Genomic DNA, 134,195 nt, shown 5'->3' on the forward strand with positions numbered 1-134,195 from the left:
CTGAGATGCTGAGTACTCATTAGCTTCAGTGATTTCAAAGGCATTTGGACTTGAAAACTTTGATTTTAAACTCAGAATTAGGAAGAAAACTTCCCAAATGCATGCCTTCCAATTATCTTCTGTGTTCAGCACAGAACACAAAATACAGCAAAAATTCCAGTGCTCACACATGCTTTTTGAATCCAGCTTTTAACTGCCCTAGCTTTGCAAAGTAACTTGAACTCCAAAAATTTATTCCAACAGTACCTTCAGCAGCTATGGCTTCCATTATTACAATCCATTTTCAAAATACACAAACTAATTTTTTGTGTTAGGACAAAGCAAAGCAGGGTACAAAAAAGAAGCAGGCTGTGTCAAAGGGAAGGGTGGCCATAAATCCAGTCCTGTGTTCATCCCAAATAAAAGAGCCACAACAGAGGTCATCCTAGTGCAACACCCCTTTTACAGCACGCTGCACCCAAAATTGGGGAGAACATGCTGCCATCACAAACATTCTTCACCACAAATTGTCTCATTGCAAGTGAGCGCTGCATGGTTAGCTCAGGTAAAAAAAGTGAAGGCAACGAGTATTGAAAGCCCAGTGCTAACCCAGTGAAGTTGGCAGCTCACCTTTGCTGACTGAGCCAGGGCATTTGAGAGGAACAGACAAATGAGGAAGCTATTGCTTCTGTGTTGTTCAAATATAACTTTTACTAACTAAGCAGGAAGTTGCTGATTAAATAATTGCTACCCCTGTATTAGATACACACGAAACGTGCACATTCTATGATGCAGAAACTCTTTGGCAACTTCTAGAAGCAAATAAAGCTCCAAGCACCAGACGATAAACTGTACTCAGACACTTTAACTATTATATTTCTATGGCACAAAGGAACAGAATCTTCATCCTGGGATACCTTTTAATTATGCAGTAAAATCTCCTGTGAAGATACATAATAACTTACACTACTGAAAAGCAAGCCAGGCATGAATAAATGCTTTTTCTCTCTTCCTTCAGCATCTTTCAGTCAATAGCACCTACAAGAATGTATAAAATTATTGCATATTAAAGTACTGTGTATTTATAACCTTGCTATATAACAAAGTACATTTTTCTGCAATTCTGAATAGGTTTCTCTAGAGTGTTTATGTATTTTTTTCCTTAATAATTTTCTCCATATTCTTTTCTGGTATACTTTGATGTTGCTTACACCCTTTTCCTGAAAACTCAGTCTTTCTGCATCTGAGATCTAACGCCACCACAATACCCAAACAACAGCAATTAACCAGTAGAGGCCAGGCTGTTGCCACTCTGGTTCCCACAGCAGTGAGGCTGAGGTCATTTTCTCAAAAAAAGGTGGAGGTGCACCGTACCCACACAGGGCCAGTCACACAGATACACAGACCAGAACACAGCCCTCATGCAATCACCAAGAGTGCTGGCACCTACATCCTGTTTCCCCATCTGGTTGATTAGGATGAAAGCCTGTGAGCAAGGAATGCATACATGGATATAGTACAGATCCCTCCAGCAGCTGCTCTTAGACACTCCATCTGTCTAGTTACTGGCTGCCTGATCTTCTGGTGTCTCCAGTTGCTGGCATCTGGACATAAAAGCCCCTGAGGCCCATAGCCACACAGGCTGCTGGCTCCCAGACCCACGGGAGCATGTGCACGCTTGCACACACTGACACACACCCTGCAGCTTTCTCTGGGCTTGTTAATCTGTGCCCAGGTTCCCAATCCCCTGGCCTCATGTACAAACAGGTTCTCTCACAGCCTCATCCCCTAATTCCATGGGTCCTTCCAACAGCTGGCTTGGACCTCCATCTTAATGTTCATTAGTAATTAATTACACACATTGATGTTCACACCCACACAATATGCACACACTCCAGTCTTTCCAGTTGCTGTTACTTCAGCATACAGACACCTATGACATACTTATGGCTACCTGTCCAATTGCTGGCACTCAGACCTCCACACATTTGTCTTTCCAAAGGCCCCTGAAACTCCTGGTGTCCTCTCCAGCCACTGGCATTTACTTATCCATCCACACAGAACAGACATAACCTCATCCACAAAGTTACCAATGGAGTTCAGTAGCAAGGCTGGAAAAGCAGCAGACCATGTCAAACTACTTACCAGCAGCCTTGCAACTGGCCCTTATTGTAATCTCTTCCCTATCTTGTCTTAGTCCCTTCTCAAATCACCTTGGTCCTCCTTCTACCCACGTTGGTCCTTCTCCTAAACATTTAATATAAAGCCTTGCATAATCCCAGGAATCTGTCCCTGCATCCCATAATGGCTTCAACAACCCTCTCATGGTGATGGGATGTCTCTAATGATCCAGCCAGTTTCTTCCTTTAAGTTGTCTGGTGAATTTCACACTTGGTCCCAAGGCTGATCCTTCTCCTCTGACAGTCCTGTATGCAGATCAGGGCATTTCTCTCATGCTGCTTACCCAGTGACTTGGTCACTGGAGTTTCCCCTCAAGTCACTGCTCCTCTGTGCTCATGGCAATGAGCCTCTGATAACCCCTGATACACTTTATGCAAAGACACTTTTCTGTGTTATATCATTACATTATCAAGCACAGCCTAACAGTTTACAAATTATTTTCAATACTGATATTCTACATGCATCATAAGCATTGAAGAACACAAAATACAATCAAAATTACTGAATACAAAAATTGAAGCAGATCCACACTGCAAAGTTTTTGGTTTGTAAGTATCTGTGATCATATGTTAAAATCCCCAGGGAGTTTTTTCACAGACTTCAATAACTGACAGATCAGGCTAAAGGCAAAAGATCCTCTGCATGGGGAAATAGCCTAACTTTAATATTTTATTTCTATTCTTTACTATTTTCATCATTTCAGGGCTTATTCTTCAGAAATTATTTGCAAGCAAGTCATGTCTATAGCCATGATTTGTAGGAAAATGTATGATACAAGTCAGAGACTGCCCCGGCATTTAGCGCTTCCCCAGACATCTGTGCAGCTAAGCACAGCACAAAAGGATCCAATGCTCTTGCTGTGAAGCTTTCAGATAATTATTTCTTCAGCTAAAACCTCTCTGTTTCAGAGAGGTCTTCAGAAAAGAATTTGTTGACATGAGAATGAGCCACTAAAGAAAGACAGGAGCACAGAAGAGGACTGTGGAGATTCTTACATAAGGAATTCTGTACTGCCATATTCATATATGTATTTTTATTTAAGAAATTACTGTTATCTATTTATGTTATTAAAAAAAAAATCCAAAAGAAACCAGAACTCCCCTCCAAAGCTCAGCTTATAGGTTGCAGAAAATCTGTAGCCATTTGGGAGACATGACCAGCAATACCAATTTTGTTTTTCCCAGACAGAGTTCTAAGGACTTTGAAAACCACCATAGAACGCACATGCAAACAAACAAAGGACATTGCTACATTAAAATGTACCTTTAGGACTTAGAATACAATAACATCAAATATGCAATTGCCAACTTGTTGTTCAACATAGTACTGAAAAGAGGAACCTATTGGAACAATTCCTGATTCAGGGATTTCTTTACAATTGTGAAGTGTTGTTAATAGAATAGAAGGATTACTGGAGATTTTAAAGAAAGAGATGGGAGTTTTGTGTGAGGTTTCAGCTACCCAGAAATTTTATGGTAAGAACTTTGCCATTTAAACTAAAACCATTTTTTTTTAAGTTTCAAAGTTTTCATTTATTTTATAAAACATTTAATATCTCTAATCACATAGCTGCTCTCCATAAAAAGTTAAAAGGCAAGGAAATAAAAAACTTTCCAAATCTCAAAAAACTTTTAGGGGTAGAAGCTTAGAAGGACCACTTTAGGGTGGTTCCCAGCATCATGCTGAGGCCCACTTCCCTCTAATCACCTCCATTAAGTGCATAATGTTGAGCTCACACAGACAGATGTGATAAAGCCTTGCTAAGAGACTGAAACTGCACCAGCAGTCAGCTCCTTAATAGTTCCTAACTGGTAAGTCTTGAGGCATTTGCACTGGCACACACTCAGCACAGCAATCAAGACATTTTTGGGCAACACCAATCACATCGGTTAAACATTCGGTATTATTGCACAAGCTTTTCTTCTTCCATCCTCTTCCTCCTCATCCACTTTCCATGCTGAAAAGGCTGACACCTCCTGAAAACAAACAAACCCACCCCCAAAAATCCCAATGAAGATGACAATTTCAATTCCAAATGTATCCTTACTGTAACAGGGGCCTGGAGCTACAGGCTACACTAAGATGTAGTTCCATGATGGACTAAGACAGCAATCAAGCTGCTGCCTGATTTGCTCTCCCCCACTCTCAAATGAATGCTTCCCATTTGTGCATGGGCTGAGAGATTTTTATACATGCATTAAGCCATCCACAAGGGTCACCAAGACCTTTGTTTTATGTAATCACTGTAACTGCTCCAGAGCCCATGGCTGGATATGTATTCAGACTAAAACACTAAATAACAGAATGGGAAAAAAATGTTAAAGAAATTTGATCATAAGATAAACATACTGAGATCAGTTCAGATAAAATAAATGTGACCTCAAGTTTTACTTGAGTAATAAGTGTTACTTATTTGTAAGCAAATTAAGCGTTTTAGGTGAATTGTTTTTACCGTAATGGATTCTTTTTTTGCCTAGTTGATGGGCATTAACTACTCAAAGTAAATAAAAAATATAAAGACCACTGAATACCAGTTCTAAGCTCCAATACTTACGTTTGTAAACGACCTTGAAAAGCTGTGAGGGGAAACTCCAGATTTGACACAATGAAACAGAGACAGTTCATGCATTAAAGAAGCTAGAAAAAGAGGCTGCATCATGTAGCAGCTGTAATTTCAAAAGATTAAAAAAGAAAACAATCCACAACAAAATGCCAAACAGCATCTTAGGCATAAATGTTGTGTAACTGAAATAACAGAAAGGCATCTGGTAAATAGTATTCATGCAAAATGAATTAGCATTAAACAAAAAAAATCTACACACACCAACCCTACCCACTCCTGCATTTATAGCCTCCCTCCCTTCCTTTGGGGAAAAAAAATTAAGAGTAGGGTTGAATGACACATTTTTTTTTTTCAAAAGCAAGTGAACAAATCCATAACCTTCTGATGTGTTGCTCTCTATTTCTGAAGTTGTTCACAACGCATATTTCCCTTCTGTCCTTCAGTCAGCTGAACTGATGAACAAAGAGATTTAATTCAGTCAGCGAGTGGGAGGTATTAGACATAAAGAAGAGACATCTGTCACCTCCTGACTGGTGAGCAAGGTGGCACTGTCAGGAGTGCAGGCAGCAGGAGAAAAATGGCTGAGAATGGTCTGGATGTTAGGTCCCTGTCATAACATTCAGAAGTCATCAGTAAAACCAGATACTAGGGCAGGATTCAGTGCTGCCTTCACATTCTAGTAAGCTGAAAAACACTGGCAACTTATCACACAAGAGAGGCCAAATTCAGAGGCAGTGGGCATGGATCGCACAATGGCATCCACTTTTCCAGCAATATTAATCATGTGATGATAGAGAGAAAAACTCTGGAAATGTCAGAGAAAGAAACAGGAAGTGTAAGAGAGCCTGTGCCTGGGACTTAGGGTGGTGAAGGCTGGCTCATGACCAGTTAAGTGGTGCAGCAAAGCAACATTTCAAAAATACAGTATGTTTCTTCAGAAGCAACATGTTTTTAGCAAGTTTCAAGCCTTTCTCCATGGTGATCTCAGTCCTTTCTTACTGTCTCTTTGTCCACTCGCGCACAGAAGGATTGTTCTACCAAATCATTAATTATAATGACACGTTTGACCGCACAGCGCTCACCGCAAAGGCGCTGTGGATGCCGTGGAAAGCCGACATCCCTCGCCATTTACCCGCACCCTGTGCCCACAACCGGCCAGCCCAATTCCGGCCCTGGCTTGCCCACACACGCACTCTTTTTAAGACCAGGAGTCCTTGCACAAAACCCTTTCCAAGCCCCCAAGGAATGCTACCACACCCAGCGCCATCATCCAAACCAACGCTGCCAGCCCTGAATGACTCGTGTTTTCTGGGAGGAAAACACCTCTCTGACTCTCATCCTTTCAACTCTTCGGGGATTATTCACACCTCTCCAAACCCTAAATCCGAACGTCAGCGATTTCTGAAGCAAAGAGCCTCTCGGGATCCAGCCCTCCTCCGGGCCCACCTCCTCCTCGCTGCTGGCTCTGCCCCGGGCCCTGGCGGCGGACAGGAGCGGGAGGACGCCCCTTGCAGGCTCTGGCCTCCGTCGAGGCCGCGGCCGCTCGGGCCCCACGTGAGGCGGCCCCGCCCCGCTGGAGCCGCCGGAGCGGCGCGCGGCGGCCGCCGTACCCGGAAAAGGAAGGGAGAAGGGAAGCGAAGGGGCGCGGCGCGGCCGGCGCGGGCGGGCAGCGGCGGTGGTGCGGCTGAGCCCGGCCCGGCGGCGGGAGAGGTAACCTCGGGCTGCTTTTCTTCCCCCTCCTCACCCCTCTTCCTGCGGCGGCCTCTCGTGGGGCGGTGTGTGCTGTGCCCGGGCCCCGCCGCAGCCGCCGCGCTCAGGGCAGAGCGGGCGGCCGGGGCCGGCTCCGCCGGTGCGGGGTCGCCGCGGGGGCCGTGGGCGCTGAGCGGCTCCTGCGGGTCACAGAGTCGCGGTGTGGGACAGGTTGGGAGGGACCGCGGTGGAACGTCTGGTCCAGCCGCGCTGTTCCTGGAGGGCCATCCCAGAGCACGTGGCCAGGATTGCGCCCAGACGGTTCTTGAATATCTCCAGTGAGGGAGACTCCGCACCCTCTCGGGACAGTCTGTTCCAGTGCTCGGTCACCCGCACAGTAAAGTGCTTCCTCATATTCCGGGGCCGCTCCCTGTGTAACAGTTTTTGCGCGTTGTCTCTTGTCCCCTTGCTGGGCACCACCGGGAAGAGCCGGGATCCATCCTTGTGGCACTCCTCCTTCAGTTACTTATGGACGATGACGAGGTCCCCTCGTCTCTTTCCAGCGGCGGTATGGGGTTTTCCAGGCTGACTAATATTTCTGAGAACGGAGGTTCTCCTCATCGCCCTGGAAAAGGGCTGAGGCAGCATAGCCCTGCACGCAGTCTCCATAGCAGTTAATTCGCAGCCCTGCTGGAGTATTTGTGGAATGAAACACACGAACGCTCACGCTTGTGAGCATCTGGTCCTCACCAATGGCCCGCCTGCCTAGTGAAAGGAGCCGTGCCACACTAATGTTAAAACACAGGCGGAACGTGACAGCATTAATAGCTAAATTTTTGTGGACTGCTGGAAACACTCGCCCAGCCGGTTTGCCAAAACCTCTGGGAAATCCAGTGATGAAGGGTTGGGAATTTCAATTTTTAAGCAGGAATATATAATTTATATGACTTATTCATTGTTCAGACAGAAATTGCAGGGCTTCTTTTAAGCACGGGAAAACCCTAACCTGGAACTTAGTTGGTGCACCCTTGAGGGCTCTCCTGTTAGCAGTGACTCAGGCAGAGCTAAACAAAGGCAAGCCGGCACCTGGGGAGGTGTTCATGGCCAGTGACCTCACTGTGGTATTCAGCTTCTTCTGTTGCCCGAGGCAGCACATCTGGGAGAAGTGCTGAATGTGTAAGAAATTTAAATGTCTCTTGCTGCATTGGTACTTTGAGCAGGGTTTGGGTTTTTTTGTTGTGGTGTTTTTTTGTTTAAGCAAATTATGATTGTGTGTTAGAGAGGATAACGTGATTGGTTTTGTGCAAGCTATTTAAATTTTCCTCTTTTTCCAGATTTTTTTCACTGCTGAAAAGGAACTGCAATGGAGAGTACGGTGTCAGTTATTTTCCTTGTATCGTTTTCCATACTGCTGTGTGAAAGTTATCACCATGGAGTGGAGACAGCTACTGTTGTGCATACATCAGAGAGAGCTTTTCCAGAAAAGACAGTGGGTGTTAATACTGACTTGGCAGGACTGATACAGAAGTTGCACCTTCAAGAACTTTTTAATCGTTATGGAGAAAACAACTCTCTGTCACTTGATGGGTTTAGAAAACTGCTACAGAACATAGGTATAGATAAAATGAAAAGGATTAAAATAAGCCACGATCACGACCATGATCATGACCACAATCATGATCATGACCACAATCATGACCATCACGACCATGACCACGACCACCACTCTCATCATAATCATGTTTCATCGAGTAAAGGCTCTGAGAAGACTGCTTGTCCAAACCATGAGTCTGATGCTAGCAAAGACCACAGGAACAGCCACGCAAAGGAGCCCCACAAGGCCGAGGGTGTGGAGCGGCAGCAGAACTTTGTGCGCAGCAAGAACGCGCTCCACGAGATCACGGCGTCCGGCATCGCCGCTGCCGCGGGCGGCCATGCCGAGCTCCACAGCGTGCAGCCCGGGGAAGCCAAGGCAGTTGTTCGTGTGCCTGCGGCTGGCCCTGGTGCCCTTAATGGCACAGGGGGCCGCAATGGCACCTGGCTGGGTGCCACAAAGGCAAATGAATCTCGTGCTTCTCCCAAGGAGTTGGAGAGAGGGAGCTACCTCTATTCTAAGCTGAAAAAACAAAACACTCAAGAGGTGAGGCCGGTTCTGTTGTGTTCTCAGGAATCCAGATCCACCAGGAGTGTTGTCATGGCTTATTTTTCAGGTGCTTATTGTTTACCTGGGTGCAAGTTTTGTGGTGTAACAATACCCATAGCCAAACACATGCAAACAAATTTCCTTGGAACTTAACATTTTGAGGGACTATGGTGTTATGTTCACAAGCTCAGAGGAAAATTAAGTATAGACGTACACTTGGTTTAATGCATTTATGATTTATATATTTAACTGTTACTAGATATTAAATAAACTGTTACTAAACCTGAAAAACATCTACAGTTTTAAACTTGCAGTTCTGCCTTAGATCAGGAATCAGTCTTGTTTTCCTATTAATGGAGTGAAAGTAAAAAAAAACAGTTAAGGTACTGTAATTCTTATCAAAGCTGTCTTAAGTTGTGATAGTGTAGAACTATCATCCTCTAACACCTTCCCTCCCCCTCTAACAACTGTATGTAAACAGCTCTGAAAAAGATTGTGGCAAAATGTCATGTGTTGCTTTAAAATAGTATAAACTTAGCACTGATAAAGAGTATAGTTGTATTGTAGACATTTTGCTTAAACAGTCAGATCCTTTTCCATTGGAGGCTTTGAAAAGCCAGCAGGATCTTAATGTTTGCAGCCATGCCAGGTAACTCTGAGTGGGTGTTGTGTGGCATGTGATGGTGGGTACTGAATTCACAAGTGGTTGCTGTGTTCTGCATGGTCAAAGCAGAAGTTCTGCTGTTCTTTAAACCCACTGAGACTGTGTGTAGGTTGTACAGTGCGGAGCTATTTACTCGAGGGAGTGTATGTACAACATGCTCTGTACAAGACGTTCCACGGCAGTCTGATACAAAAAGGCATTTGACCTTGTTAATGCTTCCTTATGTGGCCTTTAAAACTGACTGAAAAGTGTTAGGCTTTTTCTGTTTGTACATAAATGCATCCGATCCATTTGTGCTGAGAATGAATAATAATTGCGTGTCATCTACCCAGACTCCCAAACCAGCTTTCTGGGGCAGGGCTGGGGTGAAAGTACATTTTTTACTCAATGGGTTTGTTACTAGTTTTTGAGTTGTGTTTATATAGCTGTTTTCATGTGGTGCCACTGCATTTCAGTTAAGGTGGGATGTGCAGTGCTTTTAAGATGTATCATGGTATTTTGCTTCTGGTTGATCTTTAACTTGTCTCTTTCCACAGTGCTCCAATGCATCTAAACTGATGCAGTCGCATGGAATAGGCACTCAAGTATTGTTGACTGCTACAGAATTTAGTTATCTCTGTCCAGCTCTTATTAACCAGATCGATGGCAAGTACTGCATAGTCCACGCTACTAGTGAAAAAGCTGAAACTCCTCCAAAAAGTTTTTCTCTGCAAATAGGTAGGCTGGGTTTTTTGGGGTGTTTTTTTGGTTTTTTGTTTGTTTGTTTTTTTTTGTAACATCAAAGCTTAATGGAAAAATGTTTATGTTGGTTATAAATCCAGGAAACCTATTTCATAATTGTAAGAAGTGTCATTTTCTTTTGGCACTTCACCAAGATTAGAGAGAAATCATTGTGGCATACCTTTTGTTACCATCTGATTAATTGAATGATCAGGTGTGTTTGATAACAGAAATGTTAAGTAAACAAAGTCATGTAATCAGCTGTTACTTATTGTCGTTGCTTTTTTTTTGTTGTTGTTTGTTTGTTTTTTGCCAGCTTGGATTGGTGGCTTTATATCCATCTCTGTCATCAGCTTTCTTTCCTTGCTGGGTGTTATACTGGTACCACTGATGAATCGAGTATTTTTCAAATTTCTTCTGAGTTTCCTTGTGGCATTGGCTGTGGGGACCTTGAGTGGCGATGCCTTCTTACACCTCCTTCCACATGTAAGTATTAGTTACTGTTTCATTAAGTATCTCAAAGCAGAGAACTTGACAGCTGTATGTATTAGTGCCCTATTAGTTTGTACCCATTTGATGAGTCATTTCTCAACCCTGTTATGCAGGTTGTTTTGATAGAAAGGTTTTCCATTTGGAACATCTGTATTATTCATTTCACAGTCTTTAAAAGTTCAAGAGCTTCATTGCATTATCCCACTCTTATTTCCTGTTCTTAGTCATATGTGCTGCCACGTCCCTTTATTGTTCCTTGAATATGAGAATTTTGCATAAATTTTTTTAGTGGTTTATTGCAGTGCTGCCCCCTTTTTTTTTCCCAGTTTAATAGACTTCAGAAGTAGTGGTAATTGCTTACTGAACACTTTAAATGTGAAATGAATAATCAACTGGTTTTTGTTACAAGCCACTTATGTTGATGGCTTACCCATTGTAATTTTTCTTTTTTTTTACCAGAATCCATAATTTCTGAAGTCCTGGGGAAAATATTACTTGATAGATTTTGGAATTGCTGTTATGTAATAGGGACAATGAAATGGGAATATGATTACTAAATTTCTACCTTTCTTTAGATTCTTAAACAGACATTCTCCCCCTGCAAAAGTAGCTTGTTTCAGCTTTCAAATAAAATGGATAAAAGTGACTGCAGATTATATGGTTTCCCAGTCCTGCTTGTAATCTACCCAGTGGTTCTTTTCCCTTTCAGTTAATTTTGCATTTGCTGTGTAAGGTTATGTGAATCAAAACATGTGTGAATGAGATGTGCAAAAAGGTTTTTTATTTCTGGTCATACCTGTATCCAGTAAGGACAGGGAAAGTGTCAGACTTTAAAAAAAGAAATTACAGCCAGCTTCCTTGTAGAAAAAATTGTTTTACTTCTATGAGTTCTCTTAGATGGGAGCATAACTGGTGTGCTGGCTGTGACTGCTGCTTAAAATGTGGATTCCTTGATGGTGTCAGGAGTTTGTGTGGGGGCAGCTGTACACCTTGGATTAAGCAGTGCCCATGCAGTGTGTGGGCCAGTGCCAGGCCTGTGCTCAGTCCTTGCAATGTTTCTTCCTATCAACAAATTTCCAATCAACGGATTCCTTTGTAATTGTTTGAGTCTGTAAGCAGAGCATTTGCCCTGTGAAAATTGTCAAGTCTGGACTCCAGACATGAGGAAAATTATGTGAAGAATACTTTTTATGTTTCTTACTTTACAGTTCTTTTGAATAGAATGACTTTCCCCTTTTTGTTCTCCCCTTAGTCTCATGGAAACCATCACCATCACCACGAAAAGCCTCTGCTAGACCAAAAAGGCTCTATGTACAAACATCTTGTTTTTCAAAGTACAGAGGAGAATGCTTACCTGGATTCTACATGGAAAGGACTTACAGCACTTGGAGGCTTGTACTTCATGTTTCTAGTGGAGCATTTGATCACTTTAATAAAACAATTTAAAGACAAGAAGAAAAAGGTAGGGAGACTATTACTCTGAAGCTCTCTTGTATTACATTCTCATTTCTGAAAACACTTATTAAAAAACCTCCCATGAATATCATATATCTTTCAATTTAATAGCAATGGCTGACTGGATTAGTGTTGGAATGTCATTTTTATTAGGGACGCATACACTTCTAAACCTTTTATTCAGGCTCTTTGCTATTTCCATAACCAGACAATATAGTACCGGGTTTGACATTGCAGTGAATTGTTTAATAAGAAAATGTCCAGTTGCATCTTCAGTTTTAACAGTGTGATTTAAGAATTCACTTCATTACTGACTTCCTTCTGACATCTTGAGATGTTTATAACTATCTGAACTGGTATTATTATTATTTTAATTCCAATCCTAGATGCAATAAGTTTGCATTGTATAGTTATTGTACTGCTGTTGAGGAGGGCACTTGCACAGACAGATAAGGGTTGGCAGTAAGTGCTTACATAAATAAGAATCCACGTATGCTTTAGAAAGTGACTATGGAATAGCATTCCAGGAGGAAACACAGTCTGTCAAGCCCCTTGGTGCTTTCCCTTCTGTCCCTCAAAAATGCAGTTCTCAGATTGTTATGCTGGTTTTTGTGTGTAAGGTAAATAACTGAATTTTGGCAGGCCATTAGTGTTGGTAACTTGCCAATTACTTGTAACAGTTCTTTAAAGATCTGTGTAGCCAGGAATAAAGAATGATATCAAACTTTTTCAATAAGAAAAATTAAGCAGAAGCTGGTGATACAGTAGAATCGTGGAGTGGTTTGAGTTGGAAGGTATCTTAAAGGTCATCTGGTTCCAACCAATCCTAAGCCTTGCTTGAAGAAAGTCAGTAAATACTAATTACTTAGTTTAAAAATAGCTAATTGCTAGGCTACCTCAAAGACTGATAATCTCTGTTTAGTTTTCTCATTAAATTGGTCATTAAGGCAGTAGTTGCAGGGAAGATGCCATGTAAGCTCTTTGATCACGGGAGGTTGTGTTGGTGTGGTTTATACAGAAGCTAAACTAACTGTGAGATTTCCCTATCTCAAGTTAAATTTGTTTGACAGGAAAGAGCATGAAGAGTTTCAAGCAAAGCAAGAATTTTGTCTCCTCCCAGCCACAAGGAATGGATTTCCTGTTGGACTAATTATGCCTTCCTAGATATTGAGTCACTGATCGTAAATTGTTGCGATACACTGATCATAAATTGTTGCACTTTGGTGGTGCAAGGAGGAGAGATCTTAATCTTACTTGGTTTTCCTTCTGTATATTATTAAAAAACATTATATTGACATGATGGTAGAAAAGAATTAGTGGAATAAATTAGTCACCATTTGATGCATTTTGCCTCTCAGATGAAAACCTTCTGCTTATTTCTTGGGAAAAATGTAGGGCATTTTGTGTGTGTGAGTTGGTTTGTTTGTTTATGTTCTTCTTTGTTTTGTTTTTTGTCCCCTCCTATGGAGCCTGAGGAACCTTTGTCATCTTACTTTAATAGGTTTCTAATATTCCTCTTCTACACACTTTATATGGTGTCCATGTTGTCCTCTTTCTGTGCAGGCTGCATAAATATTGTGAATATAATGTTGCTCATGTATATCCTGAAAAATAAGTAAAATATTCATAACTGCAGTATTTTCTTTTGGAATAAGAAAAAAAATGAAGATGATGGAGAAAGTAAGAAGTTTTCAACAAATGAAGAAAAGTTGGATACGGATGATCGTAAGTCTCATTAATATCACACAGTTGTTGCTTTGTGGCAGCACTGTTTAAAAAACACCTGATTGATGGCAGCTCATAGATCTGCTTCTTACTGTAGGTTGCATCACTGCCTATTTGAATTATTTTCAAAGCAAAACCTGTCTGTCTGCTGATATGTGGAGCACTAGGTCTATTTGCTGCTTTCCTTTGAAAAGGATCAGTGGGTTAGACGTAGTAAATTTGCAGTTTTGGAACTTCAAGCCTTTTAATTCTGGATTTAGCAGCAGAAGTTGAAGTCTTTCTGTGAAAGCTGCAATACAGCTACACTTCTTTCTACACTTCTCTTTAGACTGTTAGATGTTATATGCATGACTCATTATTTAGATTTCTGGGTTTTGTTAGTTTGATTATTTATTTATAAGGGTAATATTACAAAATTGTAGACAATACTTGAAGTTCAACATTCAGAGTGCAGATGGCCATGTTATCCACAAGATCATACTTTAAGCCAAAATACACCAGACTAGTTACTTGTTAGCTGTTGTTGATAAAAGATGTTCTGTTTTTCAGACTAATTTTATAGCTAATGAAATACTTGGCTGTAATGTAGAAAAGAAATATATTTATTCATTTAATTGCCGAGGAAGAATTTTCAAGTTTCAGCAGTTAGTTAAAAGAACCAACTGTGGTGTGTCAGCAATGTTTATATGAGGGTATTTCATGGTCTATATTGATAACTTTGTTTTTTAGTGTTTGTTTTCCAGGTGTTAAACTCAAGTGCCTGTATTTGTTTTGAAATTTAGGAGTTTCCAGAATTATCTATAACGTAGTCTTCTTCTGCATCCTTTTTCTTCAGCTCTGAGATTACTAAATGGCACATGCTTCTCAGATACTTGGTTTTTCTGAAGCAATTGAACTAACAGTGTTCATGCTGTGAGACTGGGACTTGGAGCCTTTTACTGTTGTTTAAATTGCAGTGAGTCTTAGATGAAAAGATATTTTCCCTTTAGGAAGCATTTGTGTCATAATGTAAGGGCTGCTTCAGCAGTGGGGGACGGAAACTAGAAGTTTTCCTTATTTCGAGCTATTGGGAATTATCTCTGAAATCTGAATAAGTTGTAGAAACGTTTCCGAAAAATCTTGTGGTTCAAGAAATTGGATTATCAGTCTCAACTTCTAAACTTCTTTACTGCTTCACATAGCAAACTGTTTATTTTATCTTTTGCTTCTTAGGTGATTTTAAAAATGTGTAACATTGTACTCTGGGTTTTTGTAACAGGGCCTGAGGGCTATCTAGGGACAGACTCTCAAGATCCATCAACCTTCATTTCTCAGCAGCCAACTGTACAAGAGGAAGAAGAAGTGATGATAGCGCATTCTCATCAAGAGGAGGTTGACAACGAATACGTGTCCAGGGGCTGTAGAAACAAATGCCATTCTCACTTGCACGATACTCTAGGACAGACAGATCATCTAAGTCACCACCACCACGACTACCATCACATTCTGCACCACCATCATCACCAGAACCATCATCCCCACAGTCACAGTCAGCGCTACTCACGCGAAGAGCTGAAGGACGCGGGGATAGCAACTCTGGCCTGGATGGTGATCATGGGAGATGGACTGCACAATTTTAGTGATGGACTGGCAATTGGTAAGTGCTAACTTGGATGCTGTGAAGACAGTGAAGTCTTCTAGCTGTCTCTTACCTCTTTTAGGGATGTAGCTAATTAGCAGAGGATCTTTAAATTTTCTGAGAGCGTCATCTTGCTAAGTAAAAAAAATCTCCAGCTTAACAACCTTGGAGGTGAGTGATATATGAAACAGAAATTATGTGTTTGCAGTTGTGTTTCTTTAGAAATCTATAAACAGGACTTCATTTCCTGCTTTTGGAGAGTTAAAGCTAACATGTTTCAAAACTAAAGCTAGGCTTATAAAAAATACTTAAGATTGAGTTTGTGCCTGCAAGTGCTCAGCATTTTTTTAAAATTTTAGTTATTTTTAGACAAGCTTGTATTTTTCAACAAAGTAACAGTGGTTTTTTTTCACTTCTATCAGGCCACTGGTACCATTGCCTAATTTACTTCTTTTTCCCTTTCATCTTCTCTTGTGTTGCAGCAGGGTCAGGTTCTATACTTGGCATGTCTGCCTGCCTGCCTGTACTGGGCCCTGGTTACACGTCAGTGTTCCTCCAGAGCACTGATGGATAGGGAGATGAGGCCCCGGTTTCAATCTGTTTTAGCCTGAAAATTTTGTTTTCTGAAACAGTGGTCATACTATACTCAAAACCTTGTTCCTAAAGTTGAGCATAATAGTCCATTTTTTAAAAAATTGAACAGGTATAAACAGTTATTTTACTTGTAAACAAAATGTTTATCTTTTTGTTTCCACTTAGTTCATGCCCCTATTTTTCCCTTAATGTAGGTAGTTGCTCAATCTGTCTTGATAATGCTTCAGTGAAAATACTTCTTTATCACAGAAAAAGTGATACACACAGTTGAGTATTTTGTTTTGGACTTCTGTCTGGGAGGTCAGGTTTGGGAACTCTCATGTTTTTCCTAGAAGGAGAACTAGATTACAGGTATATTGAATTTAAAAGGTTAGAGTAAGTCACAGAAAGTGAAGTCAAATCAATAATCTTCAGTACTTATGCTAATCTTTCCTGATCTTGACTATTGTATTTAAGACTAATCTTTACAGGTATTGGATTCATTTCCAGGCTGTTTAGCATACTGGAGGCAGTTCAGCAGTATCAGTCTTTCTGTAAATTTTATTGTAGGAAAAAATTCATTCTTGTTTGAAGACGAAACCCAATAATAACTATTTTCTCACAGCAATATTTGCAGTTGTTCAGACTCAGTCAATTCAAAGTGTAATGTGAAAAGAGACTTTCTGATTTAATCTCATTTTTGATGAAAGTTGAAGCATGAAATGTAAATTTTTGAGCGGATCAGTAGTGAAAAATGTGGTAGAAGGAAGATTTGCATACAAATGACACAGAATCAATTACCTCTTGGCATTAGGGAGATTTGGGAAGGAGCTATGACTTTATAGTTATGAAGGGAAAAGTATGAGAAAGGTTAATAAAGGCTTATTGAACAAGTGAGAGCAATAGCTTTCAGAAGTCCTGCTGTGTAGCTTGTTCAGGCTAATGGAAATATGGGTTTCTTTCAGTTCTGTATGTGCTTAAAAGTATTATGGGAAAGCATCAATTTGATGGTGTTGTGAAAATGCCAATGCTACTTGTGTAGTAGTTAATCTGTATTTTAAAGAAGATGTAAACGCTTCTGTAAAGATAACTTTAGCCAGCATAACCCTTCATTTAAGTTCATTTACTTCATGTGATTTGTTATTCATAAGTTCCATTAGTTACTTTTTTCCTCAAATCTGTTGTGCTAATTATGTAGGAACAAGATTTAAAAGTGCTTATTTTTTTATTAAGGCATGGAACTGTTGCATCTGACTCATTTGTGCAAAAGGATCATCTGTGATTTGAACTTTTATGTGTAATTACAACTAAATAAGTAAAATGCAGAACACTATTTTTATACTAGTCTTGCATAGATATTTTTTCCTTCAGCTTTTGAGAGAAGTCATGTCTTAAAAGTATATTTTAAGATAAATCAGCATCTTGAGTGGGGATAATGCCAGATATATTAATTTCATCTTCAATTTGTTAACATTTCAGGACTTCTTTTTAGCAGTGAATAAATAAAAAGAGATATTCTTGATATTTAAGCTTGTACTTTACTTACTTCTTACTTTTGCTCGTTGAACTTCATAAGAATTAAGTTTGCTATGGTCTTGTCCAAAGCTCTAGTGCTTGTGTGTCACCTCAGCCCTTACTTTCTCCCTGCTTTCCCCTAAATTTGCTGTTGGTGCCACCTGTTTTATCCAGATCGTTAGTGAAGATACTGAAGAAAATGGGTTGCAGTTTTTGTCCTGCTGGGCTTTATTTCTTACCAGCCACCAGGCCCTGTTAGCCCAGCAGTCCAGTCAGTGTGCAAGCCCATATTTCCTCTTTGCACAGATAAGACTGCTCTAGGAGATTAGTGTCAGAAATCCTACAAAAGTTCTGTTGTATTCACCATCTGTATGATCAATTACTTCCTCAAGCTGGATGCAGCTTTTGGAGAGGGATTTCAAGAGGATATTCCATATGATCTTTTCAGGAACTGAGATGACACTGACCACTCCTGAGTTCTTTCTTAAAGACGGGAATAATGTTGTCCTTTTGCGAGAGTTCCAGTGGGGCCTTCTGTAGCCATGGTTTTCCACACATGATCAACAGCAGCTTTTTAGTCACACTAGTAACTCTGTCAGTGCCCTTAGGTGAGTCTCATCTTGGGATGCACCTGAGCATTTCCAAGTTTTTCTGCATTTCTCTAACTGTTGCTTCTCTGGTTTGCTGTCTCTCTTTCTGGAATGGAGCTGGGGTCTGGCTTTTTTGACAAAGACTGAGATGAAGGCTGTGCTGGTGCTTTGCCTCTTGTTATGTCTACTGCTTATTTCCCTTCCTCATCTGTCAACAGATGTGAATTTTTCATAAACTCTGCTTCTCAGCTAGCATTCTTGTAGAACTGTTTCTTGTTGTCCTTGGAGTCTTGTTAAGTTTTAGATCAAGCTGGGCTTTGGTTTTCCTCCCTTTTGTTCCACTGCTTTTAGCTTCTTTGCTAAGTTGCCAGTCTTTGTTCATTTCTTGTGTGCTTCCTTTTTGAATCTTAATTTACTAGGACACACTGCCTAGCTGGGTACATCTTCTGCAAGTGTTCCCACACAAACAGGCTTGTTTGTTTGTGTATCTCTGTGCTCTGCAAGCTGACCACCCCTTCTGGGCACATTATCTCTTTTGACTCATTCCCTACACTGCAATTCCTTAAATAAGTCAAAGTCTGCTTCATTAAAGCCTAGAGTCTTAATTTTGCTTCTTCCCCTTTCAGTCTCCTCCCGTGTCCTGAATTCAGTTACCTCATGCTCACAAGATGTCATTTTTTTCTGTATTTGCCATCAGTTTGTCCTTGTTTTTGAGCAGCAGGTCAATTAACTATGCTAATCTTGGCTGACTTTTGTGTCATCTGTAGTAGGAAATCATTACTAATATAATTAAGGAACATCCAGGTTTGTGTGTCCAGTACTGTGATTTCCACAGCTGAAGATTCTTTGTGTGAATGGTGATGTCCTATGTTCATAGGTAGGCTTATCCACCACCTTTCTTTGGTCAGATGATGTGTAGCCTTGTTCCTAGTGTTACTCTGATTGACCAAGAGCCTGAACAGACACATGGAATCACAATTCACTCATACTTTTATACTGGAGCTCTCTGTGGTTAAGGAACCCCTTCATGGAGGTAGCCAAGAAAGCCCCAAAGTGAATTGTATTCTGTCCCTGTAAGCAGTTGCTATCTATCCATGACAGGCTAGACAAGCTTTGGTGGTGTCTCCGCAGCATCATTCAGGCAGGCTCTGGGCAGCCCATGGACTTCCCTTGGCAACAGGTCAGCAGGTCTGTCTTTGTCCTGCATGGGAGGGGATCTCCTATCACTAAAAAAAAAATCTTTCATTTTGTACTTCTAATCTGATGTACTAAGCTGCTGGGCAAGGCAGGACTCACTTTTCCTCTCAGTGCTGCCAGGGTCATGACCATGTTCTTCAGATCAGTAAGCTGCAGTGGGGACAGAAGATTCTTCCTTTTGCCAGACTTCACTGTTTTCAGATGTTACTCATCTCAGAGTTCATGTTTCCTGTTCCAGTGCTACTTTGGTCTTGCCTCCCTCTGTAGTCTGATGGGCTTGGCCTTTTGCCTCTGTAGAACCTCTTCTGAAGACTCTCTCGATCCCGTTTGTTACCACCAAGGTGCCTGCTCACTACCTCCTGCATCTTCTTGCCTGGATGCCACAGCACACATCCCAGACATAATGGTGCTGCTGCTGTCATCACTTCAGGGAGGAGCATCAGTCATTTCTTGCACTTGAAGACCTGGATAGCTGTGTCTCCCTCAAGAGTTAGGTCAGCATGTAGCTTCCCCAGTGAAAAGAAGGGATTGTCTCCAGTGGAGTCATTGCCAATGTAGTGCTTCCTCTGGGAGCAGTACTCCTGGGTCCCTTGTGTGCCACCCACTGTGCCATGGCTTTGTGCCTCTTTGACTGCTTGTTGGCAGCATCTTGTTTGCTGGCAGGCTCCTGGTAGCAGCTGAAGAGGAAGCTGGATGTGGCTCTGCACCCTTGGAGAGGCTCTCCATGCAGCTGGGGACCTGACATGCCATGTGTGAGCTGTGCTGCAGCTCTGCAGTGTGCTGTTCCTCCTGAGCTGCTGCCAAATGAGAAAAATAGCAAGCAACAGGAGGAGCAGAGAAGACAAGAAAGATGGAGACTGTTGGACTAGTTTAAGGGGTTTTTGTGGTTTTGGAGCTTTTTTTTCTCCACTTAAAAGAAACCTGCTGTGGTATTTACCTTAAAGCAAGCTGCTTAAAATCTGTCGATCTGTCACTGTAATTTTGTAGCCTCTCTTTCCTAAGGTGTCTGACTCTCAGGTGCAGTTGAGCTGCTTTGTTCCCTTTGTATCTTAAAAAGAAGTATTTTTGGATGGTATTTCCATTTATTGCATTTTTTGGGGAGGACTGTGGTGTTGGAATGTATTTGGCTTAGTTCAGAAATAAGGTAGTGAAATGTGGTTTACTTTAACAGCAAGATTCTGAAGAAGAATTTTGCAACTTAAGGATCATAAACAACTGTTCAGTTACAGTTTAAATGTTTCCACAAAGAAAAATTTGAGTGAAATATATGTCCTAATATGACACAAACATGTGCAACAGTGGTTCTGTACTTGACGTCTGAATATGTAGTAATGTTTTGTTTGCTTTTTTTCCCCCTGTCTCTTCATAGGAGCAGCCTTTACTGAAGGGTTATCTAGTGGTTTAAGCACTTCTGTGGCTGTATTTTGCCATGAATTACCTCATGAGCTAGGTAAGACCCCAGAATTTCCATATGCTGCTTGTGTATGTACTTACAGGTGCATGTGGGAGAACAAAAATTTGATCAGACAACTTTATCTGTGTCAGGTTCTCTATTCAAGGATACTCTGATTTATTTAAAGACTGTTATCCATTTCTAAATTGAATTAGTAGTTTAAAAATCTAAATATTTCAGCTACTCTGGTTAAAACTGTCTCTTGCAGTTACAGCTTTTTCTGTCTACTTTAGTTGTAGTTTTTATTCTCCTTGTATATAATATAAGTTGTGAATTGCAGGAGAATGCATGACAGAATTTGCTTTTCACAGATCTCTCCTTAATTTTGTTCTTATGCTTGTGCTGCTAAAAGGAAGGTCACAATTAGTCAAAGTACTTTCCGCATAACATTTGCTGCTTTTTCATTAAGTCTTGCAAAGAACTGCTGTAGCTCTAAATTCAACTTGAAACTACTTGGAAATCTTTCTGGAAACAGTTTGTCTTTCAAGCTCAAGTGATTTAAATTCAGTGCAGTCCCATGAGAGATTATTGTCGTGTTTTACAATATGAGTTGAGTATTTGCCCTTTTGAAAGGCAGCTGGTGAGAACAGGATGGATGTGCTTAGTTGAACTTGAGACAAAGCTGATCTTTCCAGTTGTCAAATCATTTTGGATGTGCAACTGGTGTTTATTTCTCAGCTGTCATGGTCACAGTCTACACACTTGGTGTATAGAATGAAGAGAGAAGAGTTTGCTTTCACTTTTTTGAAGGTTTTATTCCCCAGAGGGGTGAACATTCAGTTTCATTTAATGGAGCTTGTAAACCAGTATGTGTAAACATTGAACTCTCTAGATATAAACAATTTGATATATTTGTACAGTAATATTAAACAGAAATACATTATGGAGAAAACATACCTGATTCTATGGGTTGGGAGGAATTGAGTCTTGTTCATACTAATCATGGAACTTGTATTAATTACACGTACTAAATGTTGTTAGTTCAGATATAGGAAGTAAGTTCATCTTATGAACCTGATAATTTAGATTCTGTTGGTTTTAGAAATAACAAAAATCTTTTAAAATTTAAATCATACTTCTTTAATCAGAACAGAAAACTTGATGGAAAATACCTTCTTTACCAGAGGACATGAAGTGGCATAGGAAAATTGAAACAAATGGGACTAGTTGAGGTTAGCTGGGAATAAAATTTTATCATTGTTGTTAATGCTAAGGAATGTTATAATATACCAGTTCATCTTAATTGCAAAGGCTTGTAGGAAAAGCTGTTTTACTCAATTACAATTACTCAAATTAATTTACAAATTACTCAAATCAGCTTTGAAAATCACCTTTTTTTACTTCAATTTGAGATAACTTATAAAGAATCCATTTTATTTTCAAATAATAAGCTTATATTACTCTGGTTTAGAAAAAATATTTTCTGAATTACAGAAAATCTATTTCTGGCTGGTGGTCTATCATTCTGTCAGGTAAAAATAAGACATTAAGCATCATTTACAGAAATTAATAAAGAAATTAAATTTATAAAACAGATTAAAAGTACAAAGAGCAGTTACAGGATAATAAATTGAATATGCAATTGAGTGGGAATATTTTACTGTAGGAACACTCAGGCATATCAGGTACTACAGCATTTTACAGTGGTGGTTTAAATTCAAACTGCTTGAGGATATGAAGCTATTAGAGACCATCCAAAGGAGGGGTACAAAGATGGGGGAGGGCCTTGAGGGGAACCCATTTGAAGAGTAGCTGAGGTCACTTGGTCTGTTCAGCCTGGAGGAGGCTGAGGGGAGACCTCTTTGCACTCCACAGCTTTCTCATGAGGGCAGGTACTGATCTCTTCTGTTCTGTGACAGGATCCAAGGGAATGGCCTGAAGTTGTGTCTGGAAAGATATAGGTTGGATATTGGGAACAGGCTTTTCACCTAGAGGGTGAAAACCCTCATCCCAGAGGATGTTTAAGCACTGGAACAGGCTCCCCAGGGAAGTGGGCTCAGCACCAAGGCTGAGCATTCAAAGAGTGTTTGGACAATGCTCTTTGGCACATGGTGTGATCTTGGGGCTGTCCTGTGCAGGGCCAGGAGTTAGACTTGATGGTCCTTGTGCATCATCATCATTTCCAAGTCAGGATGTTCTGTGATTCAGCAAAAAGCTGCTTCTTTCAAAAATGCAAAGACTTAAAAGGTAGTAACTTAAAGTATTTGCTGCTGTGTTGTTGTTCATGTGCACTCTCTAAATTTCTGTCTCTCAGTGATTTCTGATTTTATGAAGGAAAAAAAATAAGGCAAACAACAGCATAAAAGTAGCTTTGTTAATAAGACAACACTGCAGTAGTTGGCCAAGAATGAAAACTTTGTCTTGGCTTTTTTTTTCCCTGTTATAGGAGATTTTGCTGTCCTTCTAAAAGCTGGTATGACTGTCAAGCAAGCTGTGCTTTATAATGCTCTGTCAGCTATGCTGGCCTATCTTGGAATGGCGACTGGGATCCTTATTGGTCATTATGCAGACAACGTTTCAATGTGGATATTTGCACTTACTGCTGGCTTGTTCATGTATGTGGCTCTTGTGGATATGGTAAGTGCCTAGACCTATTTGAATTTTGTATAACACAGCTTAAGAATTAATGATTTGAAGCAACTGTTTCTTTTGAAGGCATTTAACACCTCCTTGTTTGTTTAGGTACCTGAAATGCTCCACAATGATGCCAGTGACCATGGATGTAGCCGGTGGGGATACTTCCTGTTACAGAATGCTGGGATTCTCCTGGGTTTTGGGATAATGCTGCTTATCTCAGTATTTGAACATAAGATTGTATTCAGCATAAACTTGTAATCCTGGTTGCCAGGAAGACACCTTGGTGTTAAATTATAAGTGGTAGGGGTTTTTTCCTACTAATTTCCTTATTGGAAAGGTACATTTGATATAGACTAGATATTTTTGTTGGTGTGCTTTGTTGTTGTGTACTTCCCTCCCTTCTTGCCTGATAGACAGGAGCACTGTAAAGTTTGGGGTTTGAGTTTTGTTTGCTTGTTTTTTTTAATTGTGTGTTTTTTTACTTGGGATTTAGCATTGCTTATGGTACTTGGAAAGTGGTACTTAGTAAAACATGGCCAAATCTATATTATTTGTATTGTCTACATTGTTTGGGGGGGTAGGTTGTTTTTTTACTGAATTTATTTACTGTATGTAATTATATGTGATGTTTTTTACTTCAGTGGTTTTGCTGGTTTAAAGAAGTAAATCAACAGTGGTTTTTATTTTAGCACAATTAAAATCAGTGGATACAAAGCACAGTGAGCAAAGTAAAACAAGAACAAGACATGTAATGGTTAGCATACGTCTATTGGTAAAAGCTTATCTCTTCTGCATCGGCCTGGTTTATACAGAAAGGCAAATACGTCCATTCCATCCTTTGTGGTGGTGCTGGTTCTCTCAGTAGCTTGTGGATTCCTGTGTCTCATTCCAGTTGGTTTCTACTCCAAACAAATTGATTTAAAACCATGTTCTAAGTGTTTACATCAAATGTTTAACTTGTTCCATCCATTCTCATATTAGTTGCTCTTCGCTAGTTTCTCAAATCAGCAACAAAAGTCCAGCTCCTAAATTGCCAAAGCTTTAAGAATTCCATCAGAAAGACTTTAAAAGCAGTGCTGTATCCCACTTACACTGACTGAAGTGACAAAGGTGTATTAAGGCCTGTTTGTTATCAAGGGGGAGGAGTGCTACAGGCTAAGATAAACAGTCATTTCCTACAAAAGCTTCCTGAAGTAAAGTGTTGATTTACTTTGGGAAAATGAGTTGAGTGGGAGAGCTGCCTACTTCTAGTTCAGTGTGATTACACACAAACCTGTGTTATGTTTTTTGCAAGAACTAAACCTGAGAAATCCAAAATAAGAAAATTTCTGTGGTAGCATATCTAGAGAAGCAAGGTGTTAAAGATAATAAGTGTATGCTTAAGTATGTCGTTTAAGCCTGCAGTCTTAATATGTTTAACCACACTGAATGTCACTGAAGGAAGAAGGTTGAAAAAACCAATAGCAAAATACATTCTGCATTAGCAGGGAAGGTGAACATGTCAAAGTTCTTTAATGATGAATAAATAACAGAATTATGCTATCTTCCTAGCAAGCTTTAAAAATCCCAGAAATAAAAGAATTAGAATCTATTTCTGATCCACTGCTTCAAATCATCAGCTGAATAAAAAGCTTGAACAACAAGATAAATGTTTGATAATAAATACCATGTGTGACACATTAAAACAGTTTGTTGGTCTGTCATACAATGGAAGCCAGGAACCATTCTGCCACCTCAGAAATAGATGTATTCAATTAATTGAGAGATTTGAGGGATTTTTAGGAGTTGAGAAATGGGTACCACATGAGTTTTTGCACCCAGTGGACTATTAGCTTCTCTTCCTTCAGTCTTTCCTCAGGTTAGCAAGATTGATATTTACTTTTCTGCTCACAGTGATGAAGTCTTGTTCTGTGCCTCCTCTGAAGCCAGGGTTGAGAAAGGTGTACTTCCTTCAGCTCTCCTACTGCATCCCTGTGTCCTAGAGGGTTTTTAGGGCTTGGGCATGGTGTTTACCTGTGGTGTGGGAAAACTCCATAAATACAGTGTACTTTAGCCCGTGGGGCTTCCACCTTCTGCACTGCAATCCTGGCTGCTACAGAAATCAGGCATCTCTGTAGTCCTGGGGGATTTCAGACTTGGATGAGCTCAGTTTGCTTTGAATTTTTCACTGCTGGTTTCTGTTAGCCTACAGCTGTAACAGTTGCCAGTTCAGCTGGATTTCTCTTGTCTGGATATGACACAGGAAGTGTGCAGGTAGCCTTCTGTTGTTCAGGAGATTTTAAGATTAATAGCTAAATGATGGAGATAAATCTACAAATTTCAGTGTTTCCAGTGGGTTCTTGGCTGGTTTTTGATGTACTTGACTGACATTAAAATATCCACATATCAAAACCCATTGCTAATTTAGGAATAAAAAATGAATTGTCTTTAAAGCAGGAATGTCTCTGTCCTGTACACAAACATTCCACCCATTCAGTGCTCTTTAATGATTGATGGAGAAACATGCATGACAGGCAGCTGTGCAAACCGATGACTGAGAAGGCTGCAGACTAAAACTTGCTGTAGTTTTGTATCAGCAGGATGACAAAATGTTGGTTGTTCTTTTTGTTTGTTTTGAGCTGGTTTGTTTTGTTGTTTATCTTTGTCGGCCTTACAAAGTAGAATCTGCATCTGTTGCAATGTACTTGTGTTGGAAATACTCAAGGTTTGGCAAACTGGTGGGGCAGTGCCTCTAAGCAGCCCTTTATTTTTAGGTGTATATTTTTCTGGAGCAGTTTTTAATGTGCCTAGCTACCCTGGATAATAAATAAAAGTGTCTGCTTTGTATATCTCTCTGTAGCTTAATAATGGTACAGACCTTAATTTTTATGCTGTTATAGCTGCCTTTAGTGCCTGTGCTAGATGTGGGTAAACAGAACAGGCAAACAGTGCCGGAATCAATTTTGTTTTGGGTTTTTTCTGTAACATATAATGGTTTTGGCCTGTATTTGTACTGAAGAGGTGTCTCATTGCTTTGGGCAGCAGGAGTCAGAGCAAAGTTATGGAGGTTCTCCAAGTTCTCCCCTGCCTGGCCTGTGGGGATCAGGTGCTGGTACGGTTTCTCTGCATCCTTTATACCTAAATGTGATGCCATGTGTGCTGTGGGAATGCAACTCCTTTGTGTTTATACAAAACACAGCCCAGGCTGTGAATTCAAAGGCTGAAATAGAATTCACAGAGGTTCTCCTGCTGCCTGAACCGTGACACCAGTGCAATTAAAATCTCTTGTGGAAAAACTGGGTCGTTCTGTTTTCCACAAGCAGAAAACAAAAAGATGTTTTAATGGAATGTGTGTTGTTTTTCTTTATTTGGTTGGGTTTATTTTATTTAAAGTACGTTTTTGGTGTGTGTATATATGGTCACTGTAGCTGTTACTGTATTGCTGTGTGCTAGAGAAAATAAACCACTGAACCAAACTGCAGGCGTCTGAGCGTTTTCCTTAGTGATGCCGATACGGCGAAAAGATGTTAGAGCCTGGAGAAAAAAAAAACAGGTACTACTGTGTTTCCTTCGGGTTTCCCGTGCCGGGGCGGGGAGAGGGCCGGGGCCGCCTCCTGCCGTCATCGCGGCGCGCCGGCGGGGCGGGCCGGGCCGGGCCGGGCATGGCTGAGGGGGCGGCGGGGCCGGGCGGCGCCGAGCGCTACTTCACACGCTGGTACAAGCCAGGTACCGCCGGGGGCCGGGCCGCGCCGCGCCGGGGTGGCGGCGGGGCCCTGACTCCTCTTTGTGCCCTTCTTGCAGACGTGAAGGGGCGGCCGTGCGAGGACTTCTGCGTGCTGCAGCACTCCAACAGGCGAGTGGCCGGCGGGAGTCGGGTCCGGCTGTGCCCGCCGGGCGCCGGCGCTCGGCAGGCCTCGGGCTGCGTTCGGCCACGGGCCTCGCCCTGCGCCCGGAGGGAGCGGCGGTGGCTGCAGCAGCCGGGACGGGCAGGCTTGGCCTGGGACACGGCACCGGGCGCCTGTGCTGTCCGGGAAGGTGGGAGGGTGGGAGAGTGGCAAATCGGCCTCCCCCATCCTTCAATTACTGCTCCCATGAGAAACAGGGAGGCTTGGCCTCTTCCCCCTTGACGGCTCCCCGCAGCCCCTCGTACTGGTGAGCAGTGCCCGTGGTGCTGCCCTCGCTCCCTTGCACCTTCTCCTGCTGAAAGGGCCCCATACTCCGTGCCTAGGGATGTTCGTGGAAAGACTGGACGCGGCGCTCAGTGCCATGCTCTAGTTTACACGGTGGTGTTCGGCCATAGGCTGGGCTCGATCTCCAAGGGCCTTTCTAACCTAATTGATTCTGTGATCATCAGTAGCAGAAGAGAAACGTTCCAAAAGGCCTTTGCGTAATGACATTTTGAAGGAGTCTGTTTAAGTTGATTTAGAAATCCTTCCATTTGAACAAACATTCAGCTTTTTCTAGATAAAAACTTAATTGCTTTTCCTTGTACATTTGTGCACTAATGGATGGTGAAGGCAAGATAGGAAAGTGTCTTGCTTCTGCTTGGATGTAGCTGGATATCCAGTTATTTGGAGTAAATCAACCTGTACCTGATATGGAGTCTCCTTCCATACCTTACCTCTCCCTGCTGCAGCCTGCAGCATCAGGAGCATTTCTGGGGTGTTCAGTCCCAGAGGGAAAAACAGAACCTAACTACTGTCCACACAAAAACTGCCAGGGCCAGTGGCTCATGGGTTGAGGGAAGATGAGGCAGCATTTGTGCTCCCAGTGAGTTGCCTGCTCTAGGAATTCAGAGTAAAAGGAATGGCACAGGGCAGAACTATCACCTCACTGCAGCCTTTCGAGTTGGGGCTTCGCTGTGGTTGTTTCCTGCAGTTCTTCCTCCATTCTTTCAAAAGAGAAACCAGAGTACCTTCAAATTACAGGTGTGACAGTAACAGCGAGGAAGGACACCCTTCCATCTGTACTGAATACTGAATATAAGGTTACTGATCTCAGGTGCCTGATATAAACAATAGTTTAAATCCCACTGATTTGTTCAATTGTCCATGAAGACTGTCCTGCTGCTTTGAATTCTGAAATATCAGGACCCTTGGATTCCACAGCAGCTTAGCCAGATGTTCTGTAAAGTATTTTACCATTATTATGTATGGGGCTGTGATTCAGTTTGCTGTTTCTAGGCAGTGTAAATCTGTCTCTTGATTTTTTGTTTTTCAAGGTCTCAGCTCATTTAGGTTACAGCTCAAAGATAATTTATCTTCCCTTTTAGAAGGAGGCTGGGGTGGAGGGAGGTAGCTTTGCTGCTAGAGCATGCTGGATGCATTCACCAGGATCCAGCTCCCTCTTGTGGGAGCTGCGCAGCCAGAGCTCCACAGGAGGAGAGTGGGGAGATGGATCCACAGGGAGAGATCTGGTTCTATGCCCTGGTTTTCTCTGCAGTCACCCTTTTGTTGATTGCTGTAGGTTTTATACTCTCAAACAGAATAGCTTCCACTCTCTTCATTTACTGGAAAGTTCATGCTTGTGCATTAAGCATGGCTCTGGGCCAGGCAGGCTTAGTCTCTTCAGCTGAGCTTGTCTCAAACTGTGCAGTGTCATGGTAACAAATAACCCTCCGTTAGAAAATATGAAATGCAAGCAGCAAGTTAACTAAGGCGCAGATCACCGAAGGATTCCTCAGCTGTTCACCACAAAGAGCCTTTAGCTTTGGAGAAACACTCCTTTGTGTTACATTTTGTGACAAAAGTACACCATGCTTTACTTTTGTTTATCTTAACTCCAGTGCCTACTTCAGCTACTGGCTGAAATGAACCAACCATGCTCTTATGGGGTACAACAGATAGAACAGCACTGGCTTATTTAAAAGGAGTGGTTTTCTTTCAGTAAGCAGTGTAGGGCTTTTGACAGTCCAGTCTGGTATCTCAAAATGAAGCATTTTCCATGGGAGTGGCTTTAGGTCAGAATTTTTGTTCAGTTTGGTACAGCAGGTGTCAAACAAGATAGGCAGAGGAGGTTGTGGGACTTACTTAGAGCACAAAGGTGTGGCTTCTTACAACTACAGTGGAATAATTATATTACTTTTTTTTTTTTGTTGCAGAATCTGTGTCATCACCTTGGCAGAAGCCCACCCTCTTCTTCAAAGTGGGAAAACAATTAAAAACATTAATTACCAAATCAGTGCAAACTGTAGCAGACTTCAGAATAAGGTCTCTGGGAAGTCAAAAAGGGTATGGCTTTTTGATTTCCTTAGTTTTCATTTTAATCTCTCACAGTGCCCAAGATCTTTCTGTTCTTTCTTGGAGAGAAACCCAGCAGGTTACTTCTGTATTTCACTGAAAAAAAGCCCCTCTGCACTTGAAGAATTTAGACTTCCTCAAGGGGTGCCTATCTGCCTGTCCCAGCCAGGGTCTTGCAGTGCTCCTACATCACTGGTGGTTTCCAGTGTTACTCAAACATACTCGCTTCTAGTAATTTTCTTTGGTAGTGTGCAGAGGGACATAAACATCCCTGAAATAATAAAAATTTATTTCCAAGATGTGAAGGATTTGGAGATTAGATAGTAGATGAGACAGTTCAGCATGGTGGGTTTTTGAAGGTGCAGTTGAACTTGCTTACATCAAAATCAACAGTGCTGTTCCTCTCCTCTGACTTAGGCTCATCAAAATACAAGTTTGCTAGTCTGCAAAAAACGTAATTATGACTAAATGTGTAAGCTTGTAACAAGCTTCTGTTTGATTTGTGCATGTAACTAAGTTGGCATTTTCCCTTCTATAGGGAAGCACAGCTCTGGAACTTGGAATGACCCATAACTATCACACGTCCTTCCTTTTAGACATTGCTGATGGTAATACTTTTACAAGTCTTGTGTAATTTAAACTACAGACATGTTTATTTGTTTTCCAAATGCAGGGAGCTCAGTTTCTAACAGAACTTGCCCCTCTGTGCAGGATATCTTCATCAGATGGAGAGGAATACACCATTTACAGGTAAGGTTTTTCCCATTTTTTCTTACCCTGACATACCCCACACATCTACAGAATCTGAACACTTTTGCAGTTGCATACGAGGGCGGCTGATTGAAGTGAATGAGAACATCCTTAGTAATCCTGCTCTTCTGCAAGAAAAGGTAAGACACTTTCTTGTTCTTTATTTTTCAGCTTTTATTTCACTGCTAACTTCAGTCTCGCTTTTTAGCCATCAACTGAGGGGTACATTGCAGTGGTTCTACCCAAATTTGAAGAAAGCAAGAGTATAACTCAGGGACTTCTGACGCAGAAGGAGTATGAGGAAGTTTTGATGAAACGACGCAGTTCTGCTTCATGAAATCAATTCTACACTTCCCATCTATGTTTGATACTAAATAAGTGACTTTTATTGTACACTGTGAGTTTTATAGTATGGAAAAGGCCCAGTGCCAGTTTTTAAAAGTGGAACTAAATTCCTTGATTCCTAAAAGAATAAACCAGTTCAAATAGTTTGTACATTAAAATTTCTGTAAAAACTTGATGTAAAATTTTTCTTTTTCTCTGAATTCCAGCTTAATTCAGGTTTTTAAATAAGCTCAGAATAACATGTTAGAGATTATTTATGTTCCACAATCAGCTTTGCTTCTGCTTAAGGCAAGCGTAGTACATATAGAAAAAATCATAGCATTTAGCTATCATGTAGTTTAGCTAAACTAATACAATATGGAGTTTGACACAGGTGAATGGGAAATAAAAAGCCTGTGTACAAAGAGCAGATAAACTTGAAAATACATATTTCACACCAAGTTGTATTTTCATGGTATCCTGAAGTAAAATAATGCCCTTTGCACAGAGTTTTATAATAATCAGTATCTATTTTCTTCAGTTTTAAATGGCATAATGTCAAGTCTGCGTAATACTTCAGTGGTTCTAGAGGCAATTCAAATTCTGCTCTGTAAGTTTTAATAAAAAAGAAAGCAACAACTGCCATCTACAAATAGGGTAAAAGAAAAAGGGTTTGAGTTAAGACTATTAATTACTTAGAAATATACTTTTTGTGGAGATAAATCTTGTCAAGATTAAAATTCAGGGGTGCATCTACTGAAAGAGGTTTGTTTTTTTTTACCTAGGACTACTTCATTGCAGGTATAGCTTGTAACTAAAGTAACATTTCAGTGCTTCAGGCCACAGCCTTTCAGACTATATTCCTGATTCTGCTTTATCAAATACACAGACTGAAATAGGCCAGAGATGAGTTTACAGACTTCAACAGTAGTGTTACATGTAGCATATGCAGCACAGGGGTCTTTACATAAAATGTCTATTAGCAGCATCTTTGGGTTGACACATCCATTAAGACATTCAGAAGCATTAATTACAAAATCGGTATCAATAGCAAGCATAGGAAAGGCATTCACATTATAAAAATACAGAACATTTAGACTAGCTTGTGTTTTAATGGCTAAGTAATGGGACATCTATTAGATGTGACAAAGGTCAACAGTTTTATATCAAATTAACCTGGCTTGACTTTCCACAAATGAAAGCAGTATTGAAACTTCAGCAAGTGTTATTTTCAAATGGGAATTCCTGTATTTCTCAGTGCTATGATTACTTGCTCTCTAAAAATGTCATGTTTGTTACATGATTTTCTAAAGACTTGATGCCAAATGTCTCCACTCTTCTTTCTGGAGTACGTGCATTTGTACCAGTTCGTATTCTGTCTTCTTTCCATGGTGGAGCAGGCTTAAGACAACCATTTCCCGCTTTATTCTGTGTATGTATATAAGAAAGATTTCTTAAAGACAACCAACCAACACAAGCAAACAAACCCCAAAAGTCTTAAATAGTGCAGATTAAGCTAGTACTCACCTTCCTCTGTAATTTGCAGCAAAGTGGAAGAAGTTGACATAACAGAGTCATCACATTCCTTGTTTTCAGAATGCATGCATCAACCTAAACAAGACAATTAATAGTAGAGTAATACCTATTACTCAATACTCGTGTTATGCAGTTGTTTTTGGCATGAGATGATTTTTTAAGAGCTGGGTTAAGTAACACTTTTCCTGTTAAAATATCTCCTAATCAAATGGGTTTGCTTACTTTTTTTTAAACTTCTCTGTATAGTACATGTAAAACAAGAGCATCCTTTCTGTTAAGCACAACTTGAGCAGACACATTGCAAGAGAATGCACTACTAATAATATTATATTAAACAGTAACAGTAAATATTATATTAAACAGTAATATTATATTAAACAGTTTAATATAATAATATTATATTAAACAGTAATATTATATTAAACAGTAACAGAGCTCCTTTCTACAAGAAGTCTTGTAGAAAGGCGCTCTTAAGATCTAAGCATGAATCATTACAATTCTTCATGGTTTTCCTTTTGCCAGCATGGTTTAGAGAGCCATGCATCATCTACGCCTTAGTTCAATGTTACACTAAAAGTTATCTTAAATATTAACACTCAGCACAGGTCACAAGTCTGAGCCCTCAGACAATAATTTGAGAACCTGTTACTGCTACGTACTGATACATCACTGTATAAACGCACTGGAGTTCCCATTTAATTTAGAAGGTGTCAAACAAACCATGCAGTAGCCCCAAGGTGCTCAGTTTGGTTCTGAGTCGCTTGCATGCTTTAGCCACCTGCTTTACACCCTGCTGTAAAACTGGAACACCTTTTCCACAGCCACGTGCAAACAAACATCCAGCTGCATGGAAATGGTCTTGCTCACACTGATCGCTGTGGCTCAGGGATACTGATCCCCTCTGATCTTTGCAGATCTGCTTCTTGTGTTAACAGTGATGAAACTTTCATATCAGCTGTCTATGTAGTTATTTATAGCAAATATGAATACCAGAAAAAAATCTGTGCAGTCCAGGGTAGACGCTGCCTATTGAGAAGGCAAGGTGTTCAGTAGTGGAGTTGGGGGTTTGGAATTTATTACATTTATGTTAAACATCAGTAACAGTAATAACAGTAATTATTACAGTGGTGGAAGTACATATTACCGTCATTAAAATTTTGATCCCTGAAGTCCATACTGAGGTACACTTAATTACAGTTCCTGTTTGTCTGAATGGAATTCTAGTAGATTACAGTACTACTGCAACCTAGTTCCATATTTTAACTGGAACATAAATTAGTAAATTACTTTATTTCAAAACAAGTTAGGTATTACTTTGAGAAATATATATAATTTTTTACCTTACCTTTGTAAATGTAGCACTTTTACCCTGAGCAGAAGCTTTAGCTGTTGCCTGGAGCTGCTTGCACATAGAGATGAGTTTTTCAGCCTCCAACAGAAGCAAGGGCTTGTCATCATCACGTACCTGGTATGTCATCCAGGAAGACAAAATAAATCAGTGTTAAAGACTCCAACATCAAGTTAAGGGAGAAGACAGCACAAGCAACTTCTAAGCAGTACCACTGATGCCATAAGATACATCACCTGATCAGAAAGAGTATGAAGAGCTGAAGCAAGCTTTGTGCCCTCTGTGGCAAAAATCTGAAAGAAGAAGAAAGCATGTAACAAAATGAATCACAACAGAAAGTAAGGCTTTTTTCCTCCTGGTTTAATAGTGTGCTTTTAAGTAAAAAGGTAGCAGGAAATACTTTAATAATTGTATACGTCTACAATTCACAAGTCAGCAGTTTACAGTGACTTCTGAAATAACAAGTTACACTACAAACTGCCATCCTCACAGAAAAGCACCCTTTCCCTTTACATATAACAAAACCCCCAACTTCCAATTATTTTTTGCACCGTGTCAGCTCACAAGTGTTTTGTGATTACACCTGGCCTCTTTGCTTATTGTCCTTTCAAAGGTAACCAGTCTCCTGTTACACATATGCATGGATCCTGAAAATAGCATTCCACATCCCTTCATTTGGGCCCTTCTGTTTGCATTGTGCAAGTTTTTACATCTTCTTTCTTTCCCATGAAAATCCTGCTGCTCAGACTAGGATTTAGTATCTGTTAACACTACCAGGCTGAGTGACACAACAAATACTACAGAGGTGTTGAAGTCCACTCTATTTGCCATAATGCCAGTTTGCTATCCCTCCTCCTAGCTGGAATCTATCAATGTAATGATCCTGTCTGAAGCTACTACTGGAACACTGGGAAGTTCATTTTCAGAATATGTATCAGAGTTAGGCTGCTCAAAGTCTACAGCTGCCAGTCAATTCATGTACTTCATGTAAGGAATCAGACACTGAAGTTCCTGTTTGGCTTCACTCAGAGTGTCTATGTCCTATGTCCTATTTTGTCAAAAATACATTACCTCTGCCTGATGAAATAAATCTTGAGTAGTTTTCAGAAGTCCTTCTCCTCTGTGAGAAATAACAAAAGCAGAAGATGTGCCATTTATAGACTGCACATTATTTTGCTTGCTACTTAAAAAAATTACAGTCTCACCACTGAACATTTTACAAGTTCACACCAGTGAACTGTAAATATCAGTCTTTTAGAAGATACTAAACACAACTACCTACAAGAACTGACTTAAAAAATACTACACAAACACCTCAGTAGCTACAGCACTGTTGGGGAATTAACAATGGCTCAGTTCTCATAAGCTGAACAAGACTAGAAATCCACAACTCTGGCATAGTATTATTGGGCTAGTAGGCAACAAAAAAAAAAAATCTCAACTCTGGTAAAATAAACCCCAAGCAAACCTAAATTCTTCAAGTAAGAAAGCTGACATTGCACTAGCAAGTTTCAGATAAACACTTTTCAGTACAAGGATCATTAGTTCTCATCTACAGTTATATCTCATCTACAGGTATATACTTTTGCTTTAATTCCCCTAATTTTCAAAGTATTTATGAACATAATTTTTAAATATTTTCCCTACCCAAGAGATATTTAAATAGATGTCCTCCAACGAAACAAATGTTAAGCCCTTTAAAAATAAAGTGGGGTTTAAAATTAGGGGTTTTTTAAACAGTTTAGAAATATGCAAAAGTTTATAAAGCCTACAGACAGAATAAAGTTCCTTTCTAAAACGGTCCCAATTATTATGCTCTGAAAATGAAAATTTGTTCTTTCTTATAAGCCCTCTTAATGCTTCTTTCCACCAAAACTTGCCATGTGTACTGTAATTACCTGGTAAATAAATACATGGAGTAGGCCATACTTGACATGCCTTGTCCATGCTGCACAATCTCATTCTCCTGATCTTCCCATTTCTCTGTCTCAGAGTCCACATCAGATGTTAGCAGATGCAATTCCAATCCAAGTTTTGCAATTTTTGCCTGTTCCTGTAAATGGCAAGCATATTCATGGCACTTAAAAACACATTTTTCAGACAAGATAAAAATATGAAAGGAGTTTTTTTACTAAAATGATGCCATCTTACCTCAGTATCTAGTTTGACTGGCTTTAATGCTTTCAGATTTGCATTATGCTTCTGTTTCAAACAAAAAATAATATTTTTAAATAAAAGGAATTGGTAATAATTTTACTTGCGAATCTTAAAGAGGTAGCTCTATATTCAGAGAAAGGCTTAGCAGGAGAGTTCCAGAGGTTCAAACTTCTCAGCAGAAACTGAGAACCTGTTCTGATCTGTCTGTCCTGAAATGGCAGGTGCAGATGCCCTGAAATTGCAAGGAAAAGACCTCTTCCACAGTTATCAGGCTCTACTTCCTAATGCAGTACAGTCTCTTCCCTTTACCCTGTAAATTCTCAATAATACTCAGGACTAAACAGTCTTAACTCCTGCACTGATTTTTCTATCTGTGATGGTACTGATATAACAGGGATGCTGATCTGGTTAATAGCAAGCTGACACAGGCTACAACCCATACGAATGCTGGTGTGAGGAGGCAGCCCATTATTCTATGGAGAAGCAGCTGTAAGCAAATACTGACACTGATCTTTTAATGGGTTTTCCTTCTTTTTTTTTAAGTCATGAACTATCCAAAATATACATCTGGCTGCAAGCCAAATATTAGCTCATATTAAACAATAATTAGTGGTACTGATGTGAGTGAAAAGTACTGGTAAGGCAGTACTTACAAACTGCATGACACACTTAGGCAGTAATTTATAATTTATTTCATAATTATTTGGTGTTCTTGGCTTTAATTTCATGTGCTGGTGCTGTCACTGTGGAAAGCCAGCAAAATGACCAGATGTGGGAAGCACAGTCCACATTTAGACACCACTGGACTGCAGAGGAGCAGTACAAAGTTGGTCTCATAACTTGGAGAGGTGTGAGGCACAGGAGGAAGCTGGATAATCTCAGTGCCCAGCTCAGAGTCTTGTCTGAGATTCTGAAACACTCTGAAAAAAACCTGCTGCTATTCATTTGTGGGAGTACTTGGGCAAATTAGGTTCAGTAATGCATGCAGGAAAGAAAAAAAAACCAACCAAGAAACAACACTGTTCATTCTGAACAGCATCAGAAATGAGATTCTGGTCCCATTTCCATTTCTCACTTCAAGAATCTGAGCAAAACTACTCATACTGAAGTTCCTAGTCCAATTTAGTGCTCAGTTTAACTTTCTGCCATTTCTCTTTTCCCAATTCCAAAAATGTTTAAATATTCTGAATCTTATGAATGTCTACCCAGATTAGACACTGCAATTCTGCCTATGTATTAGAAATGCTGATCTCATATTGAAACATTTAGCACAAAGGACTGAACTCTTAATTGTGATTTGACTATACTGCATATTAGAAATGCAATTTCAGAAATGCCGTTTTCAAGGCAGTGTCTTAAAAAAGAAAGGAAGACAAAACCAAACCAGATTTGTTTGTAAACACCAATTCTGGTCTAGAAGGTATGGCAAATATTTAAGCTGCAGAGTCAAGGAAGGGTATTCAAGAAAACCAGCACTGGTTACAGGAAGCTCAGAATTTTTTTTGCAGTTTTCTCCACTCTAGTGTTCCCTTGCATTATTTTAATAGTACTATTATTAAAAGTCAGATCAGTACATACGTTATTCTGCTTCTAAAACCTGATTCAACACTTTAAGCTATAGAGAAAAAATATGCATTAAGTACACTCATGAATCATCACTGCTGTTCTGGTCCGCACCTAGACAGCGTGGTCTAGGGTGCCACTCATTACCAGCAACCAGCACAGTGGCAATTAAACAGATGTAACAAAATATGTGATCTAATTAGATTGGCAGGAACAGTGTGGCCTCTGTGCAGGGACAGCGTGGGTGTCAGCCAGGCACAGCAGATCTGTGGTGGCAGCACGAGGAGGAGAGGCTCTGCTGAGAGGAACAGCACTGGGAAGAGAGGCAATTCCAAAGCTCAGAGCATCAGCTAGGCAAAGAAATCATTCTGTGAAGAAACTCTGGTGTCTTGTGGATGCAATCTACATTTCCTATCTACTTTCAAACTCCCCACAATGTTAAGTATCTTGCAAAACTCACAAAGAAGGCAGCAAGCTTTCAAACAATACAAAGCAGAACTGTTTACATGCTGACCACAAAATTTGTATTAAATATTTTTAAAAAGATATGAATCAGTGGGACTCTGACTTCAAAGATTTAATCTCTAAATTATGACGTCCAGAAGTTATGTGTCTTAGTCAAACTGGTAAGGGACAGAAACCCTATCCAAAGTTTCAGTATTTAATTCCCTACCTGTGAAGTTCACCCATGCTCATGCAGCCTAACATATTCTATTTAAATCCACAGATAGGCTTTATAAAACTTTTTTATAAATATTGGATTTATAAAGCTTTTATCTTTTCATTAAGAGTCAGAAGTTGTATTGTGTTTGAAGCTGTAGAATTGCACAACAGAAGACATGGAGACAGAGGACCATTGCAAACCCAAATTCCTCTACAGGTTAAGGGAAAAAAGCAAGGAGAGAAAGAAACAACACTGTACCTTTTGAGACCATTCTTTCCCTTCTTCCTACCCATGGAAAGATTCAGTTCACAGCAAGTAAATCAAATGACTGATTACATGACACTATCAAGATTTAGGACGCTTCCTAACACACAGATGCTCTCAGGAACAGTGTAATATCAATTATAATCAGCTCAAGATATTAAATACCTCACACCTAAAAACTGGGTATTTAGTGTTAACTTTTTTCTCTACATTAAACACACTTAAGATCAAGGAAAGAAACAAGAGCCCATTATTTAAAAAGGCTACAACAGGCTCGAACATGAACCCTTGTTCCAAATAGGTTAACTCAGGCTACAAAGTGAAGTCTTGGCAGTATGATTTATTTTTTGCTTTAATTTTCAGTATATTGCAGCATATTCCTACTGTTTTAATAGCAACAATGCACTTTTTAATTATACAGCATGAAAGTAGATTATGTGGTAAAAAATTAATGAACAAGAATTAAAGTTTATGTACAATCAAAGTGATTAAAGCACATAACATAAATAGTTACATTTGTCTTCAGTCTGCTTATTATTCACTTAATAAATTGACAAACTTTGATATTTTACTGTCAGCCATCCAGTCATGATGCATGTTACCAAGATATTGTTAGGTCCCTATTGAGTTGTGACAGGGAAAGAAATCAAATAGAACAGCAGATACAGAGTAAACACAACAAACCCCAAAGCAACTTACCCCTGGTCTGGGCAGCGATAGGTAGACACGCTTCTCTCCTATGAAGAACACACAGGTTTATACCAAATTTATATAAAGATTTTAATCAGTGGGATCAAATGCCTTGCTTCATCCTTCCTTAAATTGCAGTATTATAAAAGCAAATTACTTACCTGTAATTCCTCCTCTCTGAATACTGCAGAAGATCCTCTGTCTCATGCTTTCAGAGACAGGCCAAGAGCTCTGTACTGCTCAGATTTTAGCAACTGGCAATTAAGAAAGCTTCTCTGAATATTTCTCTCAGTAATTTTTCTAGTCTCCTGCATGTAGTTCACAAGGAAAGTAAAGCAACTCTCTCCAATGACTCAGTAGCTACATTCACTCATTTTGTCGCAAAATACAGAATTGTAGCAAAATACAAAATTGTAGCTCTGTGTATGGCTTTTCTCGGCATGGGTTGAATGGTCTGAAATTTGGAGTAGACAGTGCTGCTAGTGAGAAATACATAGGCAGGTTTTCCTAAGTAATGCAAATAAAACTCTCATGTTGTACTATAGGTATCCCACGTGTGCTGTGTTTTATGAAGAAGGAAGTTCTACAGCATTTAACACACTTATTGAATTGTTTCTTGGATTGCCAGGAGCCTACAATATTCCAAATCTGAGCAAAATAAATTAAGGAAAAAAAAAATCCTTTTTGGGTGTTACCTAAAAGTTGGTAAGACTTTATTTTCAAGAAGAAATACTGCCTGGGCTGACAGCCTAAGATTAGAGTTTCAATTACCAGAAGATATAATAGTCTATGAAGGCTTGCATTTGTTACAATTGATTCAGTTGCTACAATTGCTAATTCCTCCTCTCGTATCAGCTCCTAGAGAAATTCCATTCTGAGTCCTCAGAAGACAGTTCTTTTGTGCATTCAGGATTTTTTGAAAGCATGCCCTTTATCTCCTGACACACCAAGAAGATCATAATCTCTGTATCTAGGCAACTGACTCCTACAATGTTAGGATGCCAACAAGTGTCCTTCAACCCTCTTGAAAAATAGGAAAAATGGAACCGTCCTTCCTAAAATCACTTTTTCCTTCCGCTATGCAGTTTTGCAAAAGATGAATGAGCTAACAGGGCACAAGCTGCATAACCATTTTTTTTTCAGAATGCAGTGTTATTCAGATATTAATTGCCCAAACATGTATCCAAGCAAGATTTCTCCCTAAAGACCAATACAAATTATGAGAAGTCATTTACAACATCCTATACATCAAAACATCAGCTAAAGGGCATGTAAGACATACCAAGAACAAAAGTGAACTTGCAATTTTAAATGCTGCAGCATAAAAGAACTCCTTGGAGCTATGTAAAAACATGTTGCATCTTGTTAAAAAGTTCAAACACAGAAAGCTTTGACATAACAAATGGAGTAAAAATGCTCACCACAATGACAGTACTTGCACACACAAGGCGGGCATTCAGAATTATAGAAACCAAGTGGAAAGTGGTGGCAAAGAGAAGAAAATAAAAATTGCCTTTGCTCTTCTAGTAATTCCCATTATTTGGCTTAGCAAGGTTTTCTTGCTCACCATATTCAAAAAGAAGAAAGATCTAACTATTTATTTCTTGAACATTTTAAAAAACCCTAAATATCATAAAATACGCATACAAAAAACACACTTCACCAGACCAAGACCTTTCAAAGGAGCAGATCAACTCAGGTCAGAGATAATCCTCCTTAACCAGAAAATACTTAATTCCATCAGTGCAATCACAACTTTGATTTGATTCCATTAACAGAATACACATATGTAATTTTTTATGTAGGTTTTTTTTATTTTCTTAGTTTGTGTGTCAGATCTTTGCTATTATATCAAGAGGCTTTTTTCACCACATGATGGTCTTCTTTGTATTTTACTCTGCCTTTGTTTTTTCTTTTTTAATTTTTTTTCACTTAAAATTAATTTTCATTATTTCATTCTCCATCTTCCAATTTTCTGCTTTTTACTAGCTCCAATCCTGGTTTTCCCTCCATAATATCCATATTTCAACTTTCAATTCCCACTTTTGATGCCATTTCTCTGAGAGTATGGCAGCATGCCTGCTTCACTCTTCTTCCTAGAATTTGAGCTTCCTAATTCTGATCTGTATCACCTATTCATCACCTACAGCCCTTCAGAAATCTCATGGTCATTCAACTCCTCTCAAATTAAGTGGGCAAAACAGAAGAGGAGAGCACAGAAGTATGTTATCTTCAGGAACTGTCTCTCATTTCTTACCCCTGTTACAAAGCAGCAAATCAGAGGATCATTTATTTATATTCTTCTCCATGTTCAACCCAAAACATTAGAAAAAAGAGCTTGGCTGACATCCAGCAGCTTGGATTGATGAAAGGTGCTTTTGTCAGGTGGTTCATCTCAAAGTGCAAGGGCCTCAGAGTTAAGCATCAAATGGAAATGAACCAAACAATCCCTCTGTGGGCAGAATCAAACTTCCCATGCCTGGCAGGAGAGAAGGGTTACCCTCTCGAGGAGCCTGTCACCCTCCTCATCCCAGCCTGGACACACCAACATGTTATGGAGAACAGGCCTCCTCACCACTGGATTAAAAGGTGGTTTAGGATTGAGCAAAAGAAGGACAACTCTACCTTGCTGAACAATTCTGCACAGCACATGAATATTTCCAAAATAAAAATGAGGGTTACTGAGCTGCTCTGTGCTCACCAACCTCCCCCACCCCATCGTGCCTGTGAATCCTGCAACCCTGGAGAAGCCCTTTTCAATTCGGGCATGATGTTCTGGTATAATTTCATTAAAATTGAGTAAAATATTGTTTCCCATTCAAGCTAAATCCAGCTCCTCCCACATGCATTTGGAGCCTCAGCATGAGAAATACCTCATTGTATGTTATTGAAAAAAACACTGGATAAGGAGCTGTGCAATTGCTCGTAAAAATAAAGAAATGAGTATAAACAATGTGAATCTAGTGTAATCCGAAAAATGCTTCTTTTATTTGATGTGTCCAGCACATTTAGTCACCATTCAATTTTTGCATCTTAAGCTGTATTCTGAACTCTCTAACAAACCCAAACATTTAAATTGGTAGTACAAAAATACAAGATTTTAAACTGAGAAGAAAAAAAAATATACCTCTTACTGTAATTCCATCTCTTGTTACATACAGTCACAATTTTACTACGAATAAAGCACTTGATACATTTTAGTCTGTAAAATAAAGACACTTTTACCAACCTCAACATTAAGACAAGTGTCATGAATTACAGGAAGAATAAAGCCTTATCAAATATTGTGAAACTCCATTGTGTTTGGAGGCAAAAGTTTTGTGAGTGCCACTCCTATAATCTCTTAGCAAGTAAATATGTTCATTTCATTTATTTACTGGATCACCAGTTGTGTTTTCTCAGAGAAGAAAAATATTGGAAGTAACAAAAAGTAACTTCAGGGGATTTTCTGGTAGAAAAAAGGTGGGTGAGAGTTTTCCCCTCCTTTTTTTTTAATGACAAGAGTCACTCTGAACAAGAGAAAACAAACAAACAAAACCAGATTAGCCCACAATAGAGAGGAAAACTTTGTAGAAAACAGGTGGATATAAGAGACCAAATTACTTCTAAGGGCATAATTGGTGGCTACTATGAAACAATCCAGATTCAAAGGAAAGTCTCTAACTAGGCTGGGCAATGTGGCAAGGAAAATGGAGATTTCTTAACAGTGTTTTGCCAAAAAAAGATCTAACGCACCCAAGGCCACAGAGAGAACACAGGCAATGCTTTGTATCTTACCAGTGGTGGTATCAGAACACTTTGTTCTGAAAAAACAGACTGAGGAAATGAGAGCCACTAACAAAGAACACACTTGTGTGGCTATGCCAAACAAGAGCAGTCTTCACTGCATCACTCATGATGGCCTCCAACCTGCTGAGAAACACCTACCCATTCTCCCTCCTTCAAGCAAGGACATTGGGTTGCCCTTGTGAAATCATGCTTTAAAGAAAGTGGAAAACACCACTTATGGAAAATGTGTTATCTGCTATCAGCAGTCCCAAGAGAAAGCTATTAACTACAGAGGAGGCTGGGCATCTGACATCAAGAACAATTTGTTTGGAGAGCCAAGGATATGCTTTGCTGTGGCTGCATGATTCTCATCCTATTATTTTTAGATACAATAATATCTCTCTATATATATGTATGCACACACACAGATATAAATATATAAAAAGGTTATCATTCAACCTTGCCAGACCATTGTATGAATACAAAAAAAAAAATCAGATGCTGCATGATCAGCCCTAAAGATTCCAAATTTATTCTAACAAATTAACAATAGCATAATAGCATAATTTAAGTTTCATTTTATAAAATATTCTCTTTAAGGAAAGTGAGTTTGACCCTGGCTCCCAAAACAAACAAAAAAGTCTGCTGAGAGTTAAAAGGCCCATAAACAGGCTCTCTGCATCTATCTCTGTGGTATTTCAGACCAAGGTAGAAGAACAGCTGGGATAACAATCATGTTTTTCTCAGAAGTCTCAAACTGCCAATAACTTGAAGTACACACAATTACCCACTCAGAATTTCAACATATGTTTTCTTTTTACAAGTCTTGAGGCTCAGACACACACTCATTCACCAACCAGCAATTTAATATATTACACCCCATGATTGGCTGCTACTGTGCTCAAAATGCTGGCAGTAAAGAACTGCTCACACAAAAAATCAAGAACAGAAATTTAAACTACAAAATCAAGTCGGAAAGTGAAAAGAGGTCTCAATAGCAAGATGAAGTATTGTATCATTGCTAAAGTGTCATCTAACCTGAATAAGGATTGACATTTTCTGTATCTTAGACACAAAAATTTAAGTGCCTGTATTTAGCTAAATCTAAGCTTTCGAACCTGAGCAATTTCCTTAAAAATACAAGACATTCAGTATTATTATATATTACATTCTATCTGTATGCAATTATATCTTAGAGACGGAAACAAAGACATAGCTATAAGAAGTGTGACAGGCTACACTAAAGACATAATCTGAAAGAAAATTATGTGGTATAAAAGTGAAAACCAAAATACTTCCATTTTAAAGGTAAATTACCCTATGCTAAAAGTAGACACAGAATTTTTTTCCTTAAGATTCCAAGCTTTTCTTCTACATGTTGTACAAATACCAATAAACTTACCAACCAGAGAAAATATCCCAAGATTGTGCAGAGTCGTCAGAAATTCCATCCAGGAGAAAGGACAGCAGTTTAAAAATCAAATAACTACATTCACTACATTATGAAGTGAATACAAGGCAAGCTGACAGTATAGAACATATATGTATATATGTATTTTCCACAAATACAGGACATTAATTAAACATGTCAGAATTCAAATTGTATCTTGACTGTCATGAATTGATGATATGTCCAAGACAAAACAAGGGGTGGGTGAAAGCCCTACCACTCCTTGTATTTAGACACTGCTGGCAAAGAGCTGTGTCAAACATTTTTGTGTCCTTTGAATGATTCCATTTGATTTTGATAGAACTAATCCCAGTGCAGAAAATTAAATATAGCTAATCTTATGTAAATCAGGCCTTTAAATATTTGGTTGCTTTTACTTGAAAAAATCCAATAAGCAGCCTGATTTGACATCTATACAAACCCAACATATTTGTGTATCACTACCTAGATCCCACAGGATGTGGAATTGTTCACTGCACTCCACTCTTAAGAAAACAGAATTTCCTAAATCACACTTAAAATACTTAGATTTGAAGTGACATTTTTCTATTTCTACACTGCCTTCTTACCTCTTCTTCCTTCAAACACATCGTTGATTTCTCTTAACAATAGAGACATGTCACTCAGTTGAGACTCCCAGGCCTCACAGAACACCTCAAGATTTTCTTTTGCAATCTTGCTAGATGGATGCAATGCCAGGGTTTCTGCAGCAGAAATTATCTGGACAAAGAACAAAGCATTTGCTCCTGTAAGTCCTAGTACATAGTGTTCCACATGAATTCACAAATGCCTCCCCAGGCAAAACACAGAATTAAACTGCTACTATTATGTCTTTGTAGTGTATTCATCTGACAACTGCAGGCTTGATGACCTTTCTTGTGCTTTCTTTTAGCTCCCACCCAGCATTAGAGCAAAATTCCTTCTTAGAAATGAATGCTTGGAACAGGTAAACATTAGGTCTCCTAAAAATTCACACAAGTAATTTTTATTGATTTATGTATAGTGGAAGAGGCCAGTTAAAAGCTGAACATACCTGTGGGCCAGTGACCTGAAAGGTGTCCTCTGCATGTATGCAAGTTATCTCCAGGGGCTCAGTTCCAGAAACGTGCCTCAGTAAGCGACACATCTGAATTATTTAAAGAAAATGAAAAGAATTGTAAAAAATGTGCAACTATTAGTAGTGACAAAAGGTGTACCTACAAAAATAAGGTGTACAAACAAATACAAAGTTATTGACTGTCCTTTCAAATATTTACTGGGGACTGCACAGCTGGGTGCTTCTCAGGGAGAATTAATAATAAAAATGGGGCTAAATCCTGACTTGAAAGGTGTGGAAAGCCACAGAGAGAAAGGAAAGCCTTAATAACTAAATTAAATTTAAACAAAAACAAAGGAAAGCCTTAATAACTAAATTAAATTAAAACAAAAACAATTTCACATATTTATGACTGAATAAAACTGAAAGTTAACACACACATATAGAACTTGGAAAAACTGTAGAATAAATAACTTTAGCAGAACAGGCTTATTCAGCAATAAGCAACCATGTGGAAAATTTAGGCTTTCATCATCCAATGGACTAAATTATCTTTGAGCAAATCAGTGTCAAATTAGTTTAGGGAAGTAATACTGTTTCCTTCATCTTTTTTTTTTAGGAAGTTTAAGTGTGAACTTTGGGTTGAAAGGAACATGGAAGTTTTCAGATCAAAAGGAATTTCTAAGACAGAGACAGCACATATGAAACTTATTGCACATCATCAGACATGCTGCAAGGTCTCACACACAAGCACTATTTAACCTTCTGGTTATGCCTGAAAAGAAAAATTTTATGTCTCACTAGAACATTAAATAGCCACAGATCAAGGGGGCATTAAAGTTGAAATTAAAAATTCAAAGCATTGTTCCGCCAGTCCTGGAAGTTCAAGGATGCTGCTTCTGCATATTCATAGTTCTGGAAGGAATCGTCAAGCCCTGTATATCACAATTTTTTAGAAATGAGTACTGGATACCATGCAAGTACAGCTGCTGGCATCACTGTATTTCAGATCAAAGTGATCTATATTTTTATGTCTCCTGCTGGCATAGATGCCTCTGCTCATCTGTGAGAGAGACAGCAACAAGGTACACGTGTTTGACATCCCCTCCCCACACTGCTTTTCACAAAGGAGGAAGATTTTCAGTGGCCCTCTTGACTAATCTTCAAAAAAAAAAAATCAAACTCACTGCATTAAGAAACTTAACTGTGTATCTCCAGCATTCTTGTATACCTGGATTCAGCTATTGCTGGATGCCTGCTGCTTGAAAGAAAGGGGTGATAATTTCCTCTTGGACCTAGAAACTTACTTTTAAAATTAATATTTTAGGACAAATGTCTACATACAGATTGAGTCTAGATCCATGAGGAGAATTGGGCACAAATGTAAATCCCTTCTACAACATGCCACAGTGACGTATCTGGCTCAGACCCTGACAAGAACAATCCAAAATTCAACAGCATATTAGGAAAATAAAATAAAACTGCAAAAACACAGACCAAAGCCTTCCTAAATAACAGCCTGATGCAAATCCAGCCACTCATTTTCTAAGTGCTCTATACAATGAAAGCAGGTGTGAACTCACCTCAACAAGCTGTTCTTTCTGCTCTGATAGCTTGCAAGTATATTCAGCTACAGCTTCAAGATTTCCTTCTACTCCTGTGATTTTTAATGCTTTGAGAACCATATGATCTGTATGGTATTTTAGAAGATCTGCTGCCAGAGATGTAGCTGCACTGTGGACCTTGAATAGCATTAAAAGGAGAGATAAACCATGGAACAGAAAAAAAATCTATCCAGTACCAAGTCAAACAAGCTTAAGAGACAGAATAATTTTTCAAGAAGCAAAAACTTTCCTGGCATGAAAGCTCATATACAGCTTGCTTATTATCTGGAGTTTTAGTTCTTCAATTACTATTCAAAGATAAAATCCACTGCAATAAAAAAAAAAAAAACAAAAAGACAAAAAACTTCACAACCAAATATGGAGAGAAACAAAAGAGCAGCTGGGTAAAATAATGCCATGAAGTTATCACACCACTGCTTTCTGATTATGTTACAGCTGGGGAAAACCCAGGCGCATGAATCTGGTTGTGGGTCACCAAGTTCGGCATAAGCAAAGCACAACAGCCATTCCACTTCCCCTAAAGAACACAAATGGAACTGGGTAAATCAGACTGAAGCCACACAAAACTGAATTTATAATATATTAGAAATTAGAATTATCAGTGATGCAAAGAAAAGCTTGAATATAATCAGCTTGTGACGCTGCCTTAAGAAAGTATAAAGCACCTTTGCTACAAGGAGATGGGTCTTGAAGAAGTCTCAATCTCCTGAACACTCCCAACAAGCAAGGAGAAGCTTCTCATTTAAACACATCTCTAAATCCAGACACACACTCAGAAACTGTCCTGTGAAGGACCCTGCTTGAAAACAGGTTATCAGTGACAGCTGCTGCTAGTTCTAGTAACTTGTCACTAGATTACCTGCACCCTGCAGTCAGCCCCATCTTAAGAATCTTGCTAAAACCAAAACAGCAACCTCTTCAGAAACAGCAGAATACCCTCATAGGACTATTGTGAGACTTGTAATACTGCACTCACTTTGCTAGACTAGACTGAGTACAGAACAAACTTGGTATTCAAGAGGAAGTACTTTTACAGCTCTTATGAATGCAATGAGCCTGGAACTCCAGAGAAGAGCGTTTACTGGAATGGTATGTTTTAATTCTGGACTCCATTTTTACCCTCTTCCTCTGGCAGTACTTCCTGTACATTCAGAATTAAGTTCTTCTGGATTTATTTTTTAATTTCACAAAAGACAAGACAATTGAATTATTGCTTCAAAACCTGATGCAATTATTTTGTAGAGGGGGAAAAATGAGCTATGACAACCTGTTATAAACTATTTATATAACAGTGCTCACATGGCATTAAAAATTAGCACAAATCACTAATCCCAGAAATGAAGTCAGCTCTGAAGAAAGGATATCTGAAAGGCTTGTAATGTTGGAGTAGGAACTGGCAATTCTCATTTATATGTAGACTACATAGGGATCACCTTTTCATTAGAGATTCTTTTCATCCTGACCCAAAATAGAAACATGCTTCTACTTAATGCTGTCTCTGATCATTCGCAGTAAAATCATCTCCAGAAAGGAATAAAACTTCTGTTTCTTCCATAAAAAGACCGAGAGTTAACTACTTTAACAAGGCTGTCTTTTGTTCTCAGCCACTCAGGCTCTCAAAAACATTTTAATTATAGTCACACTATTTGAATTTAACCAGTAGAAATCCTGACTGACACACTGTGGCACCCCAAGTCAGACTGACAGGACAGCCTTCAGCCACGTACAGAAGCATGGCCACTCTGGGATCAATCCAATCACTACACAGAGAACAACAAAAACAACGTAATTCTCTGAACTTACTTCTAAGAGCATGAATCCTTTCTTTCACACAACATATTCCAGCCACCTGTGGCTTTATGATCTATGCAATTAAATAGTCACATCCTAATTTGACTGGGAACTCTTCCACCTCATTCAGCACCTGGGAACAATGTTATTCAACAAGGATAATCTCACAGTACTGTGAAGTGCTTACATTTTAAAGTGAAGGCTGCTTTGGAAAAGCTCTGCTACCTATTTTCTCCATAATGGTGACCAAATTACAAACCAGCACATAATCAAAGTGCAAAAATTATCTATCCTCCACTTTCTGGAGCCCAACACTCTGCCTGACACTAGAAGTGCAACTCAACTGAAACAGATTGAAAGCACTGTTCAAATCTTCAGGACAGCTGCAGGAACTATAGCCCAGAAGACAAAATTTCTCATTCTGCCTATGGTGAAAAAGGGGAGCATGATTTTTTCAGCAGTTGGGATTTTCCAGTTACAGCAGCTGACAGCTCAGCCTAAGCAAGTTCACCACACTTCTCTAACATCTTTGCACTGCTCTTTGTTGAAACTTACTGTTCTTAATCTTCATTTCTCCATTTGCTTAAAAGAACAGCAATTTGAAGCAGTTGAAAAGATAGCTGAATCATGTGCAAATATTTAGGAAGCTGCCAGAAATCAGATTCTGCATTTGCTTCAGTTCTGTGGAACAGACAAGGCAGCAATGCTACCCTCACTAGGAAGCGTGAAGACCCTGACCAGCAAGTGCAGTCCACCCCATGTACCAAATGAGGCAGCTATTCCATGTGTGCATGTAAGCTGACCTCAGCATACTTGCACTTAGGAAAAGAATGATGATTTACTACACACACATACATAGCTGACAACTGCTGAGAAAAAAACCCCTGAGTATAAGACACTGTCATAACATATTTCTGCTAAGGAAATCAATAGGAAAGGTTTAATACAAATAAACTGCAAATGTAATTTATTAATTTAGGCACAAACTAGAAGAAAATGTATTTACAAACAGCAATGTATGCATCCCCAAGGGAAGTTTACCTTTACCTTTAAAATAACGATTACATATGTAGTACTTGCTTCCAAACACTTCTTTTGGGTTAGCAATGACCCTTTGCAGCCAACAGATTTCTAATCAGTAAGGACAAAGATGATGTAGCTAGCTCCATAATGCAATTCTGATTTGGTTACTCTGGTCTATAAACAGGCAACAGTCTTCTTGGGTACAGTACCCCATTTTGCAACCTCATGTTTAAAAAATAAGAAATTCAAACTTTTATTCACCTTGTCGTGCTTAAGCTGCACTTACCTCTCTTTTAAGTTCATTCATGCACTGGCACATTTTTAAAATGGCTACTTCCAAGTCTTCCATGAGATCCTTTGTCTTTTGGTTTTGCTACAAACCAAAGAAAGAAACCAACAAGACATTACACAAAAAATCCAGCAAACCCCACCTTGACATCACATGTCATTAGCTCAAGAAGCTTTAGAAGACAGTCTTTTCTTTCTACAGGAAATGCTTTCACTTTTGAAGCCTGTGTATATTCCACTAGAAAAATTCTTTTATAGAAACATTTATCACCAAATTAAATCTAAAACCCATTGTGAGGCAATTTGATTGACTGCTTGTGTTCAACAAGAATTTATTTCTAAACCTCACTGAACTTTTTTTAGGAAAAGGGTTTCCTTGACATCTGCCAGAAATTGTTTACCTGACCATCTTTAAGTAAATCAAGCGTTTAAGGCATTTTGTTTAATATAAACACCCTTTTAAATATAAAGTGGTACCTAAAAACATTATACCAAATGTTTTATATTGAAGTATAAGATTGGTTCTTAAGAACATTCACCTTGCAATGAAACTGTTGAGCTGAAATTAAATATCCACCTCAGTGAGCTGTTATTATTTTACCTGCTACTGTGGCTTTAGTTACAACTAGGCTGGGTTATTTATTAATGAAAATTCTTAATGCATAAGCACACACGTGCAAGTCCAAGTATTTTCACAGATCATATATATGCATAATCTTGAACTAGGCTCTCATTTCTATCTCTTGAAACGTAGCCTGTAAGTTATTTAGAGGTGACTATTTTCCACCAGTAACAGAGCTAAGAAACAACCATGTTTCCTGGTTTTGGCTGGGATAGAATTAACTTTCTTTATAAAACTGGCATGCTGCTGCCTCAGATTTGTGATAAAGGCAGTGCTGACAACACAGTGTTGGTTATTGCTGAGCAGTGTTTGCACAGCTGCCTACCAGGGCTAACAACCAACACCAAGCTGAACACAGGTTTAGCTTCTATAGTTAAAGGGAGTCCATGCAATTGATATTCTGTATGTGTCTTGTTTGTCATAACAATATTCTGTATTATCAGTAAGATTTATATGCCCTTCAAACTACACTACTGCATTAAAAACACCTGACAGCAGCACCTGATTCAAAGAGGAAAAAAAGGAACAAAAACACTTTCTCATAAGAAATACACTCAGTTAAGTAAATATCCTATACCAGGACACATCTGCCTTATTTCAGAGTGTTGATAAGACTTTGTGCTACACATATTCCCAGGAGCAAGACTGAAAGCAAGTCAGCATCAAAATCAGATGCTGCCTTTTCCATCTCTGCTTTTGCTTCCCCTTTTGCAAGTATCTTCTATCATTTTCAAGGAACAAGTAAGACAAATGGTAGAGGCAGGCTTAACATTATTCTTTTCTAAAAGCTACCATCATTTAAATAATGTAAAAAAGGACAAACAAAAACAGCCTTAATGTTTCTCTTCTTTCTCCATAATATTACAAACCAGGCAATTTTTTACAATGTTTCCCTTTCCAATATTTTAACTGTTTCTGTTGAAAACAGGACAGAAAACTGTGGTCACAGCTATGGGATCAAGACAATTGAAATCTCTCAACTACTCTACCAAAAGACTTCACTGTTAAAAACTATGCAGTGATACTTCTGTTCACTGCCTTGTTTCCACTCACATCTTCATTAAAATTAGTTTACTGCCAACAGTAGCCTAATTTAGCCATCAAAGAATCAATGAAGCAATACCACTGGGGTAGGGGGAGGACAGAACATATGGAAACTGCAAAAACACAGAACAAACTGTGGCTTCCTTGATCAGCTCCCACTGTGAGGAATACACCCAGTTCTCTCTTCCTGGACCAGAAGAAAGACTGCATTCAAAATTTCTTTTCAAAGTAGAGATGAAAAGATTTACTTTGCTAAAAAGCTCTTACAGCTTGCATCCACACTGAAACCAGCTGCTCTAGTTCCATTTTAGCTTGTTTAGACAGCTCCAAGATGTGCTCTCTGTGCTCATGACTGGTATAGGCAGAGTCTGTGAAGTCTTCTGTATGTTCCAGGATAACTTCCAGCATTGTTGAAAGGTTCTCTTTTGAGAGAAAATAAAGATTCTCACGGAGACCTTCAACCTTATTCTGAAAAAGAAGCACAGAATTTCCTTGAGAATTTATGTGATATAGTTGTGACGCAAATGCAGAAAGCAGATCTATCATTTTACATTTTATTTTTCTCCCTAATGCTTTTTTAAATTACTCCCTTATATTCAAAGAAATCCAACGATTCGCTTGTATCCAAGCCTGCAGTTTGGCATGTTTCTTAAAAGTGATAATACAATCAGCAGTTTACTAGCCCCTTATCAAGAACAGTAGCATCTATATAATTGTATTCCTTATCAGGAATAACAGCAAATACATCACTGTTCTACTGCTGTCAATAAAAAGTTTCTAAGTTCAGGAAGTTTCAGGAATTAAATATATGTCCCAATTTTGTTTGATCCTTCCCCATCCATGTAATCCATTTTGAGTAGTTTTCTAAAAATGTGTATGGAGCAAATTTAATACTTTGGAGCACTCTCAAAAGATTTTAGTGGAAATTCAAAGAGGGGAAATGGATAAACAAATAAATGGAATCAAAGTGACACACTCATAAGCAGTAAGCCATGGTTGCTCATTAACTGTTCTTAATGGAGTATGAAATTCAGAAAAGCCTTTATGAGGAAAAAAGTCCATTGAGCTACAGGATACAGTTTCAATTCAGAAAATTTCTTTTAAATGACAGTTCGCTCTTTTAAATGTTTGTATGAATCTTTTTGTATGCAGTTTTAAAAACATTAACACTTAAAAAGCAAGAATTCTCAAACAACAACTATTTTAATGAAGCCTGAACAGATCCTGATACTTCAGTTTATTCACTGTCAGTGCATCATCTCTACAATACATTACAGTTCTGAATGCATACTGATTCAGAAGGAGAGGTGTGTTTTGGCAATGACAATTAAATTATTGTAACCTCTTGACAGATTCTTTAACATTTTGGGACAGTTATTTAAGTTAACACCTCTGAAGAGAGGCAGCTCCATGATCTCAAATCTAAAACCAATTTTTTTCCCCCAAAATCCTACTTAAGAGGTACTTTATTGGCTGTAGAAAACAATATTATTTCTACTCTTACCTTGAATTCTTTGATGCCAGAATATATGCTGATGGGGGCCATTTCATTTTCTCCATTTGGTCTAGAGTCAGTTACAATTTCTATCACCTGTTCCAAAGCTAGTCTCATCCGATGAAAAACTCCATCTTTGTTAATACGGGCAGATTCACAGTCTGGATGCCTCAGACAAGTCTTTTTAAAGAAAGCAGAGTAACTATTATGAAAGAGTACACATGCAGTATGAAATGAATTCTTCCTGCTAAGGCAAGTCTAAAAAATTATTTTAGAATATGGAATTCTTTCTGTTAAATTGCTGTTAAGTCGAATTCACACCATTACTCAGAATATAAAGATTTTCTTTCCTCATTCTTTACACTTATACCCTTCTTTAGCATGAAATCTGAAGTGGGGGAGTGAGAGAGGAGAATCAGGTCTCCGGGCAGATGCCATGATTTGTGACTTAGCCGAGTTGTGTAAGGGTGCACAAACTCACTCACCTTTGAAGCAGTCAGAAGCATCATAGTACACTTCTCAAGAACAGCTCTAGATGCTGCCATTCTAGCCTTTTTCTTCTCATCCTTCAAATCCTGAACACCAAAAGAAAAAAAAAAAAGACCCAAATATTATACAGTATCTATAATATTAACTTGTGAGACTGGAAAAGGAACTCTTGCAGGTGAATGGGTTGTGACAAAGCTTTCTCATTTCTGACAACTGCTATTTTCAGCCTAATTCATGATGTAGAACTTACTTTTTAGACAGACTTCAATTTATGCATTTATTCTTGGCTCTATTCAACTCAGATTTCAAAGAAGGAAGATCTCCAAGATACAGAGCATGTTATGTAAACTGTTGCTAATTTTGATACCTTTATCACAAGGCATTATTCATAAAACAGAAAAATGAGGTGAAAAGAATAGCTGACAAGAAGTCTTTTCTGAAATTGAGGGGAGGTAAGGCAGAAACAGAGAACACCTGGCTTTCATTATACTGCAGTGGAGGAAATGTAAACTAAATCTTTTCTCTACTTCAGTGTTATATTTGATACATACCAGTAATAAAAAAAAGGCTTAACAGTCTGAAAAATCAATTCCTTGGTATGTCTCTGCTCTGAGTACAGAAACTTATCAAGAACTTAACAGGGAAAGATGGATACACCTGCAAAACTGAACTATACCCCCAGAAAAGTTCATCAAAATACAAGAATTTAGACTCCAAACCAGGACATGGGGAAAGAGGGCAAGACATGAATCCCTCAACATGCAAGAGGGTCTAACAAGGGGAAGAACTTAAGAAAGCTACAACTGCAATCTTCTAATTGCTCACAAAGACAGCTGAGTGCTATCTGAGTGTCAAACAGGCAACTGAATGGAACTGGCTGAAGCTTTACAGGATGTAATTAATCCTAATATACCCTAGATAAACAAAAACACCCAGATAAATCACAGCAGCAGCCCGTTGTGACATTTTAATAATGTCTGTATTTAGCAACTACAGAAAATCTTTAAGATCAAAATCACATTAAAAACCAAACCAATAAAACAACAAAACAAGAAAACAGTTGATTTCTGAAATTCTGACGTTACACTCTGATAAATCTGATGGCAGTCAAGAATTTATGGCACACTTAAAAATCTTGTGAGGGAATGGTTCCTCCCCATAAAACCAGTAGTGCCACATAGCAGTCTACACGCTGTAAACTGAGCACATCAAGAAAGCCTTGATACAATTGAAAAAGTGGTAATGTAACACTCTTGCCAAAAGAGTCAAGTAGGCAAGGAGGGGAGAGCAGAAGGCCACTTAACACTGAAAATTCAACATAGCTGAAAAGTGACTATGACTTCCTAATAATGCATGTTTCCCTTTCAAAGGAACAACTGCTTCAGGGAAAAAATACTTCAGGAAAAAAAAGAGTTCACTTCTCAGCAGGTATTTCCTTCAAGTAGCTTTCCCAGTAATGGTTCTTTGACAGCAAGCATGCACACATCAACAGTAAGAGGAAACACATGATGTCGGCCAATTTGTTTATACAAGCTGAATTCTGAATTTTGCTGGGTATTAGGGACTCTATACCAAACCCTGGTTTAGCTCTGAACAGAGGATTGGATTATCAAGGGAAAGCAACTAGAGCTCACAGCAGAAGTTTTAAGCCTCAGCAAACCCTTAAATTTACATGGAAGTAGTGAGGAAAAAAGCTTCCAGAATGAATGAAAGGCTTTGAAAGAGTAGCAGCCTGTGAGAACTAAAACTCACTGCCCTAACATAAGAAGGTTTCAACCTAAACCTAGAAAAATATTTCTGAAGAATAGTATTAAAAAACCAAACTCTAACAAGCTACCAAGCAGATGTTATTAGAATCCCTTTGGAATTTTTTAAGATAATGAAGTCCTTCCACTACATGAAAACGTCAAATAACAACAAACTCTCTACCAGAGTAATGAGCCTGAAAAGTTAGAGCCAAAAGAAAGTGACTGAAGCCAAAAGACAATGAAAATAACACACACCCAGGCTTCTGGAAGATATGCAGGGCAAACAATGCAGCCATATTTCTCAGGCTGAGCTTTAAAATCAAAAGACTTGTTCTGGGTAGAGCAAGGAGAGGGCAGGTTCCAGAGACAGGACACCAGCAACTGTTTTGTTTTCTTTTATCATCCCAGAAGAACCCATACCTTTCTGATAACAAGATGAAGATGATATTGTGCAACATCTCTTACAACTTCTTCCTAATACTTACATTTTGCCGATCTCCAGTTAAATGGGCAAACTCCACCATTTCATTTCCAAACTGGCTGAATATCTGTACAAACTCCTGGAAACTACTGACTTTTTCTAGTTGTTCCATTGTTGCAAGAACCTGCAAGATAAGGGAAAATGCTGAAGATTATCAAGATGCCAAACAAAAAACATTATCATCGAACTAGGAGTACTATTATTTACAGACACTCCTAAGACGTGTAATTTAAAATGTATATATTTTGTCACAATTTAAGCATTAATAACTCAACAGCCAGAAATCAAATGTAAGTTAATTGTCATGCTTCATTCAAAGTGCCCTCAAAAAACATTTTCCTTACTCCTCACAATATGAAGAGTAACAGTATTAATGGGTTCAGCTTCCAGATTCAGGAAAAAATGTGGTTTTAAATTTAATATGACAGTAGCAAGTGCAGATGATACCCCTGTGTTGTAACTCTGCATTTCAGATGCCTAACTTTTAAAGTCTAAAATCACAGTTATACAGACATGTTTCGGTGGCTCTGTATATTAAAAAAAAAAAAGCAACAGAAATCGACAAAACTGTACAAAAAAATTAGAAATAAATGAATACATAGTTTTGTACTTTCCATAACAACCTACTCTAACTCTGGGGATTTCTATCAGGTGCATATAAAACAAAGAGCTAAATAAACCTAAGTTGTACCAAATTCTTATTCAAGATACATAAAAGCATGTAAAATCAGCATTTTTTTAAACGTTCCAAAAGACTATCATAGAGCTTATAAATTACTGATTACTGAAGGTATCCTGTGAAGTCACTACATTATGGATTATAACAGAAATTAACATCTGCATTTTTCAGGTTAGACATATACTTGCTAATCTCAAAGTGATCTTTCAAATCCACTAAACTTCTTTAGAAGAGAAAACACTCAAAGCAGTTCTGCATTGTCTTTCAGACTGGAAATAAAACACCACATGAAAATTTAACAGACTCTACTTGAAAGGGAAAAACCTCAACTGATTTTTCCTTTTCTATGCCAAAAGTATCTTCCCACAACTGCAAAAACTGTACACACCTGATTATGACAAACTCCCCCTTCCCTGCAACCCTGGCAAACTCTCCTAGAAGCACCCATTTGTTTGTGGCAGAGCAGCCACTCAATCTCAGCTGTAACCTAAGTAAAGCAAATGTCCCACTACGACTGCTGTGGAATTCACAGAGCTTGATCAAGCAATATTAGACTGCAGCAATCTGTCTGAGTACATTTTGTTGGGCAACCAGTGCCATAAAGGCTGCAGAAAGGAGTTTTCCTGACTGGGCTGTTGATATCTGAGAAAGGCTGGAGTACAAAGGACTTGGAAGGAAAATGTATAAAGATGTGAAAATAGCGGTATGAGAGTGGAAGAAGGAGAGAACAACAGGACTGGGAAAGTGAGCATGTAGAAAAGTAAATGTGGATAAAAGAGAAAAACATACAAGCTAAGGTCCAACGTTCTCTTCTAAGAATAGATAAAAAGAAATATTAATGATGCTCAACCATTTTAGGTTTAATCAAATGTATTACTTTATGAGTCTGACCTTGGTTGCAGACCTCTGTTACAGTTTTCTGTGTTTCTCTCATGGCAAATTTCTAGTCAAATAAAAACTACAGTGAAAGCACGTGCATTTCCATTACATTAAATAATTCTAGACATCCCAGGCAGAGCTGACTTCCAAAAAAACTGTATAAACAGCTCTAAATTTGTCTAAAACTTATTCAAGATGCTGATACAATGCAAAATACCTGTGATGTCTTCATAATTTTTAGTTTTAAAGCTTTTTCAACACGAAACATGCAGATGGTAATGAAGACATACATCTATTAATTAAAAGGTTAAAAAAAAATTTAAAAAATCCCACGGCTTTAAGCTCTTGTTAACATCTAAATTAGCACTAGGTATTGCACAGCTACTGCTGCAGGATGAATGTCGCCTTGCAAACAGCAGTCATAGGATGACATCACTTCAGGGCACATCCATATTTTGATCCAAAATGAACAATGCAGCAACTCCCCCACTATCTGTCACTTCCCTGCTTATTGTTCTGGCTCTCCTAACCTGACTGGTGACAGTGAATGGAGCAAAACCTTAAGTTCACCGATGCAGTGACTAAGTCTGTTGGACAATGAAACTGATTTTGTAAGGTAGGAAAGATGTGGGCAGGTATGGAAGAAAATGTATGCAATCCAAGAATACAAGGACAGCACAGATGGTACAGAGAATGTGGAAGCAGGAACAGGATCACCACTGGGGATCTGGGGATCATCAGCCAGAGGCTGAATTCTGGAACAGATCACCATTCTGGAAGATCTCAAACACTTCATTTGTCTGAGGGATTGGATGCCTCACCACTCATCTGTTCTTCTATCCTTTGCCCTTGACTGACTCTTTATTCACATGAGGAAGACAATGACAATGGGGAAAAAAAGGTGTTCAGAAAGAGGCAGGGGAGAAAAAAAAAAAAAAAAGAGGCAACATAAGTTTAACATTGGGCATTCAGTCTCTAGGATAAAAATGGAGCTGAGATCTTCTGGAACAGTGATGCACTTTAAGAAGCCAGAATCTTCTCCAGTTGGCAGTACTGATGATCCTCTTCCTACCTTTCTATCCTCTTTGCCATATTATACTACACAGTCTCAGAGAATTTGTGTGCACTTCTTAAATCCCTGCCCGTATTATCCCTCTACCACAAAGTCATCTACAGCAAAAACCTCTTTGCTATCCATCATAGCAGTGCCTCTTCACAGCAGTGTCTCTACACACATTTCAGGAGTGTACTTAGAATAACAATTAGGGCATATATTAATATTAGGCCAGTATAAAACGCCAGTTATTTAATCTGGTTCTGGAGACATCAATTGCTCTACTGGTATCACAGACAAAAGCAGACTTTCCCAGATGTGCACTATGCACAGAAAGGAGAATGCAGTAAATGCAGGAGATCCCAAAGACCAGCTGTGTCCTGGCGGGCATCAGGGAGCTGGGTAAGGGAGGGGATCCCCCCACTCTGCTCTACACTGGGGTAGCCTCATCTCCAGTGCTGGGGGTAGGTTTGGGTGCCAAAATATAAGAGGAATATTAAGCCATTAGAGAGTGTCCAAAGGAGGGCTATGAAGATGGTGAAGGGCCTTGAGGGGATGCCCATATGAGGAGCAGCTGAGGTCACTTGTTCTGTTCAGAAGAGGAGACTGAGGGGAGACCTCTTTGCAGTTATAACTTACTTGTGAGGGTAAGAGGAGCACTAGGCACTGATCTCTTCTGTGACAGGACCAGCGACAGGACTTGAGGGAATGGCCTGATGTTTTATCTGATTGGATATCAGGAAAAGGTTCTTCACCCAGAGAGTGGTTGGGCACTGGAACAGGATCCCCAGGGAAGGGTCACAGCACCAGGCCTGACAAGAAGCATTTGGCCAGTGCTCTTGGGCACATGGTGTTACTCTTGGGGTGTCCCGTGCAAGGCCAGGAAGTTGGACTTGGGCCCCTTCAACTCAGGATATTTTACGATTCTGTGCCTATGGCAGTCAGAGTCAGATACACTTACTCTGGACTATGAGATTGCCTGAAATGCTTTCAAAATTAAATGCTGCATCTATGATTACTATATTCACATTGATATGTATATACCAATATTTTCATATATATATATATATATTTAAAATTACCAGAAACCTAGCCTGCTCCTGAAAGGATATATCCCTCCTTATCCTTCCATGATACGTGCATTTGCATAGTTGCTCCATAGCCTAAACTGACACTTTTGGAAAGGTAAATTAATTAGGATTACTGCATGGCTGCAGATGACAGCAGAAAAGCAGCAAAAGGTATTAAATGCACCATTCTGGTTGTCAGTGCAAAAAAAAGACCAATGCTGCAAGGAACTTCAGCAAATTGATATTGATAACACTGCAGCCAACTGAATCAACTGCTGGGAGAAGAAATGAGCACAAAGACAGCAGATCAGTGCTGACAAGTCTGAAGCCAGAGAGAAGCAGGTAATTTCACTGGTTTTGAATCCTGGTCTGAACTAAGTGCCTTGGATCTAGGTGCTGCAAAATAGAGTCCAGTGGGTCTGAAAAGTAAACCGGGACAAAGGAACAGTGACATCATAAGGAGTCAGAAGTGGAAAGAGGGGCACTGCTCTGGATTGCAAGCTCAAAATTAATGGAAACCCCCAGGCCTTATCAAGTTCTCATTTTTCAAACATAGGATTTTTCTATTTTTGTTTTAGCACATTGTGAAGAAAAAAATGGAAGAATATCCACAGGCAAGACAGTGAAGTCTGCACTGCATAAAACAGATTATATTTGAGGTTAAATGGGCCTTCACAGATTATTTAAATCAACTAAGTAGTTTCATCCTAAGTTTCAAGACCTAAGTTAAACTGCACAAAAACCTTTTAATCTGTAAATCTCACTTCAGTGGCACAGACATTTATGTGCATTCCTCATAGCTTTTTGCCTAGATCCCATAATGCCCTCCTTGTCTTGATCCTGACAGTACAAACATCCTGTCATTAGCAAATAGAAGATTTATTGACCATTTTACCAACACACACTTTTCACCTCACAGCAAATTTAAAGTTAAATAAGCAGTAACACAGCATTTTCTCTGACATAATAAGTGAATAAAGCAATGTGGGTGACATGAAATGCAGAATCAAAACTTGTTATTTTAATCCTACTGACTTAGAGCCATCCCCTTTCAGATACCTGGTAAGTAAACAAGTATGTGCAAGACATTCATTTTTATCTCTTTACTTTATAATTCCTCTAGAGAGGCAATGACAATACCACATTTGCCATCAATTTTTTGCACTGACTATAGGTATCAGTAAAACAGAACAGAAAAGAAGCTACAATACCTTGTTCCTGGAAGTTATAATTTGCTTAATAACAATTCTGTCTGCTAACACCAACACCTTTGTGACAGAAGAAAGCAACAACCTTGCAGCTTTCACCACACCCGTTTTGTCCGTAAAGATTGTTATGTGGCTATCAGATTCTGGATGATCCAAGCTTGCCACATCTGTAAGCTGTGCAATTGTTTCACCTAGAAGGAAAAAAAAAAAATAAAGTGACTTTCCATACTTAGAAGAAAGATACTGGGCTATTAAGCATCCTTAACTTTTACATTTGAGGGATAAGAAAATTTCAGAGCTATCTACAACTCTTTTTATTTCACTTTACTACCTTCGACTGACTGCTGGTGGCACCCTCTCCATATTTAAATGTGGATTACTTACTATTCACTACTACCTTATTCTTCCATCTGTAACATACACTAATTTCCTTACAGTAATCTACAGCTATTTGAGGGGAGAGTGATGGGCAGAATTAGGGAGTGTGGAGGGAGAAAACATTCATGGGAGGTATTTTTCTGATTTTAATAGCCAAAGTCACACCAGTATCCACACTTGCAGCATCAATCCTCTGAAAGAGTGGGAAGCAGAAAGGAAGAAAGAACTATAAACTCCCCTCTGCTTTCCAAATTTCAATTAGCATTCCCATAATTTATGGGTTTCCTATTCCTGTAGAAGTCTCCAGGCATGAATAATTAAGAGACTCCAAACAGTAACTTTACAACTTAGAGGACTGAAGCATTAAAGTGAGAGTACTGCACTTCACATTCAAAGGAGGGCCACTAAACAGAGCACTGTCACAGATAGGAGAGGAAAAAAAAGGCAAAGAAGCACTGATTTTTGGTTCATCACCAGCTTTTTATTCAACTTGGATTTTGTTAAATAGATAGCTTAAAAGGCTTAATTAACCACATTTATTTTTTTATGCAGGTAAAAACTCTACATCCACTGCAGCTAATGGATTTTCTTATCTGAGAAAGAAACACAGACCATATAAAATTGGATCTTCTGGAGTACCTCTAGATAGTAGTGCAATACAGGAGAGACAGAGCAATTTGTTAGTCTGTAACCAGAGAAGAGAAAGGCCGCTGGGAGACAGCTCAGGCAAACTCTGAGACATGATTTTTGTTAGCATGCAAGACCAGATGATCAACCTACAGCCAACCTATGGATTGTCCTTACAGATAAAATCTAGGAGATTTGATCAAATTCCCTATGACTCGACTTCAAAACCTCAATGAAGATAATTCACCTAAGCAGGCAAAATACTCCAAAAGCCTGATAAAGCTTTGAAGAACCTGCATTATTCTGGTACTCCAGAAATACCATGTACTATAGAACAAGGAAGGCCTGACAGTCCTTCAAACCACAGAGCTCCACATTTCATAGTGTCTCTCTTCTCTGATAATTGTAATCCCTTGGGTTCTTAAGCTGCCTAAATAATATTGCATTATGGAAAGAAACTTTCAGTACATTTGCTGGGACCAGGCCAAGTCACAGAATGCATGCTCCAAATAATCAGTCACCCCTGTGAGACAGGGAGTTCCACAGCTGAAGGCCCTGGAAAGGGACAGAAGCAAGAGGACTTATAAAAGTACAGCTGCAGCTCAAAGAGTGAGGGGTAGCCAGAGGCACTCCCAGCGAAGCTGTAGGACAAGTCTCCAGTCAGATCATTTGACAGTAAAACACATTGGCCATTGTCTTCTCCACAGACCAATTCATTTCACTATGTACTAGTCTCTACATTTTTACCTTTGTCAGCAAATTAACCTATTTCTGAGACCTCACAATATCTGTGACAACATAAAATGCTGTAGAATCACACAGAGAACAATTAAAACAGATGCAAAGTTCTTCTGGCAGCCAAGAAAGGTTGGATGCACATCATAATCCCATTTCTTATGCTATGTATGGGATTCACCTTCTTGAGGATGAATCAAGTCAGAGGTGAAGCAGCTAGTCATACAGAGAGTTATCAGAGAACACTGAAACACCTGCAACATCTGCCTGGCAAAAGCTCCAGAGAGCCACAGAAATTCAAGACTTCTGGTAACACAACAAAGGCTTCCTTCTCTGCCTATAGATCTGCAACTACAGGGACAGGAATTAAGCCCTGGGAGTAAGCTATGAGGAACAAGACCTGTTAGGGTAAAGAGATGGATCTAGAGAAGCTACACCCCTCTGGGTGTACACCAGTCCATAAAACACATCTGAGCATGTCAAAGAAACAGTTCAATGTCACTGTAATCCTATCATGACTGAGAGATTATGACAATTGGGGGATATTTCCAATGACAGAAAGACAATTCTCACATCCATGTCAAAGAAGATTAACAAGAAAAAGTCAGGTTATTGTGGGCTAGTCAGCCTGACATCAGCCTCCAGGATTACCATGAAAATAATCTTGGAAGACATTACCACATTAAGCAGAAAAAAGCAATCAGGAAGAGTCATCACAGACCTGCCAAGGTGAATAGCCCCTTATTGATCTGAGTGCCTTCTACGAGGAGATGACACTGTTTTTAAAAAAAGAAAGTAATGAATGCTGTGCATCTCACTTTGGCATAGCCCCTGCCATGATCTCCTATACTTTCCTTATAACTTCATCCAGGGATACGGACTAAGTGACCAAAAAGGTGGGTAGAAAATGAACCTGACTGTTGGGCATGGGGATGCTGATAACAGGTACAAAGTTCACTGGGCAGGCAATTTCCAGTGGTGTACCTCTGGGACTGACAGGAGTCATCAAAACTATTCTCTGGATGATTACTCAGCATGCTCAGCAAGTGTGTGAACAATACCAAAGTAGTTGAGTGTCTGATACTGTGGAAGGCAGGACTGCTAGACAGAGGAACAGGCTGAAAAAAATTATCTGATAGAAAAGCTCTGAAGTCCAACAAGGGCAATAAATACCACATCTGGCCCAGGGTAACACCACTCAGGCCTACATGCTGAGATCAGATGTCAACAGGGAATCTTCATGGTGAAAGACATGGGAGGCCAACAAAGAGTTCAACAGCAGTCAGCAATAATGGCCAGCTGCATATGGAAGGTTGCAGAAATGATTCTTCCCTTCCTTTTGGGACTTGTGAGGCAGCATCTGGAGTACCATGTCCACTTCTGGGCTCCTCAACACCTCAGCTGAGGCAGTGGAGCGAGTGACATAAGGGGAGAGCTTGAAGGGGAGAAGTTTATTCTGCCCCAAGAAGAGAAGGTCACTGGCAGAGCTTTCTGTGCTCTACATCTATCCCTCTAGGGGGCAGGTACGGAGACGCAGACAGACTGACCCAGTACTTTTGGTGATGGAACAAGATGAAAGAAAATACTTTCACCACAGCAAAGGTAGTCAAACACTCTTAAGAGCAGAAGAAAGAAGTAAGAAATGAGCAGTGTACAAGAAATTGCATTATCTCTGTTCCTGGGAGTTAAAATGACCCTTACAACTTCAGTTATTCTGTGATTCCATTTATCCATTTAAATTTCCATTTTTCAGCCTTCTTAATTTAGCTCCCTCTGTACTAAAACCCAAGCAAAAATAGCAGAGAGCTATTTATTGCTTTTATTTTACTCCACGTCTTCCTTTAGGGCTATGTAGTCAACTGGCAGAGAATACTGGAAAAGCTATGACACTTATTCCTGACACGTGCTTTCTCTTTTAAATTAGCCAGTCTTTCCTAGTTTTTAGACAGAAAAAGAAGACCAAAAAAAAAAAAATCACAGATGGGCATCTAAAATGTGCTTCTGTAAGTTAAATTTCACTACTATACTGTCACTGTAAACATTGACACAGTGCAAGAATAATGTTACCCAAAATCTGCTACATGACCCTCTGCAGTGTTTTAGGATTCTATTTTGAGTCAATCAAATTACAAGGTTTATTACAAGGAAATAGTCATAACAAGTCTGAAACATTTCAAATCACTGATTATACCCTTCTCAAGAAACAGATACAACATCTGTCATCCTTCAAAGCCTCTGCAGAATATGCAATTGATTTAAAGACTCCCTACTCTTCTCAGAAATTGAGATGCTTAATGTTCTAAATCCTTTTGTGCTGAAATCTTTTATGCCTTGTAAAATCTCCATTCCTAAGACACAGACTAATTTATTGGCTAAAAAGAAGTATGAACGGCTCTACCAGATTCCCTGCCCTAAAGAGCAAAGGCTTTCTGCTGCCTATGTCCTCAGAACGCAGGATTCATTAATATGGACAATATTCTTGGCTATAATTGTCCAGGAAATCTTTCTGGCTTGCTTGGGAACACCAAAGTTATTAAAAATGGCACTTGAGTAACCATGTTCAGAAATGGAGTTCAGAGGACGTTTATCCACTCAAAGGACTATGTTACTTTATCCAACACTGAACAGTCCACAGAGATACTACTGGCACGAGAAACCCTCCATCAAACAAATAACCAGGAGCAAACATGTTTGCTATACTGAATTTCCCATGTAAGCCGTAAGTTAGATCTCAAACGCAGGGAACAACTGAGCCATGCCAAAGTGAACGTGAGGCTGACAGAAATGTAAACAGGCCATATCTTCATCACTACTCTAGACTGAGGCTATTGCAGCATAACAGGAAATAAAACTTTCAATACAAAAGAACTATAGTCTTTTGCTGGGATAAAGTATTGCAGACTATTTTTAGGTTCTATGCTCCTCCTGCATACAGTGATAGGGAGAAAAAAATACTTAACCACAGCATAACTGGCAAGTCAAAAAAATCAAGATTCAGACTGCACTGCTCTTCCAGCAGCTGAGATTATCGATGTGAACTTTGACAATTTTGTCTTGTCAGCATTTTACTTGGATCTCTGAAGAGAAAACACATGCTTCACATAACAAATGGAATGTTTTTAAATTAGGACATTTCTGTTTGCAGCCAAGTTTACTGGAGCAACTAGGAATTTTCAGTCTAAAGTTTATCCAGAATAGTCCTTCAAATCACAAGAACAATAATTCATCAGCAGCATGTTTCTAGACATTGTGATTCATTGTTGAGAGATTTTCAGAGGATTTCTTACGGCACCATGCCCAATTTCTAAGCTTCTTTTTTCATTTAATCACAAATAATAGTATGAACTGCATCCCCAAAGTCTGAGGCCAGAACAGTGATCCAACATGATGTACACCAGTTAGGTCAGCAAACACAAGTTCTTCAAAACTCTGAGGTAATTTCAAAATAAAAACCAAACAGCCACCCAAGCCGCCTTTTTAACTTAACAGATCAGTTTCAAGTACAGTAATCCACATCCTGGAGCAGAATATTATTCCATCCTGCAGTAATCATGACATGTTGAAGGGTTGTTGAAGGGTCATTTATTTGTCCCCACAACAGAAGCTCAAGATTGTCTCCCTGAAGCCACAGCAAGCAGAATGTGTATCACACTTGCAGGTTCATCCACCTGCTCAAACTGGGAATGCTTTGAGTAGAATTTCCAATAATCCAAAAGTATTTGAAAGCAAAACCAAAACCTCACCCCACCAACAACAAAAGGAACACTCTACTAGATGTCATATTGAAGCCTTGGCTGCAGATCTAAGAATATGCATTTACTGATGGCCACTAAAATATTAGGCAAGGAATAGTATTTAGTATCTAGGAAACTAGTTTTTAGCACGACACTGACATTGTCTTAAAGCATCAGAGAATGCAATCCCTATTTGCCTAAACAGAGTTTTCTGGGGGAAGGAGAGTGACAGCAGGCAACTCAATTATCCACACTTCACATTCAATTCATACACACAGCAAGTATGCAACAAAGCTTGCATCCAGCAAAAAGGCAAGCACAATATGATTTTCATTCTAGTGAGGGGAGTCATCAGATGACTGATGTGAGTCATCTTACTGGGCCCTGATGAAATATGGGTTGACACTGACCTTCATTCAGACACTGAGATTTGGAATGCAGTGACCTCAATAGCATAACACTCAAATAACTTTAAATACTCCACTGTTTTAACTTGGCAGCAATAAACTCCAAAGTTGTATTCCCAACACTCTGCTCTTTGTCTGTCGTAACATCATAAAAAAAGAGCAGCCAGGTAATTCCTTGAGGCAAATGATCCTATAAAAATCAAAGCCAACACACAATTCCATTCCCTATTCGTAAGATGACAGCAATTTAAGTAAGTGACAAAATCAGGTAACAGATCAGGCCTTGAATGAACCAGCAGAGGAAGGTTAAGCAATTAAATAATAAAGTTCTTACATTATGCTTGACACTAAAAATAGTGTGCCAAAAATGGCACAAGTACAATTTCATGAGTAACTACATACCTGCTCTCCTTGCCTCGATGCAAGCAACACTCATTTCCTCCTTCAGTTCATGGTTTTCGTTGGCTATGGCTTCACCCACAGTAACAAATCTCCCGACTGCCAGGTTCACGGCTTGGCCCACTCGCTGGATTGCCTGCAGAGTCTTGTCTGAGCGCTTTGGTTTATCCTTATGATTAATAAGGGTAGTTATCTGCAAACAAGAATAATTATTTATTAGAACATTTTAACTTTAGTACTAAAGGCAAGTTTTGAATTGAACTCAGTAATAGATTTCTACAGTACTTCACTAATAAAATCAGTTTTTTGCTGCGTCATGAAGTATTTAACTTCTCGGAGAATGAAAAAAAACACTGAGGTTGCTCATCTGCTTAGTTTACCTCACATGAAAAGAGGGATTTTTATTTTTATTCCACTCCCCATTTGTAGTACTAAAATAAACTGTCCTGGGTCTGAACAGCCTTTCACACTACATACACAGCCCTTCCCTCATTAAAATACCCACCATACTCATAACTTAAACATCCTCAATTACACATGTTTCCTAGAATTTAGAAAAAGGCTGCTATTTTGATACAAGTTATCAGTAAAACAATTTGTGAGGACATTCCTATTTTGAACTCCTGACTTGGCTCTTCTGCCCACTGCAAAATGCTATACATTCTCTCTTGGATCACACGGACTGGAGATCAGCTACATGCTGGCTGTAGTAGACTGAAGATTTGTCCAAAACAACAAACATGAGGAAACAACAAGATCCTTTCCCTTCACAGAGGAGAAAGGCAGGATTGCAGAAGCACGTTCTGAACCAAGGCATCAGGTAAACATGGAAACAGTAAGCAATCCTGCAATTCACAATTAACTGACTATAAACTGCATTACAAACATGAGCTTTACATATTTTGCTACAATTATTTTCTAGCGAGAAGCAGGAGAGAAATTAAACTCTGTAGTTCCAAACATCCTAAACCAGTATAAAAACCCAACAAGAACACTCCTGCCTGTCCTTGTCACCCACTCTCGTGTTTGCAATGCATTTATCTGATGTGGGTTAAACCTCAGCTGTGGAGGTGATTCTTGGTTTTGTTTGAGTTTTCCCCATAATCAGGTCCCCAGTCTGGTTCACTGCATAGCTTCATGAATGTTTTTGGTGGCAAAAGGGAAACAGTTCAGCCTGAGGAAAGATGGGCAGGAGCGCTCCTTTTAGTGGGAATATAGTTTAAAATGGCCACAGAACTCCACTGTAAGCCACATCCCCAGGAGCTCAAAGTTGTCTGTTTAGAGAATCTCAAAATTACCTGAATTACCTAAGTGTCTGAACATCTCAGCTATATCAGCTTGATCACAGATATCTTTGCTGCTCCTCAAAAAGACATAAATCATCATTCACTCATTCTCCCACCAGTCAAGCCTGTGGTGGGACAGGAGCACACAAGCTGTACCTGTAATGCTCACTACAAATTCAAGGGCATAGCAGAAACTGTTCTGCTTCACGATTTGATCCAATGCCCAAGGTTTACCCTGAGTTGTCTTTCTGGAGGAAAAAAAAAGAATGCTGTTGTTAAACACCTTGCTGAGGCTGGTTTGGAATGCCAGGAGCTGGTTTAGCCAAGTTTCCAGTATTAAACTCTTTGCAATAGAAATATCAACACTTCATAGAGAGCACTGCACACACAAGAAAAATAAAAAGGCTAAAAAACCTGAGAACAGTGCTACCCTATGAAAGTACTGCTATGAGATGTAAGAATATTTTATTCTGGTAGAAAACATCGGTACAGAAATGCATTGTCTGCCCACTGCTTTCTTATACATGCCCTACTTTTCCAATTTCTGTCTAAGCCACAAGGTCTAAAGGAAGGTCATATAGTTCACACAACAGATCTGCCCCTGTAAGAGACCCCTGGATCACCAAACTTCAACTCCAAAGCCTGTGAACCTTGGATACCTTTCCAGTGACAAGATCTTCTTACAATGAAAACAGTCTTAATAGAGAGTAAACTGAGGAAACATCTGAACATCTTCAAATTCAGTTTAAATGAGGAATGACATTCCTCAAAGCACACAGTTACCACCACTTCAATGGAAATTCAGATCCACATGAAATTCATGGATGGTATAAACAACTGTACTATGCAGCTCTCCTGAATTCTTGCATTGTAGGTACTTCAGGTATAGAGAATTTAAAAAAAATACCTGTCAGCAGCTAATCTAACAGTGCCAGCTGGTGAATTGTTAAATAGGCATGGCTAGCAAGCCAACTGAGAGCATTAGTCCAAACACTGGAGTAAACCAAACTGAATAGAGGGTCAAAACTTTGTTTCTTCAACTTGCTTTTAAGTAAACAGCAAGCCATACTGGATTAGTATTATATTCATACAGTTATTGACTTCTCAGAAGTATATGTAAAATAACACTGTCCTAAAACAAACTGCAAGTTTACATACTGGCTGCAAGTTTACCTCCCACAGCATTTTACACCAGTAGAAGTTTAAACATGTTCTACATAACCCTGAAAAAAAAATGCATATGCAAATAACACTGCAGAGTGAAAGGAATCCCACTGTCTCTTACAAATCATCAAGGGCATTTATTTTAATTCCCATGTTACTGCAGAGGTATGCAAATAATAAAAGCCATGAAGATATCACAGCTTAAATTCCTTTATTGAAGTCTTCCAAAACACTCTCAGGAACACGAGTGCCTTTTACATTTCTATCATTTCTTTTGCATTCTCTTCAGAGGGCATCATAGTTTTTGTAGCAAAAAACCACCCCTCTACTCCCCCTGCCAAGGTTAAGCAAGAATAACCAGCTGTTTTGACAGGTCTTATCACCAGTGTCATCTTAACCTCATGAAGTTCAACAAGGCTAAACACAAGGTCTTACACTGGGGCTGGGACAATCCACGGTACCAATGCAGGCTGGGGGATGAATGGATTTGGAACAGCCCAGCAGAAATGACTTGGGGGTACTGGTGCAAGAAAAACTAGATGTGGGTCACCAATGTGCTTGTATCCTGGGCTGCCTCAAAAGCAGTGTGGCCAGCAGGATGAGGGAGGGGACTTTGCCCCTCTATTTTGCTCTGGTGAGAGCCCACCTGGAGAGGGATGTACAGCTCTAGGTTCCTCAACAGAAGAAGGACATGGACCTATTGAAGACAGCTCAGAGGAGGGCCATGAAGATGGTCAGAGGGATGGAGAACTTTCTGACCATGACAGGCAGAGAGAGCTGGGGTGGTTCAGCCTGCAGAAGGCTCCAGGGAAACCTCACAGCCTTTTAACATTTAAAGGTGGCTTAGAAGAAGATTAGGAAAAACTTTTTACCAAGGCCTGTAGCGAAGTAGAGAGGTTGACGTTTTTTAATTAAAAGAGGGTAGATTCTGATTGGACTTAAGGAGGAAATTTTTTTTACCATGAAGGTGATGAGGCACTGGAACAATTTCCCTGAGCTGTGGAAACCGCACCATTTTAAGAGGTCAAGGCCAGGTAGTTTGAACAACCTGGGGCTTTGAGCAACCTGGTCTAGTGAAAGTATCCCTACCCACAGCAGGAGGGTAGAACTAAATGGTCTTGAAAGATCCTTTTTAACCCAAACCATTCTCTGATTTTATGGCCTACTCTAGATACCCATTTGAGTAACTTGTATATGAAGATTAAACTCAATCTATGGTTATACACAGCAGCGGAAGCTTTGAAACTACCTCCTGGAATAAAGAACTTTTAGCTGGGTAATAGAATTTCTTCTCAGACTGGCTAACTTAGGGCAAGTATAGTAACTATCTTTAACATTGGAATGGAGGAAAGTTGCTTTTTTCAGATAAGTCAAAAAAACTGCATGGATTGACAGTTAAAAACAACCATTGTGAGAGAACCAAAAGAGAAGTTGGTCAAGAAGTTTAAAACATCACAGCAAACAGCTTCATGTAACACCTCTTTCCAGTGTGATCAACATTACATAGCAAATGCAGCCTATACTGATACCAGATTTGCATAAGATGTTTCCTATAAAAAACTAAGTAGCAAACAAGCCCTGAAATAGAAGTAGGTAGGTCATGATAAAAGAAAGATATGAAATATTGATCAGTTAAAGAAAAAAGGGCGGCTGGGTTTGGTTCTAGAAACATGAGTTACACAGAAACCAAATGTAATAATGTCAAAGGCATGAGGAAAGCTGTTCAGATACAAGATGGGCTCCTCATAACCTGCCACCTGCAAAACACTGCTCTACAAACAATGAGAAAGGTTCTTCAGAATTATGCATTCTTGTTCCCTCATCGAGTGCTAAGAGTGACAGGTACACCCTCCATGTTAAGTGAAGTTTTGAAAAAGCAGAGGTAATGGCAACTGCAGTTTAGGATTCTTTTTCAAGACTTAATTAAGCTGGTAATTAACAGTCAGGTTAAAAAAAGAACAAGATTTTAACTTAGCAAGGAGAGGAATTTCACTAGCACGTTAAGTGACAAACTGAAGTAAACTGTGATGCTAATAAGCAGTGCAAAGATTATTTAACCATTCCAGCACTCAATAAAAATTGCCTCAGAACACAAATACAGCAGGGAGCATTAATAGGCCAATACAAAAGACTTCTAAAATAAAGAATAAGCAAAGGTTTTGCTCTTTACTTTTAAGAAACATTTAAAACAAAGATAAAAAATTAGACAAGTTAAATGGAGACCCAGAAGAAACTTAAAAAGGAATTTTCTCCACAACAACCAACCAAAGAAACCGTAAGAGCCTATAAAAAACTGAACTAGTAAAACTTGCAACATTTAAGATGTTTCAGATTACAAGAAATTGCTTTTCCCCTGCAGTCCATCCAGTTGGAACCAGACTAGAACTATTACAATATTTTAATTTTTTTTAAATAAAGGAAACACCTGCCAAGTCTAAGAACATCATCTAAGGCCTCCCTCGAGTTTAACACCTCCCAAATATTTAATCTGTTATATTCTGATCATGTATTTTCCAGTCACCAACATCTGCGATGTTTGGACAGCAGTTAGCAGCTGAAAAGATTACCTGCAAGTCTCTTTGAACAAGAGCAATACGTTACATGCTGTTTACCTAAGGATTTACTGATCAGGTCCTAGGAAGGAAACAGTCCTTTTGATGGTACTCACCCTCTGTTTAATGAGAGCTCTCACACGATTTCCATGGAATGTTTATCTGAGATTTGAGACAATCAGTTTAAGGAGTGCCTCAAGAATCTGTGAGCTACATTCTTTTTTCACTTTTTATGAGAAACCACAAAAAAATAATGGCCTTTTCTCAAAAACTTTACCAAAACTAACAGATATAGCCATAATGTATCAAGATGTACTTCCTATTTAAGGAAACAAGCTCAGTTGTGGCAATTTTTGAGCAGCTGTTTTCAGATCTTTTTGAGGGCCTTCAGATACTGACATTTAAGTCATTATATGCTTCATGCTCAGGAAGCATCATGACAGCACGCTTAGCTAAAAATATTCTCATGTCTATTTATTGTCAGTGTAATTAAGTCTTGCATGACAGAATTAAGTGATACTTAAAGAGACTGGGTTTCAGGAAGTATTTATAAATATCTATAAATAAAACCAGAGGAAACATAGCTATTTCACAGCCCCTGCTACAAACACAAGAGTTAAACTGGCAAGTCATGTTTGGAAGATATCCTGCCTACCTCTCTCCCTAGGAAAGTACCCACATTGTACACAGGATGATTTAGACTCTCACGAGCAATATTTGTTACTGCCTCATGTGTGGTGGGTTGACCCTGTCTGGATGCCAGGTGCTCACCAAAGCCATTCTATCATTCCCCTCCTCGGTAGGAAAAGGGGGAGGAAATATAATAAAAGGCTTGTGGGCTGAGATAAGGGAGAGATCACTCACCAGTTACCGTCATGGCCCAAACAGCCTCTGTTTGGAGAAATGAATTTATGATCAATCAAATCAGAGTAGGATTGTGAGAAGTAAAACACATCTTAAAAATACCTTCCCTCTACTCCTCCCTCCTGGCCTTTACTCCTGATTCTCTACCTCCTTTCCCCCAGCAGCACAAGGAGACAGAGTAGGGGCTGTGATCAGTTCCTCACATGCTGTTTCTGCTGCTGCTTCCTCCTCAGCAAGAGATTTCCTTCCCCTGCTCCAACATGAGATCTCTCCCATGGAAGACAGTCCTCCATGAACTTCTCACACATGTCCTTCCTAGGGGCTGCAGTTCTTCACAAACTGCTTCAGTATGGGTCCTTCCCACAGGCTCTAGTCCGTCAGGAACAGGCTGCTCCAGCATGGGTGCTCCTTGGGATCACAAGTCCTGTCAAGAAACCTGCTCCAAATCAGCTCACCTCCACAAGGCCACAGGTCCTGCAAGGAGCTACTCCAGCACAGGCTTCCCATAGGGTCATACGCTCCTTCAGGTATCTAACCTGCTCCAGCAGGGATCTCTGCATCCCTGTGAACCTGCATGGGCTCCAGGGGGACAACTGCCTCACCATGGTCTGCACCACAAGCTGCAAGGGAATCTCTCTCTAGTCCTGCTACTGGAGCACCAGCGTTGGAATCTGCAGAACTGTTTCTCTCATATTATCATTCCTCTCTTCTCTGGCTGCAATTACTTCTGCACAATACCTTTTCCCCGCCCTTAAACACATTATCCCAGAGGCGTTACCACGATCCCTGACTCCAAGATGGACCCACTATTGGCCTTGGCCAGTGGGCTCATCTTGGAGCCATCTGACATCGGCCCTGTCAGACATGGGGGAAGCTTCTGGCAGCTTCTCACAAAAGCCACTCCTGTAGCCTCCCCAGTACTCAAACCTTGCCACACAAACCCAACACACTCCTATTCACCCTGGAAAAGTGAAGGCTTTGAGTGACATCCCTGCAGCCTTCCAGTGCATGACAAGAGCCTATGGGAAAGATGGAGAGGGTCTATTACAAGGGCATGTAGTGACAGCACAAGGGGGAATGGCTTCAAACTGAAAAAGAATCTGCTTAGATTAGATATTAGGAAAAAAAAAATCTTTACTCTCAGCATGGTGAGGCACTGGAACAGGTTGCCCAGAGAAGTGGATGCCCTATCCCTGGAAGTGTTCGAGGCCAGGCTCGATTGATGGGGCCCTGAGCAACCTGATCTACTGGAAGATGTAGGGGGGGATTGGAACTAGATGACCTTTTAAGGTCCCTTCTAATCCAGGCCATTGATTCTTTAATTCTGTATTGATCAGCACTCCTACTAGAAAAAAAATCAAGATCTTATCTCTATACAATGAGGATTAGCTGCATTACAGTAAAAACTCCTCTTCCATTTTGTGTATTTTCTGCTTTCTACCTTCTATTAACTTTATAATGGTAGAAAATTTGGTTCTTAATAAAAAAAAAAGTAATACCAGGAACAAACAATCTTTGCTAAGAAAATGTAATAGTGCTACATACTGGGAAAGTTACAAACCCCTACCAGAAGAGTGATGCAAGGTAAATTTAGTTGCATTTGATACAGCACATAGAAATCTTGGTCAAAAAGGCCTTTCCCACGCTGCTTGTACTTTCATTAGCTCATGTTGAGTTTGAGGGCAGAGAGGACCTTCTAATATTACATTTTAGGTACTGTCTCTCATTAGGTCTTGCACACTCCTTGAGGAGGATCAGGTCTTCAGACTCATCTAGCCAGAAAGCAGCACACATTGTTCCAACGCCCACACCTGCTACAGAATAGAACCACGCATCAGACAGAGCGGAGAAGCAGAAGCTAGCATTTGACATCCTGTCCGTAAGGGTTACAGGCAGAACTGCCACACAGATGTCTCATCACAAGGTGAGCCCCAGGGATCTTAGGAAGTGAACAAGGACTACCTGCTTGCCTGCCCTAGAAGACTAAAGTCTGTTAAGATTAGATGCCTGTCCAGGCACTAATGGAAATCTTAAGCATTTTGTACAATTTCAAGCACTAACATTTTTTTTAAGTTCAGCTAGAGTGTGGATTTTTGGAATCAGAAAATTCGTATCTTTCTATTCATATTTAATTTTGTAGAAAAATTCACCAAATAAACTTTGCAGAAACTCAATTTTGAAAGTTTTCAAAGGTTGGAAAAAACTAACCAAAATGAAATTCAACTGCACTAACTACTAATGCACTAGTTAACTGTGAGAACCCATATTTTTTTCATGCTGAAAGCATTATTTCTGACAATTGCCCCTGCTTTATGGACTATTGAACCAGAACAGTTTCTTCCATATGTTATTATGCAAAGGGACAATCAACCCTTCTTGCAGAAGTCACACAGACCTCAACACATCATTCAGGATCTGAGTCAACACTTGCAATCCAGCTACCCCCAATTTATGAATTTTCCTCGTAGTCCCTCTGGATTGGTGTCTAGAATAGTGGTACAAATACACTGCATATCCAAGACTGCAGAGTACTTAGACTTGTGGCATTGAGACTTGTGGCATTATACCTTTACCTGTAGGCTTTTAAAAAGTATCTTCTCATTGGTTTTATACACATATTTTATAAAAACCTTCAGGGAAGCAAATTAAATAAACAACTTTAACAACCTGCAGGCTGGTTCACTTATCTGCGGGCAAATGCTAACATGCTTAGCAGAGCCTCAGGCAATCTTTCACATGCAGTGTCTAAGAAGCTGGTAAGCCACCTCTGAAAAGGAAGAAGGAACAAATTCATGACCTGCAGTGACAAGCAGGAGCTGCCAAACACCATAAGAAAAACCTTACCAGTTCAGATCACTGGGGTACCTCACCTAATATCTTATATCCCACAGTCCTCCACAGGCTTGCCTAGAAAAGATCATGAGAGTTAAACAAGCAAATGCAACATGAGTTATAATGCACTTATAACCAGACTTCCAGCTAGCTAACTGCAAACTGTACATTAAATTTTAAAACACCTCAATACCTAATTGTACACTTCTCACAATACCATCACCAGATAGAAATATTACCTAGAAAAGGTGAAAACAGTCCTCTTCACCTCCTTCCCATCCACACTTAAAATCTACTCTTTGTAAAGTTCGCCAGGAAAGAGAAGAGTAAAACTTCAAATTCAAATAGGCACCTCAGATTTTTAGTACCATTGCTGTGTACTTGTTAGACATTCTTGGAATTCTTAAGAGATCAAAAGAAAGGATTCAACTCAGAACAAGACTGTACTATAGCAGTGAATACCCTTTCTTTGCGCTGAATGCATTCCTAGAAAACCAAGGAACTTTTAAAATTTAAGTTCCAAACCAAACAGCATTGAGAAAATTATAAGCTAAAATGTGATACAGATGAACTTATTCAAATGCAGCGCAGCAATTTGATGACACCAATTTATTTCCTTCAGTGTAAGTTATTTTGCGTTTGGGGATTTGCATGGTAGGTTTTCTTCGTTTGGTTTTTTTTGGGTTTTTTTTTTTCAAAGCAACATGAACTCTAAAAACTTCAGGACTTTTTTCCCCCCCACGGGATTAAATTAATATCCTTTTTTTTTTTAAATTGTGAAAAGGACTATCAGAGGGGAAGAAAAAAAAGGAATGAACACAGCTCACTATTTTTGCAGCCTGTGGATTCTCGATATTATGTAGAGATTTGAATTAATGATATTATTAAAGTACCCTACTGTAGAGGAAAAATATGCTTTCTTTTTAATGCTCCCTTTACACAGACTCCTTAAAACCAGGGATCCCCACTGATCTGCAAAGGTGAAGCAGAAAAGTAAGAAAAGTACACAAAAATCAACCTGTACAGCTGCTGTCCTCTTTTTTTCCACACATAGAAGAGGAGACCACTCACTGCAAAATCCTTAGTGAAGCTTAACCAATGACCAAAGGTACCATGTTTACTCTTATTCCCACATGGTGTACAAGACAGAGGATTGCCCCACTGTTCACCCAAACCAAAATTTCTACAGCAATGAGTGACCATGGAAAAGATCATCATTTTCAGACAATTCAAACTCAACCTTTCTTCCCTTTTTTAAGAGATGCATGCTTGTTCAGACTAAGCTGGCACCAAAATTTGTAACTTTGAGCAACCTGACATGAGTTGGCAAAGACAGTTTTTCAGACAAGGTCCAACTTCTGATAATAGAATATATGCATCAACAAGCACACTGGACAATATCAAAGATGCATTCACCATTACAAAATGTGTTCAGTAGTGGCTTTCTAACTCAACTGCTGTCTTCAAGTTTGAAATGTACAACTACCTCACTAGAAAAGGTGAGTACAGGCTAGTAGACCAAATAATTGGGTTTCAAGGCATACCAGGCAGTACACTTTCCTCCCCTCCTGTTGCCCTTCAGTATCTTCTTACCCAAACAGCTAGATTTTATAAACAAAGCAATTCCTGCTTTTCATTCCACACCTGGAAAGCCTGGGCAAGATTAAGCCTAAGAAAATTCAACTCAGAGGGAAGTTCATTGTTTAAAGTGTACTTTCAGATGTGGTCAAAACAGATGCAGACATGTTTTCAGCACCAGAGAGATGCACATCTCAGAAATAACTCTATTTACTAACATAATCAGGTAACCTCAAAACCAGAGACTGGCAAACAGTAATTCTGGCTTTTCCCCCTAACTTGCTATTGTTAATGTACCTAACCTTGTACTGCTTGTGCAAACAATGCCTGAGCCAGCTCTGAGCTGCTTATTAAAAAAAACCACCACTGTTGTGGAACTAAAAACTCAGACATTGTAATAAAGGATGTAGCAGGGACAACACGCAACTCAGAATTCTTTCCATTCCAAGTGGATTGGCTCCTGAAGATGCAGAAAATGTTCCTGGTTAGTTCATATGCAGGTGGCTTCCCTGTCATGAATACCAGCTATTCAATCCTCCTCACACTGCATCTTCCCGACAGAAGAGTTCCTGCAGCCTCTTTCAGAGAAGGCTTCCTTAGCAGCATTTTGACATCCCACTTCAGCTCAGAGCAACACCTGGTATTCCATTTTGGAAAGCACAGATTTGCTCTAGGGATTAAATGAGAAGTACAGTATGCTCTGGAAAAGGCTATGCAAATCCAACTACTATCCACCTACAGGAGTGCAAAACAAAAACTTAATATAATCCAGGAACTATTATCTTATTTATGCTAAAGTGCCTGTATGTTCTTTTGATTGCTTCATTGAAGAGCTCCAGGGCAATAAAAACTCATTCAGTTGGAAAATTTAAGAATATTTAAATGAAACATTGAGATACAATACAGAATCTTTGGTAATTAAAATGGAATGCTCCATGCACTGGTCTAACTCCTACATGTTAAGCGCTTGCAACCCTGGACTGCATTACCCTTCTGCTTGCAAACATTCTCCATGCCCATGAATAAACAAACTAACAAAAATACTATCATAACCCCTGTGCTGAAAAGATTATGCTGCTACAGAACAACTTTGCTTTATTATTTGAATAATAGGATTTGTGTGGTTCTGAATGGTTATATTCATTCTGTTTAATAAAAACATATTTCTGTAAGACAAAAGAAACATTTTTTTTCGTTTTCTATGCACATCAGATAGAAAGAACTTTGGGATTTGCTCATAAAATACTTTTGCAATTTGTGCTTAGGAGTTATCTTACCATTTTAGGCATACACCTAAGAAATAATCCAATTCAGTATCTAAAGTAGAGTAACAGTTATAAGTTGGCTCTAGAGTCTATATCACTTCTCATCTACGCCATTAGCTTTAAACAAGGCTATTAATGAAATGCAGTATAGCTCAATAAGTGAAAAATAGACTTTAAGGTTCTATCTAGCAAGGGTTACACTTTTCTAACGAATAAAGAAACATAAAATAAATCCATGCAGAAAAGCCACAGGGTCATAGTACCACACAACAGTTTTACTGAACTATAATCAGAGTTGTTTGCGATCATTAATTCATAAATCATCCTTTGGGGATTTCCCTACCTAATCTGTCTAAAACCATCTGTTAACAATGCTGAATAGCAAGAAAGCTGCTTTAATTCTTCTTGTGCAGGATCATAGAGAGGCAGTTTTGATTTAATGCTCATTCTACTGGAGAACTGCAAAAATTTGTTTAATCTGCAGAAAAGTCATTAATCAGATCACAAAAATATGAAGGATATGATGCCATTGAAAAAGAGCAATTGATTTTCAGCTATGTCAGTAAAAAGCATCTTCCTTCAGCCACTTGAAATGTTAGTCTGACTCATTTATCACATCAAAGACAAAGGTTTTGAGCCTTATAAAGCAGTAGCCAAGCTTAACTCAAAGCCAATTTTACTATCCAAGAGTTCACAGAAAAAAGCCTGAAACCACAGCTGTTTCATTATAGTGCTGTTGCTCATGTGATAAAATGTTCAAGTGTAATTTTCCTTGTAAAGTGGAGTATAATTAGTGATAGTAATATCATTATTTATTAATGCAACAAAATAATTTTATTTACCTCTTTAAGTTATTCTGAGGTACTCCTGGGCTCCCCAGCATACCTTATAAACCACAACTGTAAATTATTATCTATTTCTCTTTCAATGTTTCCCAATGATCTAGCTTCAATGACTAAAAGCTGTCAATTAAAAATTAGTCTCATTAAATGGAAACCTGCAACCACATCAGCCAAGAAATACAATTGATACCTTGAAATAATCACCTTCTCTACATCCAGATGACAATCTCCTAAGATTAACTCTTCTACATAAATCAAAGTGAAACAATCAGGCTCCTTTAGGGGCACAGAGCACCAAGTGTAGGCTGAGCAACAGCTGAGCTTCTGCCAGAAAAAGAATTTGCATGGAGCGCAAGACGCTTAACAGAAACCAGAAACTGGCAACTTAACCCGCAACACCCATGGAACCGCAGGGAGAAGAGTCATGGAGTTAGTGACTCACTGGAACCACGGAGGTGCAACTCTGTACCCAGGCAGCACCATGTGCTTCCGGACCCACAGAAGTCACAGCACACGATCCACGGCAGAGTTTCTCTGCTGTACAGAGTGTAAACTCTTCTGACTTTAGCAGGAGGTTTGCCTCCCTCCATACAAGTTACAACACAAGCCTTTACACCATAATTCATAGTTTTATTACTCAATAGTAGTGCCAAGTTTCATGCCTAAAGTGAGCACGAAATTAATTCATAAAACAGAAGATTCTGGAAAAGAGGAGAAACAGCTTCTCAAAGCTTTCAAGTTACCAGGATTTTTAATGTATGGAAAAAAAAAAGACATGGTCCCAAGAAGCAGTTTAAAAGGAGAGCATGCTGATCTTTTTCATCCCTCAGATGCAATGAGCTAAAGACAAATATGGATCATCCTACTTTTTCCAAAAAAGAATTTTCTCATCCCTCAAAAAGAGCCATAAGGGGCAATGCACAAGCTCTGGCACCAGCCAAAAATCTAAGAACCCTTCAGCACCTTAGACATATGAAAGGGAAAGACCTAGAGGTACCAAAAAAATGCCCAGTGGAACAAGGCAGCCAAGGGATTTGCTAGAACAAATCTGTCAGTGCATCTGCTGCATGGGAAATGCAAATAAGTCAAAGTGAATCTGAGTTTGGACTGAAGACTGAAGTTCAGGAAGCAAATGATACTATACATATTCCTTAAGATTATGAATATTGTCCAGAGAGTATATGAGACACTTCTATTTAGACTCTAATTGAGAAAGAGAATACATTTGATTAACAAGTTCAAAAGCAGGTATGTAATGAACCTCTACTGCAATACAATACTATGGCAACAGACATTCAAACATTAGCTTATATACAAGACTGATGTATGATGCAAAGGAAAAAAAGACAGGGACAACGTGGTGGGTTTCCCCCCCCCCACATTTTTGTAGACTTCCAAGAATAAAGAGCTAGTAATAAATAAATGAGAAGCCTAACAGTGCTTTTAATATGGGACTGTCTGCTTTAAAGCTGTTAGAAAAAAAACAACTGAATTTCAGAAGGTTCCTCTCTTTCAATCTCTCCAACCTGTCAAGGTCCTTCTGAACGGCTGCACAGCCCTCTGGCATATCAGCCACTCCTCCCAGCTTTGTCTCATCAGTGAGCTTGCTGAGGAGGCACCTGCCCCTTCAGCCAAGTCACTGATGAACTATTTAAACAATACTGGGCTCAGTATTGAACCTGGGGGACACCACTTGTGACAGGCCTCCCACTAGACCCTGTGCCACTGATTATAAACCCCCTGGGATCTGCTATTCAGTCAGTTCTCAGGCCACCTCACTGTCCACTCATCCAGTCCACAATTCCTGAGCTGGCCTGTGAGTATGTTGTAAGAAACAGTGTCCAAAGTCTTGCTAAAGTCAAGGTAGAAAAGATCCACTGCTCTCCCCTCATCCTTGTTGTTTCATCATAGAAGTCAATAATGTTGGTCACTTTTAGTGAATCCATGCTGACTACTCCTGAACCCCTTCTTGCCATCCATGTGGATGGAGATTGCTTCCAGGATGAGGCGGTCCACCACCTTTCCAAGGATTAAGGTGAGGATGACTGGCCAGTAGTTCCCTAGCTCCCCTTTCTTACCCTTTTTGTAGGCCAGGGTAACACCTGATTTCTTCAGTCCTCAGGCACTGCTCCTGATCACCCTGACCTTTCAAAGACACCTGTGAGCACCCTTGTTATGGTGTCTGCCAGCTCTCTCAGCACCTCAAGGATACATCCCCTCACAGTCCACTGACTTGTAGATGTCAAGTTTGCCTATATATTCTCAAACCCAATCTTCCTTGATGAGGCAGAAGTCTTACATTCCTTTACTCTGGTCTCCTGAGTTAGAGATTCCTGAGGGCTGGCACTGCCAGTGAAGACTGATGCAAAGGCAGCATTCAGTAACTCCACCTTCTCTGCATCCTCTGTTACCAGGGCCCCACCTCCATTTAGCAACAGGTTCACATTCCCCTTAGTTTTTCTTTTGTTATTGATGTATTTGAAGAAGCCATCTGAGGACTTCCAAGCCAGCAAATCCACAAAACAGCTTCCCCAAAAACACTGCTAGCCTACCAACAAAATCCCAAGGCCACTGTCAGTAGCACTAACAGTAGCACACTGAACTCCATGTCTGCAGTTTCACACTTCTCTTAAATCTCTCTCTTGGACAGTAGATGCTTTTTCAGTTCCATGGAGAATAACATCAGTTCCACTAAAGATACAGCAATGTACCAGCTATTTTAGTCCATTTCTTCAGGATTATAACCCTGATGTACTCTGTTACTTCCTTACCGCAGTTTTGCCGTATTCTTTTGACAGAAAATAAGAGAACAGAACAGCTATTCATAATTGCGCTCAACTGCAAAAGAAAGTGAAGCAATCCCTACTTCAGAATGCACCTCTGTGAGGTACTCAGAGAATCTGTGTGGAATCAAAGTGATATGCAGAATATAATATGAAAATGTTAGATAAAATTAACTGGAACTTGCCAACACTACATGTTATTCACTAAGATTTAAAGGGGCTCAAAGATACAATGGATTGCATCAACTTACTCATGCAATCCCCTGCTTAAAACCAGGTCAACAGCTGAGGTAAGAATGTTGCCCTGACATTCATACATCTCAAATCAATACAAAAAATTAAAAAGAAGTAGTGGACACCTAAATAAATATGACATATTGGCAAAGATTTAACAAAGTTGTTTTTAAAGGAATTACTGCCTCACAAAACAACCAGATTTCTCTACAGGCATCACCAATTACATGGATACGAAGGCAATCCACTGGAAAAAAAAACTAGGAAACAAAATTGACACCACAGTTTTCAAAAGACATCAGACAAGCCCCTGAGAGAAACAGAAACAGATCTTTTGTATGAATATTGAACTCATCAAGAGAAAGAATGATGAGAAGGAAGATGAAGGATTTCAGAAAGTGAATGATTGCTTACTTTAACAGTTACATAGAAACCTTTACTGCAACATGGATTATTATATATAATCATAAAGAGAGAGATGAGATAAGCAAGTAATAAAATGATGAAGATTTGTTGGTGATACAAATTTATTTGGGACAGTAAAGATAAGATCTGACTACAGAATTGCAGAAATATCTTGCAGCACTGACCAGGGAACAAAATGTCAGAACAAAAATCACTGCAAATAAAGTGATACAAACAGGAAAGTACATTCCTAGCTTTCCTTATGAAAGCTGGGTCTGAGCTCAGCATTACTCCTCAGCAGCATGATCTTTTGATTACTAAACAGACATCCATGAAAAAAAATCTGACTTGCTTATGATGAAAGCAATTTCCAGGATCATCTACTCTAGTTCCTTGCTCAAACCATGTCTACTTGGAGTGTGCTGTTTATAGTCTCATCCATTCTGAACCTCCCCAAAATTGCAGACTCTGTAGGAGCTCTGCACACCTCATCCAGTGTTTGGCCTCCCTTACATTGATAAAAGCCTTCTCTTATATCTCATTAGACTTTCCAATGTTCCAACTTCCAGCTTCTGTCACCATACCTGTCAGGGATCAGTCTGTCTCTGTCTTCTTCATACCTGCCATTAGGTGGGTAGCTGTAGACTGTGGTAAACTCTGCCATTGTCCAGATTAAAAAAAAAAAAAAAAAAAAAAAAAACTGAAACAAACTGATTGAAGTGATACAGAGAGGAAAGTACCCAACATGTTACTAATGGTACTGTATCCCACTCTGCCTCACAAGTGCCAAACAAAAAAACAATCACTTCTGCAGTCTGCTTGTTCTGTTCATGCTACCAGCCCCAGGTGCAGCTGGCCATCACTGCTGACCCCCATTCAACTTGTCCTCCAGGATTCCCTCACAAAGTTTTCCTGAGGACAGTTGATCCCAGTCTGTACTGCTGCATGGTGTTACCCTGACTCAGCTGTATGACTTGGACTTCACAAACTTCCTGTCCTATCATCTTTCCAGCCTGTTCCCCTGTCTAGCAGCCCTGTCATCCACAGTGTGACACACTCCCCAACTTGCTGTAGGGAAGGTGACATGCCTGTTGAACATGCTGGTCTATGCTCACCCCAACATTCAGATCATTAATAAAGATGTTAAAGAGTACTGGCCTCCATATTGATCCCTGATAATTAACCAAAAAAAAAAAAAAAAAAGCCAGAGAGAAGTTGACAGATTATATACAGACCTCTAGCTTGATACACAATGACTATTCTAAAGTCATACCTTCAGTCTGAAAACTTCATCAGTGAGCTTCTCACACTATTAGGAAAACTTCAACTGTGGGTTCTCTGGAATTTAACATACAACTCCAAAAACTTCTGGAAAAACAAAACACTGGCAGAAATTTACACAACGTTATATAACATTTACTGAAATGGGAATTATTTTATCTAGCTTCAGAGAAAGCAAGGAAACAATAGGAGAGTAAAGAACAGGTTTGTTTCCCTCAGCTCAAGGCACTGTTAACTCATGTAGAATCTAAGACTGACAACAACAGCATTCAGAAGCATTGGTATCATGGGCTTTTTGTAGCTAAAATAAAGAAAAAATTAAAAGCTTATATTTTTTTACTATATAGGTCAAGTCAATTCCAAAACCTCAAGCAAGATCTCCTATACCAAGAAAATTGGAAAAACACGTTCAGTAACATATGGGCACACAATCATTCTCCAAAGTGCCTATGACAAAATGGGCTTTCTGGAAGTTGAGCAACTTTAATCACATTGGTCTGCACTCCAGATGCTGGAGGATAGGTCACCTTCAACCATGAAAAGTGACTTTGTTCTTTTGGGAATATAGAAGTACAGGATGATTTGAGATGCAAGGGAAAGGTCATCTAGTTCCACTCCTGCTCTGCCAAGGGCTGGGACACCTTCCACTAGATCAGGTTGCCCAGAGGCCCATCCAACCTGGTCTTAAACACTTCCAGGGATGAGGCACACACAGCATCTCTGGACAACCCACTGCAGTGTCTCACCACCCTCAGAGATAATTTCTTCCTAACGTCTAATCCAAACATATTTGCTTTCAGCTTAAAGCCATTTGCCCTTGCTCTGTCACTACACACCCTTGTAAGAAAGTCCCTCTCCAGCTTTCTTGCAGGTCCTCTTTAGGTACTAGAAGGCTGCAATAAGTCTCTCCTGAGCCTTCTCCAGGCAAACAGATCTCAAAGTTTCCCTCTTTTTCCCAAGTACCTGACTGTGAAGTTTGACAAACACCTGTTCTGCAGTTTCTCAGAGTGTTTCCTTAGAACAGACCTAGACAGATAAACTCGTACAGCTGTGAAGGTACCCGACTGCTCCTACACGAGCAAGCAGGTGCAGAATGGCAGCTGCGGAAGCCACTGGTAGAGCCACATCCTGAAAAGTGCTTTTTCCCTGTCTTTTCTTTTCCTCAACTGTTTAAATGACTTGTTATTAAATGAGTCAGCACTGACCACTTCAAACACCCTCCCTGACGCATGTTGCCAAAAACTTCCCATTAAAAGAATGAACCCCAAAACAATTACACTGGAAATGGTTAGCAGCAGTGAAGGAGAATGTCTAGGCTTTTAAAGAACACCATAGTATTTATGCATGGAAAACTGAACTAAAGACACCTATCCCATAGAAGAAAATATTGCTTATTTAAAAAAAAAATCATGGTGCTTCACCCCAAAAGCCATGTTTTCTGAACTGCATGCCACATGCTTTGCAAAATACTGTACAATGATTCTTTTCACAGTTCAGCTATGTAGATAGTGAAAAAGAAGTGTTCGCAAATATGCTTAATACTGTGGCTTAAATTTGTCGTCTTTGTCATCTGTGGCACTCTTAAAAATGGGCCACATCAAGGTCTGAACAGCTCTAGTTTAACTCTGTAAATACTCAAAGTTTTAAAACCAACTTTAATTAGTTTACTAAGTACATGCAGTAATGACTCTAAGGGTAATTTCTCCTGCTGGAAAAATCGGAAGCTTATACCACTGCTGATAGGAAATGTACTCTGTTGCAACATAGTCTATAAGAAAAAAAACCCAAGCTGCAAAATGCAGTTAAAAAAAAAAAAAAACAAAACCAACACTCACAATTGCTGAGGAAAAACAAGCAAGCAAACACATGTTTACAATATTACAACGATGTACAATACAGTACCTGAATTTAAATAAGAATCAATGCAGCTTTTTTTTTTTGTTGTTGTTGTTTAAAGAAAAGATTTAGCCCTACATGAGAGATTGAAAATGAGTTTGTCAGACAAGGCACCTTTTGTTTCCTCTTTGCTTAAAATAAGTAGTGAAAAGCAGCAGGAACATTCTGACTATTTTTTCAGTAGTATACAAGTATCACATAGCGCTTCTCAGATTTTCACAAAAGGGTAAACTGTGAAGTTAACTTCACAGTAGGAACAAAGCCCTTTGCAAGTGCATTTTGTACAAGCAGAAAAACAAAGTCCTGGGGGTTACTGCATGCACAGCTTATGCAGAATCTACAAGCAAATTCTGAGACTAAGAAGTACTCGATAAACACCATTTTGCATAAATTTCCGAACAAAGCCAACCAGTGAGATCTCAACTGAGCAATCCAGATGGAAAGGTACAGGCAGAACTGATAAACCACTACAGTAAGTGGGGCATTTTACCAGGCAGGTGTGGGGAGCTACTGCTGACACCATCAGCAACTTCAGCCTGAATCTGAACAGAGCTCAGCACTCGTGCTTCAAGGAACACACTTGTCTCGAGTCTGGAGCGCCTCAGCAGGAAAACGGTGAGCTCCGAGTATTCACAAATGCTCAGACACCCGGTATACAGGGAAGTGAAAACCACTTAGCCCTTCTGGAAGATGTTGTCACAGGCTTTATGGACAATGAAAAACTATACATGACACACTTCTCTGTGGGTTTCGTGCAAAGGCAATAAGATCACTGTTGTTAAACAGTACTCCAGAGAAATAAGAACATCTTCACATAAATCCGTTAAAAGTACAAATTTAACATACGCAACTAAATTCAGCTTTTGCAACTGGACGTGTTTCTGACTGCTCTTAAGCTTCCTAAAAAAGGTCTCCCTATTTTATCTCGGTTGTTTCAGGACTAGAAAATTCACTTCACTTTACTTTGCCTTGGAAAAAGTGGTTCAGTCCCTTTGAAAGGCTTTGCTGTACTGACTGTGACGTCTCCAAACAGAAAAAAACCCACACATTACCATGATGGGTACAGAAACACAATTAGCCATCAGAAACCCTCCCTGCAGCCCAGACACAGAAATGCAAAACAAGGCTTACCACAGCTTGTTCCCAGATAGATTACGAGGGATATAAACACAATTTGACCTCACCAGAGCTAGTAATTTTTGTATAGCTGTTACATCTTGTTTAATGATTTTGTACAGATAGGTTTTGACTTGCTAACTTTACTGATCAGTGCTCAAAGCACAAAAACCCTACACAGTAAACACTGTGCTGTTTTCAGACATTATTTTGTAAGAAACAAAATTCTAATGAGTACGTTAAACGCCAATTTTGTAACTAAATGTCTGAAAAAAAAACCCCAACAGCAACAATAACGAAAAACACCAACGCCAAAGTGACTGGCACATAATTACTTAGCAGAGCAATGAAAAGCCCGATTTGGGTGGGTTTTAAGGTCATTTAGCACTGTGCGGGACGTGCTAAAAGGTCACCAAGACAGTTTGCCCACTATCGAACCTCTTAAAAACCGGGCACTACCCCGGGGTGCAGCAGGAGCTCCAATCAATGCAACGCTCAGGCCAGACCGCGAAAACACGAAGTTCCGCCAAAGCCCCTGGAAGACGAGCGCTCTCTCCGGCGCCGAGCTGGGAGGAAAGGAGCGCGCTCCCACGCGGGCAGCCGGCAGGCGGGAGGCTCGGGGAGCCGGCAGCGCTCGGGCGGCGGGGCAGTGCCTCTGTCCCCCGCGGCGTCCCGGGGCTCGGACCGCCAGCGGCACCGCAGCGCCCGGCGTTACGCAACACTCCCCCGCGACCTTGCGGGGAACTTCGGAGTCTTCCTCGGGGACGGATGTGCGAACAGCATCACCCATACGGCTCCCGGAGTCGCCCGCGGCCGGCGGGACCCCGGGACGGGCGGGAGGGGGCGCGGCTGAGAGCACCGGCGCGGCCGGAGAGAGGGGGCTACGGAGCGCCGCGACCCGAGCGCGCAAACTTCGGCGGCGTCCGAGCAGAGCGTCCCAGAGGTTGCGGGGGGAAGGGGGTGGCAAATCCTTCTCCCGCGGCGGTTTTCCTACCTGCGACACCAGCGGCACCAGCGTCTGCTCCACGGAGCGCGTGCGGATCTCCAGCCCCGCGTCCGCGCCCAGCCCCGACGAGGACGACGAGGAGACGCCGCTGCTGCTGCATGGGGACGTGGCCATAGCGAGGGAGCCGGGCCGGGACCCCCTCCAGCCGCACCGCCACCGCCGCCGCCGCGCTCCCGCACGGGCAGCCCGTGCCCGCCGCTCCCCTCACGCCGCTCCGCCCCCGGGCCGCCGCCCCCGCCCGGGCTCCGCTGCCGCGCCGGGCGATGCCGCGCGCGCGCGCCGAGTCCCCCCCCCGCTCCCTCAGCGGCCCCTTCCCCGCCCCTCGGGACGGGACGGATTTAAAGCGGCAGCTCCCGCCCGCTCGCCTCCCGCCCCGCCGCGCAGCCAGCGCCGGGGGCTGCCGCCTACCCTTCCCCGCCACTCCTTTCCCGCCGCCCCCCGCCCCACTCCGCAGCCGGCGGGGGAAGGGAACCGGGGATGGCCCCGCCACCACCGCTCCCGTCCGGAGTTTCCCCTTCGGTTTCTCTTGGGGCGGGGGAAGGCGGAGGGTCCCTGCCCGAAGGGGAGAAGCCGGAGCAGGCGGTGGTTGAGGGGCTCGGGTGGCCCCAAGGAGGCGGCAGTCCGGGCCGGCGGCCGGCGTTGGGCTGCAGCGGCACCGGCCGGCCTGGGAAGGGTGGTCTCGGTCGGGAGGTGTGGGGCGTCGGTGTGCGGGCCAGGGAGAGGCAGCCGGGGAGCCGCTCTCTTCTTGGGAAGGGCTGCAGTCACGATTCGCCTACTTGTGGCATCCGGGGGGCTGATGAAGTGTCTCAAACTAAACGCCATCAGTTTCTCTCTTAGAAGTCTCCCGGCGAAAGGGAAAAAAAGGCTTTTTTTCTGGCTTTGGGTGATTTGTATTCCATACCTGGCCGGTCTTAGAGAACAGCTATCGTGCTTATCCGGGTTTGCCCAGCCCTGGTGCTAAAGCAAGAACATCTGTGATTGATCTAGCAAAAAGAAGGCCAAAAGTAATTCAAAGAAATAAAAGTGGTTTGGTTTGTGTTGTCGGGTTTGTAATGGGCTAAATTCACTTTTCCACTTTATTTAGTAACCGGTACTTGAAAACTATCCGTACATGGATGCTTGCAGGTCCCATTTGGCTTGTGTTTGGTACGGCTGATTCTTCTACAGGTTCCTCTGCCCAAGACTGCGGGCAGGGAAGGGAGCTCTTCTGGCTGTAGTCCAAACCACCAAGGTGCAAAGCAGCTCCAGCCCGGCACTGGGGCCGCTCGGTGCGGTGCTGTGCGGGAGCCAGCGAGCCCTCTGTAGGGTCCGGCAGTAAATCATTTCCTCGTTACTACTTCGTTTCGTGGTCAGAACTGATGATTTGTGTTTGACTGCTCAGCTCTCGCACAACACATCTGTAATCGTGTCTTTGGCTCTTTTTATGTTTTAGATCAGGGACTTTGTATCATTTTATGTCTTCGAAAAGATTTCTGACCCTTTTTGCACATAGCATCTTTTCCACAAGTTTGAAACACAGACACAAGATAAAGGACAATATTTGTTGTCCTTTAGAGTCCTATGGACTTATCCATATTTATTAAAAAAGAAAATTGCCAGAGCTGCAAGCATAACACTAGATAACAATATGACCCTATTCCTAGCTCTTCAGGAAATTGGTTTCCAACACGGTCTCATATTTTCTAAAATGACATCTTATATAACATCAAGTGTTTCAGGAGAGAACTGAAGGCTTAAACCTGCCATGGTACAAAAAACCATCTGAATGATCGTGTAGACTTGAAATAAATGCTGGTCATGCTTGATCAAAGTGGTGTAGAGCACCCTTGAGATTTCTTATTTTGTTTTTCTCCCAAGCTTTTAATTTTCTTACAACACCTTTTGTTCTTTTTCGGGTAATAAGTTTTTCTTTTACTTCTCAATAGCCATATTCTAAGTTCTGGCAACAACTGCTTTCTTTTACATTTTGATAGAGTACTGAGGGCAGATATAGTTGCAGCCTCCCCAAGACTCTACACTTCTACAGGAGAGTTCTGGATTGTGAGCAGAAACATCCACCAAAGTGTCAGTAATACCAGAGAAGTGCCTTCCTTTTCCCTCTTCCCCCTGTTATTCCCACTTATTGACTATTTTATGAATATTGCCATAATGCAAATTAACTGTCATCAGCATCTACAGATACAAATCTATGATTCATGTCAGAAATACACTAGAAGGACATGAACACTTGGATGCACACACAGTTTATAATTTGACAATTTATGTCACTTAACTTCAAAGACAGCTGCCTGTTGTCTTTGACAAAATAACAGATCAGACATTCCAGGAATGACACATTCTCATTCCAAGCAGCGTTAGTAACAGAGGTTAATGATTAATTTTGAAGATTGTAGCCAATTTTTTTTTTTTAAGAAGAAACATTGAGTTTAAAAGTGGCAAAAATAGTTTAAAAATAATTTCTTACACTTAGTGGACAAATTGTGTGAACTTTGCAATGCCCTTCTGCAGACAGAAGCCCTGTTCCCAAACTACCACTTTGTTTTACCGCTTGCATTTTGTTTTCACTCGAGAAGCAGCGTTAGTGAGTGGTGCAAGTGTCAACACTGTCTAGCTCTCCCAGTTCTCCTCCTCAAGTGCTTCCAGTTTTAAGCATGGAAACTACTGCTCTGCTTCTGGAATCCTGTGCTAGGCAAACAGAGAGCATGTTGTAATGTTTTTAATATAACACCGTGCTAGCATGCTGCAGACTAATATCTTTAAAGACACCTTGAGGAGTTCGTCAAACATCATAGCCTGGAGCTTAATTGTGCTTTTTAATTATGTTAAGACAATTTGAATGAGCCAGTATGATAGATTGCAACCACACCTTTGGCATGCCAACACATACCTCTGAGGGAGCATACTATGTAGTGCACAGCAGTAGAACATTCTGCATACGATCATCATCAGCCCACAAAAGCAGTAGCCCATCACCCCACAAAGAACATCCCTCATGGCTGCAGGGTGTGAGGACCACCCACTGGCCATGGCAGTCTCATGTTTCCACTGGAGTTATCACTTGAGTTACTACTGTTCAACTCTGCCTTTGAACCTGCAAAGCATTTGAAGTATGGAGGACGAGAGTAATGCCTAATGGACTATATTTCTAACTTCATAACTTAGTGGTCAAGGGGAAGGAAGTGATTCATATCCTCATAGCATTATGAACATGTCAATTTGGTCCTTGTGTTGTTTCCAGACTTCACTCAAGGACGTGACACTTGTTTCTCTGTCCATGATCTCCCATGAGCTTAGGTCCTATGACTGGTGACAGGTTCCTACACAGAATATAAGCCAGCTTTCCCTCATCCAGCTCTTCACTTTAATTGCTCCTATCTGAAGTAGCTTTTGTGGGAGACAGCATTACTACCTAGCACAGTGCTGTGCCAAAGTTCTCAGACAGAAGTCCTGTTCCCCATGCTCTGACATTCTGTCAAGGATGGCTGTTTTGAGCCTTTATGTGTAGCTAAGCCTCTCCTGTGGATGCTGACCTCTTAGCTTTGATGAGAATTATATGAAACGTACTATTGAGCATACTAAGCATATCTTAGCTACCTGTGCCATGGCTTGTTTGGAGAAGCTGTCAGTCAGCCTCAGTTTGATGGAGCAGCCGGCACCTTAGCTGAGATGTGTGTGTTCCCTGGCCTGTATAAAGCAAAACGAGATCAGCAACACTTAAATGGTTTAAATTATGCTTTTGCTAATCTCGTCATTTTTACCAGCATCAGGTTCAGCAGTGAACACAGAAGCCTTTTCCACATGGAGAAACCTTCCTTAGGAAGCAGGTTATAGTTCCATATGTGCTGTTGAGGCGTATACAGCAAAGCAGATGCCATTTAACCAGCAAAGACAGGTTTGGACTTGTGAGCTGTGAAGAGCAGCTTAGCAGTTTCTGTCCACATGGAGCAGTTGGTCTAGGAAGCACAAACTGCAGGGAGAACAGGGAAATACTAGCAAAGGCCAGCTGATGGGATCAGAGGGCTTTTTAGTCAATTTTGATAATGAGTGCTTTTCAACACATACTTAAAATGAATAAGATATAGGAATTAGCTAAATTATTAACACTTTGAGGATGAATTTCAAAGGGTAATTGGTCTCTATCCTCCCACAGAGAGCATCCCGAATATCCAGGGGTGAGGAGAAGCAGTGCCTCCATCGCTTCCTTATCTCCCAGCTGCAGTCTGGAAAGCAGAGCTGAGTGGGCTAAGTGTCAGATTCCTCCCTTTCTCTTTCCTCTAGGTGAGATTAAAGTTATAGCAGTGTGGGAGGGGAATGCACATCAATCATTCTTCCAGATGAAATTTAGAAATCCACTTTAAGATTAAGTTTTTCCCTCGATTGCCTCTAGTTTCCTCTAAAATTTGACAAAGTCATATTTCTTTTTTTTTTCAGTGGGGATGTTTTGCAGGCAGCTTGTAAAATCAGTAATTTTAAAGATGGCTAAAAAATTTAGGTTTTTGAGAAATGTCAAAAGATGGGACACAAGCATTATGTGAAATGTCTAATCCTGATTATTAGTGGTTATTAACTCCAAAGTACATTTCTTCTTTATAAAAACAATCAATCTTTTATGTTTGCTTCATGCCCCATAGTAAATAGACTTCTTTTCTTTTTCTTTTTTTTACATAGAGAACATTTTATGTGACTCTACAGTGACTATATTTGTCATTTTGTGAATTTACTAGTTTCACAGTGGGATTGCAACAGTTATTACAAAAACTATGAAGAAGAGGGGATATAAAAATAATGGATAGATGTATCTGAAGGACTACAAGCTCGTGTCTATTTTTATCTGAAGGTTTTCCAGAGTAATGATATAATAATAATAATAATAATAATAATAATAATAATAATAATAATAATAATAATAATAATAATAATAATAATAATAATAATAATAATAATAATAATAAATTCAATATATATATTATATAGGTGCCCATACAGCCAGAGGGTGATTTCAAGCTCTTTTTCCCTTTGCATTTATAAGGTGGTAGCTGTCAAAATCTTCAGCAGGTAACAGCTATTTGGCCATGCTACCAAATGTAGTACAACTCCAAAAAGCTTCTGTCCCCTTTGTCTGATGAAAATGAGGAACCTTGTTTGGATGGTCAGAGGCTGATAGCCCACCATGGCTTCACTGCCTCTTTTTCAGAGCTCAAAAGAATACAATTACGTGTGCTAGTTCTCCAGGAAGTCTAAGGACACAGTGTTTTTCATCTATCCCAGCACCATCAAGAGACTTCTGTAATAAGTAGCAGTTTTTGAGAACACATCTAGGCACAAAACATATGTTTCCTGTATCACGCTGAACACAAAGAGCACAGAAGCTTTAATCAACAAATCAAAATTAAAGAAAGAACATTAAAGTCAGGGTCTGAAAGTAATATCCCACTTTTTCACTGATGTTTCCTACCAAAGACACCTGCAGTTGTAGAATATGTGTGTATGAAGTAGGGAAGAGCAAAGGAACAATTTTCAATCCTGTAAAAATTTGCTTTTTTAATGATAATATGAGATTTTATTGGCAAGAAAAGATGTAGTGGATAATATATAATGGATACTGTTAGAGTTACCCAAGATTTCCATTGTAAGACCCATGCTTTTCATTGAAAATGAATATGCTGAGCCTTAAAAAAGTACTATGTACTGCAGAAGAAGCTGAAGGTGCTCTGTAATAAAGCCTGGGTTGGTTTTTTTTTTGTTGTTTTGGTTTATTTTTGGGGGTTTTTTCTGTATTTAGAGCTTCCTTGTGCTGTCCTTTAATACATATTACTGATATATAGACTTGAGTCTAACACTGACATTGGTGTGACAGCTTTTGGAGGTGGAAAGTCTCATCAGTTTAGCTTCAGCTGTAAATTTGGCCTTATTTCAAAAGGACATCTGAAAATACAGTTTCAACTTGACCTGTAAGTAGGAATGAATGTGCAGTTTTGTAAAATCAAACCCTAGGAACAGTAGAGTGCAGGATTCTTTTCAGACAAGCACTATATAGATTTATCAATGCATTGCTATACTCTTTGAAACTCAGTGCTGCTGTAACACCTCAGGCCCAATCCCCCAGATGATCAGTTCCCGGATGTTAAGCAAAAGTTCTGCCTTCTTTCCTTGCAGTCTATGAGGTTCTTTTGCATGTACATATTTTTCAAAGGACTGTGGCTGAGGCTTATTCATTACATCAAGGACCTTGTTCTAAACAGGAGCTAACACCAGTTTTAGAAGGCATGAGCAGCCTTGCAATATGCAGATACAGGATAATCAACCCTCATGAAAGTCTTAAACTGACCTCTAGCTAGGATTGGGAATAAGCTTTTGATGCCAAATCTCTTATTGCTTTCAAATCTACAATCATCCTAGCACTCAGTGGCATTTCGTTGTTTTTTTAACAGTTCCTATGGGTTATAAAATAAATATGGAGGATTAAAGGTTTGAAGAAATCTCTAGCCTGCAGAATCTTTAAGAGCATTTGCCACCTAGCAACAGCCAGGAATGTGTGTTTCCTTCAAACAATCTGCAATTGTGTGATTCAGAAAAAACCTCCACAGTGTTTATAACTGCAATTGTAACTTATGTAGGAAGGAAAAATGCAGCAAAAGGCTCTGGTTACATCACTGACAAAAGATTTCATTACCATAAGAAGTCCCTAACAGGGTGACAAATAATCAAGATTAAAAAGAATGTGTGAGACCAGCAGAAAGGGAAACAATGATGTTCCCATTATAGCTGTGGCCTTTGCAATAAATGATATGTCAGCTTTTTCATTTTGAATTGTACTGAATAACTTGGTGATTTTAATTCATCAGCAAATGAATACTTAGATTAGAAGCTATTTTCTTTTCAAATGTGCGTTTGCTAACTTAGTCATGCAATAAATACCACACTCCTTGAAAAGTGTGATAATATAGATACTGCTTATAGATGTTAATGATTTAAACCACAGATACTCTGTTAGTTTGCTCAGATAAGTGAGGAAAGTATGGGAATTATATGAGAGGAAGCATAATTGCAACATGCATGAGCTGGCTGGCTATCAAAATCCTGTTGGTCTGCATTTTATGATGTTAATGAGATAGTAGGGGAAATTTACACAGATGCTAATGCACATGGGTTCTATTTAGATGATTATCATGTATAAGTCTTTGTAACATCTAAAAATATACTTTATCAAGTATCAGTCATTCCAGTTGCTCTGTTTTCCTCCTTTTTTTTTTTTTTTTTTAAATCTCCTTAAAGGAAAGAACCTGGGGATATCTAAGGACACTGCATCTTTCAAACCTCTCTGACCTCCAAACTGTTGTCATTTGTTAAGGAATTGTTAAATTAACCTGGATCTGTTCTAAAAAAAATGAGTGGCTTCTAGACTTGTGTTCATAGCATTAAAATTCCTTATTAATAGGGTATTAAACCCCACTTTGTTTCAGTGTATATTCTTTTTAACACATGGGTTGTAGTTTCTCAGTTAACAAACCAACTAAAGCCCAACAAAGACATTACTAATACACATTACTAACGAAATACTTCCAATGCTAAAAGATATTGTTGCTAACCCCTTACAGGCAGCTGGTAGGATTCAATTCTGTTTCTGGCAGCAGGAGAGTACATGCTGAAGTATCAGAATTGGAGCAGAAAATTGTAAGTGCAGCTGAAATGGAAGGGGAAGCGGCAAGCTATTGCCAAGGGAGCAAAAGGATTTTTGAAATAAGTACATTCAGCGAGTTTATACTAAATATTAAAAGTTCCAGAAAGCATAATGTAAATAACTGAAAATTTAGAAGCCTCTCTTTTTCAGGCATGTTCAAAGTACTAAAAGCATTTCTTAGAACCTGACATTTGTACTGAATTGCCAGTGCAATATCAGCCATTTTTGGAAAACATCCTAACGTAGACTTCTGCCTAATAGGCAAAAGTTTTGAAAGCAAAATGAGGTGTTGCAGTGCAAGGAGAACATTGACAGAATTGATTTTTGCTGTACTTACTAACAGTAGTCCTGACCTGGCAACTCTTCCATTAATGTATTTTGGAGTGGTGCCACATGAGGACTGCATGTTCAGGGGTGCTCAGGACACTGTCCATGTTCCTCAGCAGGAGCAAGTTTGCAGATCCCAGGTGGAAAGCACTTAAAAGTCCAAGTTTTCTTCTTTCACAGTTGGTCTATTCTAGCAATCCGAACGTGAAATCTAATCGTGGGCCTTGGAAAAGGAGAAAATGGTTTCCTAATCAATGTTTCTTTGATCCTGCCATAAAGGATGGCAAAACCCCCTGCTTCTCTGAAAAGAGGACAAACCAATCTATGGGAGACAGTTTGTGTTTTCAGTTCCAGGATTCATGCCAGGTTTTTAGCCTACAGGTTGCTTCAGGATTCTCAAGACCTCCTTTACTGTCTATGGCTCTATATTGTACCCTTTTTGATTTTCCACAATACTATGTATCTTACCAAGCAGCATAATAAGAAAAATATCACTCTACTTTAAAAAAATGTACCTTTTGAAACTTAAAATATCACAGTGTGATATGTAATTGATAATTATATCCTGATGGAATTGCTCCTTACTCTGTCTGTCATGCTCAAATACTGGTACACATCAGGTAGGAAGTCTCAGCCATTCCAGCAGAAACTGCAGCAAGTGTATTTTATCTACCTCTGTGTCCTTCTCAAAAGTTATGATCAAGGTGCCGAGAGGATACAGCAAATGATAATATTCTTTTAGCTCTAGCAGAACTTATCCTTGACTTTGAAAGACGGATGATTGAGATTCACATTTTTTAAAAAATGGGCACTGCAGAGGGAAGACATAAAGTGAAAATCCACCTAGAGGAAAAAAAAGAAGATTCAATAGTATCTTTTCAATCTTAACATTTTACTAATGAATTTGTGATTTACTACTCTTTTTATTTCTAAGTAGAGTTAGGACTTACAAGTATGATTTGGAGCAACTCATACTATTTTTAGCAGTGTTTCTGAAGGTTTACCTTTCATCCCAAACAAAGAATGGTAGAGTCCACTTAAGGTTTTAAACATAAGTTTCCTCTATCCTTAATGTTCTTCCCAGTATCTGAAGGTGCTTTAAGACATTTCCCTCCGAAGCCTTTATCATGGAAATCAACATGGAGACTGAATTAATACATTTGACTCCTAAATCAGGCATCATTTTGCTTCTTCCTCTTAAAACTTTCTTAAAAAGAAGTCACATATTAAATATGAGTTTCAGAGAAAGTTCAGTGTTCCAAGGGCATTTTATAAAAGGTATGAGCAGCTGTCTTCAGACAGGGATTTTGTGTATATATGCTGATCCCAATAGACTTAATGTGCATGATGGAACTGTACTATAGCCATGCAATTTGAATTAGACTGTTACTTTTATATCTTTTATCACAAGTCCTTTCCAGTTAACATACTTCTCATTTAAATCCTGCATTTTTAATCCCTTAGGATACTTTTCCCCCAATTTTTACAGATCAAAATATTCATAAGATTAGAATCAGTAGTTTGTCATATTCCTTATTTGAAGACAGCAAGCCTGCTTATAGTTGGTTCTGATATACTTGGTCACAATTCCCTAGCAAGGAAGAATAAAACCCTACAAAGTGTTTTATTGCCTTATACTTCTCCCATTAGGATTTCATTGAAGGATATTCTTTGGTGATATTCAAAACCCTTCAGATACTGGCCTAAAACTGTTCCAGTGGAAATCAGCTGTCATCTCCTGTGTCCTCTGGGTCAGACGCAGATCAATAAAAGGCACATTTGTGAATTCCCACTTACAGAGCCCAAGCTCTGGTCAGAAGAAAGTTGTATTCTGGCTTCCCATGACCTGATAACTTTTCTTACTTATCCTGTGCTCAGCACTACGGATGTTCTCAGTTTTTGGCAGACTAATGTGGAAAGATTGCTAGCAGGAATTAGGCTCAGGGAACATGCACCTATTGAACCTTACAATATTTATACTTGTCATCACTCTACTTTTGTCTTGTTCTAGAGTTGATAGTGACAGTTTATCCCTATTTAATCACCTCTTTCTTCATTTATTTCCTGTCTAATGTGATGGATGCAAATTGGGAGGGAGGGACGGAGGGGAGGAGGAAGGGGAGGAATTCCTTCCCTGCTCTTTGATAAGGTAACCTAGGACAGTACTGATCATCAAGTATCACAGTAGTCGAATTCACCTTCTAATGATACATATCATTAGTTATTTCTCTGCTCTTTAGAGGTACAGACTTCTCCAGTCAAAGACGATGGCAAACTCAAAGCAGAAGTAGATTTGTTCCTAGTAAGAAAGTACTACCTTCTTTTCCTTCCTTGGCAAATTTCCTTCAGAAGAATCAGTCACTGATTTTTCTGGGAATTTTTTAAAGAGATTTCCCTTTGATCCTAAGAATGTACTGAGAGCTGATCCAACCATAGTTAGAGTTCTCTTTTCTGGATCATTTATGTGAGGCTGCTGGGAGAATTGGTGTATTAAATTCCCTGGCTTTTACTTTCTATAGATCTCAGCCTTGGAGAGCATCTTGGAGAGTCAGAAACAGTAACAAAGTAACAAGCAGTCTTATTGTTCCGCACGACTTCATACTACTCCAAAAAAAAAAAAAAAAAAAGGATTTGCATGGTTTGGCTGAGTAGGTGTTTTAATGATTTCTAGTTGAGACGTGTTGCTGTGTAAACTTTTATCCCTTTCCAGTGGATGACAGACAAAATTTTGAAACAGTTAATTGAAGTGCAGCTTAGAAGAGATTTTAGAGATTTTTTTAGGTGGGAAAGTAGGACTGTTTAAAGTCCAGCCTTGGACGACAATGCCAGGAACTACGATCAAGGATAAAAAGGCTAAGTTTAGGCCACTCCTTTCAATTTTGTTATCTGAGGTCAAACTCTTATTGTTAATAGCTGCCTCTCTTTGTGCTGAGTCGTTCAGTTTAGATCCCATATAAAAAATGCCAGTACAATCCAACATGGACATTTCAATTCACACTCTTCCAACTATACAGCTGTTAAGCACTAACCAGTTCATTCATAGCTATTCCATCTGAGAAGGAATTCTTCAGCCAACTTTAATATAACTTTGTGGAGAAGTTCTATGTTTTCAGAGGAACATTTAAAATCAAAGCCTGTTGGCAAATGGAGATGGCTGAGCCTCCTCTGTTCCACAGCACTGAAGCACAGAGGGCAAGCAAGGCCAACAGGCTCAGCAGGCTTGTTAGACACAGCTCTTTTTTTAGGACAATTTCTCCAAAATTTTGCTAAACTCCAAGTTGAATATAGGTGGAACCTATTGCTCCATTATAATGCAGAGCCAGGAACCTTGAGCTATCACCATTTCTAACCTAATACTGAAATACTTGGAGAAAGCTGCTGATCACTAAATCTGAGATTAGAACAGGAATCTGGACCCCTATAACAAGCTAAACTTGAGAATACTCTTTGTATGTAGTTCCCTAATGCTCATAGGTATGTAGCACATCTTAGTTCAACAAAATAAAGGGATACTGGATTAAGGTACAATATCTATTATAAATCACAACACTGGTAGTTCCTGAAAATGCCTTTGCATTTGAAAGACTCAGGAACCATACATTAGTCATCTTAAGGAAAACCTGAATGAGCAATTACATAAAACTGGAAGAGTCCTTGTGCAGCAGCATTTACTTGTGCACCAGTAATATGTTCCAGGCAGCTGTGATCTCTTGGAGAAGGCTATAAAGGGCACTAGTCTTGTTCTCTGACAGCCTATCATATAATTTCTAACAGCCTGATGCAATGAGTATAATTTCTTTCCATTTTTTTTCCAGTTTAGGCTTTACTGGAAAATGTAAAACAAAGTGTTATTTTATGTTATTTGTTATTTGAAAGCTAAAAATGAGGCTAATATAATTGGTTATAGATTCCCTAGTAATTTCTTTTACTTGGTTTAATACAGACCTTTCATCAGATTTCTACAGTGAATATTTTCCGAAGTAAATTCAGAATTATCTTTCAACAAATGTTTTGTAGTGAGACTGAATTTCATTTTATGTAAACATATCACAGATGGTACCATTCAAATGAATGAATGTAGAAAGTAATGCATAAAATTGATTCATTGAAATATTTTAAATATTTTTGGGGAAAAAATTGTATCCAGTACTATTTTCAACGGATTTTGTATCCTCTCATTAAAAAATGCCATTCCCATGGACTTTTTTTGTTATGGATTAGGAGTGACGTTGTTAAAGAAATATGTCTTTATGTAATGAAGTACAAGCCTCCAGCCTCTAAGCTTGCCTACCCTATTAATTTTTCCCAAATGTTTTTTAACACCTCTTAACTTGTTTTCTTTCATCACATAATATGTCTAGCCTGTATTACTTCCCTATAATCATTGTCTGTGTCATTTATCTCAAGGGAATTTGAATGATTGAAACAAGCAGACTTATTTTGTCATCATTTTAATGATATAATTTTGAATATTTTTTAAATATTTACCATATAATTAATAGATCCAGTCATCCAATAAGGCACTCTGCAGTAACCAAAAGCCTGTTGATGAAATCTCTGTCCTCAGATTAGTTTGCTGATGTTTGTCACTTTTTCCATGAAATGAAATTTACCCATTTTATCTGAAATATTAGCTGGTGCAAAAGGATGGCTGGAGGAGCAGAGGCTGCAGCGCTTCCATGCTCTGCCACTGCTCTGATAATCAGGAAAGCAGCACATCCCTCACTTCTGGCAGATGAGCAGTGCTGCTGCCTTCTGAAGTGAGACACCTGAAGGGATTTTACCTGCAAAGGGCTATTTGCACCCGTGGTGTAGGGCTGATTCCCATATGCACTCTCTTCCAGGCACAGCTTATAGCTTCCAGCTGTGTTTTAATAAAAACAGTACTTAAATTCTAATTATTTCTGACTGATTTTAATTCTGTTTATCAACAGGTACATTGTGTTCAAGTATTTTTATCAAGTTAGAAAAGCTGCTAATGCCAGAAAACTAAGGTGACTTTTGTGTATTTTAAATATGCAAAACTCATGAGTACTTATAAGTGATGCTGCATCCCATACTTTCTAATGAAACTCTTCTTGATAGCATTTCACTGTTTACACAGTTCAATTTTTCAGGTACCTTTCATGCCCTAGTTCTGCCAAAGTAATTTTTTTTAATTCTAATGTGAGAAAAACACGGCTTTTGGTTTTAGCAAGAACTGTTTTTAACCAGAATAACACAGTTCACCATTCTTTTCAAACCTGTTTCTTAGACTGCAATGTGGTCTGTGCAGTTAAAGATGTGGCAATAAAACAAATAGTCTTATAAATTCTTGTACAAGATGTTCCAAGAATGCAGTCAGAAGAGAAGGCGACAAAGAGGACTGGTGAAGGATAAAACATTGTGCAGGCTCATTTGCAGTTCTAAAGTGAATGCCTTTTTGTGGCTGGTGCCTTTCCTTTCCCCTCCTTCTCAAAAGCAAGAGACTTCCAGGAGAGACTGAACTTTAAATTCGTTTTGGCATTTCTTACTGGGAGGAATTTGCTAGTAGCTACAGCAAAAAGAGTTCGTGATTTAGGACTAACTTTGACATATTTGCTTTTCCTTTAACTCCTAAAAGACAGGATTTTAGTTTCACAACATATCTAGCTGGGTTTTTTTCTTTCTCTAGTTTGTAAACTGAGTTAGAGGAATATAAAGAGTTAAATGTACTTGGACTTCCACAGCAAATCTGCAGCTAAGTCATAAACAGATGCCTGGGTTCTTCTGTCCTCTGCTCTAACCATGAGACTCACTGTGTGTTTTTGCCAATACATATGTGATAGCTCATGGGTTTTGAACTGATAGCATTCTGGATAGTTAGGGAGCTGCTCAAGTAGAAGCTGAGTCACTGGTGATTATATTTTTAACTGGTGTCATAATCTCACCACCCATTCTACCCAGAATCAGCTTGGCTGTGTATTTCCATGCAGACCACCTATTTCCTTTTACTCCAGTCCTGCCAGAAAGCCTTTCTAAGCTGCTCTGCAGTACACTCTGCCACTTAGGCAAATCCCTTTAGATGTTATAATACTGCTTAAGTGAAGCTAGGAACCTGAGCACTACAGGAGAAACAGGCTTTGTTTACATCTAGAGCATAATTCTGATTATAGAGGCAAAGTATGCCAAACACTACATATACACAAAGATAGCAGATGTCTCCTTAACAGCTATATTTTTTATAGTAAAGCTTGAGGATGCTTCAGGTTTACTTTCACACAGACTATTGTTACTATAAATGCAGTGAGAAACTACACCAACCATAAAACTTGAGAAGTTACCAGTTCCAAGACATTTAATAAAATTTCACAACTACAAAACAGGAGGATCTCTGCAGAGTCAGATAACAAGGAAAGGCTGAGTTCTGGCAGGGTTTTTAAATTTGTCAGGCAAATTGAAAATTTGACTAATATACCAGTTACACTTTTTGTAATACTGTGCTAAATGGAAAACCACCTTTCAAACACTGGTATTGCTGAATCTCACAGGGAACCACTCCAATCCTTGTATAACACAATGAAGAAGCTTTACCACCCTAAAACAAAGGAAACCCAGGGCAGATACTTTTAACAAAAGGATTTAGCTGTTTCTCTCTACACCAAACCCAGAACATTGGCTTTCCCCCAAGCAATTCAAGCCATGTAAAGGAGAAGCACAGCTAAACCGACCTGGGAACTCTGACTCATGGGGTCCTGCTTGTTGCAGAGGGGAAGTGGTTTGCACCACCCTTTTTCCTGGCACAGCCTATTTCCTCCTCTCCTGCTGCGGGATGCAGCCCAGCCCCTGACCCGTGAGCCCATGGTATTTTATGTGCTCTGCCCACCCCAGAAAAAGGATAAATCAGTGCATCAAGAGCTCCTTGTCATCTCTTACAGAACAGCAGCTCCTTGCTCTTCTGTGCAGGCATTCAATAGGGCTCACAAGAGGGCTTCAAATATTTTTTAAGTGTTGACATTTTGGGTGATAAATTATTAATGTAAAATGTTACTGATCTGACTAATACTTTAGTAAATTTGCTGTTACTTTTTGGCACATTACCAGCAATTTCAGCATAGTGAAAACTTATATTGTTCAGTTTATCTCAAATACACTCTGTTAAGGTTCAAAAAGATGTGTAACTACTGATTAAATGCATTGAATATGGTTGTGGAGTCTGAGAGTGTGGACAAGGTTCCATGCTAGCCTTCCCAAACCTAGCCTTCAGTTCTGGCTTACTGGTCTCCCGACCACAGAAGAAGTTAAATTGAAGGGTACACTCTCAGTTCTGCTCTAATTAGGTTCCAGGAAAAGCATGAATTTAGCTACTGATGTGTACGGGCCCTTTGCAGCACAGACTTCGCTGTCAGCCCTCTTTCCAGGTCACACAAGCTGTATTCAGGTCTGTAGCAGACCTCTCCTTTGCTCCTAGTTCTCTAAGTTTTGGCACTTGGACTCAGTGATCATTATGGGTTCCTTCCAACTCAAGATATTCTATTGATTCTAAGTTGGACCTCTACCTCTGCAAATTGCATCCCTCTCTTCTTGTTCTCCTCAAACTTGAAGCACTGGAAAAAATACTGCAGTTCCTGTGTTTCTCTGGAATACCACTGTCCTTACAACATAACTGTCCTGCAGTTTCCCAGAATAAAGGCTGCCCCTTCTCCCTCCTCAATCTGAGAGCCCTGCTCCTTTAGGTGTCCTCTCAAGTGAGATTGAGCTTTCTGCTCTCCTATCTGCTGGTTTAGGCACTGAGTAAACCCAGGAACAGATCAAATGGTGATGGTGATCCCCTCCAGCACATACCTACACATTGCCTGTGCACATTAGAGCTAGACTACAGCAAAATCCAAGCCACTGACAGACTGAAATTGGTACAAGATGTAAGTCTTCATGAATTGGGACATTTTACTGTGAACCAGTGTACTGGTGCTGCCTGTTTTTCAACAGCTAGTTGAGGATTACGCTTGGGCATTCAGAAGTGTTGCTTTAGATGTGTAAATTTCTAGCTGGGCCATAACTTATATTCATGAGATTCTTATTTTCTCCTGTGCTATGCTGCCTCTCAACTGTCGTGTTCAAGTGAGAGACTTCAGCTGAAGGATCTCGAGGCAGTGCTCTCTGTGCCTTTGTTATCTGTTTGAAAGGGGATTTCTGAGCATGGGGGAAGCTGTCACCAGTTACATCCTTATATTATGGTTCCTTTCTATCTATGTGTACAAAACAAAAGAGTCACCAAACTCTTTTCAATCAATTCTTTCAGTAACATTTCATTGCTGCTATCTTTCCAGAGTGTTGGTGTCAATGACAGTCTCCAAAGCTCAGAATTCTATTCCTGTTTCTGTTGTTTTTCAAGGAGGGGAAAATCTTCTTCAGTTTTTAAAATTTTTTTTCCAGCATATTGTAGACAGATGATTAAAATATACCATGGGTATGGCAATGACTTCACAGTTATGCTTCCCAGTTTAAATTGTAAAACTTATGACTGCTCCATAAAAATATCTTGTAAATTTTTCTCTTATGGTGAATTTTCATTATAAACTGCTTTATAAATTCAGCAGGAACATAAAAGGAAAAATTCATGAAAGTTGAGCACACTCTAAGCTGAACTTGGCAGCTGCACTGGGTAATATACATGACAGAAAAATGGAAAGAGAAAAATTAACAAGCAGTGGATATGAATATGAAATATGTCAGAGTTGTTCTAAATCACTAGTGTTTAACAAAATATTCATTCTCCAAAGATAATATTTAAATTATTGGATTTCCAACTCTTAATAAAAATTATAATTTCTTTGAATATCTTTTGGGAAAAAAAAGGAAGCAGAGTAAGGGAAAATTATCAGATTTACTTTCCTGTTAAGCTTCAGTAATGAAACACCTATCTAGAAATGCATTTCCTTCTCAATGTAGGCCAGGATAGTAAAATTGTACACGATTTCTTTTCTTAATAAAAGATATATAGGACAGGAAAATTCATTATTTAATTAGGAGATTTCAAGGGTGTCAGTCTTGAATTGAAGCAGCTTAGTTGGAAATCCCTTTTGGTGTTTTTTTTTGGTTTTTTTTAGTTTCAATTACTCTAAGTAAAGCAGTGTCCCCCATCATTAAATGGATATGGTGCACTTGGGGGCCATGGGCAATGGCACAAGCAGCCTGTCTGGGAAGCCCAGGCTGCTGAGAAGAATGGGATTACGAGTTGCATCTGAGGTACCAAAGGAAGGAGGAGGGACAAGTTGGTTTCAAATCAAGACAAAACGATGGGGGTTTACATTTCTCAACTGAAATTTGCTAATTGAAAATTAATAAATCAGTATTTTGGTTTTTGGTTATCATCCACTTTTCAACAGTAGAATTCCCGGAACTACAATTTTTTTTTAAGAAATACTCCTGGTTTTAAGAAATACTCCTGGAAAATACAATACATGGTGAGCCTCTTAAATACTTCTTACAGGAACAGCTACCTAAAACCTCCCTCTCATTTAGACTTCAGCTTTACAGGTCATAGGGGCACAACAGTAATAGCCTTCTGAATCACTCAACTGCTAGTGCTGTTTCAGAAGATATTTTTCCGATTTGTGAAAGTTCTGGGTCCTGAGCAGCTGGGCTGGGATGTTGTAAGAGCCGAGTCTGAGATAAAATGGCAGGTCACCTTGCAAAATGGTCCACTACAATTTAGACAAGCTGAATTCCAGTTTTTTCTTCTGAGGCTTAGCTGCTTGCTGGCTTCCTAAGCCTGTAATTCATTTACAGAAAGATAAATTTCATATCTGTGAAACTGTGACAGCCAGTATGCCTTGTCTGTTGGAGCAAGCTAGCAGTGCTCTGTGTGAAGCAGTTCCCCAAGGGGCCCAGAACATTTAGGATCAGTGCCTGGGCAAAGCAGTGCTCTCATTGCTACAAGCAAAAGAATCCCATCATAATCATGCTTTAGTTCAGAGTATTTTTCTTTGCTTTTTTCACTTCCTTCATTTTCTTCAAAGTCCTCCCAGTTTTTACATTTTCCTGTGCTGGCATAGTCAGGACTCTGTTATTCCAGAGCATTTGCATTTTGGTGTGGGGATAGTGCACACTTCTTTTCACAGTGAAACAGAGCACAGCCCACAATATGAAATAAGAAAAGCCTTAATAAATATGGGTAAAATCCTGTTCTGAAGAATTTTACTTCTGTGCTGTGTGATACTACCTAGTGAGCTTATGAATCATGTTTCATTCATCAGGTATGTTATTCTGTAAATCTGAGGTTAAAAAGAGCCATGACATTAGGAACTGGCACAGTGTTAGGGCAGAAAAGTTGCCTTTGTTGGCATGTTTGGGGGTGTTACTGGTTGATTGGTTTAATTTTACACTGATTATTTTTACCATTCTTCTGTTTGTTCAGTAGCATTTTATTTTTCAAGTATTTTGGACCTGGTCACTTCATTACTTGAAATTTACAGGTGTTTTATCTGAGCATAATTTGCTAGTGGCAGACTATTGTTCTCAAGCTCACAAACCAAATTCCACTCATTCTCTGTGGTCTCAGTCCCCTTTATTTTTCCCATGTAAATAGTTATGTGGATTTGAAGAGAACCTCAGAACAAGGGATAACAGAGCATGGGGAGACAGAATAAGAGTTAATCAGATCTTACAGCCAGCAGCTGGGTACTTTCTTTTTTTTTTTTTTTTTTTTTAATATCTTTTGGTACGAAGATGTGGGAGATGATACCAGTCATTTAAAATATTTCAGACACTGGGACACTTGGGAGAAAACAACTATTTCCAAGCATTCACTAATTTATGGATTCAGTTAAGTTGTCTCTTCCCCTGATGACTGATACTGCTGAGAGTTAAATGGATGACAGAACCATTCAAAGTACCAGGAAAAATAAGTGTGAAATCACTCATCACTGGAGAGAGTGCTATTGCTCTTGTCCCATCCTGATAAACCTGAGGCACATTAACTGGGATGCCTGCAGGAAGGGCTCAGCTAAGAGAATTCCAGTGATCCTCCACTCCATGTTCATTGCTGTTGACTTGTATTCCGACTTTGCCTCCAACTTGAGTAGTTTGAAGGGCTGCCATCCATGAGAAGATGGGAAATGCAATATTTATGCAATTGAGCAGTTTTAGCTGCACTATACTTTGTATTCTCACTGCTCTGTGTTACACCACTGCAGTTGCACTGAAGTTAACACACAGCCTTCTCCATGGCAAGTTCCAAGTGGTTTTGGAAAGCTTTCTCAGGATTTAGGTGGCTGTGGGTTAAATCCCCCAGAACATGGTGCTGTTTTCTTCTAAAATTGGAAACAGGAATGAAATTGTGATTTTCTCATAAGGCAAAACAGCTTCAGTTAAAAATTTTGGAAATCACCCACAAGGTCTATGCAGCAGCTGTTGTGAAGCAGGGGGAATGGTGGAGAGCTGGGAACCGACACCAACAGCTGCAGAATTATTTTTTACAGCTGTCTCATGCTCTTTCTCCTGGATATGCATGTTTTGGTTTTCTGGTATTTGAGAACAGTTTCTTATGACAAGCATAATTTTATGGGTCTGGGGTGGGGTGAGCATCCCTGAGTGACAAGAAGGTTTCCTGCTTTGTTGGGATGAGCTGCCTGGAGAGCACTTCCAGGTTGAGAGAAGGCAGCACATTTTCTATGGAAAAGATGTGCAAGAAATAGTCACCGGACTTTCTGAAGAGCCCTTGGTAGGTGATGCAGCTGAGGAAGAATTCAGGGAGACACTCACTGATGGAGCCCTGTGTCCATTCTGTGTGCCACCTCTAATCTCTTCAAAGTCCAGAGTACCATGTTTAATAGGAATGCAATAATAACTCATTGTGGTGGGTATTTGAGGAAAGACCTTAAACTGCTCCAGGGGAGGTTTAGATTGGATATTAGAAAAAAAAAAAATCACTGAAAGACTATTTAGGTATTGGAATAAGTTGCCCAGGGAGGTGGGGGAGTCCCTATTTCTGGAAGTGTTCAAGAGGCATCTGGATGTGGCACTTGAGACTATGGTTCAGGGGCGATTATGCTGGTGCTGGATGATCTTGAAGGTCTCTACCAACTTTGTTGATTCTGTATTTAATGGTGTAGCTAGAACTGTCAGGAAAGAGTTAAAAACTCTGGACTTAAGAAGATCACCTGAAATTATGTGATCATCTTGAGATGGAAGGAAAGAGGATAATGTAAAAATATCAGGTAGTGTTTTAAGCAGGAAGGCTGTAAGCTTTAGGAGCACATTCACAGTTTCCTCAGAGAAATAATTCTCTACTGAATTTCTCAACACATATTATTCTTCATACATATTATTATTAAACAGTCCAATTCCAGCCTTTTGTCATATTTCAGTCCTTCAGTTCTACTTATGTCAAAAAGTGCTACTTTTCTATAGGAGGTGGCTGAAAATTTGTTTACTTATACAAAACTGAAAACTCAGGTTTCTGAGAGCTGACATATGCTACTGAATTTATCCCTCCTTACACACCTTGTGCTTTTTTTGATGTGTTTCTTAGATAAAAGTTACTGTTATGACAAAAGAATTTTTCATCAGTTGTCATTACAGAAAACACATCATTTCAGAAACCTCAGCATATAAAATTAAACTGCTCCAAGATTACATCATTAAAACACTTTTAGCTCAGAATAAAAGAATATAAGCAGCATTTCAGTTGCCAAAAGTGGTTTACCATCATCCACGCCTTCTCCATATTGAACCAGTTTAGAGACTGCATTTGATAAATCTTCACCTAACATACAGAGGTGACTTATAGAAGCTGGAAAGCTTTTAAAAACCTTTTAGTGATAACAAGTATCATTGGTGAATAAACCTGAATAAACCTCAGAATACTTTTATATTTTGCTGACAAAGTTAAACATACCTTGAAATTCCTAGCCTTTTTTGGGGCATAAATAACAGTGACAAGAAAGTTTTGTTACATATCTTTAAAATCAAGAGTTATGTTATGCATGTTGTTATATGTACCATATGATCTCAGCAGTTAGATAGACCCATATAGTCTTGTATTCCTAGTAGAATAACCCCCTTGTAAACTGATATTAACAATACTATGGTAACCATTTAATTCCCATTATCAAAAGTATCAGAGGCCACTGAGAAAAATATGTCCTTTTTATAAGTCTTTATTTTCTCCTTTAAAAGAAGTAGCTGTTATAGTTTTTAAATTACTTTAAACTTTTTTTTCTTTCAGGTTATTAGAGAATGAGTCACCCACTTCATCTTAAATAATCTACTGCCACAATCATGATTTATTTGCTTGGCACACTTTTTATTTCTTGTGGTACAGTCACTTCAGCCTTTTTCTTACCAACAAAATAAGCTGTTACTTAGCAGAAATTCTGGAATTTGTTTTTATGTTTTCTTTTTCAACATTCTATCCCATTTCAACGTGTTTGACAGTCCATCATGAAAAACTGGAAAGCTCTTACCTTTTTGGTATGTCCAGAATTCTTCTACAGTGAGCTGGTACCTCTGGTTTTGCGGATGAGTTATTTTAGTAATCTCTGAAGTCATGGCCATCATGTATATAGGTAGATAATTCAATAAATTAGCAATTCACTAGGGCCACAGCCAACCCTAACCCACAATCAATTACTCACATCTTCAGTGCCTGTCCACAGACAGGCATCATGTTTGACTGTGTGTGGCATTTTAAATAGTTAGGATAGCACAGCCTTTAGAGAAGGCAGTTCTAGCTAGAGATCTTGGGAGTCAGCTAGAGGTTTTCTGGAAGACACATAGGGTAACATTTTACACTTAGGGAGCAGCTGAAATCCTTTCCATATGAAGTTTATGTAGGAACATATGAAATTTGGGGCTGATTTAATTCAGTTCCTTGGAAGGCTCTCTAGGAGTGAGCACTCATTGTACTTCTTTCAACTGTTTTGAGTCTTCAGAAAACAGAAGAAATTTCCATGTCAGTTTGTTTTTAGAGGATGTCTGGTCTCTGGAATGCTCACATGGTCTTTCTCCTAATATCAGAAGGGTCCCAGCTTGCTTACAGTTCCCTCAAAAAGGCTGTGACTTTTATTTGTTCAGTGTGGTAGTCTGTGGGAATGAAAACATCAGTGACACAGTAAAAATCCCCAGTTGCTGAAGGTCTCCTTTATTTACAGGATGCTGAGCCTGTTATTAAACTCATATAAAGCACTAGCAAAACTTCTACTTAAAAAGAAAAAATAAATTATGGAATCCATATGGGCCAGTTTGTTTCATGTTTCTGCCCTTCCCACAGTTCTCACTAAACATGTGCAATAAAACATGCTAGACTTCAAATAACATTAAGTATTTTCTGTTCATATAGCCCTACATGAAGCCTGAAGCCTTTGAAAGGTTCTTTTTTTTACATGCCATTTCCCTAACTGGGTTACAAATGCATAAACATCACACTTCAATAGCCAATGGCTCAAATACAATTCCACACCCATGACTTTATGTTTGAAGCTAGTAATTCAGGATAGCCACAGAATAACAGAAAATCATCTTTTTCTTATGTTTTGTGTTTAGATTTGTTTTTTAAAGATTTCATTTCCTCAGGCTGAACTACAGCATGAAAAAAGTGATTGGATCTTGGTGTTGCCTGGCAAAACTTACAGTTGTAGCATTTGACTGAATGGTTCAACCTTCCCCCTATCCTTTGGAAAAGTGAATGAAAAACACTATGTCCCTTACAATTAATGATGGAGTGCATCCATGGTGAAAAAGGTTCTTCTGCCAGGAGGGAGTGCTGACCCTTGTGGGATGTCATCAGTCTTCACAGACTTGAGCACATCAGAAGCTGCCCCTCTTTTGACATCGTCCTTAAACCTTCCTCTGGTTAGCTCAGCCCAGGCTGATACTGGCCCAGCCACAATGTGTTGTCATGAATGATGTCATTTGGATCAAAATTCTGCTTTTTAAGTGATTCTCCTGATTATGTTCACTTACCACACTTTTATTTGTATCACAGAGAGATCTTTGACATGGGTGGATGAGGTCTCCCTAAGGTCCCTAGAAAAGCCTTCCTTTGGCATGGAAGTACACCAGCCATTTGGTTCCAGCACACAGTATGCTTCAGGACTGCACTCTGTGTGTGTGCCTGCCACTGTGGCCATCAGTCCAGGAGAGCAGAGAAAAGCTGAAACACTGAATGTCAACACTGGATCATCACCACAGCCCCAGACTGCAGGCTGCAAAGTTGGATTCGCTCCACTGGTGTTGCACAACTTGTTAATGCAGGCATTGCCTTGGCAGAAAAGAAATGGGGAGACTTTTAATTTTTAGAGGTCACAGGGAAATGTCTTCTGGGTGGCAAAGTCCTGTGTTCAGAGCTCATTGTTCTAGTTAGCATGCTTCCTGCATTTGCATAATAGGTTTTGAAAATCAAAAGGGGATTTTGGCCACAGCAAACTGGAGTACAGTTCTACAGCCTTGAGGTGTCCAAAAGAGCAAAGCTGCTTGATTTTGTACTTAATGAGGCCGTGATTAAGTTATGATGTCTACAGGCACATGCTTTCAGACTGGATGCTGGGCACTTGTAAAAGACCTGCAAATTAAAATTTTGTTTTATAAAATGGATCACTACTGGGGTATATCTGCCCTTGCTCATCTTTGCTGTGAATCATTGTCTTCACTTGGAAACTAGAACACAGCTGATCTTCCAGAAATGGGATAAAATCCTACCTTCTGGATTGCAATGTTATCATCAGTAACAGCTTTGCATTTCCCTCCTTGGGAAAGCTTAAAGTAAATAGCTGAGTTCCGTGCAAATCTTGTGTCCTGTAGGTTTTGATTTTCCCTTCTGCTATGATTCAGGGTTTTTTCTCCATTGCCACAAGGACCTTCAAAGCCAGTCATGGGCTCCAAGAAAATCATATCAATGGGGCAGGAATGGGATGGGACACAGGTATTTAATAGAAAATCATGCTCTCATCCCCACTGGTATTTAGGCCACCCCTGGTAGAATAAAGGAACAGCTGGATATGTGCAGCAGTTATTTTTGGCTTCTGGAAAAATCAGTTTAGATTAGAGGAAGCTAGGTGCAAATTAAAGAGACCCATAGCTGTCCTAAATTTTCAAGGATTAATGAGTTGTCAGTTAGCCCTAAAAAGGGTGAGCAGGAAGATGGAGGATAATCTCTTTTAGCACAATTTGTGAGCTGCATTGTTGCCAGCATTTGCCCAGAAGAAACATTGGGACACGTCACGTTTACAGCAGCTGCTCTGAAGTCTGAGCAATCAAAACAGATTTCTCCCAGCACTCTGAAAACAAAGCAGGCCACGCTGGATCTCCCATGCGCAGACGAAAACTCCCAGCCATTATTTCTGTTTATTTAGTGCGCCGGTGGAACGGACCGTGACCGCTGATTTCCAGTCCGTCCCGCTGTGCCTGCGTGGGCAGAGGCACCACGGCTCTCTCTCAGGGGTGGGAGGCAGCCAGGCTGAGTGCAGGGCTGGGACTATTGCTCAGGAGAGCTCCTGCTGCCCACAGCAAGCCCCCAGTGCTGAGTGGGACTTTGTTTTCTGTAGCAATCCTTCCCCTGGATGAGTGACAGGGAGGAGATGGAACTTGCAGTGTAATCCTTTTTGTAAAGGATTTTTTGTAAAACTTTTGAAGAGACTGCAGTGGTGATCACTGAAGTGCAGGGTGACAAACACCTTCTCTCCTTTTAAAATGAGAAGCCACCACTCTGGTATGCGAGATCTGCTTGGTTACAGGAGAAGAGGATAAGAGCTCATTTGGACAGAGGTACAAATGAAATCAAGCATTCCAAAACATAATTATGGCAGAGACAGTAAACTGCGCCCAAAGGACGAATTCTGCACCAAAATTTCAAACCCTGCCTGTTTATGTGCGTTCAGGAACAATTTTACATCAAAGCAAATGTTTGTTTTTTATGATGGCTGAGTCACAAGGCAGCAGGATTTTCTCTGTAGAGAGCTGCACAGCTTTTTCTTCAGAGAAGCCAGGCCTTGCATGGTTGGCATTGAGTGGAAATCAGGAAAGCTTCATTACTAAGACTCATAAAAAAGTGGGATTTCTTCTCCAGATGAGCCTGATAGTGCTAAAGAGGCAGTAGCAGAGCAGTGGGCTAATATCCAAATTTCCCCTTTTAGCTTTCACAGGGCTACATCAGGTAGGTCCCACCCTCACAGAGTGAAATTAAAAGGCATGTTTCACCTTTCAGGGATGCGCTGCATCCATTCAGCTTGATGAGCTGCATTTTACAAAATCTTCTGTTTCTTTCAGATGTGTGAGTAACTAGGCTGACATCTCCAAGCCATCAAGAGCCCCAGACTGCTCTATTGGTCATCAGTAAAGTCCTTTGCCTTTTGCTGGCAGCTTAGTGTAAGTTTCATAAGACTACACAGACACTACAGATTGAGAAATCTCAAGATGTTCTTTCCATGAATGGGAATATCCACTAGCCCATCTAGTTTCTTAATAACTGATGACCCTCTTATCTGGATTATTTTCCTAAAACAAACTTTCAAATGCAAACTCATCATTGTTTTTTCTCCTTCTATTGATTCTCTCAGCCCTGCTCACAGGCCTGCAGGGTTACAAACCCTCTCTGATCATATGCTAATGAGTCATTAATACTGACTGCCTGTTAATATGAATAAATCCCCCTTCTTAGTCAGCTTTTGTCCAAATAAAGAAGGATATTCTGATAACAGAAATTTTAAAACCAGCCAAAAATCAGTGAGGTAAAATTAGTACAGCTCTTCCTCAAAGCTGCCTGGAGCAGGGCTCAGCTCACTCTGCCTCAGCCTGGCTGTTCCTCCCTACCACTGTCCCCTGTTTTATTTAAGCACTTTGAGTCCAAGATGGTGTAATCAGGTTTCAGTCAGATTTTAACGTCCTCAGATGGCCAATAACAAAAGGTCAACACTGTTACTCACTGTGTGGCTTTACTGAAGTGTGACTTTTCACCATAAACTCTGCACAAGGTCATTTTAAGATATTTTTTTACACTTTTGTTAGCGAAGGGGAATTACCCATTCACTTCTGGACAAGGTTAAATAGCTGACAACAGCTAAGGTTAAATATTAAGCTGCTAGTTCTTCCTTTCAAGTAAGAAATTGGAGCTGTCTTCAGAAACACTTGAAGTTCAGGCAACATCTTGGAACTGGTACAAGGAAAGGCCACTTCTAATTAGCACAAGGGAACTCTACAGATTTTGAGTCAGACTCTATTGTCTTGCACCTTCATAAAATTTAGTAAGATTAATAAAGGCCATATGTTGGTATTTGAAAAACTCAGCAGATTTTTTTCAAGAGCAGCCAGTGTTTGCTTGTTTTATACTCAGCAGGTCTGAAGGTACAATCAGATGAGATGGCTGAGCTGACTTCACAGCTTGCTATGTCTAAAAAATAATTATCTTTTTTTTTTTAAATCTTAATTTCTACCACTTTCATGAGCTCAGCTGCCTCCTTGAAAGGTTAGATGGCACCAAGTTACCCCAGGGAAGTGGAGTAAGAGTAAGAAGGAGGATACTGGTGACAAAAAGGAGGAGGGAGAAGAACTGCTTCTTTTAGCAGCCCTGGGCTGATGGATCAGTTCAGCCTATTTAGTCTGTCTGGACCCTTGGAGTCCTGCAATAGATTTGCAATAGCCCAAAGCCTCCAGAGTCCAAACTTTTGGGCACACATTTAATAAAATGTTTAGGCTTGTGATTTTTTTTCTTCTAGACTGGTAAATTCATTTTTTATTTGCTTTTCAATGAGTTTGGTAACAACTAGGATCTATGCCTTATACCATATTTGGATGTGTGGAATTATGATTGTGGTGATAACTTTGAAAATACTGAGTTCAAGTCACCAGTTTGCTCACAGCTTGCAGTAATAGCTACTGCAGGGTGTAAAAAGCTGTCTTCATTTCAGACAGAGACTGTGTGCTTCCACAGTGCATGATTTTGGCCTTTTTTCCAAAATGTTACTGAGTTTGGTATTTGTACTCTAAAGTGCACCAGCTCGTTGCATTTGGCCACCATCCATTTCTCATTCATTTGGATGGCCAGGACGTGCTGGCAGTTCAATTTTCCTTCCTGGTTTTCCTCACGTGGTTTTCCAGGCTGCCTGAATTGTGGCACATGATGTGTGAGCTGCTAGACCTTTACCTGAATAAAAGCATGTACCCTCAGTTACCATCCAGCCACATTACCAGCCCTGGGCCATAGTGTGCACTGGATTTGCCCCTTGAGGATGTGTCTCAGAGCAGAGGCAAGAGCAGCCCCATTTCTAAAGATGTCCTTGGCCCATCTCTACATGCTGTGTGGCTTGAATAAGTCAGGCAGAAACACAGGCTAAAAGTTGGATGTCTGTAACTGCACAGAAATAAGGACTTATTTTTAATTGCACCACGCGTGGAGTTTCCTAATTCACAAAGGTTAAAAGTGAAGCGCATTACCCTATTAAAGTTGTGTTTAAAATTGCCTTGAAAAGGGTTAGAAAAAGCTTAAGTGTCCTAGGATGGTCAGTAGGCCGTTCAAAAAAGTGAAATGCCCTCATTTCATTTTTGTGTTCTCCCACAACAAAGGTGGACTGCATGAGTCCTTCCGGTTCACTTTAGTTCAAACTCAAAAAGATGCTCTCCACACACCTACTTAAACTTGCTCTAAGATGAGAGGGGAACTTCAAAGAGAGAAGATGCCTGGAAAATGGTCACTTAAAAGCTTTTCTTGCCTGCCCCTCAACTGCTAGCTGCTCCTGGCTGGCTGAGCCATACCCAGTTCTCTGCTGAAGTGGCCAGGGCAGCAGTGGGTCAGGCAGTGCCCTGGAAGAAATGCCCGTGTAAAGTTTGGATGTAGATGTGGTTCAGTGGTGCTGCAGCTTTGGGCAGTGGGGGAGAAAACCCACCCCACTATTGCAGCATTTTAGGAGCAGTATCCTCTGCAGCTTTGCTTTTGATAATAGGTACCTGGCTGTTAATGTGAAGTTTCCATGAGACTTCCCTTCTGTTGTATTTTATAGATGCCAATGTAAATCTGCTTCATGGTGACAGATGACTGGAGGTGGAGTCCTCTTCCCAAATGGTGAGATGTGTCCTGTAACATTTGCTGGCCACATTTGCCGAGGTCTGGAGGTGGTGATCACTCCTATGGGACTGGTTTTTTTTGTAAGTAATACTCTAATTCATTTAATAATGCAAATGTGGTCCCAGCAGTACAGCTTTACTGCATAATGACTAATCTCTGTCACAGCAGGATGCTGAGAATGAGTTTCTCTGGGAAGCTGTGGGTATGCATAATGAACAGCTATCCCTAATAAAGTCTTTTTAATCAGGAGTGTTTCTCAGATCAACTGAGTTAAATGAGCTTGCACTTGGTAAATACAGGGGTCGAAATCTCTGACTTGTATAAAACACCACGTGTACTGTGAAGTCAGTGAACATGTAAATACATTGACATCCCGGCCCTAAGAGTTAACCCCTCTGCTCACACGTGTGGCAGGAAAGCCCGTGTCACTCTGCACTGCCTCCAGTGAGTGAACACAGAGTGTGTGACCCTGCTTGCTGTGGACTTATTTCACTTTCCCCCTAATGACCTAGGAATACAAGTCACAGCCAAGGACTCTGCGTCACTGTAACTCAAGAACAGATGTTTCAAAGATGCAAGTTTCCACTACATTTGAAGAAAGCAGGAGAGAAATAACTTTAGGAAAGTTTCATCTGGAATTCATCATTTATTAGATGCCAGGGAACCCAGGTTTCCATCAGAGTGTGTCTCTGTTGGTTGCACCTCAGCAGGGAGATCCCTCTGAAAGCAAGCAGGACTCCTGAGATCAGGTGTTCACAGGACTGCCTGTTTAACAGAAACAGCTCTGCTTCCAGTTTGGGATTCATACAAATATCACCACTAGAAAATTATGCCCTGGGAGTCAGGGCCATTGCAGTTGTTCTTATGTTCTTAAAAATCACTTCAGCAACACATTTTGTGTTTGAGAGGCTATATTCCCTCATGGATTTGCATTTGAATGTCACAGTGTAACAATCAGATGTGAGAATCAGTAAGTAAAATGCCAAGTTTGCCCTTGATGGCCATCCCTGAATATCAAGGCCCATAACTTTTTATAAATACCTAAACAACAGCATTATACATAAAATATAGGTATAGCACAACTCTAACAGACTGATATTTTATTCACAGGATCACCACCAAGGAAATGAATCTGTGCTTCCTAATATGACCATTGACTTAACAAGATTGTGCAGGCTTACCTCCAGCTCAGGTGCATCTTTCCCTTATTGTCTGGTAAAGAGAAGGAAAGCCTGTCTTGTGCCTCAGTAAATATGATAATCCAAATTCTCAGTACAGATAGACCCATGAGAGTAAGATACTCTTTTTCCTTGACTGTTTCTTTGTTAACTCCAGAGGTGAGAGCAGCCAATGATAAAAATTCAGATATTATTGTGGTTCAGGTGACTTTGTAAAATAGGCTGGAAACATCTTCTTATGTTTTTATGCCTTTTTTTTTTTTACTACATATTTAATGAAGTTAGAAAGACAAGTTCTTTTCAAAGATGCAAATAGATGTGCTAGAGTGGTTAATAATTTCTGCCTACTTCTAACATCATCTGCAAATATTGTCCCCTGAGACTTTCACACCAAACCAGTTTTGTAAAACTCGAAGCCTCAAAATTTCATCTCTTAACTTTTTATCACACACAGCCTCTCTGTCAGAGGGAAGGCCCATAGCCCGCCCAAGGATGCCACGCTGACTCTGCAGCTGTACTGTGGAAGCACAGCAGCTCTCTCTTAGAAGTGGAAACACTCCAGTCTTCTCATGGAAATACAGCACAGAAAATCTATTTCTTCTGTTAAAAAAGGGGTCTGCCTTTATTTTCTGGCTATGACAATATGATTCACTTCTCCTCACATACTTGTACTGTTAAAATTTTAATTATTACAAATCCATGTCTTGCTTCTCGGGTTTTAGAGTTTAACAAAGCAAATCCTCACTAGGATGGGAAAACCAGCATGATCTGTGAAAGACCTGATAAAAATACGTCTATATGTGGTGACACAAAGAGTCATAAAAGAAGAACAAACGGTTCTGGGTTCCTTTTGCTAATACTTCATGTCAAGTGTAAACCTGAGAACTGTTTAAGATGGCCAGATCTTTTTGCTTGAATTTTTAAACAAGTGTTCTGCACCTAAATCTCTTTTCTGACCTGCTGTATGAGAGTGTATATGAAAACTACAGCAATGTGTCACCTAATATGATGTTCTTCCTCTTCAAAGAAATCTGTGAGGGACTACTAAGTAAGGCTCAGGGAAAAAAAATCATTATAGATTAAAAATCTGGGGTATTTTAGCTTGTTGGAAAATCGGATGTGAGATGTTCACGAGAGTAAAAATTAGGTCATGAGTAGTATTTGATTTTTTTCTATTTAAGTACAATATATTTAATATATGTTAAAAAAATAAAAAAATAAAAATATGGAAGGAGAGACAAAGAGAAATTATTTCCAGTTCCCCCAATCAAACTTTTCTCTCACTAAGAAGAGCTGAGATACCTTCAAGGGAAAATGGATTCAAAACAACTCTTTTGGGAAAGTGGCAATTGATAAACTGGTATGATTTCACAGCCATTCTCAAGAGCTCTCTGAATGCAGTCTGAAAATGAAATTGGATGTTAAGGATATTTCCTATAAAGGAATCACCTCAATTTTGTCATCAGAGTTATTTGGCCTAAATTAATTTGTTTGGCAAAGTGTTAGCTAACATACAGTAATTTGTATTGTTGATGTTTTTGTCATCACAAACCTCCAGTCCATGTAGCTTAAATTGGCACTGAAGCATAAATCAAAGACTTTCAGCATTCCCTTCTGAGGGTGTATATGAGGTGTTTATGTATATGAGGTGTCTATGTTAAATGTCTATACTCACACAGTAGATTAAATTTCATAATAAACAAGATGCAATATGCTTTGGGAAATATACTCTGTAAGTAGTCTGCACAGAAGCTTGAAAAATTATATTCCTTATCAATATGTTTAAAGACTGTTGCTGTGAGCAAAAAGCCCAGATACATGTTTAAAGGAAATCCTGCCTCTGCTCTTCTCTGTACAGACCAGCCCTGAACAGCCAGTGTCCCCAAGGTGGCTGATGATCACAGAGTGTCCCTTGCAGGAAACCTGCAGCTGGAGAGGGAAACTTGCCCCACTCTTGATGGGAAGGGGAGTACTCTGATTGCTACTTGTGAGAGAAAAAAACTGGGTAAACCAAACAGCATTTGGCTGGTTGCTGACGGGTGCTCCTTGCAAGGAGATTCTCAATTCTTATTGATGCTTTCATAAAGCTGATGTCTTTATAAGGCTTCAGGAGTCTCAGAAGTTGTTGGGAAAATTGCCTTGCTTCCACTTTCAGGAAGTGGTAACACTGTATTCCTTGGCTAAAAGCATTTAATTTTTTTTTATTTTTTCATCTCCTAGGGAGTGAAACAAATGTCCATTTGAGATCCTGGAGAATCACGACCCTTAACATCTGTCATTTCTGTGACAGGAATTTTGGAGACAAGGCTCAGGTAGTACAAAACAAGAGCAACAAGAACAACAAGAAATTGTTCAAATCTGTTCTGCAAGCATCCTGTAAAGCACTGGAAGTTATTGTTATGAAGTGCCTTGCTGACTGCTGATCGCAGGACTCTGAGCTCTGCCTCTGTGCAACCTGGCTGTTTTCAGCTCGGGTTTCTTCATTTGGGCTTTTTTATTTTCTCAGGATGGATTCTCTTCCAGGTTCTCTAAGATAATTTCTTTTAGCTAATCTGATCTCTAAAGCAGTCTGAAAAGCAGTAGCCAAAGGCAGTGTAAAGAAGACAGCACAAGCACAATTGTTCTGCTGCTGTTCAGCCCCATGAGATAAGAGAGCTCTCTTGCTGGAGTGTTCATATAATTTGAAGAAGCCAAGAAGTGTTCTCAGAGTACCTTAATCTCAAGAGGTATAACATGGCAGTTCCATTTTACCCCTGAGCTACTGTGAACCAGCACCACACCTGACCCACCTTTGCCATGGACCTCTGTATTACGGATGTGAATACTTTAAAATTGCCACTTCTCAACAAATTGAGCACAACCTGTCCCAGCTTTAACCAGATCACAGTAATAGCATATGTTGGCTGGATGCAATATAATTCTAGGTTTTAAATGAAATATACCCACTGTGGGAGATAACCTATAACAACAACAGTTTTACATAGAGGATGGTGTTTCCCTTTGAAATATTCCAGAATTTGTCCAGCTTTTTCAAATCGTGTTATAAAAGCAAGTAAACATTCACATTTAAAAATACTTTCACTGTTTTATTGCCTAATTCTTTCTCACTGTAGTCTTTTTTATTAGATGTGAATTGTATACCTTGTATAAAAAGCTGTGCTCTTCGGGAGAGGAAGCCATTTCCAATTATGTATTCCTCATAACAGAAATATTAGAATGATAATGGTTCCTACATTTAAATTGTGAAATAATTTGCATTTTGAGATTAAAAAATCCTCATAACAATGCCAGAGGCAGAACATTTCCAAAGAAAAATGTTCTCTCTAACAACCTGGCTGTAAAACTGGGGGATGATAACGCTTGACAGTTTTCTCAGGCTGGAGTGTATGGAGCCTTGGTTAACTGTAAGGAATAATGACAAATCTGAACACGTGTACTCTCTTTCCAATTCTCTCCATGTTGCAAAAGAGTTTGTAGTGGACTGTTTCCCTTTATAATCTAGTTATACTTAAACTACTCCAGGACACAGTCTGGGACATGTAACACATCAGGACCTGTGTTTGCCTTGTGCAGTGGGCAGTGGTGGTGCTACAGGTTCAATCCAAATCACATCCCACACTGTCTTCTGCTCTGTAGGGATCTATTTTGTTTGCTTAATTCTTCCATTGAGTGCACTGTGTTGTTTCTTACAAAGTTGCAGCATTTTTTTGGATAACAATATTAAAAAAAGTATGTATGAAACACAGATATGACATTTGGAGTTCTACTCGTTTTCCCAGAGTTAATAGTATCAGATGGTGGAAATAAATTTGCTATTAATTTACTTTAATGTCAACCACTAAATATAATTAAGTGAAGTGTCATCTAAACTCTGATTACTTACTTTCAAATTAAAATCATGTGTTAAACAGACTCCTAATTATCATGCTAATACCTGCAAAACGCTGTTTTCAGTTTCTAAGCTCCACAGTCTTTTTAGTGTCAGACTTCAAAGTCTCCTGACAGGAATTATGGGTAGGAAGGTCAGGACTTAGAGCTAGATTTGTTTAATACTATCCTTCATGTGGGAGCACTCATTTGAGTTGGTAATTCCCTTTGCTGAATTTCACACACTCAACAAAGCATGACTATCAGTGTCATACTTGGGTACCATTTGTTCGAGCTGCACATAAAAAGAAAAAGTGCTATTCTCCCAAATACCAATAGAAATTACCTAAGTGGACCACAGGTGTGATTTAAAACCTTAACCACAGTACATATCTGTCCTTATATTCAGGAAAAAACTCTATCTGTGTTAGTGTTAATTAAAGCCAAATTAGAAGAACAGAAAAACAAATCTGACTGAGGAAAACATCATCAAGCATGCCACTTGCTTTGTAATTGTGCACATACCTAATTACACTTCTAGAGACAAGAAACAGAAAGAACTCTCAAGCCCTTTTGCTTATTATCTGCTTTAGTACAACATTCTTCTTCTACAAGGTATTGCATCCAAACTTGGTTTCAATGTTTCAAGCTACACAATTTTATTTTTTTTTCTCCTGTGGAAAACTCTGTTCAATATTTTACAGGCTGACCAAAAAAATATTTCCAGATACTCACTCAGCCTTTTTTATTCCTCTGAGTAATCCAATCCCCCCAATGTCTGCTGTTGGACTTCAAAATAGGATTATTATATGTGGTTTACAGCCTGGAAACGAGATATAGGATTAGACATTTTAGCTTGATTCTACCTGATAAACTGTGAAATAGTACTAGGAGAAGAAATCTTTTTCCAAGCAATGATTTTCCACATAAGAAATGTCTCTTTAGAAATATTGTTGCCTCAAATAACAGGAGAAAATCACAATTGCTGTAAGTGGGAGGGAGGACGATCCATGCAAAAATTCTTTCTCATTAAAGTTTCTTGAAAAGGTTTGAAAATCAGCCTCAGCTGAACAACAAGGAAGAAAATCAAGGAGCGAGACAAAGATCAGCAAGGCTATCATCATATTTATTAGCAGAGAGTAAGCGTGCCCTCGTAGCACAGCAAAAAGCAACCTACAGGCAGAAGCTCTTTTCAACAAGGGGAAGAAATAAGAAGATGCCAGGTTTTAAAAAACTAGCCATACAGGGCTTTGGCCAGCCTGCCAGTTGTAGGCTGAGGACAGCCTGCGTAGGTGGTACAGAAGCAGCTCTGGAAAAATTTTCCAGAATGTCTCATTCTGGAAAAGTGATTTGCTTTTATATAAGGATCCCTGGTCCCTGGGATTCCTGGCAGCCCTACCTTCAAAGACAGCAAAAGGACTTAGCTTCTAGTTTGGAGATTAAATCATTTAATTTTTGCCATTTGCTAAGTTATAACCTCAGTGGAATGTGGTAAAGCCCCTCTGGAGGCCACCTAGGGTCCGCCACAAACTCTGTATATTGTAGCGCAGCTTATACAGGGGCACATCAACAGGTGAAGGGCTCAGAGAACATCACACCCAGTCATCTTCTCCTTCCAGGCTCAGCAAATAATAAATGATAAATTTATTATGATGCTCAACAAAACAAAACAAGTTAATTTTAAACCATACTGTACTCAGTCAAAAATAAAACAAAACCTGCAGTTCTTCAGAGCCACCAAAATAATTAATGTAAGGACAACTTTTTTTATTAGAGATATGAACATTAAATATAAAAATATTTGCTGAACTCTGGAATGGGACCAAAATGCTTCTCTATCAAAGAAATAGTCTTCTAGGTATTGAAGACCAGTATCACACCTTTGACTTGCCTCTGTCAGGGAGGGCATTTGCACAAATGGATCAAAATGATCCCAGGACTCAAAAGTGGAGGAGAACACTGGGGTCAAAACGTATTACCTATATGATATAGAGTGAAATCAGTGACTAGTTGAAATCAAATGACATTGAAAAGATGGATATGGTTTTTAAAACTCCATGTGCAAATTTGTGATAAGTGTGAGAAGCTACATATGCACTGACAGAGTGGCCCTGCCAACCTCTGAGTGGTTTTCAAATTCCTGAACAAACTGGATGAAAATACAATATATATTCTTTACCTTCACTGTCAATGAGATGGAAATGGAAACAAATGTATGACATTGCACTTTAATTGAAAACATAATTGTACTTGCCTTGAAGGAACTCTGTTGCTTAGGAAAGCAACAGAGGAATATCACAACATCTCATGATAAAAGATGACAGTTCTATTATGTGGCTGTTGGGAATGAAAACAGGACAGAAAAAAAAAAGTCTCTGACAGATAAGAAGCCTCCTTGTTTGCAAATATTGTGTTTTGCCTAGTTATTATATTCACTCTATGGTTTGAGGAGATAGATCAAAAAGTTCAGACAAAACTTGTTGCAGCAATTTAAGAAATAACAAAACCAACCCACTCTGCACTTTGGCTATGGGTAACAGCTCTTTAGTGCAAAGCAAAGCTGGCAGGACAGAAGTGTTGGCTTAGAAACTGTGAGCAAAACTGGACTTCTTAAGTTGAATTCTGGCTACTGGGCATCATATCACCTTCAGTCTTGAGGGTTCATAAATATCCCTGGAGCCACAGTACGGCTGGATTGATGCACTGGGGGAAGGTGGAAGGGAACAAAGAGTTACTTTCCTCTTTCTACAGAAAGGGCATATGGACAACTGGAGCCCCAGAACCTAGAACTACAAATTACCAACCCCAGATTTGCAGGATCATCAACAATTTTCATGCACTGAAGCGTGGTTTTAATCAATATTTGCTCAGAGATAAAAAAATTTCATTGTCTGGAATAAATTATTGTCTGTGAAGACGGAAAAATGTGAAATCTCTTTATAGTAGCATAATAATGTAAATCTCTAAATAGGATGGAAGCCGGGGAAATAATACACCATGGGGAAAAATGGGGATTGTGGAAGAAGAGGGTTTGAAGAAAAGGTCATGGTCATGGTTTTATTCAGTGTCTTGCCTTTTAAAACTTTGTATGGAATTTAGAAATATTTATTAGCATACACAGTTTTGTTGAAAGGTTTAAAGGAGAAAAGAGGTTTGGGTAAAAACAATTGGGCAAGAGAATATGAAGGAATGTGTGATCAGAGAAGACATGTCACATGTAACAGGGAGCAGACAGGGCAAGACATGAGGATTTCAGTGGGATAATGTAATGAGTGAGAACAACTCATACCCTTTCTAGCTGAGACTCAGCATCTCTGCAAAGTAGGTCATCTCTGTTTTACGTTGCTTAACTTGGATTTGGACCCCAAAGATATGAAAACTTTAGGTTTTTTTAATCTTCCTGTCCCATTACTCAAAGGACACTTTATCAGGTACCTTCGTGTCAAATGAGACATAAATCAATGGAACCATCACAAAATGTAAACCCCAAACCAGATTATGTCAGGCTCCAATGCTCAAGAAAATTTTTGGGCTTAAATATTATTCTAATTTTATGGCTATTAGACATATAAATACTAAATTATTGCCATATTATTCAATTCTGTTGGTTAATATATTTCAAAACTGTGTATAATATTCAGTTTACCACTAACCTTATTTAGAATTTGGTCTCACTCAGAAAGAAGCACATGACTTAGCAAAATAAACAGCTAACCTATTTAAGTCTCTTAGACACAAAAAATATTCTCTGAAGTTTCGAAAGGACAAAATATGTACAGGCTAAAAGCAGAAGGATGTCCATGTACTGAAAATTAAAATATTTATGTAATAATGTGCTTGTAAGTATCAAGTAAGGGCTTAAAGTAACTGGAAAGAAAGGAAAAGAAAGAAAAGGAACTACTCTGTGAGAAAATATTTGAACAAACAAATAGGCTGTTCATACAAATAGCATCCTTAAAAATGTCGGCTGAGGTTTTTACTTGGAAGTGAACAGTGATATGAAATAATGGTGAAACCCCAATTAGTCATTCTTTGTTTATCAGAGCTTCTCCAAAAATACTGTCAAATTGTATCTGATGACCTCTTTTGAAAAAAGGTATACTTCTGGACAAATAGATATAATGAAATGTGGAATAATAGTGATGCAGAATATAGAAAAAAAAAGCCCAAAGCTGTATGAAAATGAGTTATTTTTAATATATGGAGATTTGGATACAATTAGCTATAATAAAATAAGGAAGGTACATCCTGTTTCTATGTCATAAAAACAAAACCCAAAAAAAGACCAGAAAGGGAAAAATCTGCCTAAGAGGCTGCTGATTCTTTTTTTTTTTCCGTCTCATGAACACCCACCTAAAATTTATTCAATTTGTTTTTCAACTGCTGCCCTGCAAATGGTAGAATAAATTTCCAACATTCGTAAGAGGATTTTTATAGTGTACTGGGGCTACAATAAATTGATTTATATCATAGCTTACTGTGCATATTGAACACTTACTAAAGTAAAGAATAAAATGCCATCTTTTTTACCACAGTTAAGAAGCAAGCCTTCAGAAGATGCAAACAATCAAAGATTTGCTCCAAGTATAACAATTTCTATCAGCCTAGGTCAACTCCTGTAATGCTTTTTACGTCTAGGGAGAGATTAGATTTATTCTAGGAATCTCTGGGAGTGTTCAAGGACAAGCTGGATAGGGCTATGAGCAACTTGGTCTAGTGGAAGTCATCCCTGTCCATGGCAGGGAGGTTGGAACTGGATGATCTTCAAGGTCCCTTCCAGCCCAAACCATTCTATGATATTATGATTAAATTAAGAAAAATAAAATTTTCCTGCATGTGATGCAAATAGCAAGAAGGAAAATATATTCTCTTCACAGATCTAAGGAGAAAAAAAAGGCTCATGTAAAAAAAAAAAAAAAAAGATAACGTTTAAAACATTTTCTTAGCATTTTACAGAACATTGACATCTTTTATACAGCACAAGAAAATCTGTGTTTACTTCCTAAGAGATGCTATATATTGAAAAAGGGGCCAGAAAATATTGTTTAGATATAAATTTTTATGCAGAAAGTTACAAATATACAACAGAGAGATCATGACTCTTACATATCCTAAAGCTAATAATGACCACGTGCCATAATTTTTTTATTCACATTGATGCCTTTTATTAGGAATTTGGAAAAGATTGTGATAACAATTCCATTGGTATACATCTGGAAAAATATGAAAGAATTGTTAGAGATTATATAATTCAAATATGACCATAAGAAGCTGTGTCTATAGTTTTGGAGCTTACCTGCTAATACTTTGGTTGTTTTTGTACTGTATTATAAAATAAGAATATTGTGCTTATTATAATTTAGTCATTCCTTCCACTAAAAACTCTGTAAAGATGACTAATGTTTGATGCAGTTGGCTGCAATAAAGTCCAAGTAAATGACACAATTTTTTGTTGTTTTCTTGGCTCCAATGTGAAGGCACCTTTTTCAGTTTTCCCCAAGGCTAAAGGTTTATCCTTTTGTTGCCATCTTTATTATTACCCTGGTGTTCAAAAGGTAGAACGGTCCTCAGGGTAACACCAGCACTTGCAGACTGTTACAGACACCCCCAGGGCTTGTGCTTTTCCCTGATACTCACCAGAGCATGTCCTACCGCAGTGACCTTGGGGAGGGAGGTCACTGCAGGCTCGGGGAGGGAGGACTCCCTTGCTGGAGACTTGTGGTGGAAAAACTTCTCATTAAGCATGAAGTTTTGCCATCTGTCACAAGCCTCACCTGACAGCTGAACCAAAATGCCTTGGCTTCCCCAGATCCTGAGCACTTCAAAGTCAGGTAATGACTAGTGACAGTCAGGGAAAAAAAAAAGAAAAAGGCCATTGAAAACAGAATAATTTAAAGCCAGCCTCACAAAGAGCTCAACAAAAAGCAGGCAAGTGTGCAAGTAGAAGTCATCTCAGCAGCTTCCCTTTATCTTGCTTGCTATATGTTTTTTGGTGACTTGGTAGCATTAGGCACATCAATAGTGTGGGAATGATACACAGCTCCCCAGCTTGGCATAGCTGGTTTCTGCTCAAGGCATGTATGCAACTCTTCAGTGCAGATCTCTCAACTTCTAAAGCACTTTTTGGTTTTTTTTAAGGGAATATGTTATAGTATGAGAAGTATAAATAGTGTAAACACACTGAGGTGGGCAACAGAATCTTTCAGTCCCCTGTACTTGGATTCTATGCCATTTCATGAGCATCTCAAAGCCTTTCTATGGCCTGGCTCTCAGGGCTGTGAGGAGGGAAGTGAGCTGTTGGTGCAGAGGGGTGGTGGGATTAGAGGGCAGGGTTACACCTATGGTAAGGAAGAGGCAGAGGAGGTTGTTCTGCGCTGGGGAGGGGGCGAGGTGAAGGGGGAAAAGGGTGGAGCAGGGCTTGTTAGGGGTATCAACAAGAATGGTTAGAAAATTAAACAAATTCATAAAATAGCAGGTTTTGTACAAAAAGAAGAGGAATATATATACAGGGAGCACATTTTATATCCCTTCAGATGCTGGGCACTCTTGTGCTCATGCAGCATCTGATGGAGACAGATGGATTTCCCCAAGGAATTCCATGCAGAGAAGATCCTGCCTATGGAGAGACATTCTCCCATCCTCCCCCTTTTGATTCTTTGAGCTAATATAGGATTTTCTCACAAGAAAACTCTGTTCCTGAAGGATGCTCACAGAGCTTTTTGCTGCATGGTTAGATACAGGCAAGGTCACGTAGGAGGCAAAGTTGCTGGTATGGTGTGGGAGCTGCCGGCAGACAGCTCTGCGACTGTGACGCAGGTGAGGTGACCCTGGAGACAGGGGACAGTGCAACCTGGCACAGCCCAAGGACCCTGCTGGGCAGGCAGTCAGCACCCACCTGTGCCTGCTTGGGGTTACAGTGGCACGCACGGCTCACAGCGAAATGTGATCACACAGAATACTCTGGCTTGCAAGGGACCAGAAAGATCGAGTCCAAGTCTAAAGTGAATGGCCTGACTTTCTTCACCTCTTTGTTCAGGAAAAAGTCTTGGTCTTGATCAAACAGCGACCTTGGTGTTATTAGCATCATGCTCCAACCTACTGAGCCAATCACTCACTCCTCTATGGGCAGCCCTCTCCCAGGCAGGAGAGCTCTGCCCCACACCTTGATCCACACAAAAGTCACCTTTCTCAACAGTTTGTTAATCTGTAAATTACAGGTTATCTGAGTGGGCTGTCCAGCTAACAGACTGTCTTCCAATGGTTTGGAATGTTATCTCCATCCCATAGACACCAGGGTAGCTCAGGCTGGTGTGGGGTGGCTCCCACGTAGGGCCGCTCATGCTAATGAATGGGCTGCTCCAGTCCTGTGTACAAGGCCCAGTGAAACAGGGATGGTCAGGATTATTAGCTCCTTGAACACAAGGCATTCTGCAAAACAGTGCAGAAGTTAAGGCAACAGGGAAGGGAATAGAGGAGGGAAAAGGATATGAAAAGGGGAAAAAGTTTCTAGAAGGTAATGACAGATGAGGAAAAGGATCATAGAATACCTCAAGCTGGGAGAGACCCATAAGGATCATTGAGTCCAACTCCCTCCTCTTTGCATGTTACACCATAAAATCAGGGGTATCATCCAAATACTCCTTGAACTCTGACAGGCTTAGTGCCATGACCACTTCCCTGGGGAGCCTGTTCCTGTCACCAGTCACCATCGCAGTGAAGAATCTGAACTTCCCCTGACACAGTTTCATTAAATTTCCTCATTTCCTATTGCTGGTCACCAGAAAGAGAAGCTCTGCACCTCCTCTTCCTCCACTGCCCCCCAGGAGGAGGGTGTGGACTGCAATGCCATCAATCAATCAATCAATCAATCAATCAAAATTCCCAGATCTCTTTCTCCAACCTGTTTTCCCCACAATTTGTACATATAACCAGGAGGATATAGCTCTCCATGTCTTGGACCATAGGGAAAGCCTAGCAAAAGCAAAGTTTTCATGTTGCTGATTACATGAATGATGGACTGTTTGGATGGAAGAAATGGAAGAACTAGGGAAGGAACTATGAGGCATGTTGGGATTTACATTGACAATATTCCCTGATGAAATGACATTTTTTCATGCACTCAAAATGAGGTAAAAGTTTACCCTAGCCTTGTGTAAGTTTGGTTTTGTTGACAGTTAATGCAGCATGAAAGGTAAGGATCTACTCTCTGAGTGTTATTACTGCTGAGTGTGCAGAAGTTTGATTCTCATGAGTGAATTTCAGCGTGCAATGCAGGCTTTTGGTAGATGCCCCTTCTGCCTGGTTCTTTCATGCAAAGCTATTTGCAGAATGTCCTGTAAGGCTCACTGGTGCAGAGATTGCTTTTGCCCTAGTTCTCTAGACATCTATGTTTCAGTATTTTACTTCTTTAAATGGTTCAATTTATAACTGGAACTGTAGGCAAAATACTTTGCCTCAAAACACTATAGCATGTGAGAGTTAAAAATAATGTGCTTGGAAATACCAGCTTGAGCTGTATGTTGTATGTGTTTTTCTAAATGGTTAAAATGATGCAGCTTTTTATATTTTCATATTTCATATTCTCTCTGTTTCACGGTATTTTTCCTATGCAAACTCATTTTCATTTTTTCTGTTTTATCCCGTGAGTTAATTTTAAGTACCAAAATAATTGCTCAATGTCCAAAGAGTATGTTTTTGAGAATTATTATGCAGAAGAAGGCAGGTTTAGGTGCAAAGCATATCTCACTACCTTAAATCTGAAAAGATATCACAAGTTCCTCTTCATGACACTGCAATTTCCTAATCTGGTATGCTTTAACTCATTTATGAGTGGGATTTTTTCCCTGATGTTCACTCAATATTTTTCCTTTCTAAATTTCTATACCATCAACTACTACTCAGACTTATATCTCAGTAGAAAATACCTTTCTTGTTAGCAATGTTTTCTTAATGCTGGTGTGGTATGAAGTCTTCCTCTGAGGTGCCTATTTAAGGTGAGCCACATCAAACAGAAGGCACATTTCCCCTTGCAAAAGAGAGTATTTTGTATTTGTCTTCTGTGGCTTGTGGCATCTGACTGGGCTGTGTCCTTCTCTGGGTTACAGGGGAAAAGCAAGAGAATCACCTATGATGCCAACTCCAACTTGAATGGCACAGGGCACTTTGTGGCCCCTGTTGTGGGACAGGTTCAAGCCTTATAACTTCATCTACAATGCGTAGCAAAGCAGTTCATCAAATTCTCTGAAGAAGTTGTCTGCTACAGAAACTTTGTACACCAATAAGGAAAAAAGACCAAAAAAAGGAGAAACATCCCCCCCATTTTAAAAAGGGGGGAATTTTGACAGAAGTGAGAGAGTTTTTCATTATCTTTCCTAGGAGAGGAATTTTCACCCGATGCAAGCAGGCTGCTGTATGAGCATAGGATATGCTGTGTCATGCTCCTCTCTTCTCTGCAGCTGTGAGACTCAGCAGACATGTGCCTTTGAGAACTCGGCATTGGAATGGGGATTTCCTCCTACAAACTTACAATGCTGTTTGTACTTCCCCCGAACTGAAACCCATGACAGCCTCAGACCAGCAGAACCAGACCAGGTTATTAATTTTCCTACCTGTGCTCACCAAGTTACTGGGAGTGAGATGGTGACAAACAGCAGGGAAGTGTGGCATTATCATACAGATGAAAAAGGTTGCCAGCTCCTAGTGTCAGTAACTAGACCTCTGAATCAAAGCCTCATCTAATACTGGGGATCTCTGACTGCTTTGGAAAGCTGAAGGCTTTGGATCAGGCATATCCTTCTGGAGGTTATGTAACCTGTACAAAATCCTTTCATGATCAAACCCATTTTAAATATATATGCAGTGGATGTAGATATGAAATAAATGTATGTCTGTGCAAATAAAATGACCAACTGATATTAACTCAACGTGTTAGGTTTGAGTTTTTTAAATGAGCATAAAGAGATGCATCAGGAGATTATTAAAAAACTTATTTTTGGGTTTGGGAGATACTATTCTATGGTGTAGAGCAATATCCTATACAAGTCCTACAAGAACTGCTGCTAATATAGAATTTACGTGTAAAATATTACTTTAATTACTCCAGATGGCTTTTTCACGTACTTTTTCTTTTGTGTGTGTGTGTGCATGTGTGTTTGTACACGTACGCTCTCTGGAATGAATGCCCATTATCATGTCTCTTTTTAGAGCTTCTGTTTCAAAAACATAATGCATAATCAGTTTGATTATGTGACAAGCTGTTTCATCCTTTTTCTCTTTTTTTCTTCCCAAGCAATTTTCTAGGTCATGTTTGTGTTAGGTCTTCTTCCTTTAAAAAAAAAAGAACATCAGAGAGATTTTATGCAGAATTTCTTTCAGCCAGCAATTACAGTTATTGTTTGGAGAACTAATTTTGAATTGTATTTCTAAATAATTAGGTGGGGTTTTTTTCTTTAGAAAATCAGAAATCCATTTAGGCAGTAGGGATTTAAGCTATTAATAGAATACTTAAAATACAGCCTTCAAGAAAAATGGGAATAGCTATAGTTAAGATTTGTTCAGTTCAACTTCTTTCATCAGCATCATTCAACCTTCAGTCTTCAGTGAGATGAATTAAAGGAGAAATTATTTCTAAAAATGTACTCTAAATATTTAAAATTATATCTATTCAAGTAACAATATCTGCTTTTTTATCTTGAGAAAATTATTTGGAAAGGATGCCCCAGGCTTACATTTTACTCAAGATACACTAAAAATCTTAACATTTATTGAACGCAGGACCCACTATTCCAGAATTGTTTCAGTGACAGTTAGAAAACAGTCTGATGATGAATTTTTAAGGACTCAGTTAGTGACTTTGAGAATGACACTTCTCCTTGATCATCCCTTTTGGCATCAAATCTGGTAGGTGCATGCTCAAGGGAAGGAAATCCTAGCAAACCCACAAATTAGTATTCCCCATACAGTGGAATGCCTTTCAACACAGATCCCACAGCTGGCAAAAAGGAAGAGGCTGGATCTGTTTTCAAGATGTCAAAGGCAATGGAGCTGTTCCCAGCTATTGTACACAATATCCTCTGTGAAGCTGGGAAATTATTTAAACTCATCTTAGTGGCTTTGGTCACTATTGTTTAATATTTATTTTCACAGTGCTCCAGCTCTGATCCCTCAGATGAAACCTTGGCACAGCCATCAGAAGTGTCCCAGGGCTGGAATCTGATTTCCAAATTTTGAATGTTGTCAATCCAAGCTGGAGGCAAAGGATGCTGTGGATGGTTTGTCACTCTCCTGAATGCTAGTCTGTGTCTTCCACAATGGGCATTTCACCCCTAATGACCTATGGTGCTTGAGAGATTTCAGGTTGCTCAACCTAGAGAAGTCAAGTCCCTGGAGACATCTTGGAGCAGCCTTCCTGTACCTAAAGTGGATGGAAACTACAGAAAAAAGGAGAGGAACTATTTATCAAGGAGTGTAGTGATAGGAAGAGGGGGCATGGCTTAAAACTGAAAGAGAGCAGGTTTAGGTTAGACATTAGGAAGAAATTCTGTACTGTGATGGTGCTGAGGCACTGAAACAGGTGGTGCAGATAAGCTGTGGATGCTCCATTCCTGGAAGTATTCAAATCCAGGCTGGATGGGGCCCTGAGCAACCTGGTGGAGTGGAAGGTGTCCTTGCCCATGCCAGGGACTTGAAAGTAGATGATTTTTAAGATCCTTCCCAAGCCATTCTATGAGTCTGTGATTTTATTATGAATTCTGGTCTAGGCAGAAATTGACCCCAGAAAATGAATATAATAATACCCCTGAAAATGAATATAATAATACCCCTCTGCCTAAGAGTTATCTTATAAAGAAAAATGTAACTCGTAAAGTTTTTCCTGAGACATTCAGGTGCTGTGGCAGTAGAAGTTACAAAACAAAACAAAAAACTGGCTATGGAAAAAGATAATTCTGTGATGTACAGACAAGACAACTGTAAAAGAAATTAAGCCTAGGGCCTTGATATACCTCATAAGGAGACATTAAAATACTGAATAGCTCTCTTATTCACCAGGCACTACTCATCCAGGTTGCTACTGGAGCAAACAACCTAAAGTAAAAATAGCAAACAGTAACTTGTATATGAGGCAATTTCATCGGGGATTACTTCATAAGCATGTATACAATGAAGACACATAAAGATAGGCTAAGTTCAACAACTTGCAAGAACAAGGCCCCCAACCTTTGGGTACTGGCTTTGCTCGTTAACAACTTTTGAACTTTCTTCTGTTGAACTTAACTACATATAATTAAACTGCAAACCTAACACGGGACTGCTGCTTTTCATAGTGTCTTGTAGAATGATTCCTGTCTATTAACACATATTCCTGTAAATCAAGATTTCACCAATGAAAGAAAGCATTAAACCTTGATTTAACATATTTGCAATGTTATTATATGTTCATGTCAATGTTTAGACATAGGTAAGTATATTAAGCACTAAATACAACTTTTTGATTAGTGTTGTATTTTCTCCATTTCTCTCATAAAATTGTAGGCATAACTGAGTTGGGTAGGGAGAACATGAAGGGCACCAAGCCACCTCTGTCTGCAAAACCTCACTTGTAAATATGAATTTACCATCAAAATTACTATTACTATACAAAATTACTGTGTTTCTACTAAATTACTATTGGAACAGAAGTTTTTCCAACGCCTAACTAACTAGAAAAATTATTACCAGCTCAAGAAAGCTTTTGTTCAAGTAGTATCTCCCTTGTTGATGTACCTCCATTGGCAAAACCACATGGGGACACATAAAAGATATGAACAAAACTATGGAGGGACTTTTGAAGTCTGCTTAGGCACCATATTAACCATCTCTGATGTTCAATGAACTGAGTTCTTCCTGTGTCTCAAAAGTTACACCAAAGGGAGAAAAAGAGGAAGATTATTTTTACATATATTTCTGAAAAATAAAGAAGTTCTTTTCTGGCAAAATGAAGGAAAACAAGGACAGATGTGATGACCCACTCCAAGGGAAAGGAAGCACGAACTTCTCTGGGACTCTAAAGGAGATTTTAATTTCATGAGGACGTTAGCTATGAATGAAGACTGGCAGCTTGCGACAAGTCTAGAGCATGTTCTTTTCTATCCTTGGAACACCACTGACCATCACTATAACTTCCTTATAAAATATGTGTTCCTAAAAGGCATACTGGTTCTATAGTAATTATCTGATATTCTAAACTTCTCATACAATATCCTCCAGATACTTCACTTTTCAAGAGAAGATCCTGTAACATTAGAATTCACAAAAAACTTTCTTGGGTTTGACCAAAGGCTCAGAGTCTCATTTAAATGAGGCCT

General features: G+C 39.6%; 3 protein-coding genes across 3 annotated transcripts; 2 read left to right on the forward strand and 1 right to left on the reverse strand.

The window, feature by feature from the left end:
• Window positions 1-6,368: 6,368 nt before the first annotated feature.
• Window positions 6,369-26,527, forward strand: SLC39A6 (solute carrier family 39 member 6). Its single transcript, XM_084226104.1, has 10 exons — window positions 6,369-6,433; window positions 7,747-8,552; window positions 9,756-9,936; window positions 10,256-10,425; window positions 11,684-11,893; window positions 13,542-13,611; window positions 14,870-15,247; window positions 20,474-20,554; window positions 22,944-23,134; window positions 23,240-26,527. Exons 2-10 carry the CDS (start codon window positions 7,776-7,778, stop codon window positions 23,390-23,392), a joined length of 2,211 nt encoding a protein of 736 aa, XP_084082230.1. The 5' UTR covers window positions 6,369-6,433; window positions 7,747-7,775; the 3' UTR covers window positions 23,393-26,527.
• Window positions 26,528-26,772: 245 nt separating this feature from the next.
• ABITRAM (actin binding transcription modulator) lies at window positions 26,773-31,661 on the forward strand. The gene is made up of 6 exons (XM_084223285.1): window positions 26,773-26,839; window positions 26,915-26,966; window positions 29,214-29,343; window positions 30,026-30,102; window positions 30,173-30,242; window positions 30,311-31,661. Exons 1-6 carry the CDS (start codon window positions 26,776-26,778, stop codon window positions 30,437-30,439), a joined length of 522 nt encoding a protein of 173 aa, XP_084079411.1. The 5' UTR covers window positions 26,773-26,775; the 3' UTR covers window positions 30,440-31,661.
• Window positions 31,662-31,692: 31 nt separating this feature from the next.
• On the reverse strand, window positions 31,693-87,968 carry CTNNAL1 (catenin alpha like 1; the record flags this gene model as incomplete). The annotated part of the gene is made up of 19 exons (XM_084211914.1): window positions 87,771-87,968; window positions 66,682-66,871; window positions 60,402-60,589; window positions 55,513-55,632; window positions 53,276-53,365; window positions 52,800-52,970; window positions 51,563-51,763; window positions 49,628-49,714; window positions 46,486-46,644; window positions 44,900-44,992; window positions 44,436-44,586; window positions 38,658-38,695; window positions 35,462-35,512; window positions 35,209-35,363; window positions 34,382-34,430; window positions 33,547-33,603; window positions 33,308-33,427; window positions 31,954-32,037; window positions 31,693-31,854 (listed from the first exon to the last, which is right to left on the reverse strand). Exons 1-19 carry the CDS (start codon window positions 87,894-87,896, stop codon window positions 31,693-31,695), a joined length of 2,292 nt encoding a protein of 763 aa, XP_084068040.1. The 5' UTR covers window positions 87,897-87,968.
• Window positions 87,969-134,195: the final 46,227 nt, after the last annotated feature.

The sequence above is a fragment of the Fringilla coelebs genome (genome assembly GCF_963513975.1).
Source record: "Fringilla coelebs genome assembly, chromosome: 1".
In the NCBI taxonomy this organism is placed as follows: Eukaryota; Metazoa; Chordata; class Aves; order Passeriformes; family Fringillidae; genus Fringilla; species Fringilla coelebs.

Excerpts from the sequence above, each read along its gene's own strand:
- SLC39A6 (XM_084226104.1), top strand. The coding sequence starts at position 7,776 with ATGGAGAGTACGGTGTCAGTTATTTTCCTTGTATCGTTTTCCATACTG. Across the intron at positions 10,426-11,683 it reads TCTTACACCTCCTTCCACAT|TCTCATGGAAACCATCACCA; the intron begins GTAAGTATTAGT and ends TTCTCCCCTTAG. Across the intron at positions 11,894-13,541 it reads TTAAAGACAAGAAGAAAAAG|AAAAAAAATGAAGATGATGG; the intron begins GTAGGGAGACTA and ends TTTTGGAATAAG.
- ABITRAM (XM_084223285.1), top strand. The coding sequence starts at position 26,776 with ATGGCTGAGGGGGCGGCGGGGCCGGGCGGCGCCGAGCGCTACTTCACA. Across the intron at positions 26,840-26,914 it reads CACACGCTGGTACAAGCCAG|ACGTGAAGGGGCGGCCGTGC; the intron begins GTACCGCCGGGG and ends CCCTTCTTGCAG. Across the intron at positions 26,967-29,213 it reads GTGCTGCAGCACTCCAACAG|AATCTGTGTCATCACCTTGG; the intron begins GCGAGTGGCCGG and ends TTTTTGTTGCAG.